The 142,526-nt window shown below is 42.9% G+C and overlaps 3 protein-coding genes and 1 long non-coding RNA gene across 7 annotated transcripts in view; 1 reads left to right on the top strand and 3 right to left on the bottom strand.

Annotated features, from left to right (window-relative positions):
• The window catches only part of SPATA4 (spermatogenesis associated 4), a 13,382-nt gene extending 5,310 nt beyond the window's left edge, over positions 1-8,072 (bottom strand). The window contains exons 1-3 of the mRNA XM_075610093.1: positions 7,799-8,072; positions 6,489-6,618; positions 5,423-5,569 (exon numbers count right to left, since the gene is read on the bottom strand). Of these exons, the coding sequence (XP_075466208.1) occupies positions 5,423-5,569; positions 6,489-6,618; positions 7,799-7,902 (381 nt within the window). The 5' untranslated portion in view covers positions 7,903-8,072. The remainder of the gene's footprint in view (positions 1-5,422; positions 5,570-6,488; positions 6,619-7,798) is intronic.
• A 13,404-nt stretch (positions 8,073-21,476) lies between these two features.
• Positions 21,477-86,489, bottom strand: ASB5 (ankyrin repeat and SOCS box containing 5). Of its 4 annotated transcripts, XM_075611020.1 has the most exons (8): positions 86,245-86,489; positions 45,101-45,180; positions 42,441-42,548; positions 40,362-40,512; positions 36,824-36,958; positions 32,798-32,989; positions 31,351-31,513; positions 21,477-22,345 (listed from the first exon to the last, which is right to left on the bottom strand). In XM_075611020.1, the coding sequence occupies exons 1-7, from the start codon at positions 86,435-86,437 to the stop codon at positions 31,368-31,370; spliced, it is 1,005 nt and encodes a 334-aa protein (XP_075467135.1). In that variant the 5' UTR covers positions 86,438-86,489; the 3' UTR covers positions 21,477-22,345; positions 31,351-31,367. The 4 variants fall into 4 exon arrangements, with proteins under 4 accessions (XP_075467135.1, XP_075467126.1, XP_075467153.1 ...); XM_075611011.1 differs by lacking the exon at positions 21,477-22,345 and having other exon boundaries at positions 29,479-31,513; XM_075611038.1 differs by lacking the exons at positions 21,477-22,345; positions 86,245-86,489 and adding an exon at positions 47,421-47,567 and having other exon boundaries at positions 30,864-31,513.
• Positions 86,490-98,843: 12,354 nt separating this feature from the next.
• Positions 98,844-107,682, bottom strand: LOC142471240 (uncharacterized). The gene is made up of 3 exons (XR_012789378.1): positions 107,579-107,682; positions 100,919-101,022; positions 98,844-99,839 (listed from the first exon to the last, which is right to left on the bottom strand). It is a non-coding gene; the product is annotated as an uncharacterized LOC142471240 (long non-coding RNA).
• A 110-nt stretch (positions 107,683-107,792) lies between these two features.
• SPCS3 (signal peptidase complex subunit 3) lies at positions 107,793-126,317 on the top strand. Its single transcript, XM_075611001.1, has 6 exons — positions 107,793-107,919; positions 108,600-108,802; positions 117,537-117,612; positions 121,847-121,921; positions 124,330-124,445; positions 125,696-126,317. Exons 2-6 carry the CDS (start codon positions 108,660-108,662, stop codon positions 125,826-125,828), a joined length of 543 nt encoding a protein of 180 aa, XP_075467116.1. The 5' UTR covers positions 107,793-107,919; positions 108,600-108,659; the 3' UTR covers positions 125,829-126,317.
• The last annotated feature ends 16,209 nt before the right edge of the window (positions 126,318-142,526 follow it).

Below are 142,526 nucleotides of genomic sequence, written 5' to 3'. Positions count from 1 at the left end.
AGAAGCGTTACAGTCCTACTCTGCATCAGATTATACAATAGGATTAGCTTTGAGGCATTCTGGGGCAGTGCTTCTGAAACGGTTATCGTTTCACCCCAAGGGGTCTCCAAAGACTTTAGTCTCCAAACTAACTTCAGACAGTTCTCTTCTGTGCATTTTCTATCACCATTAAATGGTTTATTTTTAGATACAGGTTCAATTATTTAAAAAAAAATACATACACACACACACACACACAAACACACACACAAACACACACGTATGTGATGTTTCAGAGTCTCCAAGTTACAAAAATGGGGCAAAAGCATTGCACCAGGTTTATCACAGAAAACAGATCTTTCATTTTTTTTTTTAATTGTATAACTTGTATTTTATTAAGATTTTCCAGCAAAAAAAGGTGGGAATGGGGAGGCTACAGAACAACCATCATGTACATAACTTTTCATACAGGAATTTTACATATACACATTCTTAACCCTGTTTCATTTTAAACTTGGTGCAAGAAAAAAGTGACTTAGGCGATCCTTAATGAGGCAAATATAATGTGAATTAAATAAATTGTATTAAATAATAATAAATGTGCTCATTGGATTAATAAACGTGCAAATGTGTTTTTAATGTAATAAGTGATATACAATCGCAGCTCAACCCTTTAAAGAGACGGTCCAATTCTCCTTAGGTAGATCTCCAGAGACAGATTTGGGGAGCGCAGATTTCACCGTATGTGGAGAAAACAAACAATATATAGTGTAATAATTTCTTAAATAGGAGTCATCTTGGGTATAAGCAGAAATGGGGACTCACACTTTCCCAGTGAATGACCAAATGGATTGTCAGCTCAGGTGGGCTCAGTGCGTTTTTCCTCAATGCAAACCAGAAAAATCACACTCTTAGTGCAACATTGTATGTTCAATACATATTGTATTATAACGGTTAATAACGCACTTACATTTCAATAATGTGGCATGTACACATAGAAATTAAAGGTGGCCCGATTACTCTAGGCTTCCTGACTGCGTCGCGTCATTTCCGGTGGTCGTCTGCGTCACTTCCGGTCACGGACGATCCCGATTTCGGTGCCGCGGGTGCAGGACGGTTACAGGAGCTTGCGTGGCCTACTCAGTATTGACTCTACGCGTTTCGCTTCAAAAATGCTTCCTCAGTCCTGTAACTGGCTGGGCACTCTATTGGCAAAGGCGGACATAAAGCTGGCATTTAGGTTACTACCAAGTTTACACCTACTGGGTGTAAGCTGGGCAACAAGTATTTTGTGGATTCATGCTTGCCAATGGGGTGTGCCCTGTCGTGTTTCTACTTTGAAAAAGTCAGCACTTTCCTGGAATGAGTAGTCTAGAAAAATAAGAGTGCAGGAAGTGGGGGTAATGCACAATTTAGATTATTTTTTTTTATTTATAGGTCCAGGGGAGTTAGATGTGTGCCAGATGGCTGTTAGAGTTTTTAGCAGTGGCGCACAAGTTTGGCTTCCCTTTGGCGATGGAGAAAATGGAGATCCCCACTACCGTTCTCATTTTTTTTGGAATCAAAATTGATTCGGTTCTTATGAATATAGGCTGCGTGGGGAGAAGCCGAGGGCTTTAAGAAGATCTGTGGAGGCATTTATGTCTCTCAAGAAAGCATATTTCAGGCACTTTCACTTAATGGGACACCTGTTTTTAGGCCAGAATTATGCTAGTGGAAAAAGTATTTTCCAAACGGCAAGTGGCTGCTACGGCCGGGGTGAGACGTCCAAATCACTTTATAAGGGTAATGGCTGAGATACATAAGGATTTGGGGGTTTGGTTGGAGTTCTTGAGCTGTTACAATGGGACGAAACTGTGGAGGGGCCGTCCGACATCCAACAACGAGCTCCAGCTCTTTACAGATGCGGCCGGATTAGTGGGATTCGGGGCATATTCGAGGGGTCGTGGTGCGCAGAGCAGTGGGCGGTTTCATGGGCAGACTCGCAAACAACCTGACATTTCTAGAATTCTTTCCGTTAGTATTTGCAATAGAGCTTTGGGGCGTGCAGCTGTCTAACCGGAATGTAGTATTCTGGACTGATAATAATAATAGTTAATAATTTTGGGTCCCATTTGAACCCCCCGTGTTGGCTTTATTGCGTAACTTTGTGCTAACTTGCCTGAAGTTAAACCTAGCTTTTAAAGCTAGGCATGTACCCAGGGTGGCTAATGGGTTTGCTGACTCTTTATCCCAAATGTAGTTAGAAGAGTTCAGGATGTTGGCAACAAAGGCTGATCCAGTGGGCCAGCAAAGGTGTGGGAGTTTCCGACGGTTCAGTATGGGATTCAGTGGCACGCTTAGGACTCGTCCAGAGTGAAGGGAAGAGCGGAGCGAGCGGGCTGGCGCTCATGAGCAGTGACGTCACCTGCATGTAAGCAGGAGACCAATCTTGTCCTGCTATAGGAAATTTGCGAGCGCAGGGACGGGGCGTGTCAGTGGGACGGGGGCGTGTCAGTAGGACGGGAGCGTGTCAGTGGGACGGGGGCGTGTCAGTGGGACGGGGGCGTGTCAGTTCATCTATTGCAGTAACACATATATAAATATATATATATCCCTCCTCTCTCCCCCTCCCTTTCTCTCCCCCTCCCTCTCTCTCTCCCCACTCCCTCTCTCTCTCCCCCCTCCCTCTTTCTCTCCCCCCCCTCTCTCTCTCCCCCCCCCTCTCTCTCCCCCTCCCTCTCTCTCCCCCTCCCTCTCTCTCCCTTTCCCTCTCTCTCCCCCTCCCTCTCTCTCTCCCCCCTCCCTCTCTCTCCCCCTCCCTCTCTCTCTCCCCCTCCCTCTCTCTCCCCCCCTCTCTCTCCCCCCTCTCTCTCTCTCTCCCCCCTCTCTCTCTCCCCCCTCTCCCTCCCCCGCCCCCCCTCTCTCTCTCCCGCCCCCCCTCTCTCTCTCTCTCCCGCCCCCCCTCTCTCTCTCTCTCTCTCTCTCTCGCCCCCCTCTCTCTCTCTCTCCCGCCCCCCCTCTCTCTCTCTCTCCCGCCCCCCCTCTCTCTCTCTCTCTCTCCCGCCCCCCCTCTCTCTCTCTCTCTCTCCCCCCCTCTCGATCCCCCCTCTCTCTCTCTCTCCCGCCCCCCCCTCTCTCTCTCTCCCCCCCTCTCTCTCTCTCCCCCCTCTCTCTCTCTCCCCCCTCTCTCTCTCTCTCCCCCCTCTCTCTCTCTCCCCCCCTCTCTCTCCCCCCCTCTCTCCCCCCTCTCTCTCTCTCTTTCTCCCCCCATCCCTTTCTCTCCCCCCCATCCCTCCCTCTCCCCCCGTCCCTCCCGACCCTCCCCTCTCTCTCCCCCCCATCCCCCCCTCTTCCCCCCATCCCTCCCTCTCCCCCCGTCCCTCCCTCTCCCCCCGTCCCTCCCCTCTCTCTCTCTCTCCCCTGACCCTCCCCTCTCTCCCCCCCCAACCCTCCCCCCACTTCCCTCCTCTCTCCCCCCTTCCCTCCTCTCTCCCCCCCTTCCCTCCTCTCTCCCCCCTTCCATCCCTCCCTTCCCTCCTCTCTCTCCCCCTTCCCTCCTCTCTCCCCCTTCCCTCCTCTCTCCCCCTTCCCTCCTCTCTCCCCCTTCCCTCCTCTCTCCCCCTTCCCTCTCCATTCCCCTCTCTCCATTCCCCTCTCCCCCCACCACCCCGTTTCCCCCCCCACCACCCCCACCACCCCCACCACCCGTTTGCCCCCCCCCACCACCCGTTTTCCCCCCCCCACCACCCCGTTTTCCCCCACCACCACCACTTCATTTTACCCCCCTTACCCCACCACTTCGTTTTACCCCCCCCTCACACCACCACTTTGTTTTACCACCCCTCACACCCCCACTTTGTTTTACCCCCCCCCTGACACCACCACTTTGTTTTACCCCCTCACACCACCACTTTGTTTTACCCCCCTCACTCTCTCGTTTTACCCCCCCTCACACCACTTCGTTTTTACCGCCCCCCTCACACCACCATTTCATTTTACCCCACCCTCCCACCACCACTTCGTTTTACCCCCCCTCACACCACTTGTCTCAATGTGTCTCATCGTGGCGAGCGTGAGTGCCCAAACCAGCTCAGCGCCACCCTGGACGCAGCATCTTGGTGGGAATACCAGGATCTGGCAAGGAAACTTGGGTTAGAGGTTTCGGAGGTAGGTGCCCTCTTGACGTATGTGTTCATTTTAAAAGAGAAAGGGTAAGCTGACAGCTAAATGGAAATGAAATTCATGGGGTGGCATTTTTTATCTATTTAAGGGGTGCAGAGGATCCAACTAAGGCGTTCATAGTGAGAAGGTCTTTAGCCGGTTTAAAGAGGGAATCAGCAGTCCAGGATGCCAGTCACTCCACCAGTGCTGGAGGAACTCATTCAGGCGACCAGGAGAGTTTGTTTTTCTCAGTTTGAGGCAAAACTTTTAGTGCAGCATTTACGTTGGCATTTTTTGGGGCATAATGCTTAAGTGAATTAGTTTGTGATACAAAAAAAAGGTGAGGGGGGGCTGTCAGTCGAGAGTGTGGTGCAGGAACCTGGATCAATTTGGCTCCTGCTGCAACAAAAAAAAGTGTCCATGTAGGAGCCGAAGCACAGCCACACCAAAGCAGAATAGGACAAATTCTTTGATAAAGCGCCCTGTGCGTGAAACATGTCAGAGGATTTTTAGGATGTCTGTCCTTTTTGAGATTAACCATCTTGTCCTATTCTGCTTTGGTGTGGCTGTGCTTCGGCTCCTACATGGACTGATTACCTGCCTGGAGGTACTGATTCGTGCTTGCTGATTACCTGCCTGGATGCACTCCTATTTGGAGACGCTGTGAGAGGCTTGGCGTGTGGTAACTTAACCCTTGGAGGAATTGGGCGGTCCCTGAGCTGAGGAGGACGCGCTTATTGACGGCGATGACACCACATGGGGTATTATGGAGTCAGCGTGAACGCCTGACCAGCACCCGGTGATCTACACTATGAGTGACGCCGCACTGTCCCACCTCCAGGATCTCCGCAGAGGAACCGCCACCCGCAGTGAAGGATCGGAGCTCCGGTCTGACCGGGTCGAGAGGGACTGAGGTTGCTTGAGTAAAGTAATTACTGTATGCTTCCTACAACTGGCCTTTGGGTCTTGTTCATATCGTTATTTCATCAGGGATATTTACAAACGTACTCACGACAACACGCAGCTTCAGACACTTATCCCTGACCCTGCAAATACTGGATATATACTTCATACTACAGCATTGATTCCAGCTTGACACCACTACAATTGTTTTTAGAGCTCCGGTTGTTTTGGTCTTTTTCTAGACCGATTTTCTTTTACTCCTGCTGCAACAGTCTAAGATAGATACTTGTCGTTGGGAGACAGTACGATCTGCTCGGTTAGGAAGCTAGGGTCTACATGGAGATTCGTCCTCCTATCCCGGGCCCAATGCTGGTGCATGCAGATGAAATATCCCTACGTATTTTAGATGATTCTCTTTCCACTTATAATTGACATTTATTTTGAGGGGCTTAACTTCCTCTTCTGAGAGTGTTAGGTTTAAGGCCTCTGACTTCCCTATATTTAGCTTGTATCCCGACAAATTCCCAAATTCCTTAAGTGTGAACTGTAGAGATGTCAGTGGATTTGTTACAGTGAATATGATATCGTCTGTAAACGGCGACAATTTATAGCCCTCATCCTTTATTTTGACCCCTTGTATATTGGGGGAGCCCCTGATTGTAGCCGCCAATGGTTCAATTGTTAATACAAATAATAGGGGTAAAAGAGGGCACCTCTGCCTTGACCCATTCTTCATTATTATTTGGTTCCTATACCCTCCCTGGTAATTTTAGCATGGCTGTCGGAGTCTGGTAGAGAGTCTGTAAACCCTTCAAGTACGCCCCCGAGAACCCAAATGCTTCCAATGTTCTATCTAAAAAGTCCCACCTTATCCTGTGAAATACCTTTTTCTGCATCAAGGCCCAATAACATAGGTTTAGCTTTAGCATGGTTCATATAGTCAATTATATGAATATCGTGTTATCTGACGCCTTGCATTCACTCACAAACACCACCTGATCGTAGTGAATTAATTTGGGAAGAATTGGGTTTAGCGTGTTAGCCAAAATGTTACTGTATAATTTCAAATCTGTGTTTAAAAACAATATTGGCCAATAGCTGCATACTTTTATTCCTTTGATGATCTTCTGCAATTGTTTGTCCAACTTGTACAGCTGGAAGACTTTGATACATCAACCTCCACAGTTTTTTCAATGGCGTTATAGTAGAAATCTATTTAGTGATACCATAGTCTCAGCCAGTGCAGTGACATTGCAATAAAATAGATTGAACAAATGCCATACAATTATTTTAGCCTTTTTAACGTGCAGAACGCCCCTTCAATTTCAACAGTGAGTTTGTGGCTACCAGGCTAATCAAAATTATTATTAAAATGACTGTCTTTTATGCATCACCTTATTCACATATTTTTGTCATGGATAGACAACCAGCATAAGTTGGGATACATATTTACATCTTCTAACCTTTTCCAATTGTGACCAGTTGCTTAGTTTGGTAGCGAGAGATGTTCCATTGTCATACGAATGCAACTTGATGTCTTCTGGGAAATACCAATAGAATATTTCAGCTGTGATGTATCCATTTGTAATATCTCTAAAACAAAGAAGCAAAACAAAAATGCATTAGTTTAGAGATGTGTTATTCATTTGCTGGAAAATTTCAGGACTGGCAACATTTACGTTGCCGAAGGTCAAGCCGGCGTGCCAATTGACTTCCGGAATTGCAACTATGTCATCACTTGGTTCCCCAAATAATGTGAACATAAGTGGAGGAGACCAAATAGCATGTCTAAGGCCTGGGACATAGTCATTGTATCCGGGCGGAGGCGCGCTGAGGCTCAGGGAAAGCGGTGCTTTCCCTGGCCTTACACAGCGTGCCGTCTGTGGGCGTGTTGAGGGCGGGCCAGTGATGTCACGGAGCTGGTTCGCCCTCATTGGGCGAACCGCTCACGTGACCGGCCTTGCGCTCCGGCGAGCTCCAAATCTGAAAACTTGGTGAGACACACGCTTCCCCAAGCGTGCGCGAGCCCCTGCTAAAGCCGCTCTCATTGCGGCTGCAGGGGCTCAGTGCCGAGTGTGAGCGCGGCTCAGCACGGCTCAGCCTTGCTCACACTACTATGTCCCAGGCCTTACACTGTACATTTTGTATCTCTTTGGCTTGACCATCTGTAAAATGCATGTTAATCAAGTATCTCACATTGGGTGCAAAAGTGTAACCAGGAGATTTGATACCAAGTCAAACCTTGGAGGATTTTTTTGGGCACATAAGCAAGGGAAAAAATACTGACAAAAGGCAGAATTGCCAACAACCTACAGTATTACAATATAGCCCAAAGTGACTTTGGTTTATGGATCAATGAACGCAAACACCCTTTCTGCTGTAAAACTCACATAATATATGCCTTATTATGAGGCGATAATTCAATGTGCATCCTTATTTCAGTGCATGAAAATATTGTTAACGTGCATATTTCTACTGATTTGGGTCAAATGTAAGACACTTTATTAAGAATTCACAGGTGTGAAACAATAACGTTGTGTTTAAACAACAAACTAGCAATAGATCACAACAGAATCCCACTTATCTCTCATAAACCTTCTGTCACAGTCTGCAGTTGTGGAATGTGATGGCGGATTTGAAAAACCTGATAACAATAAATGTATGTTTCCCAAAGTCACCCCCCCTCTCTCCTCTCATACCCTCCTCCTCTTCCTCCCTGGCAGGACGCCGCTGTCCCCTTCATTCCCCTGTCACTCATGTCCCCGGTCTGTACCTGCGAAAATGTTTAGGGGAGAAGCTCAGGTCCAGGCTCTGCAGCCACCGCAGCACCTCCCGGGGGACCCCGGTCTGGCGCGGGGCCTCCGCGTAACACGTCATGGAAACCACGCGCGGGCCACAAGTGATCACCCGGGAGGAGAGGCGCCGCACAGCTACAACAGCCCGGTGCGCGCGACGAGGGGGGAAGCGTTCCAGGGTGTCATGGAGACGGTTACCATGGCTATGCCAAGCACTGAACCAAAGCGTATCACAGAGCAGCACCTCTACTAAGCACGTCTTAAGACACGCCCATCGATGACGTAGAGAGGCGGCTAATGCGATCTGCTAGGGCTTCAAATTCAGACGGTGCCTCAGATAAGCAGCGGCCATTTACATGCAAATATACCAAGATAGAGGAGGGAAGACAAGGGATGGGGTCACTGGCAGTATGATAGGCGCACTGCTATGGCATTAAAGTACAGTCCTGTGCCATGTCATTGTATAATCTCGGTACTTTAATGATGCAGTACAGGAATATTTGCCAAACCTACGTGTGCAGCTGCTTCATGTTGGATGTTCTTGCTGTTGCATAGGAGTTTGGGGGTTTGTTTGCTAGCACCTACTTAGGCAGCGTTCACACAGGGGGCTTCGCGACGCTGCGTGCGTGCGCGCGCCTCCGTCTGCTGGGCGATGTGTGATCATCCCCAGCAGACGGAATGATCCGACACAAGGCGACATCCAGGAAGGAATGAAAGTGCTTTTTAAACTCTCCAATGTTATATCTGTGGAACTGAGCAAAAGAGGATTGAACCCGCTCTACCTAATGTGACCAAGTAGGTAAAAGAGTACAGACAGGTGCAGGCCCGCCAAGAGGGGGGGGACAAAGGGCACTGGCGTCCCGGGCCCCCTGCGCAGCTGGGCGCCTGTTAATTTAAAAAAAAAAAAAAACACAACACTCTGTGCCGGGTCTTCCTATCGGCAGTGCCGGAAGTCAGCAGCTGGGTAAGCTTCCGGCGCGCCAGCGTGAGGAGGCCTGGCGCATGCGGGTGCAACCTTGTGGAACAGGTGCCTGCTGCCGAGCCCCCGCAGCATCGCGCTCTCCCCCCCTCAGCACTGTCACCACCGTGGCGCCCCCCCGCAGTGCCGCCAGGCTGCTCCCGCCCCCCGCAGCACTGTCACAACCGTGGTGCCGCTGGGCCCTCGCAGTGCCGCCAGCCTGCTCCCGCCCCCGCAGCACTGTCACAACCGTGGTGACGCCGGGCCCTCGCACTGCCGCCAGATTGCTACCGCGCCCCCCCCCCCCCAGCACCACCATCTCCCGCAGCCGGCCCCCTTCCCGCAGTACCGCCAGCCACCGGCCCTGCCCCCTGCAGAACCGCCCCCCCCCCTCCCCGCAGCAACGGGCTCCGCCGCCCCCTCCCCCCCCCCCCAACAACCAGCCCTCTGCAGCCACCGGCACACCACCCCCCCAGCCACCAAGCCTGACCTGAGAACATCCCCCAGGTAAGTCTAATTTTTACGGCCCTGTCCCCTGCAGAACCGCAGCTGTGGGGCCCCCGATTCTTCCCTGCCGGTGTCTCCCGTGGGTCCTCAGGTGGTCCCTGTGGGTCCCCGCAGACCTGAGGTACCAATCCTGTATTTAAAAAAATAAAACATGGCCTACATGTCAATCAATACACCCCCCTCCCCCCCCACACCACCACCAAACTCACCATGTTTGGAAATGTTGCTCTTACTGGTATTTGGGCCTTTCTGCATACTGTGGGAGCAACATGGTAAAAAAATGGCAATTTCAAAACCCTAAAACAAGAAACCTGTGAATTTGGTCATGCCTTTATGTGGCTCGCAGGCTTATATGCTTTGCCAAAGGGTTAACTAAATCACCCTTTTTCAAGAGATATTTAGATATTTCACTGTGTATTTTTGTCACATTGGATGTTGCTCTGGACTTCTCTGTTTCTTGTTTTATACAATTTTCTCCTGTCTCTGGAAGATGTACTGCTAGCTATTGCTGTCGGTGGTGCATGCATACCTGTGAGGGCACAGGAGAGCTGAGTGGTCCGCGATGGTGTGGGGAACGAGACAGGCTTTTGGTGAATTCTACTTGCTTCTCAGGGTGTCAGCGCCTCGAGCTCCGGTGGGCTCCTGGGTTCCCAGAGACAGTCCCCACCAGAACAGACTTCTTTCACACCCCTGCTTAATAGACCGTAGACTCAGGCAGGTGTATACAAAAAGGGATGCTTTATTGAGACATCCGCTGCCGGAGTCATGCAGCGGATACAGAGTAGATTGATCTGGGTCCCAGACCTCTGGATGGTGCTTGGCTCTCTGATAGCATTGAGGTTTCTGATCTCTCAGTCAGCCCATGAGGGACTGCCTGGCATGTCTCACTCCCAGCCAGGAGGAGCAGCACATACCTCCCCTCCCTAGGAGGGATGGAAGAGAACTCGCTTTGCTTCCTCACCCCAGGAGGGTAGGAGCTGAACTGCTATATTTTAGCACTTCCTCTCTGATGCACCAGAAGGGAGGGTACAAGGTCTGCACCATGATTTGTTATACACAGACCCTGTGTCACCACCACTCCTGCAACTCAGAGAGTCTGCATGAGGGCGGGTCAATGCCCCAAGAATAGCCTGCCACAGCCTGTAGCTACTAAGGACTTACGTGACAGGAGGCAGTCTGGACCAGCCATTGCTACATATGTATTTTTTAAAATTGTATCTGAAGTTTAGATTGCATAATTTTTCACCAGAAATCACTTAGTTACATTTTTTAATATTTAAAAATATCTTTAGTGCACTTTACTATTTGGTAACTATATTATGGTCACTTTAAAGAGGCAATTCATGCTTGCGTTTTTTTTTTACATGGAATTGAAGCAGGAGGTCTCCGGAGCTGAACCCCATTAACTTCAGCTACGGGGACCCCCTGCCTCTGGAAATACCTCCGTAGGGGTTGCTGGTAGCCTCTCCACTCGGCTAGCAGGGTTCACATAATGGCAGGCTTCAAAGCTCCCATTCCGTGCCTTCCAAAAGCAAGCCATGATGTCATCAGGTTTCCTATTGGCCCGTGTGATAAGGGAGTTTTAAACAGTGCTGAGATACCGGCACTGCCTCTGTATCAATAAAAGCAGGGGTCCCTGGAGACTTCTTTTATATTATATGGCTACTCTGCATTGGTTACCTTGACTCGGGCTGGATTCAGGTGGCTGAGCGATTCAGTAGAAAGATTGTAGAATAAAGGGGCGCCAGGAACTTTTGTTGGAAACAGTTATCCATTCATGTCCCCATGGACAGGGACCGCTCATACACATTAATAACATTGTACTGTATTTTTATAACAACAAGAAAACAGTTCTTCCATCAGTGCCCGCTCTTCACTCCGATAAAGGTACTTTGAGTTAGTTGCTCTGAATAAATGTGGACCCTTATTCCTTGGGAACCATCAGTGGTATTAATCTGATTACTTTGGGCCCCTAAGGGAATCTTGGCGAGTCTTTTGTTACTAGACACAATATCTGTTGTCTGTTTGGGAACTGACACTTCCATACAGACTGATAAGGAATAATAGCGCAGATCCGCTGGTAGAGTTGATCAACCAGGAGCCATCCTTCCTGAGGCCCTCTATACTGTGCCATATTCCTTTTTATTACTTATTCTGGATTCCATTCCTTCCTTCAGGGATCATAACTTAACAGGCACTGTCTATCTGCAACATAATAAACAGGGTCCTGGTCTATACTATTACTATTGAAACATAGATAACCCCTTGAGAAAGTGCGCGGTGACGCGCGAAACGTACGTCGGGGTTATGTGACAGTCACGCGCTGGAAGTCGAGGCAGGCAGTATTTGCTCCGTATATCTATTCAGGGTATCAGCGGTGAATTCGCATCCATACTACGGATGTGATCAGGTCGTATATTCACCTTATTCACAGCCAGTACCCCAATTGGTGGCAACGAGTGTTCTGGTTGTTTATACCTGCCGCATGCTTTTTCATTGAGATTTAGTACTTATACAGCCTTTATCCATTTAGATGGTTATGTTATGTAGGTATTATAGAATGCAGGTACTCTACATCTGCTTCCACCCAGCGCTTGGGGATTTTACTTATTTTTAACAAGTGTTTTTCGTCGGGTTTTAATTGGTTTAATAAAACTATTATTTTTTGTGTACTCTCATGTGACCTTTAGCGGTCGACCCTACTTAAGGGTTAGACTATTTCTAGCTTTCACTGAGTCTACACTACTATTCCTAGTGTGACCTACCTTGAGTGCAGTCATTAGGGGCTTTTTGTGATCCCTTGTGATCATTTATTCGTGTTCCTGTACTATTGAAACATTACTGATCTATTCTTCCGAGGCTCCTCTCCCCATCTCTTCTTCTCTTGGAAACTGACCTTTACAATAGACCCTCCTCCTTAAATACCCCAGCTTGCCGTTTGGATCCTCATAGCAACTCAAGGTGGGGCTTAGCGTACAACAGCCATGTTAGTAACCCTTAAGGAGGGGGATTACAATAGCATTTACAGATGTGTCAACATCCAACTTACCAAATTAGCGAGGTGTGTGCGGTTCCAAAAGATTACACGTCAATGGACAAACACGTTCAATGAGTGAGGGTCCATGAGAGTGTAAGGCCGTGATTATAGAGCCTGGCAAAAAAAAAACCTGCATTCCATTGAAGGTGGACATATTGTGCGCGACGGAGAGGCGAATCCAGGAGAGACAAATGAATTTGCCTCTCTAAGCAATGGCCGCGTGACGTCAGCGTCACGTGAAGTGGTTCAGAAAATGAAGGTGAACCGCTCAGGTGATGTCATGCCTCCGCCATGCCTCGCTGTCGCCTCCCGATATCTCCTGCCTACAGTGCAGTTTTCACGCATGCACTGCGCGAGTGACTTCATGCGGTCGCCTGCGTCCTGCAGCAGGCACTATAATCGCAGCCTAAGAGAAAATAATTCTAACGAGCTAGACCACTTTTGTTAATGGCTGCCATAGACACACTCCCTGTCCCAGATTCTTAGGTATTACCGTATTTCCTCGATTCTAAGACGCACCTTTTTTCACATTTTAACATGTCTGAAATTGGGATGCGTCTTAGAATCGATGTCCTTTGAAAAAGAAAAAAAACGAGGCTGCAAGGGGACGCTGCTGGAGTACCAGGCGGGAAGCCGGAGCCGCCGCAGTTTAACATCTTCATGTAAGCTGTGGGAGTGAAAAAGTATATGCAACCCCTGCTTTGACGATTGTAACCTTTGGGGGAGCTGGCAGTTTGCGGGATTGGCAAGTGATGTATGAGAAACTGGTGTACGGCACAACACTTGGTTAGTGGGTTTGTGGAGTGATCGACAGAGAGAAACGTGAATAGTCATCAGGGTTACTACTTTTCCTTTAACCCGTCATCTGCCGGAAGGAAGTTGCAAAGCGTTGTGCTGGTCCGTCCAAGAAAAGGGGGTTCAATCAATCTGCAACTAGAAGGGGTTCACAGGTAACATCAGATATCAGGGGGTATTGTTGAGGTAATTTTGCTTCTGGGGGGTGAAGTTGTCGCCAGTTTCTCTGTAGCTCCATAACTGAGTCCGTATTTAGGGATATTCACTGCATGTTAATGGTGCACCTTTCACTCGGCGCCTTAGAATTGAGGAAATACGGTACAGTAGGGCCGCTTTTCGGTGTTCCGCTCATACAGCGGTACCGGGAAGGGGGCCGCCATGTCTGCACATGCGCAGAACGGGGGTGCAGAGGTTGCGCATGTGCAGAATGGTGGTCGTGCTTGCACAGAACAGAGGTTGCGCATGCGCAGAAGGAGAAATTGCCGATCTGCACATGCACTGATGCCGAAAATCGCTGGTTCCGCTTTCCAGCGATTTTCACTTTGCGACAGGACCATAGAACGGAACCCGCCGTCTTACCAGGGCCCGTCTGTATATTAATTTAGATCAGTATGCGTTTTGCTCAAGGTGGGTGTAGAAAAAAAATGGAGTCGTTTTCTGCTGGGGGAAAAAAAACATTTTAGATTTTAAATGGCTCTAATCTAATAATGCGACAGTGTAATGTGAAATTGGTGCTGAATATTTATATACTTCTATACCATTGAAGCCTTAAAATGGAACAGTAAGTCAATTTGAACGTTGTCCTTCAACTGCTACAAAGAACTTACTGTACACATCAAAGCTTTACAAAGCTATAAAACAATGTTCTACATTATATTTTAATGGCATGTTCATTGCAAACATAGATTGTAAGATCCACGGGGCAGGAACCTGTGCCTGTAAAATATAATATAATTGGCTATTAGTGAAAAGTATACGTTAGTTAGCTGTTCTTATGTGCACACCCTATCCACTAAACTAAATTTTAATATTAATGCAACTGAATAACGTTACGATAAATATGTAAGAGCTATGATTTTTGACGTGAAACTTCTTTGCTGGCACCTGCATCAATTTAAATTTTCATTGGCACAAATCTCCTTCATGGAGATGGAAGTATCGGTGAGAGTGACATCATTATGTTTTGTAGCCTGCCAGGAGTTGTAGTTCGGAGGCCGGATGCATGCTCCTATGGCATGCAAAGGAGTGGTCGTCGACAAGTGCATGCGCAGGAGGGGTAGACACTGCACATGCGTAGGACTGATGTAGAAAATAAGCCGGTTGCTAGCTCTAGGAGCAGCGCTGCATAAATGGTACACAATGAAAGAAATAATACTGCTCAGGTGACAGAAATAGGCACTATGTGAGGGATATTGGGGTAGCCTCCAGGAGGGAGTGCGTCAGCAGTAATCGCAAATGAAATAAACAGCTGAAGTATAAGCACATAAATCCTGATGGAAGCTTGTATATGGCGTGGAGTGTAATGTTTACTCACGATCGATCGCCATGTCCCTTATCCTCGTGGCCTCGTAGTCGCAGTGTAATACTGCGTTTCTGTCGGCGTCCAGTCCAATCCTATTATAGCAGCAGGGTGAAAAAAGATCTAGATTATCTGGTCGTGAATAAACATGATGGGTAGTGTTAATGCCTTTAGACAATAAATGCAAGTCTCTCTCGACTGCTGTCTGGAACACATCTATCACATGGCTTCTAAAAAACAGTGGACAGAACTGGGATTTCTTTTTTTAATCCAGAGTCTTTCCTTCCAAAGAAGGATTGTATTGTATCCTCGGGATAATGTTGATCTTCTAAAAGTTCCACCATGTCTTGTAAGTGACATTGATCTTTAAAAGTCAATTGGCATGATGTATCATAGATGGGCATTTGTGTTAGGTTATTAGGGGGGTTGAGAGTCATCATTTTGGATCCCACTCAGATTGTAATTTGAATCACCCATGGATATATTCGTATTTGTTCGTTTTTGCCCCAAAAATCTTTTTAACGTTAATTTTCTTGTAAATTTGTACAGGTCAACCACTGTGGAAAAAAGGTTGAAATTCTAATCTGGTGCGAATGTTAAGCCCATATTGAGCAATTGTAATTCTGATTGTGTCAATGTATATTTTGAAATGTTAATGACATTGGTATCCTCTATCTTTAGTACCATCTCTTCTTGGAGAGGGCCACCCACCAGCTTATTCCGGGATCTTCTCCTGGTGGATCGTTTTTTGACGATGATCGCTCCTGTGTTGTAGATTGATAGGCTGTTGAATTCGTTGGTAGGCGTGTTTCTTCCTGGGATGAAGCTCCAGATTCGTTACCTGAGAAGGAAACACTAAATGGGACATATTTAGTGTCAGGTGCATCAGATTCAGAGTTTTTTCCTGAACTAGTGGTGCCTTTAGGTTTTTTTTTCAAGGTTGATTTTGGTTTTTGTAATTTTATGTTATATTTTTTGTTTAGTGGAGGGGTTTTTCCAATCTGGGGGTTTTGCCACACATAGATTTGATTATTTTGGTAATCTAATTTATCTCGCTCATATTTATTTTGTTTGGTTTGCATTATAGCTCTTTCTACATTTTTTATACGTTGAGCTAATAATTTATCCATGTCAACAAATTTTTCAACTTTTGTAAAGGCTTGTAATTTGTTTTGGAGTTCAGTAACTTGTTTAAAAGCTACAGCCTTTTCCTGTGTTTTATATTTAATGATAAGCTCAATCAACTTGAAGGAACATTGGTCAAGTATTAAACGCCAATTTTTTTCAAATTCTTTGTCTCCAAAGCCAAAGGAGGGGGCTTTTGTCATACGAAGTCCACGAGGGATACATTTGTTCTTTAAATAGTTTTCCAAAGAAATGATGTCCCACCAAATTCTAAGGTCTTGTGTTATAAGCTTTTCCAAACAAGCAAAATAAGTCTTGACTAGTTTCACAGAATAAATCTTGTTCCCTGTCAAAGACAGAATCTGCTTTTTTGTTGCGATCTAGCACATTAAAGCATTTGAAAGCAAAAAATGTACCAGAGTCAGAGTCCTGTTGTTCAACAGCTGATAAATCCATACTTGTAATAGTTATAAAAGATGGTGCAATCAATAGAAAGATACTTGTATTCCGAACAAAGTCCAAATAATTAAAAAATATAGGAGTGGAAAAACATGTGAACAAAGATGTATAGGATATGTAAATAAAAAAGAAGTATATGAGATACAATGTATGTCTCTATATACAGGCTAATGAGTTAAAAAATATAGTTATGAGCAGCAATTGCATCCAAGCACAGACGGCAATGTAATCCTGATGTAGAAAATAAGCCGGTTGCTAGCTCTAGGAGCAGCGCTGCATAAATGGTACACAATGAAAGAAATAATATTGCTCAGGTGACAGAAATAGGCACTATGTGAGGGATATTGGGGTAGCCTCCAGGAGGGAGTGCGTCAGCAGTAATCGCAAATGAAATAAACAGCTGAAGTATAAGCACATAAATCCTGATGGAAGCTTGTATACGGTGTGGCGTGTAATGTTTACTCACAATCGATCGCCATGTCCCTTATCCTCGTGGCCTCGTAATCGCAGTGTAATACTGCGTTTCTGTCGGCGTCCAGTCCATTCCTAGGATAGCAGCAGGGTGAAAAAGGATCGGTGTGACATCCAAAAGACCTGAACAAATTGATGGAACTCACCGGCCAAAAATTGAATAAAAAAACTTTATTAAACTACATAACAATGTGAAACATCCAAATGGAAAACCAAGCTCCTCCTCCCACGCATTTCACGCCGTCAGTGGCGCTTTCTCAAGGAGCATGACGAGAGAGGAGGAATAGTACTATTTAAATCCCTCCTCTCTGATTAAAACATTGTGCACACATCTGTGTGCTATACAACTCGGCTATATAGTAGCAATTATGGGAACTGAGTACGGACAGACATGATTATAGAAAAAACAGGTGCACTAAAGAAGAGAATCCTAAGTGGATTAACCCCTGAATTGTAACTTGTAATCAACAATTAGTTAATCATTAATATTTAAGTATGTATAAAAATATACTGTTTAGAATGAATTGATCAATGATGAAATCATACAAATATATTTAGTGTCATGATTATTAACCAAAACTATAATATATCAAAATATATGTTATTATAAATATAATTTATATTCTGAAATCATTAACTATGAGATGTTGATGGGGTTGATGGATTCACTCTTATTTAGTGAACCAATATTGATGCACCATAGCAAAAGTGTGTAAAGACAATAATCATTTAAGTGATCAGTTTAATCTATGTGGATATTATCACTACAACACACTATAACTAGACAATGTACAGTATGTTATTACAAAATGTCATAGCAGTTACCCATGCATTTCTGAGTACTGTAAGTACAGGATCCACATTGAAACAAAAGAATATACACGTCAATGAATAAGAAACAAATAGGTTGAAAGAAAATTTTCTATCATATTAAAAAACAGTTCTTTAGATGGTAAATAATAGTTATCGTATACATTAGACAAAAAGTAGTTTATTTCTGAAGCATAGCCAATGGGCAGATTATGTATATATGCTTAATTTGTCATATTCACAAAAAAGTCTTAAGGTCCCATTGTGTGTTAAGACCTTTAGGTATCAATGTATCCAGGGTAAAGATCCAGAACGCTTCTCTTTTATAGAGATAGTTTGTTCTGTCTCCCCCTCTCAAGTTAGTTTTAATATGCTCAATAGCTATGCATCTGATTTTAGACAGGCTGCTGTTTTGGCAATCTTTAAAGTGGTATGCAACCGGTTGTGTGAGATCTCCTTTGATAATAGATCTCACATGTTCTTGGATTCTTACTTTAAAGGCTCTAGTTGTTAAGCCTATATATTTTTTTCTGCAGCCACATATAAGCATGTATATGATATATTCTGTTTTACATGTAATAAATGCCGTTATGTTGAACTTTTTGGTCTCATCCTGATTGGAAAAATACCTTGTTTTTAATACATATTTACATATATTACATTTTGCACAAGGGTAGCAACCAAGCAAATTGGGAAAAAGTTGTTTTTTATTTACGTTTGATTGTTGTCTGTGTAGGCTAGGTGATACAGTATTTCCAATAGTAGGAGATTTTCTGAAAACAAATTTTGGATCTGATGAGACAAAATGTCTCAAAAGAGGGTCAGTAGTCAAAATTTTCCAATGTTTTTTGATTATAGCCCTTATACGCATTGCTTGGTTACTATATTGAGTAATAAACAGTGGTATATCACAGTGTGGTGTATTTTTTCCAACATTATCAGAACTTGTTTCAAGTGGAAATCTTAACCTTTGGTTGGAAACATTGGAAATTTTTAGGCCCAACAGGTCCTGTCTGGATTTATCTTTGGCATTATTGTATGCTTCTTGAATGATATAGGGATCATAACCCTTTTCAAGAAATCTTGAAGTAAGGTCATGAGCACCATTCTCAAAATTTTCCATAGTAGAACAGTTCCTGCGTAATCGCAAGAACTGCCCATATGGAACTCCCCGAAAGAGACTCCAATTGTGACAACTGGTGACATGTAGTAAAGTGTTGCGAGTATGTGGTTTACGAAAGATGTCGGTGTGCACCTGGAAATCTGAATATAAAGTAAAAGATCTAAAAAGTGTATGTGATGGTGATGGAAGTGATGGGTGAAGTGTAAATTAAAGGGATTGGTGTTGATGTGAGGAATAAAAGAATAAAGCTGAGTGACAGTGCCCTTCCAAATAATTAATAAATCATCTATCTACCGGTGATAAAAAGTGATAAGATAACGATAGGGGTTGCTATCTCCAAACACGTGGTTCCACTCCCACCAACCCATAAAAAGGTTGGCATAGGAAGGGGCAAAACAAGACCGCATAGCAGTCCCACGTGTCTGGAGATAGAAAGTCCCATAAAACATAAAATAGTTGTGGGTTAGTAAGAAGTGAATGCTATCTATGAGAAATGCAATGTGAGCAGGTGAAAATGTATGAGCGGAGTGTAAAAAGTGTTCAACGGCACGAATACCGTCTGTGTGTGAGATGATTGTATATAAAGAGGATACATCGAGTGTAACCCAAAGAGAGTTGGGTGTCCAAGTGTAGTCACAAAAAGAATGAGGACGTGAGATGTGTCGAGTAAATGGGAAGGAAGTGCTGTGACCAAGGGTTGTCAATAGTGATTAACATACTGAGATAAATACTCCCCCAGTGATCCGATGCTTGAAATAATGGGTCTACCTGGGGGGCAGTGAAGTGATTTATGTATTTTAGGTAAATGGTGAAATATGGGGAGTATATTTAACAAGTGAGAAAATCAAGTGTGCAATGTTTTAATCAGAGAGGAGGGATTTAAATAGTACTTTCCTTCCTCTATCATCATGCTCCTTGAGAAAGCGCCACTGACGGCGTGAAACGTGTGGGAGGAGGAGCTTGGTTCTCTATGTGGATGTTTCAGATTTTTATGTAGTTTAATAAAGTTTTTTTATTCAATTTTTGGCCGGTGAGTTCCATCAATTTGTTCAGGTCTTTTGGATGTCACACGATCCTTTTTCAACATGCGTAGGACTGTCTGTCAACATACGCAGAAGCAGCCATCGTGTTGCAGCGGCCATCGCCACGTGCATGCGCAGTAGCGGCTGTGACTGCGGACATGTGCATGAACTGTCGTCATCGTGTGCATGTGGAGGAACACCTGTCAAGAGCCCACGTCCCCATGCGCATGCACAGGATTGGCTGTCGTCGCCCACAGGAGCTCAGAGGAGTATACCGTGCTGTACTCACAGGCTGCTGGTCCAGTTGGGTGGGGGACTCGGGCAGGCTTCTACCGGTATCCACACCACCTTCCCCACCTCGGATCCCGGGCCCACCGCTGCCACTTTCCCAGCAGTCCTAGGCCTGCTGTCTTGTTTACAACTGGGGGCAGCACCGAGACTGTGCCGGAGCCTCCGCCTCCAGACAGCAGCGCCGCCAACACCAGCAGCACAGAGCCCAAGGCCTCCATCCCTTGCTCCGGTAACACGGGGACGCCCATCCCATGTAAAGATGCAGGAGAGGCCGGGGACAGGGGGCAGGAGAGGCCGCAAACACAGACGAGAGGAAGAAGACTCAGGGAGGGACCCAGGGAACAGTGAGGGGGGTAAGAGAGGCCTGGGTTGTCTCTAATCCTGGGATCTCCGGATAGTGAGAGGGTCTCTCCAGGGGTGTTTTAGGAGGAGGAGGATCTCCTCCTACAAGAGTGAGTAACTGGAGGCTTCTCCCCCCACCAGTCTCTGTGGTGGGAGGGAGATCTCTTCTCACTCCCCCTGTCACAGCCAGTGTGAGATCTCTGTAGTTAGTGAAGGAGGTCTCTCCTCTTCCCTGCTGTGGACTCTGGTCAGTCTGAAAAGTCCTCCGTCGCCCCGGGGTCTCTCCACAGCCTGGCAGGTCTCTCATGCTCCAGCAATTGGGCTCGTTGTCCCCCTCTCACTCCCCTGACCCTGTTCTCGCAGTCCCCGTCTCACCCCCGGACCCTGTCCTCTCAGTCCCCCTCTCACTCCCTGGACCCTGTGCAAAGCGCACAAATGCTATGTCCACCAGCAATTTCCTGTCTCTTCTTCCTCCTACGCCATCCCAGAATGCAGCGGACTCGGCTGCCCCCTTCTGCACATTTTTGGAAACATGACTACAGTCATGAAACAGTACTGCCGTTTGGCGGATCGCCGAGAAGCGGGGCCCTACTGTACATGTATAAGTGGAAATATGTATTAAGCAGAATTATCTTAACAGGATGCACAATGTACGCTTTATCAAGAATAAAGAATATGGCATGACTTCTGAATCTTCCTCTTTCAAAGTCCTACATATAATCAAAATAAAAAAAAACATGAGTCAAACACGCACGTACGTTCTTCAACTTCTTTGTGCTTTGCCAATTAAATAGTATTTTCATTTTGATGTTTTTGCTTGAATTAAAGACTTTCACAGTATAATTACAATTTCTGTGAGGAAACACAAAGAAGTTTCACTTAAAATGCATATGTTCAACACACACCATTTTTTTAAAACCATTTTAATACATACAATATTAGATACAAGTTTATTGAATTAAAGGAGCAATTCATGCAATATCCTACATTTGTGTTTTTGTTTTTTTAAATAAATCAGTTCAGTATTATTAGATAATAGTTACTGTTTTTTTGTTGTTGTTATTCAATACTTAATGCCATATTTAATTAGTTTTAATATACTGATATGCAAAAAGGAGGCAGGCACACAGACTTAAGCAAAACGATTTAATGTGCTATAAATCTTTATAGCACATTAAATCTTTTTGCTTAAGACCATGTGCCTGCCTCCTTTTTGCATATCTGGCTTTTTCTGGGACCCTTGTAATTCCCAGGATATAGAGCACCGGCAGCTAAGTACCCTCTCACTACCAATACTTGAGCGCCCGTATTTCTTCTCTTATAATATACTGACTAACGTATGGCACATCTGTGAGCACGTGACCTGCATACGGTGCAAGGGTTAATACACAGCTCTCAAGCTGGCCCACTTTTTACCTTAGCAAAGGTCCCTCAAATTAACAATATCTCACCTTAATCCGTCCCCATATACCATCTGTCACGAGCAGCATACAAGTGAGCATGTGACTTCTATATGCAACCAGGGTTAATACACACAGCTACTCTAGCTATACAGTCATGTGAAAAAGAAAGTACGCCCTCTTTGAATTCCATGGTTTTACATATCAGGACATAATAACAATCATCTGTTCCTTAGCAGGTCTTAAAATTAGGTAAATACAACCTCAGATGAACAACAACACATGACATAATACACCATGTCATGAATTATTTAACAAAAAAAAAGCCAAAATGGGGAAGCCATGTGTGAAAAACTAAGTACACCTTAAGATTCAATAGCTTGTAGAACCACCTTTAGCAGCAATAACTTGAAGTAATCGTTTTCTGTATGACTTTATCAGTCTCTCACATCGTTGTGGAGGAATTTTGGCCTACTCTTCTTTACAACGTTGCTTCAGTTCATTGAGGTTTGCAGGCATTTGTATATGCACAGCTCTCTTAGGGTCCCGCCACAGCATTTCAATCGGATTGAGGTCTGGACTTTGACTGGGCCATTGCAACACCTTAATTCTTTTCTTTTTCAGCCATTCTATTGTAGATTTGCTGGTGTGCTTGGGATCATTGTCCTGTTGCATGACAAGAAAAAATATAGTATTAAAAAATACTTATTAAAAATATTTATTTAGTATTAGTGTTACATTATATGTTGTTTGTTTTTTACCTACAGTATTACACTATGTTTTGTGTTTCTTTACATTTTCTTTAAGCACATCTCTACCGTCTGGAATCCCTATCGGTTTCTTCCTGTTGGTGAATATATCCTTTATCTGCCGGCGCCTTTTTAATACTATATTTTTTCTTGTTTTGTTATCTGACCAGGGGGTCAGTTTTAGTATTTAGGCAGCCCCCTATGTGAGGTTATTCCTCTCATTAGGGTTATTTCCTTTATATAGTTAGCGCTACCTACTCTGTGTTTGCATCTGTTGCATGACCCAATTTCGGCCAAGCTTTAGCTGTCGGACAGATGGCCTCACATTTGACTCTAGAATACTTTGGTATACAGAGGAGTTCATAGTCGACTCAATGACTGCAAGGTTCTCAGGTCCTGTGGCTGCAAAACAAGCCCAAATCATCACCCCTCCACCACCGTGCTTGACAGTTGGTATGAAGTGTTTGTGCTGATTTGCTGTGTTTGGTTTTCGCCAAACGTTGCGCTGTGCATTATGGCCAACATCTCCACTTTGGTCTCGTCTGTCCAAAGTACATTGTTCCAGAAGTCTTGTGGTTTGTTCAGATGCAACTTTGTAAACCTAAGCCGTGCTGCCATGTTCTTTTTAGAGAGAAGAGTATTTCTCCTGGCAACCCTTCCAAACAAACCATACTTATTCAGTCTTTTTCTAATTGTACTGTCATGAACTTTAACATTTAACAAGCTAACTGAGGCCTTTAGAGTCTGTGATGTACTGTAACTCTTGTTTTTTTTTGCAATTTATCTGAGCTTTGCACGGTCTGACCTTGGGGTGAATTTGCTGGGACGTCCACTCCTGGGAAGATTGGCAACTGTCTTGAATGTTTTCCACTTTTGAATAATCTTTCTCACTGTAGAATGATGGACTTTAAATAGTTTGGAAATGGCCTTATAACCCATCCCAGATTGATGGCAGCAACAATTGCTTCGCTAAGATCATTGCTGATATCTTTCCTCCTTGGCATTGTGTTAACACACACCTGAATGCTCCAGACCAGCAAACTGCTAAAACTTTGGCTTTTATAGAGGTGGTCACACTTGCTGATGATATATTAATCAAGGGCATTTGATAAGCAGCACCTGTCTGCTACTTCGCATCTTAATTTCTATGGAAGCATTAAGGGTGTACTTAGTTTTTCACACATAGCTTCTCCATTTTGGCTTTATTTTTGTTAAATAAATCATGACACGGTGTAATATGCCATGTGTTGTTGTTCATCTGCGGTTGTATTTACCTAATTTTTAGACCTGCTAAGAAACAGATGATTGTTATTATGTCATGATATGTAAAACCATGGAATTCAAAGAGGGTGTACTTTCTTTTTCACATGACTATATATATTTTATTTTTATATTGTTCTTTATTTTATATTGTCATATATCGCCTTGTTCCACATATCCTCTGCACTTTTACTTTTAATAATTGTTTTTATAGATCTGCTACACACATTTTTAATTAATGTATAAGTTTTAATTTAAAAAAATTCACCCGGTAGATTCAAAGTTCTATTTGGGCAGGACCCCTTTTAAAGCATGTTTACATTATGCTGATCTCATAGATACCTCAAGCATTAATGGGGCTCTCTATGCAGGTTTTTATCCTTCTATTGCATACACACACTGGCATTATAACTGTCTAATATCTATGTTTTCTTATAGATTGTGAACTTCCTCCCATTTGGAGACTTAAGATCTCTACTCCATACTCATGAATTAAGGCTTAAATAAGCTGGGTCCATTTTCAAATGTTGTGACATTCTCCATTGTGGTTTTTATTATCTTTTATTATTTATTATTTTTTATTGTTAGTCTCTAGATATCTTTGTGATTTGTTGTTATCCTTTAAATGTTTTAACATCATAACATTTGATTGCCAAGATCTCACTATTACCATCTCACTGTTATCGTCACTGAATGTTTCTGTATGCGTACCAACAGTGTAAATTTATGGTCATCCTGCAGCCAGTATTTTACTGCATGCTGAAAGGAGGGGGAGTGGCTCTAATGAGTCTGCATGGACTGAGATCATTACGCAATACCTTCAGATAGCTCAACCCATTAGGACATGCAAATGAGGAATAGCGTATTCAGCTATGGGCCATTGCGTCACAGCTGAAGGGGTTCCTAATCAAGGACTAATTGGATCACATCGCCTTAAGTATCGGGAGAAGACCCTGTTTGACTTCATACAAGCCTGACAAAGCCTAGGTATAGGCGAAACGCATAGCTCTTTGTTCTGACCAGAAGCGGCCACCGTAGCGAAGCTGATGTCACAGCCCTGAATCCAGATGCGGAAGCAGGGACCCAACCTGCAGCAGACGCCGAAACGGATTACTCTGGTGCCACCGCGGTCTTCTTTTTTTAGCTGTAAGTGCGAATTCATATATATTTTTATGTAATAAAGTGTTGACTATTTACTCAACTTGGTTGTATCTGCACACATCCTACTGAGGGAAATATTGCCTACCACCTACCATACACTGGGACGCGGACACTGAGGGAGAACCCTGTTCTGGCATATTCCAACAGCATTTTCGCTCCCCTGGTTTTTACTTTATATATTCCAACACACAGAAGGGAAAAGAAACATCTGTTATACCAGCACCCACACAGAGCCGTGTGAGTGATACTCATATATATATTTATATACATCTATTCACCTCTTTATTGACCATTGGTATTTTGGGTACTGGTGCTTTAACTGGGTCAATTAAAACCCTTGAGTACCTAGCCAAATATAGAGTACCTTACCATTCTTCAATTTACTGAATTTGGTTGTATCTGTATACATCTATACCGAGGGGAGGATTGCCCATCACTTACCACATAATACAACGGGACTGAGGGGGAACCCTGCCCTGGCGTATTCCACTACACAGAAGGAAAATAAACCTTTAGTATACCCGTGCTCACACAGGGCCATGTGAGTGATATTCATATTTATATATTTATTTATATACCCATTCACCTCTTTATTGGCTTTTTGGGGTAGTGGCACTGGTGCTTTGACTGGGGCATTTAACCGCTTGAGCACCAAGCTAAGTACGTACTACCTCACCATTTTTTAAAGATTTTAATACACCTGCCACACTTTGTGTTAAACTCCATACAGGAGTCATATACAGTATACGTTACTGTTCACCTTGTGCTCCCCTATTTTCTTGTGTTTTTTGTCTATGTTAAGGATCCTGGATAGATCCTGATGGGGTTGAGCCTCAGGAGGAAACTCCAATCTTAGGGATACTTGTGGTCTCCCTTAAGAAGGTGGTATCTCTTTGTTACTTGTTATTTGATTGTACTCTACCATTGGAAAGAGAGCGCCCAGGTGTTCTGTGTTTCTGAATCAATAAGTAAGTATAGATATAGGATAAAGTATCTGTTGTCTAAATGTAGCATAGGTTGATGGATGCATGTCTTTTTTCAACCTCATCTACTATGTAACTATGGCTAAATGGTGGAAATAGAAACAGATCACAAACCCCTGACAGCTTTGTATTTTGAGCCACTGAATGACTGCACTTTGAGGATTTAAAGAATGATAATTTAGTTGCACTATTATGCTAGGAAAACTAATGTTTACAGCAGATGCACGGTCTAGAGCAATGGCTCAATCATTATGCAAGCATAATTGTAAAGTCAATCCCCTTAGCTAAACATCAATTTGAAAGAATCAAACAAGAAACAGAAGGATGAGAGTGAGGGCCGGCTTGATGGCTGTGCCATCAGTGTGATTGCACCTGGCCCCACTCTTACAGAGGCCCTGCACTCTTCCCGGCCCAACTTCCGTAAATAGTTTAAATGTTGTGGTTAAAATAACCACAGCAACATTTAAACTATGATTACCGGAGTTGGGCTGGTGGAGAGTGCAGGGCCTCTAAGTGCCGTCATCTCTTCCTGCTACCACGCATTGCCTTGATGATGCAACATCACAACAAGAGGGCGGGCAAAAGGCCCCCGTGCACGTGATGTCATCACTTGACTTCACATCGTAAAGACATTGTGGCATCGCGTAGTAGCAGGAGGAGATACCAGCTCAGAGGCGGTACGAAGCGCTGCCATACTCCCAGCCGTCCTTACTAAAGATCTTGCAGAAGACATAATCAAAGGGGTGGGGGGGCCTGATGAAAAAGAAATTTGCTCTACAAGTGTAAGTGACTACTGGAACTGGAGACAGGAACATTCAGTGCTAGAAGGAATCATTTTGAAGTGCAGTAAAATTTTAATACAGATGAGCCTTCAAAAAGAAATGGCGCAAAGCGTGCATGAGGTTCATTTAGGACTAGAGAAGTGAAAAAGAAAAAAAAGCATGTAAAGTGATGTATTGGCCAGCAATTAATCAAGACAATGATAATATCAATGCTAAAACCTCTGAAATCTCACTCAGAGTTTATGAGAAGGTAGGCACTGATTTATTTATCTAGGGACTATTTAATAATCACAGATTATAATTCTTTATATCCATAAATTTGTACACTAAAATATAAAGGGCATATTTGCCTGACATGTTATTCCAGATGAAGTCTTCAATAATAATGGGCCAGAGTTTTCCAGTGCTGAATTTGGTCAATGTGCCAAGGATTAGGATTTTTATTACATATGTTGTCCAAATTACCCTCAATTTAACAGATTGGTGGAAAGATCACTCCGGAGAATAAGAAACCTTATACTGTATAAAAAAAAAATGTATTTGTATAGAGCTTTATTAATTTCCCAAAGCACACAATACTGTAAAGAGAGAGAACAGTGGCCTTGCTCAGCTGGTGAACAGTATAGAAATAAAAATATATTGAGGGTGGTGCAGAGAGGAGAGGGCAAACACGCATAGAAATCAGAGAGCAGGATAGACCAGATCTAACAGTCACACCCTAGTGAATGTACATAGTTAAGATAAAACTTTTTTTATTTACAGATACTAATAAAAAGAAAGATATGAAACAAATTGTCTGCTCCTTATTTTTCCTTGATGGGAATCAAGCAATACACTGAAGCGACCCTGGTATGTATATGTGATATAAATATCTAGTGTAGCAGTGGGAGTAAAAGATAACTGTGGTTGGGATCTGCCAACAATTACATATTATTTGGTGCTCTACTCGACACTATATTTATTTTGCATCCTATATTGGTGTCAGTAGAGAGATATATTATTGTCTACCATTTTTGTAAGCTACCTATCTTGCAGTAATTTTCCCACTTAAATGTTGCCAATAGACTGGAGAGGAGCCACCTACTCCTGTGTACTGTAGCCACACAAAGTCCTCTACTAGATTTGGTGGCACATCACACAAAATCAGACATTTTTTATTCTATATCTTTTTTTAATAGTTTTTTTTAAATTGTATTTGCAAATAAAAATTAAGTTTTAATTTAAATTATCTACATCCACTGGGTTGGAACTACTTTATGTTTAGTATCTGGAGGGTTGAGTGCAATGTTTGGAGAGATCTAATCTATCCCACTCTTGGAGAAGGAAAAGGTCAAATTTACCAATCATTGAAAACTTGCTGAAAGACAATAAACAAAAAAAGAGATGCAAGAACAGCAGAAATCTTACACAGCTTAACCAAGAATCTTGAGTTTGTGGAATTGCATAGTACTGGGGGCCAGAGATGTACTGTACAATGAAACAAGTGGAACCAAGTTCCTATATCGTCCACACAGATCAGGAGGACACATTTCTCAGAAATCGAAGGGGACCCTAGGATAAAAGTAAGATACACCGACAGCCAATGAGGACCCTTCCAATATAATACCTGAAACTGATCATGAGAAAAAGGGCATGCAACAAGATGTCAACTCGATTCAGTGAAGGGCCAACATAGAAGATCAGCCATTGAAATGAATGCCCTGAAAGATTCATTGAGACTTCTTAACAGGTGACAGGCAGTTTGAAAAGGAAATAAACAGTGCGAGTCAAAAATAGTTGTGTATGTACTGCAGAAGAGTTTTATATATCTCTGTTGGGTTGGTTGTTTTCTTGTGAGGGAAGATCTATACAATGTATTAGATAGTATATTTTGTAGATGGTCCCTTATATTGAACAGTATTATTAATAGGAGTACTATATTTAGAGAGGATCCTTAGCAGGGGGAATTATCATGTGATGCAACCACTAATAAGCTATGCTTCACAACATAGATGTTGCTTGTTAATACAGGAGGGCCCCGGGTATACGGCGGGATCCGTTCCAGAGGCCCGCCACGTAGTGAAAATCGCCAGTAAGCGGAGCACCGAGAAGCGGGGCCCTGCTGTACAAAGTTGTCTCGTTTATATGCTTTACTGCTTTATAAATACATAAAGATCATTATAATACAAAACTCAATTTTTTACACAATTCGCCAAGATTTCTCAATTTTTTTCACACAAAAAGAAGATCATTTCGGGAGGTAAAGGTTATTTATCAGACTTTTGTGTGCAATAGAGAGCAAGAAGTGAGGTGGAAAATACAAGTGAACATAAAAAGGAGAAGATATCGGGAAGGGAGTAATTAGAATGTAAAGCTAGGCAAAACCGAAAGACAACGCAATTCTTATATTGATATGGCAAATTCTCGACAAGTTGTGATAAAAGGGTAAGGTAAATAGAAACGGGAAAATGTAGGGCTATAACAATAAGAACAGCAGATTTGTTAGACAGATTGGGCCCCTTATAGCCATGATTAAAGGCCCCTCTGTCAGGGCAGGGGCAAAACTGTTATGCACTTATGGAGTGATTTATCAAAGGCCTTTATTAAATATGCTAGGAAGTTGTATCCCCCTTGATCTGGAAGATTTCAGCTACATTCATTTGAATAGAGATCATGGCCCAGTGGTGCTATGATATATAAGACCCGTTAAAGCTCATTCACTTACATATATACAGTGGTGTGAGAGAAAAAAAAGAACACCCTCTTTGAATTCCATGGTTTTACATACCAGGACATAATAACAATCAACTGTTCCTTAGCAGGTCTTAAAATTAGGTAAGTACAACCTCAGATGAACAACAACACATGACTTATTACACTGTGTCATGACTTATTTAACAAAAATAAAACCAAAATGGAGAAGCTATGTGTGAAAAACTAAGTACACCCTTACTGCTTCCATAGGAATTAAGATGCTAAGTAGCAGACGTGCTGTTAATCAAATGCCCTTGATTAATTTATCATCAGCAAGTGTGACCACCTCTATAGAAGCTGAAGTTTTAGCAGTTTACTGGTCTGGAGCATTCAGGTGTGTGTTAACACAATGCCAAGGAGGAAAGACATCAGCAATGATCTTAGAGAAGCAATTGTTGCTGCCCATCAATCTGGGAAGGGTTATAAGGCCATTTCCAAACTATTTAAAGTCCATCATTCTACAGTGAGAAAGATTATTCAAAAGTGGAAAACATTCAAGACAGTTGCCAATCTTCCCAGGAGTGGACGTCCCAGCAAACTCACCCCAAGGTCAGACCGTGCAATGCTCAGAGAAATTGCAAAAAAAAACAAAGAGTTACATCTCAGACTCTACAGGCTTCAGTTAGCATGTTAAATGTTAAAGTTCATGACAGTACAATTAGAAAAAGACTGAACAAGTATGGTTTGTTTGGAAGGGTTGCCAGGAGAAAGCCTCTTATCTCTAAAAAGAACATGGCAGCACGGCTTAGGTTTGCAAAGTTGCATCTGAACAAACCACAAGATTTCTGGAACAATGTCCTTTGGACAGACGAGACCAAAGTGGAGATATTTGGCCATAATGCACAGCACCACATTTGGCGAAAACCAAACACAGCATATCGGCACAAACATCTCATACCAACTGTCAAGTACGGTGGTGGAGGGTTGATGATTTGGGCTTGTTTTGCAGCCACAGGAACTGGGAACCTTGCAGTCATTGAGTCGACCATGAAATCTTCTGTATACCAAAGTATTCTAGAGTCAAATGTGAGGCCATCTGTCCGACAGCTAAAGCTTGGCCGAAATTGGGTCATGCAACAGGACAATGATCCCAAGCATACCAGCAAATCTACAACAGAATGGCTGAAAAAGAAAAGAATCAAGGTGTTGCAATGGCCCAGTCAAAGTCCAGACCTCAATCCGATTGAAATGCTGTGGCTGGACCTTAAGAGAGCTGTGCATAAACAAATGCCCACAAACCTCAATGAACTGAAGCAACGTTGTAAAGAAGAGTGGGCCAAAATTCCTCCACAACGATGTGAGAGACTGATAAAGTCATACAGAAAACGATTACTTCAAGTTATTGCTGCTAAAGGTGGTTCTACAAGCTATTGAATCATAAGGTATGCAGTACTTAGTTTTTCACACATGGCTTCTCCATTTTGGCTTTATTTTTGTTACATAAATCATTACACAGTGTAATATGTCATGTGTTGTTGTTCATCTGAGGTTGTATTTGCCTAATTTTAAGACCTGCTAAGGAACAGATGATTGTTATTATGTCCTGATATGTAAAACCATAGAAATTAAAGAGGGTGTACTTTCTTTTTCACACAACTGTATATATATATAACATTAAAATAAGCAAAATTGAGGACATAACCAATACATGATTGGGCCATAGGGTGTCTTGACACCAGAAGGTGCTATGGCAGAGCACCGCTGAATAAATATGAATCTAAATCCCAATTAAAAAATTGCTACCTTCACAATAGCAAGGAACTATTGGCAGTGGGTACATATTTTTGGGGACTTGAATGCAGTAGGCAATCAAAAAGCATTGACTACATGAATGCAAACATATTTTAAAAATATATAACAAACATTGTGATGAAAGCAAAATATACTTTCAAATGGCAACTGCATTTTATGATCTATAAATGTACAGAACTAAATATAATCTGTACAGACATTAAGCTATTTTGCTAAAATATATATGGTCTTTTACAATATATTTAACATACATAAGGCATCCAGATCATTAAAAGTTTCTTATACTTTCTCGATACTGCAAGAAATCTTTCAGTATTGTTGGCAACTGGAGCTGTGGAACAAGATGCAATCTGGATCCTCCTATGCAGTTTCGGATGCATAATCTGCATAACTGACAGAGAGAACATGGAGTGGCTAAAATAAAATAAATGCAAGAACACTGGTTAGTCACTTCACGTTGGAGCAATTAATCACAAGTAGACAGTGAACAGTACAACTAACTGTGATAATTTGTTGTATTTAATTTAAGGAATGACATAAAAAAAATAGTTCTAGTTGTAACTCTGAATGGTGCCACACAGAATCAGGCAGTGTAGATTTTTGGCTAATTCAGTTATGTTTTTAATTTGTCTACAAAAAATAAACAATCTAGCGATAGTGTTGTGCATTGTTCGCTCAACATAACAAATATTAAGTTTAGAGCGTTGTATTTAAAATAAAGACTGATATATATTACCTATGCAATGCTTCAACTATTCTATTGGAGAATGTAAAAATGTTGTGATAATTATAATGCTAATAGTTTCTATGATCTGATGGAGGCGAGATTTCTGGATGCGACTTTGTGGCCGATCTGCAAGCTCGCAGTTTAAGGAATAGCCCAAGAAGATGAATTTTGCGAGTTTGGCTCATTTGCATACTGTACAGAATTGCATAGCGGAAGTACACCTGGTCAAAAAATGTAATTTACACCGCACAATTTGGACTTGTGATAAGAGATTAATAAATACGGAGTTAAGGAGTGGCTCAGTGAGTAAAGACACTGACTGGCACTGAGTATCCTTGTGACTTTGGGCAAGTCTCTTTATCTCCCTGTGCTTCAGGCACCAAAAGCATAGATTGTAAGCGCTACGGGACAGGGACTGTGTCTGCAAAATGTCTCTGTAAAGCACTACGTAAAACTATCAGCGCTGTACAAGAACAAACAATTGTTATTATTATTATTAATTATTTAATGAATAATGCTCAATGTACCAATATATGAAGGTAAGTTGCAACATTTTGGCCCCACGTGCATCGCATTTTTATCTTTTTATGTTCATTAAATAGTTCATCAATAAAGTCTGATTTATTTTGATATAATTGGAAATCAGTGCCTGAGGTGTATGGGTACAGGTTAGATTTTCATTTTTTTTTTTTCAATAAGTTCCAAAAGAAAATACTTTTAGTATAAAAATCTAAGTGAAGTTTTTTTCATTCATACAATGCCACAAGAATCTAACTACAATGAGGAGGAACTAGTGAAATGGTGGCTTTGGTTTACAAATATTTTGGGCCCCCTAAGCCTGAAAAATCCTGCTTCCTCATCCCCTGAAATGTGCAGTTTGCACTTTCAGAACCAATGGTATCCACGCTTCTGCAACTGCCTGGCTGTTGAGCATTATAACTCTAAAGAAAAATACTACATAAAACAACTACCTTCATACAAAAGCAAGTGCTTTTCCACTGAACTTCTTGCAGCAGCAACATCCACTGGACGTTTGAGGTCTGTATTTTTGGCATTGATGTCAGCACCGAAGTCCAGCAGCAGGTTTACAATGTCGGTACTGGACTGCTGAGCAGCAGCATGTAATGGGCTATCCAAGTGCCTGCCCTGCTGTACATCCGCGCCTGGGATTGAATGAAACCATTATTCACATTGTACTTTCTTCATTGTTTTAATACCCGTCTCATGTTAATGGGATTTACAACTTTGACTTTGATGTTTTTAACTACAAAACTAAATTGTCACCTGCTTATCAAGGATTAAAAAAAAAAAAAAAAAAAAAAAAAAAGAAGACCAGGGATAATTATTAGTCTTCCAACTGTAATACTGGGGCAAAATGGGTACATCAGATTTAGCAAAGGAATAAAATCTCATTGGCAATGTTTTTCCTTCATAATTTGGTAGCCAGGAGACTTTGATAAATGATCCCCAGCATTTTTGCTGTAAAACTGATGCAATCTGGGACAATATCACCTTTGTACCACTTAGTAGTATGTTTCTGTAATGAAAATTCTGGGAAAATTTAAGTGTTTTACTTAATCTGGTGCTTCAGGGGTTAATGTCTTAACTGTTTGTCTTAAAAATACAAAATATTAGGTTTATAATAGGTCAAGACCCTTCCTGGGTCTGTGCAGATCTACAAAGAGTGCTTAATTGGTGGGTTATCTCATATGGCTCACTAAAAGTACCTCTAGCAGAGTCCCCTTCCTTACCTTTGGTGAGGGGGAACTGCTGCTTTGTGCCGCTGGAGCTCTGCGCCGGGAGTGCGGGGGCCGCAATCTTAGACCTCGCGAATGCAGAGAACAATGAGGCGCGCGTGCGCAGTAGTAGTAAGTTGTGTCGGCCATCTTAGGTGGCTCCACAAGATGCCGCACGGGACTACAAGTCCCAGGATTCTCAGGGAGGGAACACCACATGGGGAGTCCCAACCAATAGGGCTCGCAGAGAAGGAGGGAAGGGATATCCTCCGTGCACAAAAGCCTGCGAGGTCAGTCGTGAAGGAGCCAGTGAGGAAGCAGGTAGTGTCCACGGAGCAAGTGGCTCCTTGACTAAGCCTAGGCGTGCCCTCTTTAGGCACCAGCTAGGTCCTGAGTCCCAGCCAGTTAAGTGTTGTAGGGAAGACCCCAGATAGGGACACTTCCCCATTAACATATGCTAGTGCTGATTCACCGTGACCGGATGGCCACGCAGTGCCTTGTGGCCTGGGTCCAGGTCACAGGGAATAGAGACATTGTGTGAGACTCCAGCTGGAGCTTGCACCTCACACCGCAGATCAGGACTCATAAGGAGAGAGGGGATAACGCTCCCAGCTCTCCCTGAAGCCAGTGTCACAATGGCAACCCCACGCTGGACTTACCCGCAGCTGATCTGTGTCCTGTGCAGGAGAAGCTCTTGAGTCTGTGAGAGGGGGGGGGTGGAGTGGAGGGAGTATCTCATGCAGTCTGGAGAAGCCGGGATGTCAGCTGTCTGTGTGAGTCCCCTGGCCCGAAACCAGCTCCCCTCTCTCCTCCCCCCCATGCGGAGGTACATGGGGGAGGGGGAAAAGTGGTGTGTGTGTGTGTATGTCTCAGCATGGGTGGAGAAGCAGCAACAGATGTAGCATGAGATGGGGCTACTAGGATGCATGGGGGGAGTCAAGAGTCAAGAAGGCACTAAGACAGAGGCATGGGAATCAAGAGGGCAATGGATTGGGAGGTCATGAGGGCAGTGAGATTCATGGGAGCTAATGGTTGTATTGGGATGCATGGAAGCATCATGGTTGCACTGGGATACTGTTCTGTTTTCATTGTTTTACTCATAATTGTCTAATGGGTGAAGGTATACATTATGTATGTATTATATCAGCGTAAATGTGTGTGTATGTATCAAAGTGTATAAGGAAGGATATATGTGTATGCATGTGCATCAGATGGAATAAATGTATATAATGTGTGTATATTTGTTTTTGTATATCTTAATATATAAAATTGAAAGGTTGGTTCTAGCTGCGGTGAATCTGATTGGTCCTCAGCCTCTGGCCAATCAGATTGGTGGCTCTGACATCACCCAACTGCCACTCTCTTCCCCCTCGGCCACACACACACACACACTCTCTCTCTCTGTCCTCTCCCCCGACCATCACACTCACCTCCCTCCCCGGCGCTCACTCACCTCCCTCCCCGGCGCTCACTCACCGTCGCTCACTCCCCTCCCTCCCCGGCGGGGGGACAGGCAGTGGCCAGGCAGCTTGCAGCTGCCTCGCAGCGCTGAGTGCCTAAGATGGCAGCGCCCGGAAGGACCCCCTTCCTCCTTCGCGGTGCCGAGTGCCTAGCCTCAACTGCCGCACATGCACACACACCACCTCCCGCCCAAACCGCCGCCTCACACCCCTGCCCCTCCAGCCTCCCCTCAACACAGCACCACACACACACCGCCTCCCCTCCCTCACCCCTGTGCCTCCGGCCGGGACCAAGTGGCGGAACGGACGGCCGAGAGGGGGCGGAACGGACGGCCAGGAGGGGGTGGAACGGACGGCCGGGGGAAGCCCACCACTCACCCGTACCACACCACCCACCTCACCCGTACGGTGCGGCGCCACATGGAACTGCGGGGGGCGGGGCCTTCACCCGAGAAAAGCGCCGTATGGATCTGTGGGGGGCGGGGCCTGCGCCCGAGAAAGGCGCCGTATGGATCTGCAGGGGGCGGGGCCTACGCCCGAGAAGGGTGCCGCACGGGACTGCGGGGGGGCGGGGCCTGCGCCCGAGAAGGCCGCCGCTGAGCGCCGCACGGGACTGAGACATGTGTGTGTGTCTCTCTGTGTGTGTGTGTGTGTGTGTGAGACTCTGTGTGTGTGTGAGTGTGACACTGACCCCCCCTCCTGTCCACTGTCCCCCCCTCCTGTCCACTGTCCCCCCCCTCCTGTCCACTGTCCCCCCCTCCTGTCCACTGTCCCCCCGCTCCTGTCCACTGTCCCCCCCTCCTGTCCACTGTCCCCCCCTCCTGTCCACTGTCTCCCCCTCCTGTCCACTGTCCCCCCCTCCTGTCCACAGTCCCCCCCCTCCTGTCCACAGCCCCCCCCCTCTTGTCCACTGCCCCCCCCTCCTGTCCACTGTCCCCCCCTCCTGTCCACTGTCCCCCCCCCTCCTGTCCACTGCCCCCATTCCTGTCCACTGTCCCCCCCCTCTGTCCACTGGAACACAGCAACAGATCTGTTTGTGATACTTTGTTGCCAAAAGGCAGAGCTCAAAAAGGTTTGTGTCAGAAAGTGTTTTCAAAAGAGAAAGTGGATATGACTTTCTAAATCAAAGGATAATCAGCATTTTTTTAAAAAGTGACATTAGAAGTTAAAAAAAAAATGCAGCCAGTATTATCAAATACAAAAAAAAACAACATAGAAATGTTCACATTTTGCTGTTTTAATATGTAATAGTACCCCTACTGTGTTACCTTTCTAATTCTAACAAATAGGACAGTCAGACTTTTTTTATCGTACTTGTTTCTATAAGCGTTTCTGAGGTACTGTAGGTCATATGTTAAAGATAAGCTTTTAAGGGCAATAATCTCTTCCTCAGGTCAAGCAGTACTGAACAAATTATGTTTACCAAATAAAACAGCAGAAGGGCCGTGCTGATAAAGATCAGGAAAATGGGGGAAGATGTCAATGACAAAAACAGGGAAAGACAGGTTTGGGTATACAAAAGATGTTGAAGATTAAATCTAGGGTGGCAAATGTTGAGAACTAGTTGTGGGCGGGGCATGGAAAGTGAGATACAGGGAAAAGGCATCAGTACATATGCAGCATGGTCATAACAAGTGTATAAAGGTATTACCCACATTACTACTCAAGTACTCATTCATTTATGTACAGTTACACATTGTGTAAGCAAAAAGTGTACCTTAATGTGTTGTCATAAATACATAAGACAGATGCTACTACACTGCAGCAGTACTGATAAATGCAGCATACTGGAATACTGTACCTGCATACAGGAGCTTTCTTACACAACTGATCTGCTGGGCTTTGCATGCAAGATAAAGAGGAGTACCCAAATGAGGAATGTCTTGGTCCACGTCTATACCCCAAGAGATCAATACATCTAGACACTCACTATAACCTGCAAGTACGAAAAATAAACAGAGAAAAAATATATACATCATGGACAGTATAATCTTTACTTAATAATATTGTGTTTATTTATTTAAAAAAATCTATGTGCAACATTTTCAGAAGCTGCCACCATGTTCTTACTATAAAACAGGTGCCTGATATGAAGGATCTCAAATATTAAGACCATAGAAAAAAAAATAATCATAAAGAGATCATGTGTATGTTTTTTTAAGTCATCTGGAGATGTGGAATGAATGCGCTTTTTGAGGCAGCATTAAAATGTACAATATTAAATGAAAGCGACAAGATTTTTTCTCCCATTAATATGATGCAGTTGATGTGTATTGCTCCAGTTCATAGACAGTATGTTTTGAAAAATAACCACCATAGTTCTATGCAATAAATCATCTTGCCTCTCTCAGGGCAAATTTGTTTCCTTGTCTCTGTCTAGTATGGAATTATGGATCAAATTCATCAAGCACTAGGACAGGTTAGTGCTCCCAATCCGGTGTTAAATCAAGTCAATGGGTGTTAACACAGGATCGGGTGTGTTAACCTGCATCAGAGCTTGAGGAATCTGCCTCTATGACTGATTAGATTTGCACCTGGACTGCTGATCAAATGTATACATCTATCATCAATCGCCATTGGAAATAAGCATAAGCTATGTTTTTTCTCTCTGTGAAGAAAGTGTCTGCCAAAATAAAAATAAAACCCCATTTATTATAGCTAAATATTGTAAGGGTAAGGTTTTCCAAGCATTAAAGCTGCAGTTCAAGCAATATACTACATGTATTTTTTTTTTTTTTTTTTAAATAAATCAGTTCTGTACTATGAAAAAATATTTATAGCATTTTTTTAAAACAATTTTTAATGTATTCTAATGTAGCAAGCATTTTTGTTTCTATTGAAACCATTTACAAAGTCACACCCCTTTTCCTTCTGAGACAGGCTCTGGCTCTTGAGCCCTGCCCTCTCTCTAGCAATGCACCAATTGTATCTAGTCACTGCCTGGTCACATGATCTTCCACAAAGTATTTTGCATCGTGGGTACTGTTTCGCAGCATTAACTGAATTAAATAACCCAGAGCAAAGCGCTCGATTTACAGGAGAATGGATCGATCTGCAACGTAGCTAATCACTTGTCAGTGTGCAGATTGTATTGAGGCACATATTGAATTTAAAAAAATAATTAAATAAATTGGAAATGGCAGCTTGAACTGCAGCTTTAAGTCAGTTTAGTTCTTCTTGGTCCTGTCGGTCTCTCAGATACAAATCTGCAGCAATAATTACATTAAAACCAGATCAGATTTAAACAAAAAAAGAAAATACTAAAGGTATTAACTGTAAAGAAATCCACTTTGTTGCACACCACCAAATAATAAATAATAACAGATAACTGTATTAATCAATAGGTTACATAAAACATATATCACTGTACAAGGAGACCAGTGATTAAAATATCCCGCGTGTAGGCGTAACTCCCACCTATGCTTCTTACTGATGCTGGGTGAAAAAATACCAGGGTAAGAAGACCAAGATGATTGGACAATAAGGATGGTAAATGTCACAACCACACAGGTAGATGTGGCCCGGTGGTTATTATAACAATAATACTGTTAATGGCCGGGTCACATACCTCCCTAAAGGTAGACAGATAAGGTCACCAAAAGGGAGACTATGCATGGAGATAAATAATGGCTGATACTAAACCAATGTGAATATCAGACCTGGATATAAACAGCACTATACTAGACTGATAGTGAACTAGATGTAGTGATCAGCCAACCCAAATAAAGGACATATATCCCAGCAATAATTAGCCAATGTGAATATAAAGCATACTACATGTAGTTAACAGATTGCCAATATATAGAGGGAAAACTCACTGACGATTGGTGGAAGGTCAACAATTACTATAGCATGGCAGAGTAACTACCCTGCTATAGGGGATAGTCCAAATAGATGGTAGAACAGCTAATGAAATTAGCTGAAAAATTGAATGTGGTATAGGCTGTAGGCTGAATTTAACAATCTAAATCTCCAAAATCAAGGTGGATAGAAAAAGCCTAATACTGTAGCATAAAAACAGACCATAATGGCGTCTGATGTCACAATTGACGTGCCCGACACACACTTCCCTCCAGTTACGGAGCTTCGCAGGGGAAATTGTGATTTATTAGGCGTTATACTATTAGGTGTTTTCTATTCACCTTGATTTTGGAGATTTAGATTGTTAAATTCAGCCTGCAGCCTATACCGCAGTCGATTTATCAGCTAATTTAATTAGATGTACAGTACTACCATCTATTCGGACTATCCCCTATAGTAGGGTAGTTACTCTGCCATGCTATAGTAACCAATCGTCAGTGTGTTGTCCATCTATACTTTGGCAATCTGTTAACTACATGTAGTATGCATTATATTCATATTGGCTAATTATTGCTGGAATATATTCCAGTCTTTTATTTGGGTTGGATGATCACTACATCTAGTTCAGTATCAGTCTAGTATAGTGCTGTTTATATCCAGGTCTGCTATTCACATTGGCTTAGTATCAGCCATTATTTATCTCCATGCATAGTCTCCCTTTTGGTGACCTTATCTGTCTACCTTCCGGGAGGTATGTGACCCGGCCATTAACAGTATTATTGTTATAATAACCACCGGGCCACATCTACCTGTGTGGTTGTGATGTTTACCATCCTTATTGTCCAATCATCTTGGTCTTCTTACCCTGGTATTTTTTCACCCAGCAACAGTAAGAAGCATAGGTGGGAGTTACGCCTACACGCGGGATATTTTAATCACTGGTCTCCTTGTACAGTGATATATGTTTTATGTAACCTATTGATTAATAAAGTTATGTGTTATTATTTATTATGTATTATTTGGTGGTGTGCAACAAAGTGGATTTCTTTACAGTCAATACCTTAGTATTTTCTTTTTTGTTTCTGTCTGTTCCCTAGTCCACGTATGCACCTCCCATTTACAATTATTTATACACTTTGGTCTATGAGCTGGTAGTTTTAGTTGATCATTAGCCTCCCTCCCTATTTCTCCAAATCAGATTTAACAAGAAAAAAAAATCTGATAGATGCCAATGGGATTTCCTTCAAGTCCGGTGCAGCGATTTTTCTAACCATTATTGCCCGTTATGGAGTTAGGAGACTTTGAGACATCCCCATGAACATGGTAAAGTCACATTAGCAGTGTCATTTTTTGTGGCTATTTTCCTTTGATACTCAGACCACTCTTCATGCGTTTAATACTAACTGCCCCAAATTTTAAATGGGGCTCGCTTTGTCAATGATGTGATAATGGGTTTGCAACCTATTGAATGTGAGTCTAAGTGAGTAGGTAGAATCATGTGTGAGCCGTGGCACGTCTTTTGATGTGTTACACCTTACCTTTACTTGAAGCTTCATGAGTCGGTGAAGGAAGACATGTTTCCAATTGAGCTTTTGCACCATACTCCAAAAGAAGTTCCACACAACTAGCACTGCCTCTTGAGCATGCATTAAATAAAGGAGTCACTCCATCAATGGTTGTAGCATTCACCTAAAACATATCACAAGATGTCTAAGGGTAGACATGAAGTAAAGTGTTTCAGATGTGCTTTAAACTGATTTACAAGTACATGAACCAAGAACATTGCAAATACCCCAGGCACTTAAAATGAATGGTAATCATCATGCAGTTAACGGAGACACGAAGAGAGCGAAAGGCATACAAAAATGGTATTGATGCTGATCAACTGAAAAAATGGGTTTCTTTGGGAGTGAGAACATTTGCCATATGAATTACCGTATTTTGCCTTAACCAAGCTGCTAGGAAAGTAGCTTTAGTGAGTTTACATCAAAAGCCAAAAGATGTACTGCTGCAGAACCATATGTCTGACTATTTCTTACATATGTTTATTTTTACAGGTTGCACACGTTTCAGTTTTTATTCTGTTCTTATTCTGCAGAAATGATGTAGAATCAAATTTTCTAGTCTATTTAAGATGGCAGCCATTGGGACTTTGTAAAAACGGCCTAATAATGCAGCCTTTCAAATGTTTCTTAGTATTGCCTGAACGAGACCTCCAAGGACTCCCTGGTGCCTGAGATAGTTGCGTTTTTTTGTGGTGGCTTCAGATACAAAATAAAATACCAATATAGCTGCAGGGTCACCAATAGAAAGCCGTTGTGTTATCTACCGATGACGTTTAAGCTTTATATTAACCGTTAGTGAGAGGCTGAACCTGGCGGCCATCTTGATTCCACTAGGCAAGTATTCATTTCCTGTGGATAAACTTCCAAATATTTTGTAAGCCAAGGGTTCCCCAGAGCTGGGACCACCACAGACCGGCTCCAGGGAACCCCTCATTTCAGGTACTATTAAAAAACAAATGAGCAGTGCTGACTCCTGCTTTCATTGTTGCAACTGTGATGCCTGTTTTGAGATGAGAAGACAGGTAGAACACACATTTTCTTGGATACTGGGATACTAAATGACAGCTTATTTATAACAATGGGTGCTCAAAGTTAGCAAAGTTCTGCCAGGACCTGCTGTTACAGCATTCAAAAATAAGACACATGGGGCTAGTCCATTGTAATGCATCTAATTGTGTTTTACTTCAATGTTTCAGTGCTACCAAGGCACATTTAAAGATGCCTTGGTAGCACCAAAATGTTGAAGTAAAATACAATCACTTAAATGACAATGGAGTTGCCCAGTGTGTCATATCTTCATGTTTTGAGACCTTGGACACCCCTATAATCACCATTTTTAAATAAACACGCTAAGATGACTTTAGTGGTGATCTTTGAAACTCTTTAAAATTCACTTTAGGCCTCTCTCTTGTGCAGTTTGTAGATTTTCTATAACTGTACTAAGGCTGAGGTTTAGATTCAGGACTATTATTTTTAAAAATATATATATTACATTTCTAATTTAAGTGTGTTCATTAATTAGAAGATTTCAGAAACGATGGTGGTCCTCCACATAATTATTAAAACTAAATTAGACTATTGTGCAAAAGCCACACTTACCATTGCACCTAAATTAGCTTATGCAATTGTTAAAATATTCATAAGATCTTCATAACCATAGTGGTATCTTTTTAATACTCACAATATTTTTCATCCCACTAAGTGGAAGATGAAAATTGAATAATTGGAAGGATAGAGGTGTATGGGGATGAGAGAATGTTTAATAGTACAATGTCAGTCTTGTGACACTTTATTACTTGTAAACCCAATATTAAACAGAAAAAAAAAAGAATTGATATATTAATGGGATTGTTCATTAAACTAGTGCAGATCTAGTCACTATCGTAAGTAAACTCCTATTGAAAATATCCCACTACAGCTCCTAATATATGTTACAGAAATGAACTAACAGTATTAAGCTTAATACCTTTTATCTCATTCATTAAGTAAAACATAAAAATATGGTAATTTATAATAAAATATCTAATATATGGTTTATTATAACAGACTTACATTTGCTCCAGCTTCCAGAAGGGTTCTTGCACATGCAACGTGATCTCCTAAACAAGCTTCGTGCAGTGGAGTCACGTGATCAATAGTCACTGTGTTCACATTGTAACCCTAGTTGTGATAAATAACATGTTTCAGTAAAATACATGTTAGCACATTAGGACTGATGATAATGTATTGTAACATATTCATCATCCTTCATGCTAAATAGCGTGGTAAGTTTTTCTGCCTGTTTTCACTAAATCACCAACATTAGTAGGGCGATTGCTGCTTTACATAAGTTAGAAATCCATTTATTGTATTAAAATGTATGAATGGGAACTTATATCAAGACAATTAAATGAGAGGGTTTGAGGTTCAGAATTCATATGAAAGCCAAAATACTGTAGATGAATACCAGTAAAGGTTTACTGCATAACAGATGTTGGAGGTTGGCTTAAGGATAGGATTTCAAGGCCTAGTATGACATTTGAGTCTGAAGTAGTTTGGAGTTTCTTTGTTACAGAAAAGCCATGAGGAGAAATGGGGTGGATTTAGTGATCAATAAATATAGTTGTATTTGAAAGAACACGCTCGCTCTTCTCCAAGACCTCTCTATCTATCAAGACTATTCTGCAAATAACATCTGTGCAGCATTTGAGAGACAAGGGTTTCTTTGTTCTATCATTACCATGTGAGAGAAAAAGCACGTTATTATCACTGATTGAACTTTCATCTGTAAGTAACACTGTAAGAATAAACTAACTTTGTCTGCTGAACAACAATCTTCTGACGTTTTGGAATCTTTGTGAAACAAGGAATAAGGTGAACTAACAACATAGCACTAAAGACACTTACTATTGGCAGTGTACAAACTATTGTCACAACAGAAGATTCTTATACATACAAAATTATAATTATTGTAAGATTGTATTGTATTCTGCTCTTTTATTTTATACCTAGTACAGTAGGAATGTATTAACAATAATACAACTTTATCTCATTGGTGCTTCTATGTGCTGCTTTGAAAAAGCCCTAGACATGCTATTCTTATTTAGCACGTATTGGAAACAGCAAGTTAAATGCTATTTTATGCTAGTATAGAGTACTATTAGATTTTGTTGACCCACTGTGAAAAACAACTAAGGAAACAACCGTATAGGGACATAGATGCACTAAATAATATTAGCCTGGTGAGCTCTGTTCTTATGAGGCTGTTCATAATTATAAGAATAGTTATGTTATTAACACTTATATGCTAATAGGATATAACGTGAACCTGCTAACAATATATATGTTATACAGAAACGGAGATAGCAAACATAATTTTAATTAATTAAATCAAGGATTATGGATTCAATTTACTCTGCCCAAATTCTCTACAGCTCGAACTACTGCTAGGCTGCTTAGTATCTGGCAAAGAGCTCTCCAGAGCATTATAGGGCACGTCTAAGGCTTGGGCCATGGTACTGCAGACCGTGCGGAGGCATCCGCACACAGAGAAAACAGACTGCCTTATGGTAGTGTTCGAATGCATACGGCATGTGGGCGGAAGCAGGAGGGGGCGCGCGTTGCATGATAAATCATTCACTAATTTCTGAGTGCGACAGACAGGTCACGTGAGCGGTTCGCCCAATGAGGGTGAACCAGCTCCGTGACGTCACTGGCACGCCCCCAGAAATGCACACGGACAGCTCATGTACCATGGCCAAAACAAAACCAGCTTCAAGCGGGTGACATCACGGCGGCGCACGCCTCCGCACGGGCGAAGGCACTATGGACCTGGTCTAAGAAGTTAAGCAGTTAGTTATTCAAAGGTGAAAGGGGCTATGTAAGTGACAAACCATTTCAATTTAGATATTAAATGATACTAGGATTTAGGACAGGTTGAGGCATTGCATCTTTCTGAACCCTGTATGTGTTATTTTCTGTTGTGAAACAGTTTTAAAAAGGTATAGGAATTATGAGGAGTAACACATATTATAATAGGACGTAGGAATTCCTATATCTGGCTCCACCATGTATGTAAAAATGCTAATGAACAAGTCACAAATTGAAAAATGTTACATATTTATCAAATCAAATTTAGGAGTTAGTAGAAAAGTTTATTTACTGTAAAATGGGGAGGTGGGGGAGGGCACCAAATGAATTAAGGGACATTTTCATTGAAACCAATTGTATTTTCTTCCAAGTTTTGCAGACAGTTCCCTTTGATAAATGACACCCTGTGTGTTACTGTATGTGTGTCTAGTAGCAGGTTTAGCTTGGCATAGTTAGGAACCAGTGTTTGCAACACCGGTAGATGGATTAGCCAAGTCACCAATTTGACGACTTTTACACCTAAAATGTTCTTGTATATGCCACAAAATTCTGGCAAGCCAGTCCAAAGTTGCATTGACTACACATCCTCTGATGCACATGGACATGACCTGCAGGTCAGCCTCCCACCTTTTTTTAGATTCATGTCTTAACAGTAGCTCTACCACTCACAACACCTATCTTTTTTTGTCCTTCTAATTTTGCGACTACTACATTGCTACAATCAAATATAAAAAACATAGCATGCCCAGTTCAAGTAGGCATACCCCTTTCTTACAAAAGAATAGCAAACTATACATACATTTGAGGAAGCTCCCTCAATTCACCCTGTATTCACCCTCCTTCTAGAAGGCTATTCAACCTACCTGTGAAAGTAACGTTTTCAGCCCCAGAAGACGCCCCTGACTGGCTGCTTCATGCAGTGGTGATCGATCCGCCCAAGACCCTACAAATTACAAAATAAAACAAGGAAAATAGTCCTAGGTATTATTGAAATGGATAAGCATTGTTTCACAGCCAAACATCTTCAACATCCATAGCAGCTGCATGTCACCATGGGCAGATCAATTGTGATCACCTTGTACCTTGGTTACCCAAAAATTAAATTGCCATCTCAATGTACAGTAGCACAGATTGATTCCACCACTTGTATCTAGTTAAAGCCGGTCTAAAAGTTACAGTATGTGTACACAGATGATACCTGGCAAAGCCACCGACAGCTTTCCCAGGGCCCAGGATTAGAGTTTCTACCTGGCCCCACCTTCCCTGTGGCGGCGGCCTTGAGAGCCCCCCCCTCCCCCTCTTTCACACCTCGCTTTCACCCCCCTTAACTCTCCCCCCTCACTCCATGTATTTCTCTCCCCCTTCTGTCTCTCACTCTTTTCCCCTCCCTTCCTCTCACTCCCCCACCTCACCCTCTCCCCCACCTCTCCCTCTCTCACTCCCTCTCTTAAACCCCCTCTCTCCTCTCACACTCTCCCCCGTCCACTACCACTCAATTCCCCCCCACTTATTCAATCCCGCTTCCTCAATCCCCCACGCCTCACACTCACTCCTCCTTGGCTACACACACACAACCCCCCCCACACACACATACACATAATTGCCCTCCCATAATACACACAATAATACCCCCCCCCCACAATATAATACCCCCCCCCACACACACACACACAATAATGCGCACACACCTTGGGGTGGTCGCAGGCTTCTGGTGCCACTCCGGTCCACGCGCAGATGTGGAAGTTGGGCACGATTTCCGGGCAGACCCAGCTACCGGTGTGAGTGGGAGGCCCAGTAGGAGAGAGAGGCCCGCAGCAGCTGGTGAAAACTGGGGCCCGATGGCAATCATAGGCCCGGCAGCCGAACGCAGAAGTTCGGCCTAACCTCTGGCCAGGCCCAACTTCCAGCACCATCTAACAACCCCCTGTCCCGTGCAGCCACCGGGCCCAGGACAGTTGTCCACAGCTCCCCCCCCCCTCTTGTCGGCCATGACGCCCGGCCCTGCGAGATGCCGTAGCAGCTTTTGGTAAGACCACTCGAGCGATTCAATGGTTCAGCTGAAAGCCCTATTATACTATTACGATTGAGAATTGCAAAATTGGACACTCAATTTTTCTGCACATGTGGATATAACTGTGTTATTTGTAAAAATGCATCTACCTAATGCAAAAACAATACCGTATGATACAGCTTCTTCTTATAGAGCCTGTTACAAATGCATTATTTACATCAGTTATGCACGTATATGACGTTTGCAGTACAGTACATGCATCGATAAGTGGAAAAAGGTAGTGCTTCACTTTAAGTACATTTTCGCTCTACATACATGCTCTGGACCCATTGCGTACTTTAATGCGGGGTATGCATGTATTTTAAAACTGATTAAAAATGACAATGAGTTGAATAAGAAAAAATATGTACAGTAGTATCAAATACTACAGAACTGATTTATTTTTAAAAAAAAACACACATGTTTTGCTCCTTTAAATCCCTGTGCTAACCTGAAATTAACATTAACCATAGTTGCTATGCGATTTTAGGCAAAAGATGCCTTATCCCTATCATTATCACTAACAGCCGGGGGGGGAGGGGGGAGAAATAACAATACATTATTTAAGGAGTAGCACTGTGTTAGGTTATTTGCTTTTGTACATAGGCGTTATGATTAATCTAACGTCATTGTTCAAACTTTGCAAAGGAATGACCAATTATGACTTTATTTGCTAACTGGGAAATCCTTTCATCCATATACTGTATCTGCTCCACATTGCTGTTTGTGTTAGTTATTGTACTGTAGAATTATTATTTTTCTTACGGTACTTACAGTACATGCAGCATTATCCAGGAACGTTTTGTCAAGCAAGATTGAGTGGAAAAAACAGGTGCATTTACAGCTTTTATGTATTCATAGAGCATAGGTGCATAGGAAAAATATAAATGGGAAATGCTGTATCTTAAATATGAAAAAAACACAATGTAACAGAGTTGTTAATGTTGCGGTCTGTCAGTGAGTTTGTGAGCCCTGAGCTCTGACTATATTTAGAAAAAGAACATGTTCCAAGTCATATGGGGCATAGCACCGTGAGTGCCAGTGTTGCACATTTATGTAAACAAAACTTTGCTAGATCAAACACATCAAAGTCAGGTGAAAGGCAAGAAAAATTATTAAAGTGCATACTGTACCTAAGTCTCCGTCTCCCCATGGCACTTCCAGCCATTCGCTATGTACATAAAAATAACTCATTTTTAAACTCTATCCGATCTTCACGTGCTTAAATTTAGGGCAGCCATGTTTGAGTAGTTGCAATCTGACCCCCTTAGCAAACAAACCTGCCAAACACAAATATATGTGTATATATAGCAACACACACACACACACACACACGCACGCACGCACGCACGCACGCACACACACACACACACACACACACACACACACACACACACACACACACACACACACACACATATATATGCAGGTAGTAACTTAAATTTACTGCTTGGGTGCAGACTGCAGCAACAGTAAGTATAAAAAGGTATAAAGGAAGCAGGCACACCAGGTCTTGGAGAAAAAAGATCAAATTTATTTAAACATATCAATGCTGCACCTCGATCTGGAGCCTTTCTCAAGAGAAAGGCTGCAGAGTGAGCCAAAATATTGATGCGTTTAAATAAATTAGATTTTTTTTTTCTCCAAGATCTTGTGTGCCTGTTTCCTATTATCTTTACATACATAAATACATATATATTGTAAGATGTTCAAGGGACTTCTCCATGTTCTCTTTGAATAAAATCACATAGATGTATTGTAATGCTGGCCTCTACAGCAAAGGGGTTCAAATATACACGTATTTTTATCCTTTAAAGCGGCAGTCCCACCAACCGGTTTTCTTTTTATAACTGTATTCAAACCCAGTTCCTATTATGTGAAAAAATCAATAATAAAAAAAAACCACCTGGGATTGCTGCTTTAACTCATAATCTGCCCCTTTCCATAAACCCCTATATAGCCTTGGATCCCACATTTTTGTGTGTGTAAATGGCATACTTAGGGTATCTTATTTTTTGGATCCCAATCATATTTAGCTTAACTGTATTTAGGTCTATTACCTCTCCTGGGAAATTGTTCCATTAATCCACTACTCTTTGAGTGAAAAAGAACTTCCCCATGCTTCACCTGAGCCTACACTCCAATTTGTGAGCATGACCATTTCTAGTATTTAAAGAAGGATATGTATCAAAATGATTCAATTTGCTCCAAAACACAGAGCAACATGTTTCATCTGCATCAGTGACATATGTATGAAAACTATGTATGAAAACGATGACTCTTGCTTCTTACACGTGGCACAGATCTCAGACCTGTTGGGATTGATTGGACGCAAAGAGAAAGGGGAATGCAACAGATATAGGTGCATTGTTTGGTACATCCTATTGCAAATAAAAATATCACGTGAGCACATTCACGTCTCAGACAGGTGCATCACCATTACCTCTTTGCATACACTGTAGCCAAGGATTGTGGGAAATGACATGCAAATGAGCACACAGTGTCGCTTTTTGCTTCATGTCCATGTTAACATGGACCCCTATTAGCTTATGCCTGTGGAACTACACCGCTTTTCTGCACAGCCCGAGTTACAGAAGTGCATAGCCAAAAAAACTTACATCTTTTTATAATATTACTCCGAGTCTCTCCTCCCCTTACTCGTTATGCAATCACTCCTCAAAACAATCATGGCACAAAATTGCAGCAAATTGACACAGTGCCAAAGTGATGCAAATTGCACCTATTTTTGGAGTAATTCTCCAGTTAAACACATGACACATTCCCATGTGAACAGACTGCCATAGGCATGTATACATTGTCAAGAATATATAACATCTCCAGAATATGACGACAACATATATTGACAGATAATTTGGAAAGAGATACATCTTACACAATACTAGACAAAATCCAAAAATAACAATCTATATACAGTACATGTGCTACAAGTTATTTAACCTCTCTAGCACGTCCATAGATAGGTAAACAAGTTTGCAGCTATGCTTTCTTGGACAGCTAAGAGTAACTCAGTCATGTGGTTCCCTAGTCATGTGGTTTCCACTTGTAACATAACATTTTAACTAGCCATTTCATTTTATATTCTTTTGCATCCATATTTTTTATTACAGTATATACAGTAAGAGTAGTTGCTGTTTTTAAAATATATTACATCAAAATGTATTTAATATTTTTTCATATATTTTTTATTATCTATATATATAAAACTGAAATGTGGGGGGGGGGAATGAGCGCCGGGGACTGGGGGGCGGGGAAGGAGCGGCGGGGAACAGGGGGGGGGGAAGGAACACCCTACCGTCTCCTGCCCCGGACAGCCATGGGGACAGCGACAGGAGGGAGGGACACCGCGTGACCAGCACATCCCGGGCAACGCCGGGTATATCAGCTAGTGATATATATATTTCCCTGTCAACATTTATGATTAACAAATACATATTTGAATCTGTTCCATTGTGTTTTGGAGCTGGGTATAAATCTACTGCTTATGAAATTTGCCTAACAAGTGTCATATATTTGATGCAAGAAGTGATAACTTCACTGATATGTAGGATACAGTATAGAGAATAATAACATGCAACAAATTAGAAACACGTAATTGTCATACAATACTGCATGTGCAACAACTGTCCCCTCAAGTGACTCCTGCTTTGACACCACATGACCTCTTCTTAAATTGCTTCCTGAACAATGTTGGTCAAAATATCTTTATTTACTGACACAAACTCGACACGGCACAATTACTTTAATTCATCCAAAAATAAAGGTAATGCACATCAACAATTATTCAAAGTCAACAACAGGATGTTAGAAAGAGGTTACCGGGTTTGTCCACAGATGAAGACTTATGGCCGAAACGTTGATCTTTCTTCATGTAAAATAAATACCATTTTGTATTGAAAAAACATATTGGAGTGCCTTGAGATCTTTTCAACTAGAGTATAACGATCCCTTTAATGCCAATACAGTCAGTCTGTAAAACTTTGTACATACATTTCTTAATATTTATCATGTCTGGTATCATTTAAGGATGGCAATTATCTACATTTTAGCCTTATTATACAACCACCCTCTATTTACAACTGTCATAGTGGATGGTTTTTAAAATAACCCCATTTTCATTCTTTATAATACTGATATACAGTAACAGCATAAATCTCCCCGTAGGCAACATAATACATCAAAAATGCATTCAACTCTCTCTTTGTAAATTGCTTTCTGCAAAACAATGCACAATTCATTTCTACACTTTACAGGCCTACAGCATAATTCTGCTATACTGACCTTGGTTAGTGAGAACTCCCCAGCTTGATCTCCGTTTAGCAGGATACTTTTCTACACTCTCCAGGCTTCTTTTCATCTTGCGACTGTGCTGTACTGCAGCATTTAGAGACATGCTGTACTTCCAGATTTTCCTTACATAGATATTCCCTTCACTAGATTAACACGGCATCCAAGGGTGAATCTCCATACAGTATATTTCCTGCCTTCCATTCAGGCTAGAGAATGACTGTACTGTATGTAGAATGTCAGCAACACACTGAAATCTATTCAATAACACTTACTAGGCTGAAACTGAACTAGTGGGTACTCAATGGGGGAAGGGGCAGACTGCACTAGCACTTTCTATTTTTAAAACAGAAAGAATCGGCTTAGCTGCTGCTGCATGATTCTTGCTTGTACTATTCAGTAGATCTGTAAAGAATAGGTAATAATATTCAATTGACTCTGGGGCTGTAGCACCATCAGTGGAATAAGCAGCCTGGAATAACTTTTTATAACATAAGGATTGACAAAACAGGAATGTTTTAACACAAGAATGCTGTTTCAACAGGGGCAGAAGACCGGTACCATGTATTCCTTGCCTTGTGGTAAATAGAAGTTGCATCAGAGCTGCTCACTTACAATGCGGCGGCTGTTGAGAAATCTATTTCGGTACTGGAGGTGGTTCAAAGAAATGTGCTGTTGTTTGTGTGGATAACTCACTTTTTTCTTCCACACACAGGACAGAGTCTAATTAATGTGCATGATTAACTTCTTGGCTGCAAGATCTTGCTGCTATAATTCATTTAAGAGCCCTCTGATCGCAAGGCTGTACAATGAGAATCTTTAACCCCTTTTACACTTAAAGTTTCTGCAATATTTTTCAGAAAACAAAGCTGTACAAATAGAGTAGACTTACAAAACGAACTGAAAATGGATGGTCTTCATGGGAAAGAGTGTTGATGCAAAATGAAAAAAAAAAAAAACGAAAAAAAAAACCTAGTTAATTTAAGTTTCGCACATAGCATACCAATGTTGGTAAAAGATAAATGTTTACTGAGGTTGCAATCTGATATGCATTTCCAAGTTAACTATCATGTTGATTGAGACGGTAGTGGCACTTACTTTGCAAATTGAATTATGGCTTTACCACTGGAAGCTGATATGTTCATTCATACAGCATTGCTGTCAGAATAATATGGCTGTCCACAATGTCATTGTACCTGTATCTACTGTACTCAAAGAATAAGGAGAATGGCGCAATTATGAGTAACATCCTCTCTCTGTATTGACTTGAGCTCATGAAAATACCAGGACAAAAGACAAATATTTGATGAATTGGAGACGTCCCAGAGGTTACGCTTGAGTGGTCATGCTTCCTCCAGTCTTGATTCATTCAAAAAGAGGGTGATAGCTGCTTTACTTAAAACCCAAAAAGTTATGGTAATGAGAATAAAAAAAAATATTACAATGACAGCTTTGTTGAGATATTTTCTCACATCATTAGTTGGACCTTACCAGACTAATGCATTTGAGATTAATTCAATTGGGAGAGCTGTGCCAGAGTTCCTGTGGTGTCCTTTTGTGGAGAGATGTCAATGGTGGGTGGCAGGGTACCATGGTATGAAATATTGGTATTGCTCTTTGGAAAGGCAAAACGAGCAGGTATACGGGTGACTAATTTACAAGTTGTCTGTCGTTTAACCCACATACGTTAAAGCCATAAACTTCTGTTAGATACTTGATATCAACACTGTATCCACTTTAAAATGTATTTAAAAATTCCTTTATTCTTCATAATAAGTGTAAAATTATATACTGTTAGATATCAGAGTTGTATAAAAATAATCCTAGACATTCACAGCATGATCTACACCTAGGCCGACACCACTTCAATAAATTCTCTATGCATTTTGCAATGCTATGTGCCTTCATCAGGATTATTTTTGCATGTTTACCGCTGTATACTGTATATAGAGCTACCCTGGTCAGAAATACCTATACATGTGAAACAGGTATTCCCTCTAGTCTGACCCCCCCAATCTCATATTGGCCCCTGTGGTCTAACCAGCCCCCATTACATGGTCGTGTCTGGTGGTGCACCTGTTGGCAACATGACTCCTGAGTCTCCCGCATGATGGTGTTTGGGGATTGTCAATCCAGACAGGCAGCTGAGGTAGTGTGTGCGAGTCCTACCTATATCCAGTGCAGCGCCTCCACCTCATCAGGATCCCTGCGTCTGCATGGGGATGGTTCTGATGAGGAACTCCTCTGTGATGCCTTCCTCTGCAGAGTAATTCCAGACTCATACATGAGGGTATCTTTTATCAAGGACATCTTTATTGCAGTTGGTATGGGCAAGCTGCCCCTCACAGCTAGCAGCTCAGCCGCTCATCTCTCTGCTGCACTCCATTAGGAAGGTTCCTTCTCCTCTAATAGCGTTGCTCTCCACTTCTCCTCTCAAGGAGATTCACCAGCTTGTCTGTCTGCTTTGAGCTGCACAGACTCACAGCTCTTGCATCAGACACTGCAACACTGTTGCAGACCTCCACGTGCCTCTCACTGAACAGAGTCAGAACACCAACAGGAACTGAACTCCTAACTTTAGGCAGTGCTGTGTCTTATATCACCTCCAGAAAACAGACACCCTCTGTGTCACTGAGTGGACACAAAACATGTTGTCACTTCCTTTGGGGACATATGACACCTCACCAGGGTTTGAGGGCAAACCTCCATGATTGTTGCTGGCAATCCTGCATACTTACCAGGTTTACTGCCAGCATGAGAAAGAGATATGTACACCAATTTTACACATGGCTACACATGTTTTAACCCTTTAAAAATAACAATAGCCATTTTGTTCAAACATAGTGTTACTGTGCTATATTAACGAAACAGAGACTTTTATATTTATATTATAACTGTATTTCCTAGTTTGTATTTAGATCTGGAGCCCTAGTAGCGTCGTGAAATGTGTAAAGAAGCTGTGGAAATGGAGTCTGCCTAGAGGTGAATAAGTCTTATGTAGCCCTTTTTCCCTCTAGCATGAAGGGACTACTGGTGCTGGCGTTACCTGTGGGCTCACAGAGAGCTGAGACTCCACCACTAGGAGCCTGGGTTAACAAATATATAAAGCGGCAGCGCCTCCGCCTGCACAGGATCCCAATTATATGAGATAACCCTCAGAACAGGAACCAATAATAACAGCTCACAGATTATGCAATAACATTTTACTGTTATATATATATATATATATATATATATATATATATATAACAAAACATAACAAAAAAATATTTGAAGGAGCGCCTATTTAAAACAACCTGCTAAATGTGAGTACGTCTAACTGACTGTGATTGCACAACCAATGGGGTGGCCAAGGAAGGTAAATGATAAAAATAAACCTATGTCACTTTAAGATAATACATAAAAACCAAAAGTGTAACTTTAATAAAAAATATAGAAAAAATAAAAAAACTCAAGGTAATGTAAAAATTGAAATCAATGGATAAGTCCATAAAAACCTTAAAAAACCTTAAAAAACACAGAGTCCCGTTCCAGATGAATGCAGCCAGGTATTAGGCAGCCCGTTTGTAAGGGATCACAACTCCCTATAGATACCTATGGAAGAAAATAAAAGAAAAACAGGCGCACACCTAGTGCATTAAAGTATAACAATTCAGTTTATGGAACAATAAAAACAGACAAATGCCCACTCACAAGTGTACACGGTATTCAAGCAGTTATGAGATAGGCCCTCATAAGCCAATGTTAGCGTCCGAATCAGCAATGGTGTCCTCTCCTGCACACAAGCCGCATGGTCTACTTCTACCAGAAGTGACATCCACCCGGTCGGGTGCCCCGCAAAGGAAGTCCCTCCGGGAACCAGGACCTTCAGCTACCTGCTTCTGGTTGCTGCACCACCAGGGGAAACGGAGAGGGATCCGGACTTCTGTTTAGCTTTGCCTCTCTCTGCCTGCGTTAGTCTCAGCCCGTAGCGAAAGTCTCTGTGGGACAGTGTCTCCTCTGCCTTAGCCACGCCCTACGCGTTTTGTCATCTATGATGACTTCATCAGGGTAACCCATTGGTTGTGACCCCACAGTATTTATAGGAAGGTAAATTGCATGCACCAATATAGCAATTAAAAAGTTAATTATAAAAAATTAATTATAAAAAAGTTCATTAAAAATTACAAGATTTAAACCAGTCCATTGTCTCAATCATTAATAATATTTAGATCCCAATGGACTGGTTATGAGGACCGCACTGTGTTTTGAAAGAATCGTGATCATAAGAAAGCTCAAGTGATTGAATTGTATACATATACTTCATTTGGTAACACTATTTGAGCATTAATAGATGATATACTAAATTACGTTTTTAATTTTGATAATGATGATATAAATAACAATATATATATATATATATATATATATATATATATATATATATATATATATATATATAGTGTCTAAATTAGACATATATTCATAGTAACAATGTTTTGCTATATTCAAATAAGAAGTCTCAAGAATTGGAGAGTACTAATTAGCATATAAACTGACCAACAATTTAACCCCTTACAACATTAGTCAGCACTTAAATAGCTATAAAATATGCAAAAAAACGGGTTTAAGGTTTCACCCAACCTACTCCATATATATACCTGTTGTTATTCCATTTGTGACATATCAATTTCATGGATAACAGTTGGAGTCAACGGTGCAGCAAAGGTTGTTGCTGAGCAAGGACAGAAGAATCTTCAATATGAGAGTACATGTACCTAAACCTCTTAATATGTGAAAATGAAAATAAATGAATTTATTATAGTGAAGTACATAAATGTGATAATACTATTGAGTATGAATATTACATATATTAGTGTGATTAACAACATAAAACTATACCTCTATATACTATGTGTGTCTGCTTGTATATAAATATATATTAAAATGTGTTGAACGTGAATAACATGTAAAAGTGTTGTAACTCTACCTGTTGACAGTGTAGTAATGATGTAAAAATTATATGTGACTATATAAGATAAGACCCGCCCCGGACTAGAACAGACACATCCGCAATATGATATGTAACATGGATAGAGCAACCTACAGTAGGGTTGGTAATAACAACCACTTAAAAAGACAGTATGGAAAGAAATATTTATAGACCTGACATGTCCCCATAGTTCAGAGGGAATGCTAGAAAGCACTCAAACCAGACCTCCGAAGGATCACCCGCCATGAGTGATCACACTATGGTACTTATGTCAATATGGTCATTATGTCCCTTAGGGTGCAATGTATCCAGAATATACATCCAGTAAGTCTCCCTCATACACAATCTTTTGAAGCGATCTCCACCCAGAAATGTAGGGGGAATATATTCAATGCCCATGTCTCTTAGGGACCTTGGATCTTTAAAGTGTTCATTACAATAATGGCGGGAGAGGTTATGTTTTTGGCATCCATTTATTATATTTCTTCGATGCTCTAAAAACCTTGTGCTTAGAGCTCTTGATGTGCGGCCCACATATTGTAGGCCGCACTCACATGATATCAGATAGATAACATATTCACTGAGACAGTTGATATATTCTGCTATATCATGTGAGGTGCCATTAGAATAGGATGTGAATTTATCAGTTTTAATCAAGTGTTTGCACGTTAGACACCTGCCTCTCCCACATCCAAAGTTCCCCTTTACCCTGATGGGAATGGAACCATCCACTCTTGATTTATTGACTACTTTTGATGTTTTTAATTTGCTTGGAGCAATCATTGTTTTTATACTCCTTGCTTTCCTAAATATCACAGGTGCATGTTTTGGCAAAAGATGACCAATTTCTGGATCGCTGACCAGAATGTTCCAATGGTCATTAAAAACTGTTTTAATTTGTTTAGCGGACTGGTTAAATTGTGTGATAAATTTAGGTACAGAGCCTTTAGATTTGGCCTCATTTTTACACATTGTTTTTACTTTAGATTTTTCCAATAAAGAAGCACTATCCAGTAGACTGGCATCTGAAAATGATTTATTCACAATTGCCATGTCATAGCCTTTTTCCTGAAACTTTACTGAAAGATTTTTACCCTGGGTATAGAAATCTGTGTCCATTGAACAGTTGCGTCTTAATCTATAGAACTGACTTTTTGGTACATTATCTAACCATTTTTTGTAATGATTGCTACCATATTGTAGGTAGCTGTTCGCAGCCACAGTTTTAAAATGTGTTCTTGTGTGAATTTCATTGTGAAGACCCACAAATAGCTCCAGATCTAAAACTACTATAGTGTCAGGGTGTATGTTATATGTAAATTTCAACCCCATCTTGTTATCATTGAAGGACTCCAGAATTCCCTCCAGGATTCCCCTCTCACCATCCCAAATAATAAGAATATCATCTATGAAACGGCCATAGAAAACCAAACCCGCCCCCAGCACAGCATTTCCCCACACATGGGTACTCTCCCACAGTCCCATATAGAGGTTAGCATAGCTAGGAGCAAATTTGGCTCCCATGGCCATTCCACAGATTTGTAAATCATATGTGTTTCCAAATAGAAAATAATTGTGATTCAAAATAAATTTAATGCATGCTAAAAGAAACAACCTTTGTGAAGAGTGCAAATTAGGATCTAATTCTAAAAAGTGACTAATTGCCTGGATACCTTTTATGTGCTCAATACAAGTGTAAAGTGAAGATATGTCACAAGTAACCCAGTGAAAGGTATCCTTCCATTTGATACCAGAGATGGAGTCAATGACATGCAACGTGTCCCGTATGTAAGAGCGTAATTTGATGACATAAGGTTGTAAATAGTAATCCACATACTGGGACACGTTGGACGTCATCGAGCCAATCCCTGATACAATTGGCCTTCCTGGTGGTTTCAATGTGTCTTTGTGCAGTTTGGGAATGTGATAGAAAATGGGGGTTCTAGGGTGTTTAATATACAAAAACTTGTGTTCTAATTTAGAAATAATCCCTTCAGTGAATGCATCCTGGAGGAAATTCCGGAATTCCGACTGATAAGCCTCAGAGGGGTCTTAACATTGGCTTATGAGGGCCTATCTCATAACTGCTTGAATACCGTGTACACTTGTGAGTGGGCATTTGTCTGTTTTTATTGTTCCATAAACTGAATTGTTATACTTTAATGCACTAGGTGTGCGCCTGTTTTTTCTTTTCTTTTCTTCTATATATATATATATATATATATATATATATATATATATATATATATATATATATATATAAACTAATCAACACAGAGGATATAATAACTCTACTGGTTACAGATATCACAGTTATCACTAGCCACACAGGGCTTTGTCCCACCACCGTGTACCCCACACCATGTTCACAATACCAGAAGAGTCACGGGGTCGCCTCACCCTCTGAGTGTCCCCCAAAAGATACCCTCCCTTCTAGGCGTGATCAGCGCCTTACTGTACAGTAGTGTTGGTGCACGTTTGGTGAACAAGTACCTGCCAGGTGTGTCCACACCCAGACGCGCTGACAAGAAGAGGTAAAGGGATCTGCCGATCCTGCGATATCCTCCGCCGACCGAACACCTCCCACTGAAGTGACACTTGCGGTGATTGTCGCTCTCTCTCTTCAGTCTGGTCCCAGACTGCAGATAGCAAGATGCTCCAGAAGCAGCTGTGGCCCTAATCTGGCTAACCACTAAAGGCAGGGTCCCAAACTAATGGGGCCTTCCCTAGAGCAGCCACAATCTAGGGTGAGTTGGGTCTAGCTGGGCCTAGAGGGTGTCTCTGACTAGTGCAGAGGGTCACAGACCCCTGCACCTACACAATTTCCCCTGTCCATGTTACAGCTCCAACTGCCTTCCTTGTTTAAATGCATGGAATGTAATTGCCTCTGCAGAAGATCTCTGCCGCGCGATTGTATCCCTGGCATCATGTGTCACATGCCCCGATGCCTGCTGGGGACCATGGGGGACCGGGTTTCACTTATGAAGAATAGAATTGTTAAGAGGATTGTGATGGTAGGGGTAGATTTGTCTGCTTTTACATAAAGGTTAGGCCCACCATTACCCCTAGCTGTCAATGACATGATGTATTTATGTATAGTTTATTGTAGCAGTCCTATATATGTTCCTCTTAAAGCATTTAAAACAATGATGTACAGCTTGTTACGGTGCTCATCTCCAAACAGGAAGCGGAAACTCAGGGCTGAGGTAGGAATGCAAATAAACCGACCAGGGCCCTGGGACAGAGTCCTGTAAGAGTATCCAGAGTCGTATGTAAGCAGGTGTCAGGTCTGGTGGCAGAGTTGCAAAGTCCAGAAGACAGGCAGGCATCAGTACAGGTGGAAGGCAGCAAGGTCGAGGTCATTGTCCAGGGTCAGCAACAGGGAAATCCAATGAACAGGGGAGCCACAGGGATAGGCACGCCACAGCAATAGGCAAGCCACACGGAATGCTCAGGAACAGGAAAGGCTCAGGAACTAGAAGGTTCAGGGTGGCCAGGAACACAGCTAAACTCATACAATGCTCAGACAGGGACTGGGAGTCACTGGCTGCTATTTAAGCCCTGGAACAGGTGCAGCCAATAAAGCAGGCTGCCACTAACCAAAATGTCCACAGCAGCCAGGTAAGGGAGGGTTCCAGCCAAAGCCTGGGCCCCTTACACAGCTTAGTTCAAGAGCGGGGACCTGTAGGGGTTAACTCTCTCTTGCAAACTGAGCTGTAATCACATCAGAGTTTGGTATTGTAGGCCTGGACACTGTGATGGGATTAGGCCCATTGTTGAGGAACAGGGAAAGGTCGAACCACCTGCCGAGTGGACTTGCTCTGCAAGAAAGCTGTTAGCCCTGGGCCTGTTTCTGTATTGTTTCCAAGTGAAAGGGGATTGTATCAGCATTGTTCTGGCCCACCTTCAACCCCAGTAATCTCATCAACTGGGTCTAGGGCCGTGTGCAGAGCCTGTGAATATTGTTCCTACCCAGACTACCTGTCATCTCCCTGATTGGGACAGGGGTATAAATGCGCCTTCTCCCCAGTCATTCTTAACTGGATATGCTTTGTGAAGGCTGTGTACTGACAGGGACTGGCAGAACCCCTGTAAAGTAAGAGCTGACAGAGAGTCAGCAGAAGAGAACTGAGGAGACCCAGTGCAGGAGTTTGGAGCATCCAGTGTTGCTGCAGTCTGTGTGTGCAGCCTTGGACAGAGCTGTTAGGAGAGAAGCAATGGCGTGAATTTAAAACTGCTAGCCAGTGGAGAGCATGGCAGTGCTGCCCATACTACAGAGGACAGTGGCGCAAGTTGGGAACGCGTTATCGGGGTAAGCTTCCGGACGGAGGCCCCCTGCACCTAGGACTTTAGGTTGTTCCCCCAGTTGGGTGAGTTTTTGTGTGTGTGTGTTTTATGTACTTGAAGTTTGTGGAAACTTTTCCTAATAAATTCACTTTTGTTCAACTCTGCATCTCTGTCTAGTGTACTGATCTCTGGTGTAAATTGTGCTGGTCTCCCGTGACAAGGATAACAGTGTTGATATAATCTGTATAAAGTTTATGGCTTTAGCACATGTGGGTTAAACGACAATATTTACAAGTACCCATGTAATAAGAGCTCTTTCATCAGCAATATCTTACATCCCGACATGGTAATTGGTGTATACCCTATCCAGAGGTCGTTCTGGCCTGAACCTCTTGCAGATGCATAGTGCTCAACTTGTTTTGGTAATAAAAATCTGTAGCTTTTTAATCCACACTTTTGTGTACAAGCTTTAGCTGCAGTAGGTTGTGCTATCACAACACAAATTGGAGTTAAAAATTGCTTCAATCAAGATACTTCTAGTGTCAATCATTTTGTTTGTTGATATTAAAAGATAGCAGATCGAATGATTTTTAAACTGATTGTTCCTATAATGTCAACTTATTAAAGCAGATGTCTGACACCCTGTGGCAGTAGTGATCAAACTGTAGTATACAAACCACTGGTAGCCTTTGAAGACGTAGTTTCCCAAAATCCTTTAAAAATAAGTGTAGGTGAAATCTTTTCTGTAGCTTTTCTATCCCTGCCAACTTACTGAAGATATATTTCTGTGTTTTACATCAAGGCCCAGTAATTGTTATATATGTATTATTCAAGAAACACATAGATTGATAAAGTGTCACCCACGTCAGGGGGTGCCGACCCGGGCATGCCCTTCACGTGAGCGAGAGCGGAGTCTGGAGGCAGGTCCAGAGGAGACCTGTTCCGTGTGCGTCACCGACGTCAGAGAATGGTAACCTTATCGCGCGTCACTCGCGCACCGCGCATGTCCGTCGTTAGAACGGGTGCGGTGTCTGGGAACTGATCCGGAGGGAAAGCTGGCCAAACGAGCAGGCCGCACGTCAGAGTGGGGGCGGAGATTGGAGATGGAACCCGCAGAGGGACAGACCGATCGCGCGAGCAGCGGGACCGCCGTGGCATCACGTATCTTGAGTGGGATGGAGTGGTACGTTCCAGCCATCAGGATGACGAATCCTCACACAGAGTTCCTGTGGTGTCCTTTTGTGGAGAGATGTCAAAGGTGGGTGGCAGGGTACCATTGTATGAAATATTGGTATTGCTCTTTGGACAGGCAAAACGAGCAGGTATACGGGTGACTAATTTACAAATTGTCTATCGTTTAACCCACACGCGCTAAAGCCATAAAACTTCTTTTAGATGGATGATATCAACACTGGTATCCTCTTTAAATTATTCTTCATAATGCGTGTAAAATGATATACTGTTAGATATCAGAGTTGTATAAAAATAATCCTTTAGACACACACAGCATGATCTACCCCTAGACCGACGCCACTTCTACATATTCTCTAAGCATTTCGCAACACAACATGGGTTCATCAGGAGTCATTTTACATGTCTACCGCTGTATATATAGACCTATCCACATCACATGCTCAGCCTGGTCTATACAGGTTTTACCCTTTTAAAACAACAGTAAAATTGCCATTGGGTTCAAACATACTTTTACTGTGATATATTTGTAGCCCTCTTTCCCGCTGACTAAAGGAACTACCAGAACTGTATTACCTGAGTAGCGTACAGGAGGCCTGATCCTCCGCTGCTGGGAGCCTGGGGTGATCACATTCATGGTACACAGTGCCTCCACCCGGGAAAGTTCCTAACGCAGTAGGATAGCCTTTCCCAGGAACCCAATGCAGATAGTAATTCCACACACAACTGGGTATATAACGACAGTATTTACTGACACATAGCAAGACACAACAATATGTATATGGCCATACAATATTTTATCTCCCAAAGTAACACCTACCTGGCGGAACCCCCCAAAGTACTGGAGTGTCTGGCACTCAACCTGTTAGTGTCCACACACCAGTCCTTCCCCAAAGAGCATGTGTGGGATAGCGCTACAAGACCACAGTCCAGATTAGGTCAACAGAGCCGCTGAGTGCGTGGATCAGCGATGTGATCCCACGCTGTGCTGGACGAATCCTCTTCCGCTCTGATTCACAGGCGGTTGCCTCTGGAGGGGTTTCCAGCTGGAGTGTGCCCCAATAAAATAGTCTTTAATGATGTATGCCTGGATCTGGTCCCAGACCGCAGGCTATGATTCACAACTATGTTTCAGGCACTATACACTAACTATATACAGTTAATAGGGAAATGTCCCTGTCTAGGGGTTTCCCCGTAGCACCCACAATCTGATTAGGTGATTAGGGACTAACTTGGAGCTAAGGGGGTTACTCTGACCTAGTCTGGGTGCCACTGACACCAAGACCCTTCCTTCCCTTTCTCTGTCCTGGCTCTAACTGTCCTAACTGTCTCCAACTGTTCTAACTCACTCCAACTGTCCTAACTGTCTGCTAATGCAGAAGCCCTATTGGCTGAGCTACGTCGCATGTTCATTCCCCTACAGCATTCTGGGGAGTGTAATTCTCCTGCAGAGTCCCTTGGCAAAACGGTCGCTGCTATGCGGTGCTCTGCGCATGCACGAGGTGTGCCAATATGGCCGTCACCAACTCAGGTGCTTCTGCACATGCGCCGGGAGTACAAACATTGCCACCGCCTGCACTAAGCATGCGCAATCTGGGTAATGGCCACCGCAACTTACTTCTGCACATGCACACCATCTTGCACATGCGTGGACACTACAAGATGGCAGCTCCCTGTGAAGGGAGCCACTGAGAGTCTCCAGCAACCTGGTCACCCATTCGCCGGCCGCAACGCCCCCACACACCCCTCCAGACGCAACTGCGCACCTCCCCAGCCTCTGCTGCATATATGAAGGTAAGGGGACAAACGGGGAACCAGGGGGACTCAGGCAATTTATTTATCGTATGAATTAATTAAACAGAAACATTTATATTCATAAAATGGCTATAATCCCCAGTTTGTATTTAAAGCTGGAGCCCTAGTAGCATTGATAAACGTGTAGAGAAGTTGTAGAAATGGAGTTTGCCTAGGAGTGGAGCCAGCTTATGAAGAATACAATTATTTTAAAAAAAATTGTTAAGAGGATAACAGTGTTGATATAATCTGGAAAAAGTTTATGGCTTTAACACATGTGGGTTAAACGACAATATTAACGAGTACCTGCGTGGCAACAACTCTATCTTGGGCAATAGCTGACATCCTGACACAGGTAATTAATGTATACCTTATCCAGGGCAAGTGGAGTACTGAATTTTTAGTGTTGTCTTGTTGAATGAATTTACAATTTGGCCTGAACCTCTTCCAAATGCATAGTGCTGAACTTGTTTTGGTAATAACAATCTGTAGCGGTTCTATCCATGTGTTTTAGTTGTAGATGGATGGAGCATTATTTAGGTTGTACGATCACTACACTTTATTATTATATCATTTATTTATAACATGCCAACATATTCCTTAGCATTGTACAATATAGTTTGAGGATGAAAAAACAATAAGTAACAAACATTCACTGCTACAGTAGGTAAGGAGGGCTCTGTTGACGGAGCTTACGATCTGTAAGGAAGAGTAAGTGGAAACATAAGGTACAGGGGGTGAGAAGGTTGGTGTGTTTCTGATAGTTGCTTGTTATTTGAAGGAGTTGGCGTTGGGGAAGAAGTACAGTAATTGGGATTATGCGGAGGTAGAACTGTGAAAGCAGCTAATGTGTGGAGATGGAAATGCTTCAATATGCATCTGAAATATTTACCCAACCCACAAATCGAGCAGCTGTAACAGCAGCAAATGGCTAATGCCTTTGGGGCAACTCTGGTGTTTTGTCCCAGAGATTCTTTGGTAGTAATGAAAAAACACAGCAGCATAGAACACCACACAAGGGGGTGGGGGGGGAGCTGATGAACTCTAGGTGGTCTTTGAAATGTATTACAGGCATACCCCGCATTAACGTATGCAATGGGACCGGAGCATGTATGTAAAGCGAAAAGTACTTAAAGTGAAGCCTTTTTCCCACCTATCGATGCATGTACTGTACTGCAATCGTCATATACGCGCATAACTGATGTAAATAACGCATCTGTAACAGGCTCTATAGTCTCCCCGCTTGCGCACAGCTTCGGTACAGGTAGGGAACCGGTATTGCTGTTCAGGACGTGCTGACAGGTGCATGCGTGAGCTGCCGTTTGCCTATTGAGCGAGATGTACTTACTCGCGAGTGTACTTAAAGTGAGTGTCCTTAAACCGGGGTATGCCTGTAATTGGTTCTATATACACTGGCGACACACTTTATTCGAGCTTGGCTAGTCCCACGAATTCGGGTATACCCGGGTGTATTGAGGTTTGTGACTGTTTTCTGCCCGAGTGCATTGAGTTATTTTCCAAGCAGGGATTGAAGCATTTTATTCCCTCTGGCTGCAATACTGCACAGTATATATATATAAACTGCATTACAATTCATGAATTTATGCCATCTGGTAGACACGCGAAGCATTGCAGCCTATTAAATCCTAATCATTATCATTTAACAGATCAGCCGCCCATCAGCCAGGCATGAACCCAGGCTGGGAAGGCAAATGCAACGGGGCTTGTCAGAGGTCAGGAGCGGCGCATTCCAGGTATCTGCCAGGTACATACCGGGTATTTGCTCGAATAAAGTGTGTCGGTGCAGTATGCATTTTGTTCTATATATCTATATTGCACTTATTTAATATTGTTGTAGGGTTATGTTTGCATTTGTATATTTTGCATTTACTATAGCATTGACCAGCTGATTATATGTTGAAAAACTGTTGTGTGATTTTTATGATCAAATTAGTCCCATTAATTATGCAAGACATAATATAGGTCAATTAACTATTTCAGGTATTATTACTCAGAACAACTGCCATAAATATGATTGTATTTGTATTCTGTATAGATTATTTTTATTTGCGTCAGTTAAATATACGAAAGTAATACTCTATTAAAATGTGAGTGAAAATTGCTATTATCACTGCTTGTGCAATACATCTAGATTTTGGACATACTATCCTGTGTGTGTATCTCTTTCATTGATTGGTTAATATACACGGTATACCGAGACAAACTACACAGAGGTGCATTGGGCATTGGGCATTGAGCTCCCATCAGAGAGAGGTGTATCTCTGATCTGCCAGAATTTTTATAATCATCTGTGAGTGAGACCAACACATTATATATTATATTGGCTACACTATTGTTCGTTTTTTTAAATCTTTTACATATATTATCACGTGATTTGCGAGCGCTCCCCATTTTCGGATATCCAAGCTGCTTTCGGGACCAGAGGACAGTCCATAAGGGTTTTTTGAACTGCGGCACTTAAACACTTTTTGACTTTTAATACACTTTTGTTTCACTTTGTGGTGAAGGCTATAATTGTAAATGGAGGTTATAGAATTAGTTTAATTCTTCACTACTATTGTTAATATGCTTGCACATTTATTTGCACTTATTAATTGGATATATGGTTTATTATATGTTTAAATGTAATATTTAATTTAGACCCCCGGTTACACCCCTCTTTTTGCTATTGTCTTTGAAATGTCTCTTTTCCTTACAAATTGGAGTTAAGAATTGCTTAGTTCAAGATACTTAACGTCAATAATTGTGTTGGTTAATATTGAGGGACATTAGATCTAATGATTTTTAAACTGATTGTTCTTATTATGTCAGCTGATTAAAAAAATTGCCTGACACCCTGTGGCAGGAGTGATCAAGCTTTAGTACACAAACCACAGCATTCCTCAAAACCCTTTAAAAATAAATTCAGATGAAATCTTCTTTCTCCCTGCCACCTACCCGTATTTTAGATCAAGGTCCAGTACTTTTAATATATGTATTATTCAAATAAACAAATAGATTAATAAAGAATGATATGTATTGAACAGTATAAGAGATGTCTGCAGAGGTATGCAATGGATATTGTTTTAAAAGTGAAATTAAAATAAGTCTTTATTGCCTGTTTCTTTAAACCATACAGCAACCAAAAATATACATAAAACAATAAACACCTATCCCTGTGTAAGGGCTAACTTACTTCCCCAGTCCCTCTCTGCAAGGCTGGGGGAGAAAGCCCCTTACCCACTTATCACCCCAAAGTCTCAGCGGTACCTTAACGTAGGTGGCCCTTCAGGTTAGTGGTGTTCGGGTAGGTGTCTGCTTGGGGGTCAAGGCATGGTCCCCTTTTGTCTTGTTCCCAGAACACAGCCTCCTTTTCCTTATGGCAGCTCCATTGTGAGCTAAGGAATCTCCTTCCTGTTGCCCAGATCAGGCTTTTTCTAAAAGGCCTAATCAGCCATGTGGAGTCTGGTTGTTTGCCTGTGTCCAATTAACCAGCACACTGCTGGATTTGGAGGCTGTTTCCCTCAAACAGTGATATGTCCCTGTTATATACAGTAAGTAAAGTGGTCCTAGATATAATTAATATTTATTTATTTATAAAATATTTTACCAGGAAGTAAAACATTGAGCGTTACTTCTCGTTTTCAAGTATGTCCTGGGCACAGAGTTAAGACAAATAATACATGGTTACAAATACAGTTACATAAATGAACAGGGTATACATTATATACATATATTTGCATATATTGCGTGCACAGTTAAAGAAAATATATATTATGGGCGTATGAAACCGTTACAGACCAGATTAAAATGTGAGACAGCCTTAGATTTGAAAGAACTTAAACTGGTGGTGGATGTAAGAGTCTCTGGTAGATTGTTCCAGTTTTGGGGTGCACGGTAAGAGGAGGAACGACCGGATACTTTGTTGAGCCTTGGGACCATGAACAGTCTTTTGGAGATCTCAGATGATAAGTGCTGCATGTGGTAGGGGTGAGGACCTTGTTCAGGTAGCTGGGTAGCTTGCCCATAAAGAATTTAAAGGCAAGACAGGAAAGGTGAACTTTGCGCCTAGACTCGAGTGATGACCAATCTAGTTCTTTGAGCATTTCGCAGTGATGTGTGTTGTAGTAGCATTGGAGAACAAAACGACAAATTGAATTGTAGAGGGTGTCAAGTTTGCTAAGGTGGGTTTGAGGTGCCGAGCCATATACTCTCATATATATATGTCTCCATAGTCAATAATTGGCATTAGCATCTGCTGTGCGATACGCTTTCTGACCAGGAGACTTAGGGAGGATTTGTTCCTATAAAGTACCCCTAGTTTGGAATAGGTCCTGGTTGTCAGGGTATCAATGTGCATCCCGAATGTTAAGTGGGAGTCAAACCATATGCCCAGGTATTTAAAACTAGTTACAGGGGTTAGGGTGGTTTTAGCGTTAGTTCTAATCTGGAGCTCAGTCGCTGGAAGCTTTAAAAATGTAGTCTTGGCCCCAAATACCATTGTTACAGACTTGTCAGTGTTTAAAAACAGTTTGTTTTGGGAAATCCAGTTTTCGAGTCTCAAAAAGTCAGACTGAAGTATGTGTTGAAGGTCAGAGAGGCTATGGCTGTGTGCATATAGGATTGTGTCATCTGCATACATGTGTATTGAGGCTTCCTTACAGGCTGTGGGAAGATCATTAATGAACACTGAGGAGAGTAGTGGCCCCAGAACAGAGCCTTGCGGGACACCACAGCTGATATCCAGGGGGTTGGAGTTAGAGTCTGAGATGGACACATGTTGGGATCTACCTGATAGGTAGGACTGAAACCAGTTTAAAGCATGCTTCCCTATTCGAGAGCTCTGGAGTTTGTTAAGCAGGATAGCATGATCAATAAGGATGAATTATAATGTAAATATACTTTAAAATCCAAAAAACATAGTGACAGATTTTGAATTGTGCCCATTAAAAGGAACAAAACATGTATATTTTTTTTCAATAGGTGGAAAGTAGGGGGTTTCCGGAGCTGGACCACGTTAATTTCAGCCCCGGGGACCCCATACTCACCGAGATACATACTTCCCGAGAGGTAGCAGCTCTGGAGGTTTAAATGTCCTGGTCCGTGGGCCAATAGGAAGTTGCAAGGGATGACATCATGGCTTCCTATTGGCCCGCATGATGCAGGATATTTAAGTACCATTATGTTCCCCACATACAACCCATTGAGGTAAGTATCTTGGGAAGCAGAGGGTCCGGGAGCTGAAATTAACGCAGTTCAGCTCCGGAGACTCCGTGCTTGAAACCTATTTATAATTTATTTTTTAAAAGTAGGATTTCTGCTTTAAATTTGCAGACCAGGCAATATCTGACTTTTTTTTTTTTTTTTAACAAATCAGTTCTGTACTATAAAAAAAATTGTACCATTTAAGTACCAAACAAACAGAAAACCACAGTGACATTTTTTATGTATTGTATGTCTTTATTTATATAGCGCCATTAATGTACATACCTCTTCACAGTAGTAATACATGTGGTAGTCAAATAAATGTATTATGTATTATAATGTAACAAGCATTTTTTGTTTCTATAGCAACCATTTACAAAAGTCACATCCCCTTCCGCTGATGAAACAGCCCCTTTTGGAGCCCTTCTCTCTCTCTCTAGCAGTGCACCAATTATATATAGTGACTGCCTGGTCACATGATCTTTCCCACACAACTTTACATCTTTGGTCCTCTTCTGCTGCACTGACAGACATTTAATGAACCCCCGAGCTCAATCTTTACCGATCGGCAACTTAGCTAATTAGTTATCATTGTCTGGATTGTATTGATGCACATATTAAAGGGAAAAAATTATAAAATAAAATAACCGTCCACTTGGACTGCTGCTTTACGTATTGGTGGCTTACCACTAGATGGCAAACAACCATCTCAACAAAACAGAAAAACAAGACCCACTGGTTGAGAACAAAGTTAAGTTGAATTTGCTGAAGTAATTGATTCCTACAATACATAAAAGCAAAAAAAAAAATGGACAACAAAACAAATAGCATATGGTAAAGCACTAATGGAAAATAAAAACATCCATATGATGCAAGGGACCTTATAAAGCTAGCACAGGTTAGAGTAAAAGGGGTTTGGACAAATATATCTCTGAGCTGCAGCCAGATAGCCAATACCTACACAAGATGGCAAGACTGAGTGACCAGACTCTGTAAGTAATCCAGCAAAGCACTGCCAGGTGCACTGTTCAGTTAAACGGGTTATTACTGTAGCGATGGGTAAACTTGTCACAGAGATTGACATCCACAAGTTTCTTTCACCCGAGGATTAGTCTCAAAAATGCAGATTCGTTTTTTATTATTCCATCACTAAAAATTCAAAGCCTGAAATATGGGATAGAGGGGTAAGGGGGTGCAGAGAGAGAGAGAGAGAAGACCTATTTTAGAAGAGCCCTAAGCACTAGGTATATATATATATATATATATATATATATATATATATATATTTATTTCAAGAAAATATATAGGTATTGCACTGTGTATTTTTGTCAAATTTAAAGTAGCTTTGGGCATCTTTATTTTTTGTTGTATACATTTAGCCACGCCCACTAGCACTCCTTTTGTGACACACACACACACACACACACACACACACACACACACACACATATATAATGTGGTAATGTTTGGGGTTTCTCAGAGCTTGCTGAGTATCTGTGTGTTTATTAGGTATATATCCCCTCAAACCTCCCTCCAAATAACATATGAAGAGACTTCTGTGCTCAAAAAGGAGCTCACCTTAGATACCTGGGAGATATGCAAAGTATATTTAAATTACTCACCCCCCACACTTCCTAAAAGGATTTCCAGAAGACCTATATTGAGAAACCTAAGACACCTTGTGAGAAATGGTGTACTTATGTCAGGCCCAATAGGATCAGAACCAATAACCTTTTGCTGTTTCGGACAGCAGCTCTAGCAGCGTGAGCTTAACCAGCTTTTCAAGGATACCTGGTATGCATTGACTGCCACATAAACTATGTGTTGAGCCCATACAAATAATCAAGTGTAATAATTTCCTAAACTCAGAAGGCAAGTTTAAAAATGTAAATATTCCCCATTCCCTGTGAAGGGAGATAGTAAAAAAAAACAAAAAAAAACACCACAAATCATATATATAGACACCTATTTAATGTGATGGAGCTTTGAGGCTCCCCTGACATGGAGCAACAATAATCTAACTTCACAGCATATTGAATAAAATACCAAAAAAAAGGATATTGACAGAGGTCAGGGCAGAGGCTCAGATAAAGATAAGACAGGAGTGGATGGTAGGAAGGGAACAGCAGAGACAAGGCGCAATATTGAGAATTACTGTACTATATGTATTTGACAGGCATTCATTGCCCTCTCAATGTTACAGCATCAACCGGCTCATCACAGTGAAGGACGGTGCCAAGATGCTCCGTTCACCAGGTGCCTCTGGAAATGTCACCTGGGCCCCTCCACACTCCTGTGCTCTTTCCTGATGTCTTCACTGCTGCTTGCATTCTCCTCTGTGTTGCTGGATTCACCCTCGCTATGGTGCTAATTATTGAATGCCCACTCAATTGGTAATGAATTACTTCCGAAAGTACGAATGTCTATATATTAGGAGATACATCAGGCCCTCACATCTCATTGTCAGATAAATGCTGGAAATGTCTTATCAAAGTGGGATAGAGAAATCGACTATGAGACCTGGTAAACATACTCCATAAAAACATTTATTGCAGCATCCTGAAAGTCTCAAAAACATGACCCAAAAGGCCCCATCACTGATATAGTACTGAAGTCTTATCATAGTAGAAAAGAGAAATCTCTTAGCCTATTTGTCTATCCTACTGTGATAAGATGTCATAACTATATCTAAGAAGGAATTGATCACAGAAGTGGAGGTACTATCATTTTATTTACGATAAATCAGAAGAACCGAGAATTATGCACATGAGACTCCCTGAATATTACATTTATATATTACATTTAATTATTTACTTACTTCATGAATGTCCACTCAATTTAATTTCTTCTTAAAGTAAGTAATTACTAATTGAGCGGACATTCATGAAGGAAGTAATTACTAATTGAGTCACATCCAACACGTTTAGTGTGTCCATGCACATTATCAGGAATTCATGGCAATTAACGGTTAATTCTACAGTATATAGTCAAAATACGTTCGGGACATTTTTGGCAAAAATCTCCATTGAAGTCTATGAGGATTTGCGGCCTAAAACAGCTCAAATGCCAGATTCAGCCTATATAGAATTTACCCCGTAATGATTTAACTATTTAAATACCAGAGTGGCCAACATTACCAAGCAATGCCTTAGCTTAACTTTTGGCACTGAAAGATTTTAGAGCATTAATCTTTGTTGCACCTCTGTCCGCAAACATATTGTGCATTGGTTTTTATTTTTAGTCCTGTGATCTGTCCGGAATGAATGCTGGGAACTTGCCCTGCACATTTTATTTCCTTCAACAACTGTTGCTGACTGACATTATCAATTGTTAAGAATGGAGACTAGGAAAACCTTACTCTGGCCATTCACTGTAGCATTAGTGCTGTCAATCTTTCCACTGTGTTTTGGCAAGTGAAAAGGAGCCGCTTTCCATGTTAATAAACAATGCTGTGAGTGGGATGTGAATAGTCGGCTTAAAAGGAAAAGCATCCATTTACACCTGTGAGTGTAGTTTCATAATGCTAAATGCACCCAGGAAAACGCATACTGTATATTACATGAGAATGCAAAATGCAGCATTCACCAGAATACATTTCTGTAGAGCACTTAAAGCAGCAAAACATGTAGCACTGCGCGATTTAAATAGATAATTTTTCATTACTGTATTGATGCAGGGGTTTTCCGGAGCTGAACTGCATTGTTTTCAGGTCCAGGGACCCCCTGCTTCCAGAGATACTTACCTCCATAGGGGTAACAGTGTTTAAATGTGTCCCATCACGCGGGCCAATAGGAAGCCGTGACATCATCCCTTGTGGCTTCCTATTGGCCCGCGAGAACTGGACATTTAAACTACAGAGAGATACCGGCACCCCCTATGGAAATAAGTATCTCTTGAAGCAGGGGGACCCCAGAGTTGAAATTAACACAGTTCTGCTTCGGAGACCCACGGCTTCAAACCTATAATAAAAAAAATTGTGCAGTGTTAAATGTTTTTGTTGCTTTAATACATTATCAGTATATAGGAAAACTGGGGAGCCCAGAAGAATGACCAAAAGCTTTTTAAAGCAGCAATGTCACTCTATAATTTAATGTTTTGTTCTATTCCATGCTATTATGTATACATGTACTTATTTATTTCCACTTACACACATACATAACGATTTGCATGCGTGCAAAATACTTACACACATTCCTGCAGTGGTTGAAACAATAGGTCACAATAATGCTTTTTTTTTTTAACCTCTACTAGCTGATTCACTAGTGGTTATTTGTCAATTACCATTAATTTATGACAATGTATGGAACTAGATCTGTTATTCAAAAAGTCTAAGGGCCTCATGCAGAGAGCATAGAATTTTAAAAATGGCGAATTTCATAAAAAGTAGCTTTTTTGGAGAGTTTTATTCTCCATATGCAGAAAAGTGCGAATTCTGCTATGTTTAACATGGATGCGTGTGGCGAGTTTAAATTGGCGAGATGCGCGCTTCAGAAACGTGTAAAAACAAATTCGCGCCTTTTTTTTCCCCTTTACTATAGGCGGCGAGCGCCATCTTGCCATATTTTCGTGGCGCGGCAAAAATGCGAGAATCGCGCCTTTTTTTGGCGCGAACAGCCGCAACTTGCCGTTCGCACCTCTCTGCATTCGGAGAGTTTTAAAAATGGCGCGATGGAGGTTCTCGCCAGCCGCGAGGCGAGTTTTAAACATAGAAATAAAAAAATGGCGCGTTTTTCGCAACTCGCCATTTTATGCCGTTTTCTGAGGGAAATTGAACAAAAAATGGCGAGTTTTGCAATAACGATGCTCTCTGCATGAGGCCCTAATTTCTAAGAACTAGTGAGTTAAACCAAAGCTGAAGGCTGCATCTCTAGTTTCCACTGCCCTCTCATGCCTGAAACTTTCCACATGGCTCCATTTAGTACCTATGGGTACTCTCTTCCCGTCAATATCTGCCAAGCGCCTCTCTCTCTATATTTAAAACCCGTAAAAAAGTTTTATTTCATTAACAAAACTTTTCTCCTAAACTTTGTTACTCTCTTGAGATGGACTTACTCACCCCTTTAGCTCTTTGAATGAGCCATGCGTTATGCTGAACGTCTCGAGAACTGGCACTCTAGCGACCTATGACGTACAGGAAAAATAATCCTTTTCTGGGGAGAGATAACGTTCCAAGGAAGCAATGACTGTAATTCTTCACTTCCACCCGCAACAATGCGATCATGTCTCCCAGCAATGAAAGGGTTAACTGTGCTACGGAAATAAATATGCAGTACTTACATGAGATTGTAAACTTTTGGGTGCAGGAACTAACTCCTCCCAATTTTTACTTTTACATTTTAGTTGCACTTATCCATGTTTTGTGTTATGACATGTTTAATACTTACGTAAAGCACTGCATATAAATTGGCCCTAAATATACATACATATTTGAAGTTCTTCACACGTGTACACTCATATAGATCCAGATTTCAAATGGCTCTTCATAAAATTATAACTTACAAGTACAAAGATGCTAAAAATATATATATATATATATATATATATATAATATATATATTCATCTAATAGGTCAAATTTGTCAAATATTGGTATTGGATAATTGGGTATATTTTAAAGATATATATATATGTATTACTTTGTTTTTAATATATTTTAATACAGTATTACAGACCTCCAACTAAAAGGTCCTGGAAGTTTGCATTTAAAAATATTAGTTCAGTGATATTAACTATGGCTAACTCCACCTCTATAAAAATAATCTCATTAAATGTTAAGGGGCTCCAGACCAACATAAAAAGGAGATTGGCGCTCCAGGAACTTAAAAGATCAAAAGGAGATATAGTGTTCCTATAAGAGACTCATTTTGATGTCCACTACCCCCTCTAACACATTCAGGAGCGTGTTCCCACAAGCATTCTAATCTTCTTTCAGCAGTAAAAAAAGAGGGGTGGCAATCCTAATCAGACAGGGTGTTCCCTTCAGTGTAGAAAAAACAATCACCTATCCAGAAGTCAGATTCCTTGTAATCCATGGTTCTCTCTCAGGTGCGGCCTTTACTTTAATCAATCTCTTTTCACCAAATGAGAATCAGACAGATTTCCTGAAAACAGTATTGTAAGCGATTGAACCCAAATTTCTGGTCTCCCTCATAGTAGGAGATTTAAACATGGTCTATAACCCTGAGGTGGATAGATCCTCAGGCCCGGGTCAGTCTCACACAAGTCATATTCAAAAAACAGCAAAACAACTTAGAGAAATAATAAAAGATTTTTGCCTAACGGACATTTGGAGAGCGGAACATTAGGGCCAGAGGGACAACACATTTTTTTAACCCCCCCACCCCATCAGACCTACTCAAGAATAGATTACTTATTCATAACAAAAAGTATTCTCCAGGCCACCTCGTATGCAGATATCGGGCCCATTACATGGTCGGACCACGCACCAATTGATCTCACTCTAACCCTCCCCCTTTGTCAAAAATTATACTTTCTGCTGGAGGCTGAACGACTCACTTCTGAACCACCCTGAAATAGAGAACAGAATCAAGCAGACCCTAAGAGAATTTTTCAATATTAACAAGGACTCAATTTCCTCCCCGGCGATGCTTTGGGAAGCTCATAAGGCCACAATCAGGGGTGATTTGATTTCCATTGCATCCCATAAGAAAAAAGCCAGGATAAATATATACAAAGAACTAACATAATTTTTTAAAATCTGGAACAATTACATAAAACTAATCCAACAAAGAAACTGGACAAATCCCTGATGGCGGCTAGATCAGAACTAAGGCAAATTAAATTAGAGGACGTTGAGAAAGCCCTGAAATGGACCAATCAACGATACTATGACAAAGGAAACAAAGCTGACAAACTATTAGCTAATAAACTGAGGGGGGTGCGTATGAGATCACAAATAATGGCAATTAAAGATAAAAAGGGCAATATTGTATATGACGAGAAGAGAATTGCGCAAGAATTTACCAACTTCTATATAAAATTATAAAACCTGAATTCCTCAAGGGGAACTTCACAGCCACAGAATTCAGAGGCTATAACTAAGTATTTAGAAAACTGTAAGCTCCCCCAACTGACCGAAGACGAATCGAAGGCCCTAAACGGGAAGATTACTCAAACCGAACTTGCTGAAGCGGTTAAAGCACTAAAAATATCTAAGTCCCCTGCCCTGATGGATTCGCCAACGTCTATTATAAAAAAAGTTCTGGCAATACTCTTCTCACATCTATTGGAGAGGTATAATTCATTCTTAGAAGGAAAACCAATCCCCATAACCATGTCAACTGCTAATCTGGCCATTATTCACAAAGAGGGTAAAGACCCTATGCAATGCGGTAGCTATCGCCCGATCTCTCTTCTAAACAATGATATGAAATTATACAGCAAAATTCTGGCGAACAGGTTAAATCCAATACTGCAGAGATTGATCCACATAGATCAGGTGAGATTTGTGTCGGGTAGACAGGCTTCAGATAACACTCGGAAAATAATACATATAGTGGACCATGTCCATCTCACTGGAGCCAGAGCTATCCTTCTAAGCCTAGATGCAGAGAAGGTGTTCGATAGAATAAACTGGGTATTGTTAGATAAAACATTGCAGAAATTCGGATTTAAAGACGTCTCTAGGAGTACGAGCATTATATCAAAACCCGACAGCTTTAGTTAAGCTCCCAGGGAATGGGTTGGACCCAATAAAAATTAAGAATGGCACAAGACAGGGATGCCCATTGTCCCCTCTTCTATTCGCCCTAACGATTTAACACTTAGCCGCAAATATACGAGCAAATGAAAATATACAGGGCATAGCAATTGGAAAAACAAACTACAAAATCTCTCTATTTGCAGATTATATTATTTCAACACTAACGAGTCCCCAGACTTCTCTACCCAATCTCCAAAACGTTTTGTCAGATTTCGAAAAAATCTCAGGATACAAAATCAACAATGATAAATCAGGGGCCCTACATTTGAATCTCCAAGACCCTGAGTTTAAACTGCTAAAACTGAATTTCAACTACAGATGGAGTTCCTCTCATATTAAATATTTGGGAGTAAATATGACCAGGTACCACCACTCGCTATATCAAAGCAACTACCCACCCCTATTCCACAAGATCAAAAAAGATTTGGCAAACTTGGAAGGATTCCAGGTGTCGTGGATCGGGAGAATAATATCAGTGAAAATTAATATACTCCAAGGTAATTATATCCCTTCCAGACCCTTCCGGTCAGGATACCTGGATCTGAATTAAAAAATCTACAGAATAAAATATTCCATTACATCTGACAGGGCAAAAGGCCCAGAACAGCCAGATCCCTTAGGCCTCGTTCAGGGTGCAGGCTTCGGAGGGAGGGCGTGCTTACGTGCGGGCGGCAGTCCGAAACAATGTATGTAAAGTGAATTGCGGTTGTCAGGGTAGCAGCTGCCCTGTCTCCGTAGTACGGAGTTGACGCTGGCTACAGTTTCAATAAACAACCCAACTTGTTTTTTGAAGCTGCAGCAGCGTCAGTGGTACTTTGGCAGCCAATGAAATCATTCTTGAGAATGATTTCAAGACAGCAACACCAATCCATAGGCTGCTGTCTGTAGCCCCGCCTCCTCCCCGCCTCCTCAACTCTTGAAAATGTCTGCTGGGGATGATGTGCACACATCGCCCAGCAGACTGAAGCTCGCACACGTGAACGCCCGCCCTCCAACTCCTGCCTCTGGCACCCTGAACGAGGCCTTATGCTCACGTCAAAAATAGGAGGAGGCATGGGCGTCCCAGATGTCTCAAAGTACTACCAGGTGGCCCAATTACGGCAAGTGGTGATCTGGAATGCTGACCCACTCCAATATTGCTGGTTAGCAATTGAATCTCAGTATGCCAGAACGTCTTCTCTGCCAATGTCCTTATGGGCCCTGAAAAAAAAGGAGCTACAGGTGAAACAGTTTGAGCAGAGTCCGATGAGATGTACATGGGAGGTTTGGACCAAGTCTAAGAGCAAATTTAAACTTATATCAACCACCTCAGCTTATTCAATTTTCTAACAATCCAAATTTTTCCTCAGGATGTGATACCAAACAATTTGATCAATTCAAAGTTAAAAATATTAGGATAATTGCTGACTTATTACATAACGGGACAGTCCTTAGTTTCCAGGAGCTACAAACCAGATATGAGACCACAGACCACTCTATGTTTAAATATTTACAGATACTGCATTTTCTGCAAAAAAATTCCCAAAATTAGAATTCACCCCTATCTCAAATTTTGAAGTATTATGTAGAAGAGGTACTTGCCAAAAAGGCCTGATCACAAAAATATATGCAGGTATGGAGGCTGCGGGGGACACCCCTGATCACAACTATATGCTCAAATGGGCGGCCGACCTCAATTTGGAAATTGATAGAGACGACTGGGAAGATATTTGGGAGTTTGCTGCAAAGTACCACTATCAAAGAAAATAGTTACAACAGTTTATATCACTGGTATCTCACCCCAAGTCGTCTGAAGCAGATCTACCCAGAAGCATCAGACCTGTGATGGAGGGGATGTGGACAAAGAGGGGACATGGTTCACATTTGGTGGTCATGCCCAGCGATCCAGAAGTATTGGACCACTATCCAAACTATTATTAAAGATGTAACTGATCTTCCAATTCCGATAGACCCATAGACTTTTCTTCTGGCAGAACCAGTTGAAGATATAAGCCGGCCTAAGAGGAGGATAGGATCATTTATTCTAAAGGAGGCTAGATGCGCCGTGGCAGCTTCCTGGAAGAAGATAGTCCATCTAGGTGGACTGTAGAAAAAAGAATAACCAAGGTGATGTGGATGGAAAAGATGACAGTGTTCCTAAAGCATTCCACAGACGAATTTTATAAAACATGGGATTCTTGGCTGGGGCGCTAATTGTACTACAAAATGTAATACAAAACAGTAAAAAAAAATGGTTGTGGAGTGCAGGAGGTCTCCCCTCCCCCCCTCCTCTCCTGCCACTTCCTCCCACCCCCCACCCCCATCCTTCTTGGTTGTTCTCTCTCTTTATCTCTGTGTTCTTCCTTTTTGTTCTTACAACCCCGCAATATAGTATATAAAACACCCTGTAAAAACCGAGCTCCCAACAATAACCGTAATAAAGTGGATTTAAACTCTAATTATTTGCAATTTAAGCATAACGAGAATATAAGTACATAGCTAAGAGTGTTTGTATGATTATTCTATAGTATTCCATTGATATTATTCCTACTCAATGTATAAGAATCTTCGCACAGTCATATTATTGGATCTCCGATGTCTATTAATTGTACTATACAGAAAACGAATAAAACAATATGAAATAAAAAAAAATATTAGTTCAGGTACTGTATCATAAATCACAAATTATATTTGAAAAAATACAATGTGCCTGAAGCAAACACAATTGCCAATGTTGCACCTTCCAATTCCCCTCTCCCCCCACCCCCCTCCCCAAGTTTTAATGCACAGAAGCTTTCGAATGCCAGCAGGTTATGTGACACATTGTTATGACAAGGATATCATGACTCCGTAACCCTCGCCTTGTGCTTCAATGGAAGGGAGGTAATTGCCTTTAATTTAAAAGACCAGTCCCACATAGCAGGTCAAAAAAGTGTTAAACAACTTACTGTATCCGTGTAATTGGCTTCCAAGGGAACAATCAGTCTGCCTTACAAGTCACTGTTTTCTGTATTTCAATTTTGTGAAAAATGTTTTTTTTGTTTTTTTTATGCATTTCTCCAGGAATGAATTCAAGCACATCAGATACTTGTCTGATCTGTTTGATGGCCTCATAGTCATTTTACAAAGAACAAAGCTAGATAACAATGTTAATGTGGCTTTAATGACTGGCCACAGTCCTATCAACAAACATTAGACTGAGATTGTGAAAACCACCCAAAGCTTTAGTTTACTATGTTAAAAGTTTAAAAACATATTTGAATATATGTATGTGTCTGATTTAGATAAATATGTAAATTAGCTCCATTTAACTTATTAAAAATGCCACTGTCTTTAATTCACTTATGTCCTAATAGGGACGGCCTTTTTAAAAGGTTCCAAGCACTTGAGTTCTGCACAAGCTCAGAACCATGTGTCACATGACATTCAGTGAACATCGTACAGGCAATTTGCCTACCGAGCTAACCTTTACACTTACATCCTGGGGGGGGGGGGGACGAGGGGGGGGGAGGAGAGGAGGGAGAAGCCGCATTACAGGACTTGCAATACTGTGCTGATCAAAATATATAAATAACTTTAACACTGGAGAGGATGAGGCTGAAACAATTTGCGAGCAGCAATATTTTGTATGTATGAATGAAATGTTGTTTGTTACATTTGGCGCAGATCTCTTTGGAGCAGAGACTTTAACGCCACTTAAACCTCAGATTTAACTGGTGTAACGAGAGAGGAAAACAGCACCAGTTATATTCACAACTTTTGATATATCTCATTAATATGTTGCTCTGTTTGGGTCCTCCCTGATCCCATCCTAGAACCACTCCCCACAAATCTCATGGCACAAGTGAAGCAAATTAGGGCAAAATATGGAGCAAAGCACCTTGATATATTGATGCAGTCACGCAGAATGAGAACTGACAGAATTTGCTACGGTTTTGTGACAATTGATACACAAACTCCACATTTTTAACCAGGGTAGTGCCACTGATGCACAGATAAGCTCCTTTACAATTGTCCATTTAATGTAAATTCATCTATTTACAGTATATACATCACACACTTCATACAACCCATTTACTTCCTGTATGAATACAAGTTTACCTGGAGAGATACAGTGAGACATGAACCTTATTTTGATATATTGGGACACAGAAAACATAGGGCCTCATGCACTAAACTCTGACCACCCGAGGATCCCCAGACACCTGCGGGGACCACCAGGGGACACCCGCGTGGACCACCTGAGGGCCCACAGACACCCGCAGCGAACACCCGGACACCCGTGGGGACCACCTGGGGACACCCGCCGGCCTATGTTATCAATCCTGTGTTAAAATAAATAAATAATGGTTTTATGTGGGGGTACAGGGGGTGGGTTATGTATTGGTGCTAATTACATATTGTAATGTTTATTGGGGGCACAGGGGATGAGTGAAAGGCCAAGTAAGTACCCCCTTCACTCACCCCTTTTGCCCCCAAGAAAGCTGCTGTTGTCCCTTAGCTCCAGATCAGAACCAACACTAACACCACCCTAACTCCTGTCACTAGTTTTAAATACTTTGGCATATGGTTTGACCCCCATTTAACATTCGGGATGCACATTGATACCCCGACATCCAAAACCTATGCCAAACTAGGTGTACTTTACAGGAACAAATCCTCCCTAAGTCTGTTGGTCAGAAAGCGTATTGCACAGCAGATGCCAATGCCAATTATTGACTATGGGTACATAGTATACCGCTCTGCACCCCAAACTCACTTTAGCAAACTTGACACCCTCTACAATTCAATATGCCGTTTTGTTCTCCATTGCAACTACAACACACATCACTGCGACATGCTCAAATAACTAGATTGGTCATCACTTGAGTCTAGGCGCAACGTTCATCTTTCCTGTCTTGCCTTCAAATACTTTCTGGACAAGCTACCCATCTATCTGAACAAGCTCCTCACCCCTACCACATGCAGCACTTATCATCTGAGATCTGACTCCAGATGACTGTTCATGGTTCCAAGGTTCAGCAAAGTATATGGCCGCTCCTCCTTCTCTTACCGTGCACCCCAAAACTGGAACAACCTACCAGAGACTCACAGCCACCCCCAGTCTTTCAGAACGAAAGCTGTCTCACATTTTAATCTGGCCTGAAACTGTAACATACGCCTATAATATATATTATCTCTAACTGTGCATGCTATGTCTTATATATAAACTGCAATGTATACCCTTTTCACGTATGTAACTGTATTTGTAACCATGTATTATTTGTTATCTTAACTCTATGCCCAGGACATACTTGAAAACGAGGTAACTCTCAATGTATTACTTCCTGGTAAAACATTTTATAAATAAAATAAATAAATTAACACCTTCATTGCCTTAGCGGTTAGCCACCTAGGTAATGAAGTTGCCTGTAAATGCATTTTTATTGCATCTGATTCATGCCGGGGGTCTCCGTGCTGATATTAATCGATATCCGCTCTGGAGTCTCCCGGCTTCAATCCGATGCAGGAAAAATGCATTATTTTTTGTAAGTCCCGTCTCACCGCTTATCGGCAGCTTCTTGCCAACTTTTACTGACGAGACGATTTTGAGAGGAAATCGCAATTCTAGAGCGGCAATTAGCTTCGATAACCTAATCAGGGCTACTAGAATAGCACGAGTTTGATAAGTTGCCGATAAATGGCTTATCGCCGCGAGTTTTGCGAAATTTTTTCTCTGCAAAAAAAGTTGCCGAAAAGCTCTCTTATCGTCGACTTATCCGGGCTTACTGAATCGCTGTAGCCTTTTATGGCGATAAGGTGGCGATAACTGGCTTATCGCTTATTACTGCATGAGGCCCATATGCTGTTGACCACTACTACCAAGAAAACCCTGTAATGCACCTCTCTTCCTTGTTATTATTACTTGTAAATCACTGTATATTTTATCTGTGTTCATTCTTTGGGGAATTTATACCTAATCGTTGTTGTGCCAATTTAAAACATTGTCAATCCTATTGTTTTTCTTTTGTTCTTTGTTGGTATAACTAAACATATAAGAGCTTAGTGTACAATAATTTGTACAGGACCAAAAAAAACATTCTTAACAGGAAATATGTATGTATGGATGAAGGAGCGGCTCAGTGAGTAAAAAACACTGACTGGCACTGAGTTTGAAGCAGGGGAACCTGGTTCAATTCCCGGTGTCGGTTCCTTGTGACCTTGGGCAAGTCACTTTATCTCCCTGTGCCTCAGGCACAAAAACATAGATTGTAAGCTCAACGGGACAGGGACCTGTGCAAGCAAATTGTCATTCTAAAGCACTACATACAACTAGAAGCGCTATACAAGAACATGCTATTATTATTATATAGACACACACAATTCAACGCTATCTCTGACTGTACTGTATATGGCCAAATGAGTTTAACAACCTTGTCTTACTGACTCGGAACAAGGAGTTATATCAGGGCTCTTTAACTAGCGGCTCGTGAAGGGCCTTCATGTGGCCCTTGAACTCAGTTCTTGGGGAACTGGTAGGAAATATTATAATTTTCAAATCTTTATATGCATTGCAAATTACATTACAATATGGTTATGGCCCTTCTATTCCTAAATGTTTTCTGATCTGGCTCCTTTGGAGACCTGCTTGAAGAGCCCTGGGGTATATTAGTCAACACAGAGAAAAGTATGTTTTGAAGCACTGCCTCTTTAGGAGCATGGTTGCGTCACATGTCAAAAAGTTTCACAAATCTGGTGGATGAAAGTTTGACTTACAGTACACAACTTCAGATGAGGCAGATTTTGTGGCACACAAGACAAAAACAATGGTGCACAGCGACACAAAATTCGATATCACAATATTATAGGGTGACCATTTGTCCCGATTTTGCCGGGACAGTCCCATTTTTTTCTGTCCTGTCCCGGTTTAAGGTGTGTCCCGGAAATGTCCCGGTTTTTGTCCCTGGTCCCGGTATTGCGGGGCAGCGGCAGTGAGGAGAATGCGGCGGCCGGTAAGTATTTTCTGTGTGTGTGTATGAATGAATGCTGCCGGGGGCGGGACTTAGAAATCCGGCCGGCCTGCAGGGGATTGGTCGCAGGCAGGTCAGAGGAAGCCGGGGGCGGGGCTTCCGCTTTGTGCAGAGCACACGTGTGTCTTCCCGCTCCTGGCTCCTCTGTTGGCTGCGCGGTGTGTCCCCCTTCTGTCCCGGGTCCCAGCCAGGGGGGCGGGTGTGCGCCTGCCTTTATACCACCTTGTACTTTTGCCCCCGGCGCTCCCACCTTTGCCCCCCGGCGCTCCCACCTTTGCCCCCCGGCACTCCCACCTTTGCCCCCCGGCACTCACTTCCCTCCATCCCCTGGGGCAGGCAGTGGTGGCTGCGCGGTCGCAGGCGGTGCAGGGGCTGGCGGGCAGTGCAGGCGGAGGCGGGGTGTATCAGTGTGTGTGTGTGTATCTGTGTGTGTGTGTATCAGTGTGTGTGTGTGTGTATCAGTGTGTGTGTGTGTGTGTGTGTGTCAGTGTGTGTGTATCAGTGTGTGTGTGTGTGTATCAGTGTGTGTGTGTGTGTGTGTGTGTGTGTGTGTGTGTGTGTGTGTGTGTGTGTGTGTGTGTGTGTGTGTGTGTGTGTGTGTGTGTATCAGTGTGTGTGTCAGTGTGTGTGTGTGTCAGTGTGTGTGTGTATCAGTGTATGTGTGTATCAGTGTATGTGTGTATCAGTGTGTGTGTATATCAGTGGGTGGGTGTGTGTATCAGTGGGTGTGTGTGTGTGTATCAGTGGGTGTGTGTATCAGTGGGTGTGTGTGTCAGTGTGTGTGTATCAGTGGGTGTGTGTGTGTGTATCAGTGTGTGTGTGTGTGTGTGTGTATCAGTGTGTGTGTGTGTGTGTGTGTGTGTGTGTGTATCAGTGTGTGTGTGTGTATCAGTGTGTGTATGTGTGTATCAGTGGGTGGGTGTGTCTCCCTCACCCTCTCTGTCTCCCTCACCCTCACCCCCTCTGTCTCCCTCACCCCCTCTGTCTCCCTCACCCTCTGTCTCCTTCACCCTTTGTCTCCCTCACCCTCTCTGTCTCCCTCACCCTCTGTCTCCCTCACCCTCTCTGTCCCCCTCCCCTCTGTCCCCCTCACCCTCTCTGTCCCCCTCACCCTCTCTGTCCCCCTCACCCTCTCTGTCTCCCTCACCCTCTCTGTCTCCCTCACCCTCTCTGTCCCCCTCACCCTCTCTGTCTCCCTCACCCTCTCTGTCTCCCTCACCCTCTCTGTCTCCCTCTCCCTCCCTGTCTCCCTCTCCCTCCCTGTCTCCCTCTCCCTCCCTGTATCCCTCCCTGTCTCCCTCTCTCTTCCTCCGTCTCTCTCCCTGTCTCCCTCCCTTTCTCTCTCCCTCTCTGTCTACCTCCCTGTCTCCCTCTCCCTCCCTGTCTCACTCTCCCTCCATGTCTCCCTCACCCCCTATGTCTTATCTTAACTGCCGTATACCAACACCGAATTAACCTACCCTGCTTTCTTCCAGATCTGACTCAAGTTTCACATGGGAGACATTGGAAGACAGGTAGGGAACACCTCCCTTCCAGTATAGTACCTTGAGGGACTGCGGATCAGGTAAGATCCCAGTCGGGATTGCTGCTTTAGAAATTGTGGAGGGGGCATCCTGACACTGGTTATTGGGTTCAGAATCATTCACATCTGGCTTTTTTTTTGTTCGATTAGTGAGGACATCCGAAACACACACGTGTACACACACACAAACACACACACACACACACACACAAACACACACGTAACTATGTAACAAGGACTAATGGTAGTAAAGTATAAGTGTACTACAATAAATAAACTGTTATGAAAAAAAAAAAAATGTGTCCCGTTTTTTCATTTTCAAAATCTGGTCACCCTAACAATATAATCTGTGCATGATATAACTCCTCCCCAACTCCTACTGAGACTCACCAAGTCACAATCAGACGTGGCAAAATCTGAGCGAGTTACTTTGATACATGGTCTGAAAAGGCCACCGTTTTCCTCCAAAATTGCCTTGATGCATGAGTGAGTCCAGGGCCGTCTGGAAGTTTTACGGGGCCTAGTGCCGAGGGAGTTTGGTGGAGTATCTTACATGTTCCAAAGCCAGCATCTACTCCTGCTGTAAGGTATCGCCTTGGTAACGCGGGGCCTCTTGCCCGCCCTCGTGTCATGTGACATCGCGTTATCATGGCGACGCTGCCTTATATGGTAGCTGGAGGAGATGCCGTTACTTACGGAGGCCCCGCACTCCGCACTGGCCCTGGCAATCACAGACTCCATGTTGTGGTGGTGAACTTAACCACCGCAACATTAAACTGTGGTTACTGAAGTTGGGCCAAGAAGAGCGCGGGGCCTCTCGAAGCGCGGGGCCAGGTGCAGTTGCAGCCGGTCAGACCATACATCACTATTTAGCATTAAACGTCCCGGTATCCTGCCAATTTTCTCAAAATCATTCACATTTCCCCATTTTTAGCTTTTCCCTGTTTGGTCTCACTTAAAAATAACTCTTAAAACCTTAAATAGAGACACTGCATGTTTTTTATGTGACAGATCATGTCAAAGAGTAAGAAACACACAGAAACACACACAGAAACAAACACAGAAACAAACACAGAAACAAACACAGAAACAAACACAGAAACAAACACAGAAACAAACACAGAAACAAACACAGAAACAAACACACACACACACACTTAGTTAAGTTATGGTGGGTAAAAAAAGTGACAAAACCCCTCCACAGCAAAGCATATAGCAAATGGAAATATTCCTGTATCCTCATTTGCATGTCTTGGACAGGTCTGCAACCCCGCCTTTCACCATTATCACCCAGCACTTCCACTGCAGCAAGGGATTCTGGGAAATGACATGCAAATGAGCACACAGTGCCACCATTTGCTTCAAAACCATTCAACATGGTTCCCCTATAGGCTTAAGCTTGCTGCATGGTCACAGCTTTGAGCACAGCCAGGGTTAAGATGCATAGCCATAGCCATGGGTTTGCTGGCTATGCATCTTAACCCTGGCTGGGCTCAAAGCTGTGACCATGCACAGCTTTGTCTTTAATACATTTTATTTACCATATTGCTTTGAGTGCTGCTTCTTTGTTTTCTCGTCTGGGAAAGCATTGGTTCATATATATGTAAACTCTGTATATAATACAGTAATGCACTTCATAATCATTAATACAGCATACATGAAGATGCTATTCAACAAATATCATGCTAATATTTCTTTTTTAAATGGTCATTAGTTTTATTAATATTTTTATTTTAATGTCTCAGTTTCTACTTTTGAAAATCTACTCACCCTATTGAAATATAGTCCCCAAAACATATTACTAACACAAAGTGGTGCCGAAAGATATCACAAACCATCATAGGCTGATTGTTTATCATCAGTATTGTAATCAAGAAATATTCAAATAACCTCATTTACAAAAATAATTTTATATCAGTTCCAAATTACAACATGGTAAGAACAGGTTTCAAATGAAAGCCAGCAAGTACCTTGTCCTTGGGTAACTGTGTAGAACTCTGCTGCTATCCGTGCTGCCTCCTTACGATTCCCCTTCACAATGTAGAACTGGCTCAGGATGGTAAGGCTGATTTTGACAAACAGTTTAAAGCAGAATAATGCAAGGATAGTGAAGTAGACATTGGAGAGTTGCTGAGCGAAAGGTTTTTCCTCTAGCACCGTCATTGCTGCACCAGAGCCTTTGTCAGTGTTTAGGAGTGGGTCTAAACTGTTTTGACAAGATCACATGGCTTCGGCCAGAAGCTGCTCAGAACAGCTGGTACTAAGGAAATTAGATATCGTATGATGCTTGCTGCTGAAAATATGAGGATTATTTATGCTGCACATAACTGCTAAGACCACGTCTAGTCCCCTAAAGATGGAGTTAAATAATGGGGCAAAAAGTATCAAAAGTTACCATCCCTCCACAATGTATATTGCGAAGATGCACAAAATCAAAGTCTTCTGTTATACGCTTTTCCTTTTTTATTCTTCACAGCTCTTGCTTCAATAATAAAACACGCATTTAAACACCTATTACTTGTATGAGAACAAAGGAAACATATTTTTAGTCAGAATCTTTTTATTTTACAATCCATGCTCTCTAGATGTGTAGGGGAGCGATATTTCACGGTAGAAAGTATGAAAAGGCTTGTTACAAATGTGTATTTTAAAATCAAACAGGAGGACAGCTCAATTAAAATGCATAATTTAATCTAAACAGGCCTGCTGTTTTATGCAGGCAAAGGAAGTCTTTGGGGCCTATTCATTATACTTCAATAAGTGCATTTCTTGCTGAGAAATAGACACCAAATCTAGGAGAGGGCCCAAACACTTCTATACCTCCACATACATTAACCAATAAGCCACATGTGTTGATATCTACTGTATGAAAAAACATGATAACTGGAAATGTGGTAATTCAAATCATTTATATACATTAGACATTTAAATGAGCATTTGTCCCAGAAATCTCAAGTGTGTTCACAGGTGTGTGGTGTATAGGTAAATTAGTTTGAACGTGTACAAGTTAAAATCCCAAGGCACAAGAACAACCATTGAATACAACAAGTTGTGTAAGACACTCCGCAAGCATTTAACTGAGGATGCAAACAATTTAACCGTGTCATGGTCACAAAAACTAATGAACATAACAGAAGTTTAAAGAAGACAAAGCAGCAACTTATAATTGGGAAGAAACAAACCATTGCACTCAGAAAAGATGATGGATCAACAACAGAAAGGCCATGTTTAACGCTGCTCGTCTCAAGACAGGAAGTGTACCCACAGGGCTAAGGTAGGATATCAAATTACCAACCGGAACCGTGAGACAGAGTCCTGAATGTAGTATAGAGAAGTCAGGGTCACAGGCTGGGATCAATGTAGGTGGCAAAAGTGCACAGTCAGGGTCAGAGGCTGAGGTCAAGAGAGGCAGCAAAGGATCGGAGTCAAGGTAACAGGCTGGGGTCAAGGCTGGATGCAAACAAACAGGATCGCTAGAGTCTAACATGAACAAACATGAAAACATAGATACAAAGATTGGGAGTCAGCACTACCAAAATCAGAATTAAATCTTGTGATGGTGCACGCGGGTAAGAGGATGTCCCAAATCCTCACAAGATATACTAATTACAACAACATTCCCGGCACTCAAAAAACTGCAATTCACGTCAGTGAAGCACAAGGAGAAGCCTCCAATTTTAAACATAAACACCAGGCAGTGGTGAAAAAACACAAGCAAGGTAATGCTTTAAAACAGTGTCCCCCGTTCCCACACTCATAAGGGAACCCAACAAAAAAGGGGAAAACGGAACAGACACACCAAGGGAGCACAAGCACTGATCAATGTCAATGCTGAAAACGGTATAAACCATAGCAGCTAAAGATAGCTACTAACCAATGTCCATGAATAAGGGGGCTACGTATCGAGTAATGTGGCCCTTCTTCAGGCCAATTCTTACCTGAAAGTGGTACTTCCCTTTTAAATGATCCCCTGGTTTGTCCAAAAAAATGCTGCACAGGTTCAGTCGCAGGAGGTGAGGGGTTATATCACCCAGCATCTGCTGATCAGTTCTGGCACACAGCTTAGCCTCACTCTATCACCTTGGTGCAATGATCCTATGGAGTGTCTCATTGGACCACTTTATCCCCACTAGCTGGTGTTTATGATTACAATTGGAGGCTTCTCCCTGTGATTCACTGATGTGAATTGCAGTTAAAAAAATATCAAAAGTGTGCTGTTGGTATTGTTGGAATTAAAACATGAAACCATGCCAACTTCCTGGAGAAACTCCAGCCTTTTATAGGCAGGACGCCAGTAATCAATATGGATATACTGGCATTTTAGGAATGTAGAACAAATTGAGCTGATACATGTCACCTCCATATCAGTGAAACTCACTGAGTTTATAGTTCTGATAAAACTATTTTACGTTTTTAAACTTTATGACTTTTTTTTAAGGAAAAGATGCACCCAGGTTGATTTCATTTGAGTTTGAAGTAGGTAATTTGTCACTATTTGGAATGTAATCTTAGTGAGATCCCTCACATAGATTACCGAGACCTTTTGTGCTTGGATTAAACTAGGTATTTTGAGATCTGACCTTTTAACAAGTGAAATGTTGACTCTTTTAAATGTACATCTTTAGTAAGATAAAAGACATCTATATGTGCAATTCTGTTGAAGTTTAATATATTCATTCCTAGTGTGAAATGAAGCGGCTTTATATATCCCTAAATAAATAAAAATACATTTGTAATGCCTTAACAATACCAAATTAGATCATATGTAGCTCATATGCTTGGATTTCAAGTTGGTAGTGGGAACAATTGGACAATTAGCCCATGAGTAAGCTGATGTGTAAAAATGTGTGCATCATTCATCAATGCTTTTCAGTTCGAATCATCTTGGAAATGATTTGATCATGACATGATATGACAATAATAAATACATTACTGCAGCGAGCTGACATTTGCTTATTGGACGAGGGGAATCAGCGAGTCATTACTACGGCGGTCTGTAGGGCAGAATAAGTGTCCGTACTTACGAAGCGAGCGTACAGTGGTATGGTGCTATTGAAAATATGTCCTTACTCGCGAGTGTACTTAAAGTGAGTGTCCTTAAACCGGGGTATGCCTGTACTCCTTTTTATCTCAATACAATTTTACCAAGCGCCCTCAAAAACTGTGGACAGTTTACCAGATAAAATACTTACATTACATTTACTTAATATTTTAAACCAAATATACATATTTTCTTTTAGCAATAAATATATTGAAACAACTGGTACAGTCTCTTACTTCCTTTAAAAAGGAATCATCTTTCAATAAATATAAGTGAATATATTCACTTGTATTTATGTACTTCTCAATATATATTGTGAGAACTATACAGTACATATGGTTATTATGTGGATATAGTTGTTTGAAATATAGTACACTTTGGAATATTCGGTGCCCTCCAAGAATCATTGTAGATTTTTCACACAACTTCTAATCGCCATGGACACATTGTAGACACTGGATGCTGCCATCGCTACAACCGGCGTGACATCACGAGGTTCGTGCGTCACTGCGGATTATTGCAGCCACCTCAGATGTTGGGGGTGGGGTGGGGGGGGAGATGTACCTATATAAGGTATACACGATCATGGTATTTTTAGACTATTGACAAAGGTCTGTTGCTCGAAACGTCGAGCCTGTCTCAGCAGGGGTGTCAGCTTATGCAAGTCTTTTTCTCATTATATTCATTAGGTCATGTTGTAAATTCATTTGGTACTGACATTTTTTGTAATAGCAATACAATTTTCAAATTTTTGCAAAATTTGGTGTCTTTCTCATTCTTAGCAAGTTGAATTCTGTCAAGGAAAAAACGGCACTCTACAGGTCTTTTTAATATATAAAAAAGTTGCTTATTGTGGATGGATTGACATTTCGGTCCAAACGTGGACAACAAAATTAAGTTTAAATACCAGCGAAGTGAACGTGCTAAAGTCACCAGATGCAGTGAATAAATTAAAAATGGCGTAATTTGTGAACTCTTTTTCAAAGGACCAAAAGTAATTGGACAAATGAATCAAAAGCCGTTTCATGGACAGGTGTGGGCTATTTCCTTCGTTACTTCATCTTCAATTAAGCAGGTAAAAGGTCTGGAGTTGATTCCAGGTGTGGCATTCACATTTGGAAGCTGTTGCTGTGAACCCACAACATGCGGTCAAAGGAGCTCTCAATGCAAGTGAAACAGGGCATCCTTAGGCTGCAAAAAAAACCCAAAAAGGCCTGGACGTCCACGGAAGACAACAGTGGTGGATGATCGTAGAATCCTTTGCATGGTAAAGAAAAACCCCTTCACAACATCCAGCCAAGTGAAGAACACTCTCCAGGACAGTGATTCCCAACCGGGGCTCCGCGGAACCCTGGGGCTCCGCGAAGCAGTCCCAGGGATTCCGCCTGGCCGCCCCAGCGGTTTCCTGGCTCTTTCTGGCTTCCCGGCTCTTCCACTACCCCCCCCCCTGAGCCCGCACACAGCCGCGCGTGTGTGTGTACGCATGCGCGTGCCGCCCTGCTCTTCCACTCCCCCCCCCTGAGCCCGCACACAGCCGCGCGTGTGTGTGTTCGCATGCACGTGCCGCCCGGCTCTTCCACTCCCCCCCGAGCCCGCACAAAGCCGCATGCCGCCGCCTACTGCCTGCCCGCAACCTGCCCGCCCACCCGCAACCTGCACGCTGCCGCCTACTGCCCACCGCCGCCTACTGCCCGCAACCTGCAAGCCACCGCTTGAGGTGGGGAAGAGAGGGAAATGGGACATGCAGGGGGGGGGGGGGAGATGGGACATGCCGAGGAGGGGAGATGGGAAATGCAGGGGGGGTGATGGGACATGCAGGGGGGTGATGTGAGAGAGATGGGACATGCAGGGGGGGTGATGTAAGGGAGATGGGACATGCAGGGGGGGTGATATGGGGGGTGCTGGGGGAGATATGATGATGATTACAAAAAAGATATGTATTGGGGATCTTTTAAAAATGTATTGGGGGGTCTGCAGACGGACGTTCACAGAGGTATGCAAGAGAGACTGATTATTGTGAAATTAAAGAAGGCTTTTTATTGCGCCTGTTTCCTCCACATCAGGAAACCATCCAAACAAGGGGTAAAAAAAGCTTCTATTTATTTGGGAGTATTTCTAGTGAAACACCATGCAGTTCACAACTCCCCTAGATAAGCATGTCTCCCAGCCCCAAAACATATAGCATGAAATAAGCAGATATACGAAGTCTCTTAAGAATGAAAGTCTTATCTGTTCCTTGGAGGGAAAATCTTCTCTGTTCCTGGTTCAGCTCCCTTCCCTCAGGGTGTGTCAGCATTCAGGTTTAGAAGTGTTCCCTGTGTCTTAAAGCAGCTATGCTGTGTCTTCTGGCAGAGCTCAAGACAGGTTGTGAGAGTAAAGACAATCTCTCCTCTCTCTCCAAAGTTCAGCTCAGGTATGAGCTAAGCAGATATAAGCAGTCTCTTAATAATGAAAGTAGAAAAAGGGGGAAGGGTCCTCAGGCGCGTTGTTCTGCTTGTGGCTCCAGGGCGTGTAAAACGTAGGAAATAAAAAAGAGAGAGGGGAACCACAGTGAGAAAACAACTCAATAATCATATATAACTCACTTCTTCATTCAGGGGGGTAGACAGTAAACATTCAATGTGGGAGGAGACACACTCACATCAGGTGTCTTAATCTTGATTAGATGACTTCTCCTCTATATGGGGTGAGATGGGTTGAGGGTGAGGGGATGCCTCCTAGTATCTTCCTCCAGGAAATAGGAAAAAGGGAAAAAATAGTGTAATACAATTTATTAACATATAAACAAAAGAGATTAAAAACTCACAAGCGGCCAATTTTATTGGCATAGGGAGGAGATGTAGCCAGACTCCACAGAGCGTCCCTTTCAGAAATGGGGTGTCTTGTGTTGTCTGGTTCCCAGCTGGCAGATTCTTCCTGTCCGTGCGTGGAGTTCAGCTGACCGCAGAAAAGATATCCAAACGCCTGTGCACAGGCTGGGTCTTTCTCCGTCTGCCTTTCCTCTCCGCACACACGTTGCACAGCCCCTGTTCCATTGCGCATGCGCCTGTGCAACCGGCGAGATGCTGGCCCAAAAAACTGGGAAGTCAAACTCCTCGCTACGGTGGCCTGTGGTAACCAAAAACCGTCAGACGCGTTTCGCTATTGCTTCCTCACTGACGTAGACAAGTTCGGGGTAGTTGCAGTCTTTTATACCTTCTGAAGTCATCATTAACTGCGGGTGTGCTGGTTTTTGACAGGCCGCCTTATCTGAGTCATTACACTCAGCAGGGCCTGTCTCATCCATGTTTGAAACCGTGAATGCATCTTGGGCAATATATATAATAAAAATTAAACACTTTAATTTCAGCAACTTAAAACTTTACGGACAAGTGGCATACTTAAAAGCTACAAGCCCCCTGCATAGGGTTAATTTTGGCAGATAAAACTGGACGTCTACTTCATCTTACGTTGAATATTATATTCACCCAAATTAACCAAGATATGTCTTATTTTAACAGTAACAGCTACTAGCCATCTTCTTCTAAGATCCACAAATTAAATATTTTAAAAGACCATTTTTAAAAAGTAATCATTAACAATTTTAAAGCAGATTTTAATTATAGAATTTCTGACTAAGTCCTTGCGAATATACAAGCCTCTCTCAAAACGTCCAGTTTTATCTGCCAAAATTAACCCTATGCAGGGGGCTTGTACATTTACACAGAGGCTGGTGAATCACCTCTGAGAGACTCGGGCAGCGGAACTGCATTGTGGAAAGGACTGAAGTTACATATTGAACAGTAGGATATTCCTTTTTGGCGCAACTTCTCTATTTTCTCTTAATAATGAAAGTCTTATCTGTTAGCTGCTGTAGAGTAAGCTTCTCTGCTCTCCTGGAACTGCACCCGTGTGTGCACAGAAAATCAGCATCCAGGTTTAGAAGTCTTATTTGGTGTCTTGCAATCAGCTATGCTGGGCAGAGCTCAAGACCGGTCAGCTCAAGAGATCTGTGTTTTCTTGGTCAGTCTCTCCTGGGAGACTCAAGAACACTGCTCTGTCTCCAAAAGTCAGCTCTCAGTCAGAGTTAAGGAGTCACTTCCTGTCTCACAAGACAGGCTTTTGTAAGCAATCTAAATCAGGCAGGTGGTGTTTATTAATTGACTACCAGCAGTTAACCACCACACTGCTAGATTAAAGGCACATTACTTGAACAGGGATTACTCCCCTGTTACATACCTCCCCTGTTTGTGGGAAGCTCGGGCTTGCCACGGCCAAAGCCCATCCTTCCACTCTCATTCTAGATATCTCTGTGACTTGAATGAGAGTGGATGGAGGAAGAGAACCCTCAGTCCTGTTGGGATTGGAGCCCTTTCTCCAGTTTATTCGTGTCTCCTCCTGAAGGTGCTTGAGATCAGCACCCCTCAGTCGCTCGAGGAGGAATTTGTCCAAGTATAGTCTTTTTTCTACATGCGCTGTCATGAGATTTCCCTTGCGTTGGGTGCTCATCTTATTGTAGGCATACTGTATGGCAGCAGTTGCAGAGCGTTTAAAAACAGCCCTTTGAGTTTTCCGCTCTTGAAGCTGTCTCTCTGCCCTTTTCCCACTCAATGGGGTTGCTAGTTCAGCCTCTTTGAGATTAAGTTGGAATTCCACACCCACTTCCAGAGAATGTCCAATCTTTTCAGCTTCATCAGCTAAGGATTCTTCTGGTTATAATTCAGCACGTGTACCTTCTTTTGTTGCCTGCTGGGTTGCTGAAGGTTTTGCTAGTGCTTGTTTAGGTGGTTCAAATTTTGCAACCTTGTCTTTGAGATGAGTGGTATTCCCAGCTATCACTGTACCCTTGTCTTCATGGGTTTTTGAGGCTGTGGGATACTGACGCTTAGTCAGGGTCAATACTTGTCCTTGTAGGACTGTAATCTCATCCGCGAGAGATCCCTGTTTTTTGAGTGCGTCTTGCAAGTCTCTTCTCAGGGAATTTATCTGCATGCTTTGCTTTCTCTGAGCTTGCTTCCACATTTTTATTGCATTGTGAAGCACTATGAATTCTTTGCTTGGGCCACAGTTACTTGTTTCAGTTTCTGGACCTTCTTGAGCTCCCTTTTGTGCCGCGTCACCTGGGTTCTAAGCTTGGCTTTTAGCGTTGCTTTGGTGATGCTCAGGGTAGCCTTCAGTTTCTCATGCTGCTTTGCGGGGACATACTGGGTCATCAGACGTTCCTGCAGCACTTGAATTTCTTTAACAGCCTGCAGATTGTCATCCTGCAGAGTTCGCTGCTTCTCCTCTGCCTTCTCGAGGTGCGTACGCAGACCTTGCAGTTGGTTCTGCAGTCGGTGCTCTGCTTCAAACTTCTCACCTTCCAAAAGTCTATTTATTTTTTTAAGCTCGTACAGCTTTTCATTTTTTTCCTTGACGTCGTTTGTCAAATTAAAATTTTCTTCTTTGAGTTTTACGTTTTTTCTTTGTAATCTTAAATGTTCTCCTTTTTCAGTCTCTGTACTATTCAGGGCCTCTTTGCAGTCCTCTTTCCATTTACGCACATCTGCTTTGAGAATGACAGTCTCCTGGCGTGAGACATCCTTCTCTAGGTTGAGGGTCTGAAGCTCCTTCTGGGAGACTTGGAGATTTGTATTAAGATTGGCAATAGTTTCTTTAGCAATGTCCAGCTCCTCAGTGAGACTGTGTAGTTGCTTTCTGGAAACTTCCAGGTCTGCGGCAGCTGTTGTTCTCATGATGTGAGGCATCCAGTGCTCTGCGGAGTGTCTGAACCTCTTTCTGAGATACGTCCACCTCTATCCGGACACTGTTGACCTCCTGTTGTGAGGCATTCAGCTCTATGCGAAGAGTGTGAACCTCTTGCTGGAAGACTGTCATCTGCTTCAGTGCCTCCTCATACTTCTGCTTTAGCGTAGCCACCATTTTATCAGATTGGCTCTGCTTTTCATCCATGGCGGAAATAGTAGCATTTGCAGTATCTAGCTCAATCTTGAGATCGTCCAATTCTGTCCCAGATTCAGAGTACATTGCGAGCACCGTCATCTGTAACTCAGCATTATCTGCTCTCTCAAGTTTCAATTGTTCTCGAAGTAGATCACAGTCACGCCTGGCAATTTTCAGGGCATCTTCAGGGCTGGTCAAGGGATCGTCACTCACTGGTTCCGGCTCCACTTCCCTGGGATGACTGGTTGAGGGTTCCTCACTGTTGGCACCGGACAGATACTTCTTTGGGTTACACGATTTCTGCCTTGGGCCCTCTGGATTTTCGGTTAACACCGCGGGACGAATTCTACATTTTCTCTAGGCTGCAGGGCAACTCGGTCCCCCTTTCCCTCCACAGGATCTGCGGACGTGTCTGTTCCTTCCACGGTAAGTGAAGAACCGCTTTTCTTTTTCTGCCTTTTTGTTTTGGATGACTCCGTCCCATCAGGAATACTGGGGTCTCCTTTATTTGAAATTTTAGCAGCGTCACTGGATCCACCCGGCTTTTCTTGCAACTGTAATAGCTGACGGAAATATTCGGTGATCCACTGCTCCTGCTCTGTCTCCTGCTGATCATATTCGTCATCAAAGGGAGCGGTCTTTTCTGTTCGTGCCGAGTTCAGGCATCCCCACCATTCTTGGGGTGTTTTGTGGGTGTGACTCGGTTCGGGTTAGCCGTAAGAGATGTCTTCCTCTTTATTGGACTGGAAGGGCCACTTTTCCGTGGGGTAGGGTTCATTACAGGAACGCTGCATCTTGTCCTCCATTTTTAGGCTATCAGGTGTAATTTTCTTCCTGACCTCAGGAAGCGCTATTGCAGCTGTTGCCACTGTATTTGCTAGAACCCCAAATTGTGGTAGTCCTACAGGTGGGCATATTTTGCGTGTAGAGGTCGTAGCTCTCACAGGCATCTCTGAACAATTTTTCTTTCTAGGATAAGTTTTACAATATCAGCAATACGGTGCATGCATTTTCTCTCATCAGGTATACAAGATGTGCAGTTGCTAGGTAAAAAAGTCTATTTGCTTTACACCATTTACTTGCTAGGTAAATCTCTCATTAGGTATGCTGAATGTGTAGTCGCTAGGTACAAACTTCTGTTTGCTTTACACCATTTACTTGCTAGGTCCAATCCCTCCGCTTCAGCAACAGAATTTGGTTTTCTGCTTGAGTTCAGTAATTTTCAGTCTCATCTTTGGGTATTATGTCATTGACACTTCACACTTTGGGTGTCTGTTTTGCTCCCAAGATATATATAGGCAGACTTTTTTTTTACTTGCAGAAAAAAAACATTCTTTGCGGTGGAATATTTCTTTCATTCCCGGTAGGGTAACTCAACACTCAGCAATTGGCTTTGAAATACCTTTTACACAGTTCAGCAATACCTTTTTCCCCTATAGGGCAATTTTACACTCAGCATTTGTTTGCTAAAAATTCCCCTGCTTCAGCACAGTCTTGTATCAATTTTCACACTTTTCTGCATATACTCCATTCACAGCTGGTAGCCCTATGTGGTGAGGCAACCTTTATTTGCAAAATCAGTACCACTCGTGGGTCACCATCTGTATTCACTGCTTCAGCGAAACTTTTGAAAACAACAAACACCTATCCCTTTTTAAGGGCTGACTCACTTCTTGAACCCTGACTATGGCTGGAAGGCAAACCCCCTATTTCAATGACCATATTACACTTTGTGATAGGCAAATAAGATTTAGCTGCTTCAGCAGTCTCTCTCCTCTTGGGATTGGGGAAAAGAGTCCATCTGTGGTTTTGTAAGTTTCAGTGCAGTGTAAGTTTCAGTGGTGTGTATCACTTTAACTCTGGTCTCTGCTGCATGAGATTTTTTTTTTTTTTTTTAAGTTGCCCAGACTGTTTGTAGGCAAAAATCATTAAAAAAAATTTCACATAAAAAATCTCCGGTCCTTTTTAACTTCAAAGGCACCTCTCGTCCCACTTCGGACACCATATGTAGACGGACGTTCACAGAGGTATGCAAGAGAGACTGATTATTGTGAAATTAAAGAAGGCTTTTTATTGCGCCTGTTTCCTCAACATCAGGAAACCATCCAAACAAGGGGTAAACAAAGCTTCTATTCATTTGGGAGTATTTCTAGTGAAACACCATGCAGTTCACAACTCCCCTAGATAAGCATGTCTCCCAGCCCCAAAACATATAGCATGAAATAAGCAGATATACGAAGTCTCTTAAGAATGAAAGTCTTATCTGTTCCTTGGAGGGAAAATCTTCTCTGTTCCTGGTTCAGCTCCCTTCCCTCAGGGTGTGTCAGCATTCAGGTTTAGAAGTTTTCCCTGTGTCTTGAAAGCAGCTATGCTGTGTCTTCTGGCAGAGCTCAAGACAGGTTGTGAGAGTAAAGACAATCTCTCCTCTCTCTCCAAAGTTCAGCTCAGGTATGAGCTAAGGAGACACCCTTCCTGTCTCAAAAGACAGGCTTTTGTAAGCAATCTAAATCAGGCAGGTGGTGTTTATTAATTGACTACCAGCAGTTAACCACCACAATGCTAGATTAAAGGCACATTACTTGAACAGGGATTACTCCCCTGTTACAGGGTCTTTCAAAAATGTATTGAGGCAGTGGGGGTCTTTTTAAAATGTATTGCGGCGGTGCGGGTCTTTTAAAAATGTATTGGTGGGGGTGGGGTATTTTTATTATGTATTGCGGGGTGGGGTTACATGTATTTAGAGGGGTGAGTTTTTTTGGTATGTTTTTTTGTGGGGGGGATTGTGTGATAGTGGGGTAATTGACGGAAGGCAGGAGCGAGTGAGAGGAGAGGGGGGGAGTGAGTGAGGAAAAGAGGGAGTAAGAGTGAGACGCAGGGGAGATAAATACATGCAAGGTGGGAGGGGGAGGAGAGTGGGTGAGACAGAGGAGAGAGAAATACATGGGTAGAGGGTGGGAAATAGAGGTGGCTCGTGAGGGGTGAAATGAACCTAAGGCCGCGTTTATAGTGCCGGCAACACTGACGTCAGGCTGCGGTTGCTAGAAAAATCAATTTGAAGTGACTTCCAGCGATCGTGACCAAGCCGCCGCGCTATCCTGTCGCTCCAACTATAGGCGCACGCGACGGCGTCAATACATTTGTTTTGACGCGACGTTGCCAGCACTATATACGCAGCCTAATATGTGTCAGCCAGATAGGGGTTCCCTGAGATTTTTTCGAAATACTTGTTCCTCCAAACAAAAAAGGTTGGGAATCACTGCTCCAGGAGGTAGGCATATCATTATTCAAGTCTACCATAAAGAGAAGACTTCACGAGAGCAAATACAGAGGGTTCACCACATGGGGCAAAACATTCTTAAGCCTCAAGAATAGAATGGCCAGATTAGACTTTGCAGTGTGATGGCATGGGCATGCATGGCTTATAATGGCACTGGGTCACTAGTGTTTATTGATGATGTGACAGAAGACAGAAGCAGCCGGGTGAATTCTGAAGTGTATAGGGATATATTGTCTGCTCAGATTCAGCCAAATTCAGCGAAGTTGATTGGACGGCGCTTCACTTTACAGATGGACAATGACACAAAACATATTGCGAAAGCACCCCAGGAGTTTTTTAAGGCAAAGAAGTGGAATATTCTGCAATGGCCGAGTCAATCACCTGATCTCAACCCGACCGAGCATGCATTTCACTTGCTGAAGACAAAACTTAAGGCAGAAAGACCCACGAACAAACAAAAACTGAAGACAGCTGCAGTAAAGGCCTGGCATAGCATCACAAAGGAGGAAACCCAGCGTTTGGTGATGTCCATGCGTTCCAGACTTCAAGCAGTCATTGCCTACAACGGATTTTCGACAAAGTATTAAAAATGAACATTTTATTTATGATTGTGTTCATTTGTCCAATTACATTTGAGCCCCTGAAATAAGGGAACTGTGTATGAAAATGGTTGCAATTCCTAAACGTTTCATACGATATTTTTGTTCAACCCCTTGAATTAAAGCTGAAAGTCTGCACTTCTATTGCATCTCGGTTGTTTCATTTCAAATCCATTGTGGTGGCGTACAGAGCCTAAATTATGAAAATTGTGTCAGTGTCCAATTATTTGCGGACCTAACTGTATATTTGTTGATTGTATTGTGCTGTGTTTTTTGCTGCTAAGGTTTTCTAAGATATAATTACATACCTCACAAGCAAGATTTTAGCGTAATTTTAAGTTAACTGCGGTATTTATCGCAATTTTTATCATTTTGTTTTTTAAATTATCACAGATTTGAAAAACATAGAATCGTTAGTACAATAAATAAAGATATTTTAAATTTAAAAAGTGCTTTTTTCAATTGAGTTTTTACCAGGTGCGATATTAGCTAAAGTTTATTGAAGTTTAGTAAATTTTGGCCTCAGAGCTATGGTTTGTATTAGGATATAGTCTTATTCCCAAGTACAACCCTGTCTTATTTTTCCAAAATGTTTAAAAAGGAATTGTTTTCTTTTTGTTTGATCTTCTGCAATATCAATGGAAGTCCATGTTGACCATTTTCATCTATTCCTGGAACCCCGTTTTTGGATTTGGTATCTCAGGAATTAAAAATGGTATGAAGATTCTGAAATAGAGTTTGAAACAACAAAACCAGCAGTTATTTAAGGCATGGGGTGTGCAAATGTTTCTTGCTGTGCCCCCCCCCCCCCTGTCTGCTCTCCTCCGTAGTTGTGCCCCCCCCCCTTACCTCACCCGGCGTCAAATGATGCAGCAGGGTCGTGTGATGTCACGTGACCCGTGGTGTCATTTGACGTCACGTTACCATGACGTCACATGGCCCGTGGTGTCATTTGATGCCGCGTTGCCATGGTCACGCGTCCTGAAGCTAGCTGAATCCCAGTAAGTAGAGGTTGCGGAGGCCTTGCGCGGTCCCCCGGCATTTAATTTAAATGTCTTGGGAAAGAGCGCGGAACCTCTGCATCCGCCTGTGCCCCCCGCCCCCCACCCAAAATCTCCGCCCCCTAGTTTGCGCACCGCTGATTTAAGGTACTGAATAAGGAAAAGCTGTTTTTTTTTTTTAAGGTGAAGCAGCTTGTCAGGCTTAAAGTTTGTATTTTATCTAATAAAGCATAGTGTCAAGTTCTGTACTAAACCTAATGTTTCTGTAAATCAACTATAGCTACATACCTGCCAGCTGTCTATCACTCTGATGCATTTTGGGCGAGTCTTGATTTACAATGGCTAAGCTTCTGACATGTGTAGCCAGGATAAATACATCCGGACATGATTTCCAGATCCCTTTGAAACCAAAGGGCTTATCTTAAATAACATCTCAAGAAAAAGATAAAATACCACTGTACTGCTTCTAAAAATATGTATTATATTGAACAGAAGGTCGATGACAGGTCTGAGCGTAATATGCAGTACACAGCACTACAATAAACATTTCAATGTGCAGGTTTGTGTTACAGGTTTGATATATGTAAGAGCTTTACCCTACATGGTTCTGAATGCCCTCGTGTGGGAAAGGGGAAACTAGAAGCAGGCCAAGTATGTGACTCTTGTTAGTTCCAAATATTATTCACAAGTGCTTTAAAGCCAAGAACATTTAGTCGCTTAGTTCCAAAGGATGCGTGAGCTGGGAATGAATAACAATACATGTAAAGACTACCATAGACTTCTATGCATTAACCCCTTCAGTACCCGAGGGATCTGCAATGCTGTGATGTCAAATCCTTGCATCTTGAGGGTGGTGGGAGGATGTCAGATGTGAGGACGCCATGTCAGATGGAAGCATATCCTTCAACCTGAATGTGTGGAAGTCACAAGTATAAGAAGACAAGCACATCAATCTAACACAATATTCTGCAAGTGTACCTGTCAGAGCCTCTGTTGAGTTGTATACTGAGCTACCAGCTGTACGCGAACTCAAAGACAAAAAAAGCTAAACTTGTACACTTCAGACCAAATTATTTCTGCTTGCTGAAAGAATTGAAGACACAATTTCCTTCTCACCTTTAAATCCTGCAAGTTAACTTTCCAACGCTTTACCTCACTTGTCCTGCACACCAAATTGTTTGTGCTTCCCCCCGATTCAGTCAAAACTGCAGCTGACCAGAGCTCGTGTACGTTCTTTGCTGTGCGCCCCACAAAGGATATTAGTCTTTAACAATTTCATATTGCCTTCCCCGACTGGAATAAATTCATTAATACCTCTCCTGTGTCGTTCTAAGTTACATTTGGGAAGGTGTGGTGACTTTTGGAAAGCAAAACTTGGGGGTGAATGCTGTTTTCTGATATCAAGTAAGATTGTGTAACCAACAAAAGAAATAACTCAACGCTCAACCTATTACAATGAAAAAGTATGCACTAGGGTGCAATGGCTGTTTCATTTAGCCTGCTGCAACACATACACAGGGTCTCCATACAGACTGTAGTAATCTACTACAGATATGCTCATGTACATACTGAATGGGGCAATGTGATGTTATTTTATTAGATGCTTACCTCAGCTCATATGCTCACCATTGTATGAAGCATCATCATCCCAGCTACTATATGAGTGATTAACTGTGTGGTTACTTCACATTCAGCATCAACAGCCTCACTGGGCATTACTGTGTTAATATATCATGTGTACACAGCTAATGATTGGTATATGACAATTATATTATGTATCATATCTAGTGTGTTTACTCACCTTAAACTTATACAGGTCATATGCATATCGAGCTCTTATCACACACTGTCATTTGTGTTTTCCTGACTGGGATTGATGTGAGTCACATATGTTTAGCCATTGATTATTCTATCTGTATCCTATTTGATAGTACCAACCAGTGACATTATACTATATTATCTGGTGTATTAATAGAGTACTATCTAACAGGTGACTTCATATTTGGTATTTCCCAGTCTGGGTTTTTCATGAACCACCCCCTAGGAGATTTAATTTAATTGTTGTTATGTATTCATTTTAAGTCGTCGATGTTACATTAATAAAATTTATTTATTTTGGTTTTGGGAGCTTTTACTCACTGTATGTCATTAGGCAGGAGTAATTATACTCCACCTAGTGGGACAATTGACATCCCAGGCTACTACAGCTGTTTAATTTCTTTGAGTGCAGATATATGGGTTTCTTCGGGTTAACCTTGAGTTAACTTGTGGTGCTAATCAAGTAAGATTGTACAATAAATTCAGGAGAACAAAAGTAATTTGCAATCAATGCATGAGTTTGGGAGACACTTGTTGTGGAGGATAAAACAGCAAGTGCAGTCAGATACATTTGAACATATTACACTATATACTGTATTTTATTAACCAGGAATTCAAATACTTTTTGTTAGCTTCAGTTACTTCATAACATTAAGAACTCTAGAGCTTCTGTTCTACTCATCTAAAGTAATATATATATATACATGTAGAGGTATCAGTACCGTGTTAGCCGAGCTTCAATAATCAAAAAATAAATAGATGATACCGTTCTGTGGCTAACGAAATGCTTTTATTTGTGCGAGCTTTCGAGATACACTGATCTCTTCTTCCAGCGATGTTACAATGAATGAAGCAAAAGGTAAACTTAAAAACAGTGTCTCTTTATATATATATGAACAAAAACACAGGCACAAATAATGATAAGTGTTAAACCGATATAGAGTAAGAGGGACTAAGTAAGACTGGGGACAATTGTAGAAACCAATAGGTGATTTCTTGCTGTTCTGTATGGCGGCTTGTCCTGACTCCATGTGGAACGCCGAGACTCCGCGCGATGTAACAGATCCGTCTGCAGCTGCTTTCAATCTCTACCTCACTGTTCCCCAGATCTTGCGAGATTTGACGTCAGAGTGATGATCCACTATCCCAAAAGCGGATCGTCAGCTTAGTAATTCATCATTTCTATATTTGACCAATTTATGCTAGTTAGATGTAGGTAGGCGCCACTTTTTGTTTCCCCCTTTTCCTTGTTATATATATATATACTAGCTGAGAGACCAGGCGTTGCCCGTGAGTTAAATTTCCCGCTAGGAGGAGGGGGGGGGGGGACACAGTGGACAGGAGGGGGCAGTGGACAGGAGGGGGAGGACAGTGGACAGGAGGGGGGGGCAGTGGACAGGAGGGGGGGGACAGTGGACAGGCGGGGGGGGACAGTAGACAGGAGGGGGGACAGTGGACAGGAGGGGGGTGGACAGTGGACAGGAGGGGTGGGGGGGACAGTGGACAGGAGGGGGGGCAGTGGACAGGAGGGGGGGACAGTGGACAGGAGGGGGGACAGTGGACAGGAGGGGTGGGGGGGACAGTGGACAGGAGGGGGGGCAGTGGACAAGAGGGGGGGGGGGACAGTGGACAGGAGAGGTGAACAGTGGACAGGAGGGGGGGGCAGTGGGCAGGAGGGGTGGGGGGGACAGTGGACAGGAGGGGGGGGCAGTGGACAGGAGGGGGGGGGCAGTGGACAGGCGGGGGGGGACAGTAGACAGGAGGGGGGGACAGTGGACAGGAGGGGGGTGGACAGTGGATAGGAGGGGTGGGGGGACATTAGACAGGAAGGGGGGGGGGCAGTGGACAGGAGGGGGGGGCAGTGGACAGGAGGGGGGGACAGTGGACAGGAGGGGGGGCAGTGGACAAGAGGGGGGGACAGTGGACAGGAGGGGTGAACAGTGGACAGGAGGGGGGGCAGTGGACAGGAGTGGTGGGGGGGACAGTGGACAGGAGGGGGGGGGCAGTGGACAGGAGAGGGGGGACAGTGGACAGGAGGGGTGGGGGGGGGACAGTGGACAGAAGGGGTGGGGGGGGCAGTGGACAGGAGGGGGGGACAGTGGACAGGAGGGGGGGTGACAGTGGACAGGAGGGGGGGCAGTGAACAGGAGGATGGGCAGTGGACAGGAGGGGTGGGTTGCTTAAAATATTCCGGGTCCCTCCTCTCCACTCCCCCTGTATGTTTCTCCGCTCCCCCCTCTCTCGGCTCCTCCCCCCCCCCCATGCGCAGCTCCGGTCTCCACCCTAGTGTCTGACACACACACAGTGTCCCACACACACAGTGTCCCACACACACACAGATATGTCACCTCTCCTTCCGGGCGCCGCCATCTTTGGCACTCGGCGCCACGACGCAGCTGCAGGCTGCCTGCCCACTGCCTGTCCCCCCGCCCGGGAGGGAGGGAAGTGAGCGCCGAGGAGGGAGGTGAGTGAGCGCCGGGGAGAGAGGTGAGTGCGCGCCGGGGAGGGAGGTGACTGAGCACCGGGGAGGGAGGTGAGTGAGTGCCGGGGAGGGAGGTGAGTGAGCGCCGGGGAGGGAGGTGAGTGAGCGCCGGGGAGGGAGGTGAGTGTGATGGGGGGGGGGGGGGGGAGAGGACGTGTGTGTGTGTGTGTGGGTGTGTGGCCGAGGGGGAAGAGAGTGGCAGTTGGGTGACGTCAGACCCACCAATCTGATTGGCCAGAGGCTGAGGAACAATCAGATTCACCGCAGCTAGCACCAACCTTTCGATTTTATATAGTAAGATTTATATATATATAAATACACCATGTGTAGAGCACTGTTTATACTGTGGGCTCTCCATTCATTTTTATTCACACTGATACACATACACACTCTTTCTTCACTTGCTTTCAGTTACCCTTTGACACCTCCAGCCATAAATCTCATCCACACCGGGGGAAGGACCAGCACAGATAACATTCCAAGAGACACTGTTTTTAAGTAATCCTTGCTTCATTCATTGTAACATCGCCGGAAGAAGAGATCAGTGTATCTCGAAAGCTCGCACAAATAAAAGCATTTCGTTAGCCACAGAACGGTATCATCTATTTATTTTTTGATTATTGAAGCTCGGCTAACACGGTACTGATACCTCTACATGTATATATATATATATATATATATATATATATATATATATATATATATATATTACCATATTTCATACCAAGTTCTTCAAAGTCAAACTTCAACACATCCCTTGACTCCTGACTGGGAGAAGAATGGAGACAGCTTACACTTCTTCAAACAATTAAAAAGAGATGACACGTCACTTAAGAGTGCGGTTTTGGTTTCTTTGGAAATTAGGAAGACTCATGGCTCTGAATGGTTGTGGGTGCAGCTTTTCTTAACGACAGGAGCCTGTTCTCCAGCTCAAGCTTCTCGATCTGACGTAATAGCAACTGGAGAATTCTCACAAGTGAGATGGACGGGTAAGGCTGGGGCCATGGTAGCACAGACCGTGCATGCTGAGCGAACAGACTGCCTTAAGGCAGTGTTCGCGTCCATGCGGCGTGCGGGTGGATGCGCGCATTGTGCAAGAAATCAGTTAAAACTGATTTCTTGGCGCGACAGGCCGATCATGTACGCAGTTCGCCCAATGAGGGCGAACCAGCTCTGTGACGCCCCCAGGCACGCCCCACACGGCCTGTCGACCATGGCCAGGGAAAGCACCCGCTTTCCCACGCGCGAAGGCATCATGGTCCGGGCCTAAGAACAGACGCCGTCCCTCCCACCTCCAAAGAATTTAAGTCCTACCAGTAAATAAGTACTTCAGTATTAGTTGACACCTTTTTTTATTTGGACTAACAATTGATATTATAATACAAGTTTTTGAGAGTTCTCTCTCTCTCCCTCAGGTATTGCTAACCTGAGGAAGAGTACTCTCGAAAGCTTGTCCTTTTTAAAATCGGTAGTTCGGTTGATTCGGGTTTTACCAGCACCCTAGAATATTTAGATTATTTTGTATGTTTTTTTTGGTCCTAAGGGTACAGATGTTTATTTTTGTTTAATTCAATGTTTTGACAAAGCACTTAAACGCTTTGGGGTTCCTTTAGCGATTGATCAATCAGAAGGGCCAGCAACTATGTTTTTTATTGGTATTGAAATTGATAGATATGGTGTGATTGTACTCTTTATTCCTGTATGTAATGTAACTACATGTATACAAATGTGCATTTTTCTATCTCTAGGAGAAGAAGGCAAGTGCACAAAGATCATGTCATTGTGGAGCAAACAGAACGCTTTGGTGGTGCTATAAAGCCCCAAGATGATAAGGCTGCAAATGTGCCCACTAATTAGATTGTAAGCTCTTTGGAGCAGGGACTCCTTTTCCTAAATGTTACTTCTATGTCGGAAGCACTTATTCCTATGATCTGTTATTTATACGACTGTCACGTGTATTACTGCTGTGAAGCGCTATGTACATTAATGGTGCTATATAAATAAAGACATACATACTATAGCAAGGAAAGCCCCATTAAAGTCAATTAGTCAATAGGGATAGGTTCTCTCACTTTATAGAATAAGGCTGAGTCCACTGTGCCGCTGACCACGCTTGGTGCTTAGCGCGGTCAGCACAATGCATTTTTATCTGTCCGGCCACGGTCACGTGGAGCGCGCACCCCCGTACGCTCACGGGCACTTGCCGAGACAGATAAAATTGTGTTTCAGGTGCGCTGAACGCTCATGCTTGGAGAGTTGGTGACGTCACCACTCTCAAGCATGAGCACGGTCAGCGGCACAGTGGACGCAGCCTTAGGCCGCGCGTATAGTGCCGTCGATGGCGACACGTCGGGTGACGTCACCCGTCACCACAGGCGAAAGTTATATTTCGCCGGGCAGCGGCATCGCGGGTTTCCGGCCATTTAATTGGTTCAAGGGCTGTCACATGAGGCGACAGACCTTGAAAAATCAAATTTTGCTGGCTACCAGTTTTTGCGACGTCTCCATCGCATTCGCGCTTAGTATAAGCGCACGCGGCGGCGGCAATGTATTTGTTTTCGGGCGACGTTGCGTCGCCGGCACTATAAGCGCGGCCTTAGGGCCATTATCTCGGCTCAAGATACACCCAACTCACCCTATTTGGCAATTGGTATAGAGGGGGAAGTTGGTGTATGTGGTTATGGCCTCCCTATTTTCCAGTCTCGTCTGAAAGGTTTAAGTGGCAGGGAAAGTGGGAAATGTGCAGGAACCTAAAGAGGCAGTGTGACATTGATGCCCCAGATAACAACATACCCCATGTTAACTCAGAGTATCGTGGAGCTTCCATTGGATAGAATGTGCACAATCACACAATATATCCCACCAAAGGGAACTATGACACCCGCACACTGCAAGAAAAGTAATCCCTCCCAGTTGCGGTTATCCTGGCCCCAGGATCACTGACTCATCACACTGCAGATAGCTGCTGAGGAACAATACTCGGTCATAGGAAATCTGTACATTTCCCAATTTGGTCCGTATACATTATGAAACCGCTTAGTGTAATAAATAGATCATGAGACACAAATAAATCAATAAATAAATAATTAAACATGGATAGCAGGCTTAGATACACACAGCTGAGTGTCCACGTTTGCCAACCATGTGAGAGAGCCCGTCGTTACCTTATGCTCCTTGACCTTGCATCCCTATACAAAATCACTATCTCTACTTGTATGGCGGGGCTAAGCATAATATTTTAATTTGCTCTTTCAAGACAGAGAGAGTCAGTGTGTGGGCTTTTTTCCAGAATCAAAGATGGCCGCTTGCGTTCTAGTCACGTGGTTCTCCCCTCCCCTCTATGGCTCTGGTCTCTTCCCGTACACCACGTGTGAGTTCCTGCGCCCTGCCTGTTCCTGTGTACGGCCGCTGCAGTGCACTTCCGGTGTCCTCCCCCGGAAGCGGGAGCTGTGTACTCAGCAGTCCGGGGCCGACAGACAGCTCAGCGCTAACGGCAGCTTCCTGTGTGAGAGTCACTAGCAGGAAGTCCCCCCTGTCCTTGCAAGCGCAGCGATTCCCCTCACCTGACAGATCCTATTCTCCTGCATTCGCTTTAATCTCCAGCACAGTCACATCTTACCCCTGTGCCTGCAGAGCCTCTCTCTTACCCCTGTGCCTGCAGAGCCTCTCTCTTACCTCGGTGCCTGCAGAGCCTCTCCCTTACCTCGGTGCCTGCAGAGCCTCTCTCTTACCCCTGTGTCTGCAGAGCCTCTCCCTTACCTCGGTGCCTGCAGAGCCTCTCTCTTACCCCTGTGTCTGCAGAGCCTCTCTCTTACCCCTGTGCCTGCAGATCCTCTCTCTTACCTCGGTGCCTGCAGAGCCTCTCTCTTACCCCCGTGCCTGCAGAGCCTCTCTCTTACCCCCGTGTCTGCAGAGCCTCTCTCTTACCTCGGTGCCTGCAGAGCCTCTCTCTTACCCCTGTGTCTGCAGAGCCTCTCTTACCCCTGTGCCTGCAGATCCTCTCTCTTACCTCGGTGCCTGCAGAGCCTCTCTCTTACCCCTGTGCCTGCAGAGCCTCTCTCTTACCTCGGTGCCTGAAGAGCCTCTCTCTTCACACCTGCCTGGGAGATCCTCTGCAGGGATCTTATTCTCTGTAAGACCCCCCCCCCCCCCACCATATCCCTCACATCCCTGTGTCCTCTGCAGGGCCCTCCCTGGTCACACCATTTATCTCGTGGGTCCCCTCCCTCCTCTTCCTCCTCCACAATGAACACAGCGCTGTCCCGGGCTAACTCTCTATTCGCCTTCTCCCTGAGCGTTATGGCCGCACTGACCTTCGGCTGCTTCATCACCACCGCTTTCAAGGACCGGGTCGTGCCCGTCAACATATCTGTGTCCCGCGTGATGCTGTGAGTACTTTGGGGGGGGGAGAATATGTATATACCACTAATATTGTATTTTCTTTAGGGTAGTGTCTCACTTTGCCCTCTGTATGTCAGCGGTGCACAAACTGGGGCGCACAGGCGGTTGCAGAGGTCCTGCGCTCTCCCCCCAGGCATTTAAATGCCAGGGGACCGTGCGTGGCCTCTACATACCAGGATTCTGCCGGCTTCAGCACACATGACTATGGCAACGCGGCGTCATGTGACGTAACGGTTGCTATGGTCATGTGACCTCAAATGACGCCCCGGGTCACGTGACACCGCACGACCCTGCTGCCTCATTTGACGCCGCACGAGGTAAGGAGGGGGGGTGGGAGGCGGCAACGGAGAAGTTAAGGCGGGGAGCGCCGCAAAAAAAGTTTGGGCGCCCCTGCCCTATGTTGTTCTTTACCTGTGGCACTTATCCCCATTGTTAGTCACTAAATATACCCTGTAATTTTGTAAAGTTCTGCATACATTGTTGATGCTATTAGAAGTAAATGAGATGAATCTCACGTGTGCTCTAATATAGTGCAGGGTGTGTGGGTCCAATGAATAAACAATTGAATATGGTAGGAACAGATATTTAGTAGCCTATATCTGTGTGTGGTGCCGACAAAGATATAATCCATTGATAAGTCCAGGATGCATATGTGTGGGGACGAGTGCAGCTGACCTGAATGAAGTAAGGCTGAGCTCCGTGTCTCTGGTAACCTCCGCCTCCACTTTTACGGTCTTGTCCCGTCTCACGTGAGGCTTGCTTCACTCACCACTACCCGGAACAAAAGCAAGTGGGTCCTGGGATGTGCCGTTCTCTCGGTCGAGTATGGCGCGTGGACCGTGGCTCTTGGGATCTCACACACACTGCACCGCTACTCCCCACACTCCTGGAATAAGCAGCATATCACTGCACGTCTCTACGCTTGTCTGCTCCGTCGGGACATCAATGTGGGAGACACCCTCCTCTGGTGTCAGGTCATGCAGTTCCGTAAAAGCTAAGCGGTTTATGTCTAAGCACCACACTGGCTACAAAACATCAAAAATAATTAATGGTGTCCAGGGGTATACTCGCATCCCGGCAATCTGTTCCTTGCGTGCTCACAGTCCATAGATGAGTAAAGTTGAAAGGGAAAGGAATGGGCACTGCTAGATAGAAAAAATGAGGCTTGCAGTAGGTGTAGAAAATTAATCTTCTTTATTGGGCATAATAGCCAAAATTAGATATAGCACAGAAATCCTCCGACGCGTTTCCCGCCTCCGTGGCGCTTTATCAAAGATAAATCATTGATAAAGCACCCAAGAGGCGAGAAACGCGTCGGAGGATTTCTGTGCTATTTTTATTTTTGGCTATTATGTCCAATAAAGAAGATTAATTTTTTACACCTACTGCCCGCCTCATTTTTCTATCTTGCAGTGCCCATTGTTGATGCTATATACAACGTATACATACGAGCATGGAGGTGGGGAGGTCAATCCTACAATGTAAACACAGGTGACATGTAAAGTAGCTCAGGCTTTACTTCATACGGAGTACAGCTAAATAATTACTACATGGTAAAGAAGTTCCGCACAACACAATGTAAAATGCAGAAAGTACCACTATACACAGATGCCTTTGGAAAGGGTGGTCCTTCCCGCTTCGAAAAATAATTCTAGCAATAGACCCAGCAATTTGGTTGAGGGAAAATGTTGGTTAATACTTTTGCATTACATTAGTGAACTGTCGCCTACACATTTTTGTGAGCTTATGAAATCTTGTTTGAATAATTTTAGGCACCCTGCGGTGGCTCACGGCTTCTCAAACTTTTTCATATTGTGAACCACTTCATTGTTATTAATATAACACTTAACTCTGTTGGTCAATATAGTTGTATATACATAGGCACACATTTAGAGTATTATACTTAGAATGGTGAGTAGCGAGCAGCATGGAGTGAAGTTTGAAGACTTTGGGGGCTACCACAAAAGTTGGAGAAAGCGCACTGTTGGAGAATCTCTAAATTACTTCAGTGAGCTCCGGAGGCAATCGGAGCAGTCATTTATTTTTAAAACCAGGAAGCCATAACAATATTTTTTCATGATACAGCAACATATGGTAGTGAAAGATGATTAAGCTTGTTTGTAAATGTGCAGTTCAACATGAGTAATGTTACTCCTTGAAAAAGCACCATTTGGATGTGAAGTGCATGGGAGATTTTCTTTTGTCCGTTTTTACTTGTTTCATGTTTTTAATTATGTCATTTAATCTTCTTTTTTTTTTTTTTTTTTTTTTGCTGCTGCTGGTGAGATCCATTATACTTTTTTTTTTTTATGGGTCCACTGTCCCACCAATCCTCTGCTTTCTTCTTCATGAGTAATGTCACCTCTGGCATTATTGAGCTCTATAGTGGACTTAGTTATATTATATGCTAGCGCTGGGTTGGGTAACTCCAGTCCTCAAGGGCCACCGACAGGTCAGGTTTTCATGATATCCCTGCTTCAGCACATGTGCCTCAGTCTACCACTGTTTTACGTCAGTCTACGACTGAGCCACCTATGCTGAAGCAGGGATATCCTGAGATGATGTTGGCCTTTGAGGACCGGGGTTTGTCACTCTTGTGCGAACATATTTTGACTTCCAACACCGAAATTGTATTTGTGTTGATATAACACAAACATAGGGAAGATATTAATTCCTGGCGTTTGCTTTCTTAATTTCCATTCCGTTCTTAACTTGTGCACTTTGCACCACTGTCCGATTGATTAACAGTTCTGGCCAATAGAGCAGTTGCCACAATTTAGGTTAGCTTACCTATATGTTATTACAGTGGGATACATGTTAATGCGCACATGAAGTTATAGAAAGATGTTTGCTCTGGCTATGCTAAATGCTGCGCTCTTGATAAAAGCACCCTATTCATTTATTAGATTGGACTTTGTTAATAAACTACATTCGACGTCTGGCATAATTGTGGATTTGATTTTCAACCAGAGATTAATAACTTCGCTAAATTCTTTTTACTCAGTACATCTATTTTTGAAAATTCACTTTAATCTTCTATAAACCTGTTGAAATGTTACATGTTTTACTTCGTTCTTTGTAATGTCTTTTAAATGAATAGGTTTATGCTGGCCTGTAGTTTTTTTTAGGTGAACCCCGTGTTCCAGCTTCTTTTGTTATCGAAAAGGTGATAAATGAAATTCCTGGAAATGGGCAGCTCTGAAAGATAGCATAGACATGGGTAGTGAGGCCTAATTGCTGTTGAAATTGTTATGGGGAATTTAGTGGGAGGCCAGTTCCACCAATTGATGCTGTCCCAGGTTGCAATAGGGCAATCTGAGTGCTCTAAAGCCTTGATTTACTAACCCCTGTTAGGGGTGGCAAAACATATAAAATACAGTCAGAGTTCTCAGAAGCCAGCGTTTTGTACGGCCTGGGGGGTGGAGAGGTTGGTGTTCCAGCTTCTCCCCTTTACTGCTTTGTCACTGTGTGTGTGACACACTGTCTCACTCTCACTCATCCCCGTCACGGTGCATTGAGAGCAGGGACGGGCAGAGTACAGGAGGCTTCCGACCAGCTCTGGAATGGGACATTTTACTGTGACCAAAACGCAGCTGGCGTTCGGCCACCGGGACACATCGCTGCGGGACACTTTGCCGCGATGTCCAGTCCGCCGCGCACCTGACCCAGCAAGCCGAGCCAGGTATGCCGCTCAGACAACTGGATGTTTAAATGTACATCGTGGGACCGCTACACTGCCTAGACATGCCGTTCCGACGCGCCATCTGTAAATGTCCCACGGGATATTTATAGATGGCGCATCGGATCGGCTTGTCTAGGCAGTGTAGCGGTCCCACACAGTACATTTAAACATCAAGTTGTTGGCTTGGCTTGTCATGTCATGCACAGACGTCCTAGACCGCACTAGCACAGCCCCAAGCTTTTGTGCGCCCTCTGCCTCCCGCTCTTTTTACTGAGTGGCGTGGCAGTGACTTGACCTGTCAATCACCGCAACTGCTGGTCCCAGGGCAACGGATTCGGCTTTGCTATTGCTGGGAGCGCTCTTGTCGGTTGTGGCATTATTGACAGGTCGGTCATTACTGCGCACAGGAGCCGGGTAGGAATTGTAGGTTACCAGGTGCCTGGGAATTTTTGCTGCCTGTTAAATCAGGGCAAATATGAAAGGAGTGGCTTTTTTGTTCTGTGTGAACATCTTGTTAGCTATGGTAAGTATATGCAAAATGAACAGCCATAATTGAACTTATTGGCATACAGTTAATGCAACATTACTTCAAATAACGCAGCATTATATAAATCTTGCCGTTACTCAGCCATGAAGCACAGAAAGCGACACCCTTGTGGAATCTATAGTAGTTCATTCCATGAGAAGGGCTACTTTCTGTTCCTCATGTACCTGCTCCACCTGCTCGTTAGACCTATGCAGATTAAAGTGGCAAGCAACACTATAGGTATCATTAGGGCTTTCTTACCCACAGTACACTGGCTAATATGAACTGTTACTCCTTGCCAGACACTGAGATGGTGCTCAGACATAAAAACTGACCAATCTATTAAGGGCACATTTATTTACCTCCAAATAAAGGAACACATGCTTCATTTGTTGAGAGAGCTGAATATGCAAATCCAAAATATGTCAAATGTATTCAAATTAATGACCTTTGCATATTTCCCAGGTATCTCGCCACATGGAGCATAGGATAATCTATTTGGAGGTATAAAAAACAGGATATTCAGCGCTCGTGTTGTATGATGGTGTGGATGATCCCTTTGCAGCATGTACATAAAGCGTCTCCCCAGAAACTCTCAAATCTAGGTGAACCCCCCTTAAAAAGGGAGGAGGGCACCCTGAAATACAAGATAATAAAAAATGCACAAATGCGCACCAGGGATTAGTGGAAGGTAATTTATTAAAAATACACACAAACTCTGAGGGGATCCAACCCCACCTCAGAACAGCTGTGCAACTGGACGGCTAAGTACTACCCAGGAGAACACCTAATGGTGACTAAACCCTAAGCTGCACAGTATACAAATACAGTAAAATTTATATAAAAACACATGAAAGAAAAAAACAAACATGAAAACAACCTATCAACAGATTTGTATAGAAACCGCCATAAGGTTGGGCACTGGCAAGGGGAAACGGACACTCACACTGAGACAGTCAGCAGACTCGCGGTGGCTGCACAGGATCCGGACAGGTCATCCTGCGCGTGTATGCAGGTAAGCTGAGACGGAGCCTGCAGGAGACAGCAGCGTTTTTTTCCATCTCCGCGGTGCTGAGATCCGGATCCTGTGCAGCCACCGCGAGTCTGCTGACTGTCTCAGTGTGAGTGTCCGTTTCCCCTTGCCAGTGCCCAACCTTATGGCGGTTTCTATACAAATCTGTTGATAGGTTGTTTTCATGTTTGTTTTTTTCTTTCATGTGTTTTTATATAAATTTTACTGTATTTGTATACTGTGCAGCTTAGGGTTTAGTCACCATTAGGTGTTCTCCTGGGTAGTACTTAGCCGTCCAGTTGCACAGCTGTTCTGAGGTGGGGTTGGATCCCCTCAGAGTTTGTGTGTATTTTTAATAAATTACCTTCCACTATTTGGAGGTATATAAGTAAATGGGCCCTGTACTAAATTGGTCTCATGACATTATCCGTAACCCCTGAAGTGCCTCGTGACTTAGCTACCACGTCATGAGGTCTGGCACGCCAGGAGCACCATGACGTAGTAGCTATGATATGTCCTGGGCTTTTTGCGCGCTTCTAGAGCAGGTCTGGCTCTGCTGCTATGGAGGGCTGAACGTAACCTGACTCGACAAGGAATGAAAGAGGAGACTCCTTCCGTTCGCATTATTGGGGACATCACTTTTATGTGATTGCTGTCATAGAAGGGCAGGGTACTCTCTTACTGCGACCCCTCCAGCATGCAAAGGGTTAATGGAGCTTAGTAAATAGGGGTGAATGTCATATAGGCTGTAATGAGCTCATTTGCATGTCTTGAGGAATAACAGGCGTTAAAAAGACATATTCTTTCTACGTGCATAATATCTGGTTAACATCACAATATTTGATTTGGTGAATAGACTGTTGCTATTAATGAATTGACTGAGGGTTATTGTCATTTTATGCCTATATTCACTAAACTTCGTTAACCTAAGAGAGCAATAATTGAGTATTCTCGGTGGCGCGGTCTGCGATGTTATACTTACTATCGGCTTCACGTGGCCTGGAATTTCAGCACAACCTTAGAAGGCAGCACTTGCAGAGTATTGGGACAACACGTCGCCTTGTACTTTTTATGCACCCAGATTAAATATAACAATCTCTTGGTTGTTGCATTGCTGCTGTGCTGTAATTGCACCTCTGTGCAATAGGCTTAGCTGCGCACATCTTCCAGTGTTCAATTTCCACTCATTCAATTTGCTTTGTCCAATGAGAAAGCAGCACGACAGCCAGCTCTGCTCAAATATCACAACTGCTCCTCCTGCAGCTGCATAGCAAAACAACGATCTGTGAGCCCAAGGCCCTGTGCATTAGTACCAAGCTGAGCTGATCCTGCTTGTGACAGAGCTTGCTCCCAAAGAAAGAGGGACCTTGTTTTGTTTACTTCACAACGAAACCAGGATCTGAACACAGCATCTGCACAGTGAGGGACTCTCGATATCAAAACCTCATTGGTATAGCATGTTTTTAAAGTAATAGATAATGTATGTATTGTGTGTCTTTATATAGCGCCATTAATGTACATAGCGCTTCACAGTAGTAATACGTGACAATCATATAAATAACAGGTCATGGGATTAAGTGCTTCAGACATAAAAGTAACATTTAGGAAGAGGATAGTCCCTGCTCTGAGGAGCTTACAATCTAATTGGTAGGCAGAACGTACAGAGACAGTGGGAGGGCATTGGGATTCCACTACACAGAACGATATAGAGAGCCTCTCAGCATGCATGGGCTGGCTTTACTGAATGTACAGTATGAATGTACAGTATAAGGTTGTTTCATCATTAAAGTGCAGATCCCGCAATTTGCTCCCACTTTTAAAGGATGGGAACTAGTGGGTTCCGGAGCTGAACATGCTGTATTCAGCTCTGGGGACCTCCTGGTTTCTGAGATACTTGCTGGTTAAGGTACTGATCAATTTCACATTCCCAATCTTTATAACAATAAAATGAAAAAAGGGATATAAATTAATTAAAGCGAGCGGCCGGGATTGCGGTTTTAAAAGCACAGCATTAATGTGCACTCATTTTTTACAGTATATTTTAACTGCCGCCTACTGTGAGGCAAATTTGCAATCTTTCACACATGCAACAAAGAAAATAAGATCAAATCCAAATCACCTAGTGATAATTAATTGATTCAAAAAATAAGGGTGTTTCTCAACAATCTTAGACATAGGCAACAAAAACAGGTCCTGCCTTAAATCTGCTCCAGATCAGAAATCTGCAATCACTTGATTTACACTTTCACCACGTGAGTGGGTATTCATCCGTGTATTATTAGTTCATTTGTTTATTACACATTTGCACTATGTTGTTTTATTTCCTTTTTTTACATGCCTGAGGGGAATCTCCCACACATACCTGATCTTTCATTTACAAATAAAATGGTATAATGTATAGTCGTGCAAATGTACAGTAATCAATCTAAAAACAATCTATACTACGAGCAAAGGGAAATTCAACTTTTTACTAACAATTTGTCTACATATTTTTTGCTGTGCCTATTTGACGGTGAACAGTGATGGAACTTTACGAAGCGACATTCGGGGGGTAGTGTCTGTATGCAAACATTTCTTAACTACAAATGTTTATTTCAGGAAACGATATAAAACTTGTATTTCCCCATGAACAATGGCTTTCAATTTGTACTTGGGGGTTCTGTGGAAAGTTGTTAGGGGCTCGCTGTGAAATGTGTATGAATGGTGAATATTTTACCCTGCTGTATTCAATCATTTTACGTTATCATATTTTTCAGTTTAATATACATATGCAATGGCTTATTGCAGTATTATAAATTATATGTAATATAAAAAGCTGTTTGTTTATGTAAATCCATATCATCACAACAGTACTTTGTCACATAGTTGAAGTGGACTGGTGTTGCACAAAGTAACAATTATTAAGGGATTAACAATGCACGCCTAAGTTTTCTAACGAGTAGAAAACCCCTGTTTTTAAAGTTTTTCGTTAGGTTTTTAAATCGTTTTGAAACATCACTATATACTGCAAATGAACATTGTCCTGTCTTGATTGGGTTTCCTAATTGCATTGTTATAGTAGCAGTGCAGCTCATAAGTGAATACATTCTGTGCCTATGTAATGAGAAGATGTGTGTAATGCTCAGTGTAACCTTCTGTGTCTCAGGCACCAAAACGTAGAATTCAGTATTCATAGTGCCGTAGACTCTACTGTAGTATGTACTTTCCTGAAAACATACATGGTCAGCACTTTTTATTAAAGTACCGTTTCAAATTCGGTTACTTTCATTTTCATGTGTGCAATTTTCCTAATTTATTTTTTAACCCTTTTGGATGTTTTACACATCTGACATTACAATATACTAGCAAGGCTTCCATGATAAAGGCCACTTTTGGGGGAAAGATAGGGGTGGTTCGGATATTTCTTGAACACGAGTGTGTGCGTGTATATATTTCTTTGTAGTATTTTTATGTGCTAGAAGTAGCCTACACGGTGTAACATTGTATAAACTTGTTTTTCAGAGAAAATGTTGAAGATTTCACTGGCCCGAGGGAAAGAAGTGATCTTGGATTCATCACGTTCGATATAAATGCAGATATCCTTTATGAAGATAACTGAACTTAATGTTTTTTTTCCTGCTCCATGTTCATACAGTATCTTACTTCTGATATACAATAGTTGTCCCACTGAAAAGACGTGAGAATGAAACCCAATGTTATATTTTCTTATAACAGTGCAGAAGGTTTATTGCTGGAATTTACCTTTCGTCTAAATAGTTCTATGCACCTGTCAATAAAATGTTTTTTGTCCTAATCTTGACATCCTAGAACAGGGATGCGCAAACATTTTTGTTTGCCCCCCTGCCTGCTCTCCCCCCTCCCCCTCCCTCCCATCGCGCTCCCCCTTACCTTTTCTCCGGCATCTTTGTCGTCATGTGACGTCTCGTTGCCAGAAGCTGCCAGGACACAAGGTAAGCGCTATACAGAGGCCTCGCATGCTCCCCCGGCATTTTATTTAAATGTGGGGAAGAGCATGGGGCCTCTAAGCTCATCGCACCCCTGTCCTAGATCATGGAGATACTTTTAAATTGCTTCAAAATGGGTGGTATCTCCCTGTAAACATACTGTATACAGTGAGGTGTAGACTGAAGGCAGAGAAATATATCTCGACGATCGCTCTGTTTCCTCAAACATAGTCACACGACTGCGTAGACAAAAGACCTGGGTTCTCAAATCTGGAAAGGCTAAACAAAAATAGGTCCATCAACACCTGATTAACAGTTTTATTAGACCCAACGTTTCAATGCAACAACACGCCTTAGTATATTAATATAATTTTATGAAGTTTAAGTCTGGAGTTATCAAGCCTCTTTAGTTTCAAAATAAACAAAAGTGGTCTAATATGTGGGCTATATGGGCCACCATAGCAGTAAAGCCGAGCACGGGTTGAATACGCATTACACTGAGTTTATATATTGTTGGTGAGCATACAGTAGGGTTGCTCAGAGGACGGTCTAAGAAGGGGATCGATATGTCCTATGTATAAATTTCTTATTTTGCTTTGCAGCGGGATCTGCAACATATTGCAGTTTGTAATAAATTACAGGTCTCTTTGGCAATAAAGGAGAGGTCTTAAGAAATTTAGTCGTGGATGTTTCGCCACGACCAAATAACCGCAGGCGCTTTGCTGAGTCTCGCCCCACTGCTAGAACCTGCTGCCGACGGTCATTTCACCCCTAAGGTAAGTGCCTAAACCCCTTGCCCCAAGCACTAAAACCCCTTAAATTAACACCTTACCCTAAACGGTAATTAAACTTGCCTTAGAAGTGGCCGGCAGCGGGGATTCCGGCAGCGGAGTCTGGAAGTGGCCGGCAGCGGGGATTCCGGCAGCAGAGTCTGCAGCTGAACACCGGTGGTGATTTGGTCATGTCGACACGACTGGGACTATATGTCCCAATCCAGTAAAGGAGTTAGGGCTGTCCCTCCTGTACGATCTCAAATAAAACAGATGTAGCAATAAAAGTCTCTGGTGCCACGGTCGAAGAAGGAAAAGTCTGCTGTGCTGGATACGGTGATCACACTTTGGGGGCATCCTGCTTCTGAATGGAACCCCCCACAGCATTAATTCTCCGGTGCCACAACCACAAGTCACGTGACCGTGGCTGGCCACGATACCGGCAATGGGTGGTCTTGTTACATCTGTAAGCATACGTGTTGGCAGTTAGTGTTCCCAACACACATCTCTTATTTCCTGCCAAATCCTCTACATTATTTCATGTGGTGGTCCGAATTGTAGACACTACTGTTGTCTTGCGCTAGTTTACCGGCCCAGTGTATGTACGAGTGTCCCACCAGCCACAACTTGGGTGTTTAACCTGCGCTGCACATTGGGAGAGGAAATAGATGTCTGTTAGTCTTGCCAAAGCACCATACACCTACACCCTAGTTATTTTAGTCTGTGTCATTCTGCTCTAACCTAATATAGGACTTGTACCTGTCTGAATGCCACGTCCCTATTTTCTTCACCTCGTCTGGTGGGAACCTTCTTTCAATGGCTATTGTTGTTTCTATTCTAAATGGCTAACTGATTTGCACTGGGCCCTTGCAGGCAGTGAGTCTACAGTGAGTTCTGTAGATACAATGCAAGATGAAAGAAAGCAAATCATTTTTCTATCTAAACAGTACTGGACAAAAGAAGGAATGGCCTGCAACTAAATGGATAGATGGCAGTTTTTTCGTGATAGAGGAATATACTTTCAGGATACATGTTTCCAAGTGAATGTTTCTTGGCGTTTTATTTAAATCGTGCATTGTTTGTAGAAAAAAAGATATGTCCTCTGGAGAGTAGACTCAGGTGGTAATATCAGACATGGAAAAAACAAAAAACATAACAATATTTACTGACCAGTTACGTGACCAAGCATCCACTAAATAATCGTAGGACACTTAAGCAATATGTAGTTTGTTGTGTCTCAGATCTGTATACAGGACACTGCTCCCAGATTCTTAGGTGATAACAGTATCTCGGAAAAAATAGAAGAGGAAAAACATGGCATAATAAACTTTAATAAAAGTTGACTGGCATCAAACAGTAAATGCACTCACAAACAGCTCTTGCACATTGGCGTTGTGAATAGCTTTCCAGCATGTGACTGCTTAATCCTCCCCTCACTTCTCAGTAAACCACATGACACAGTGGCCACTGCGCAGACTCCAGAATCCATTCTCACGCTGCCGATTCCGGCGTGCATCTGTGTGTAGGACGCAGGCTCGCTACTGGAGAGGACCGCTGCTACTCTGCTCTACACCGGCAGTGCACGAGCTGAGAGGGAGAAAAGCTTTAACCCTTTCAGTTCCATCTAAAGAGGCGAGGACAGCGGGCAGTGACAGGTAAAGGAGGTCTAGTGACGGAGACCCCGCGGATCCCTACTATGTGTGGTCCAAGTGAAGGAGGATTAAGCAGTCACATGCTGGAAAGCTATTCACAACGCCAATGTGCAAGAGCTGTTTGTGAGTGCATTTACTGTTTTATGCCAGTCTATTTTTATTAAACTTTATTATGCCATGTTTTTTCTCTTCTTTTTTTTCTGAGATACACACACACACAGATCTGAGACACAACAAACTACATATTGTGTAAGTGTCCTACGATTATTTAGTGGACGCTTGGTCAATTTACTACAGTAAATACTGTTATGTTTTCTGTTTTTTCCATGTCTGATATTACCACCCGATTCTGTGCGCCGGAGGACATCATTTTGTTTTTTTTTCTCTGTAACCTGTTTCTGGAGGGACGTGGAACTACTCTCTTTGGACTTTGGCAGCTGGACTTAAGTATATCTCCACGTACATGGAACACCAACCACAATAGGAACTGTTGATGTGTTTCACTTTATAAGTTTTATACTTAAGTCATAATCACATTTTGTATATTACACCCCTTAAATAGGTTTAGTGGCTAGCGCTGCTTTCTTCTCTTTGTACATTGTTTGTAGCTTAGCAATGCATTCTGCTGATCATTTGGAATTTCATTTAGTCACAAATAAGGCACACACTTATTTATCGTTTTTAAAGTTGATATTTCTGTTTTGCAAAATTACATTCTTGCAGAGGAGTTCTACGAACATATTTCTAGATTTAAGGTGATTCATAGTGGACTTTATGGACAAAATGAGGGAACAAGAGTCGAAGCTTGAAAAGTGGTTTCTCCTTCCTGGTAGAGCTTGGCTCCTTTCCAACAAATGGGACTAAAATCTTCTCCAGCGCTGGGAAGCAGATTCACAGTATATTGAAGAAGGGCTTAAAGATGTATGTTCAAAATGCTGCTCTACAGTAGTCCTCTTTGCAAAGCTTTTGATTGCTATTTGATGCTTTGTATGCTATTTAAGTGCCTGTTAAGTTTCTAAGGCTTGGTCCCCACTGCCTGCTGCAGTGTGCTCTATGGTGTGCGCTGCAGGGACAAGAACCGCCCCTCAATGGGGCTGGGCCTGCTATGTACCTTGGCCGCTGCGCGGCACGCCCAGATTTTTCTGAAGACGGTAAAACTGTCTTCAGAACTGGTGATGGAGCGCTGGCCACGCCCCCTGGTGGTTCAGCCAATGAGGGCGAACCTGCCGGGTGACATGGTCACGCCCCCGTCTCGCCAACCCCTCCGTTTTTCCCCCTTGAACTCTGCACAGAGCATTTAGTGCTGACACCGGGGACGAAGCTTAAGCGCTTGTCACCTTCCATTAAGCAGCATGTTGATTTAAGAGCCTTGGTGTCTACAAATGCATAAAGCAAAGGTTATTGATGCAAAATCTGTTGAACCGTTTTCCTTAACTAGCTTACATTTGCAGCCAATATTTGATTGGAATGTTAAACAGCTATTCATTTATTTGTCTGCTGAGTATTCAACTAGAAGCAATGTAAGTATGAACTTTTCTCTTACAACTGTTGGTCTCTACTGATGGTGTGGACTGTGCTTTAAGAAGCAAATTGTGTTTGGGAGTTATCTTTGGTGTATGCACAATTCAATGGTAATTCATTAATAGCATGCAGTTTAATTTAGAAACAAAATGTATGGTTGCTGAGCTAAACCGTTACTATACTTGAGTCAGCAATTCAGGTTATTTTTCTTTTTTTGTGTGTTTTTTTTTTTTTTTTTTTTTTGTGATTGATGCAGGGGTCTCTGGTGGTGAGCACCATTCATTTCAGCTCCGGGACCCCCTGCTTCCAGAGATACTTACCTCTGTAGCCTTCCCGGCATTTCTTCAGCCAGGTAACTTGTGTGCCTAACATCTGGCGATATTTGAATGTCCTGGGTTACGTGGCCAATAGGAAGCTGATGTCATCCTTTGCGTCTTCCTGTTGAGCCGCCTGACCTGGACATTTAAACTTCAGAGATACAATGGAGCACCTACAGAGGTAAGTTTCTCTGTAATTAAGGGGTTGCCAGAGCTGTGATTAATGGAGTTCAGCTCCAGAGATCTCTCTGCTTCAAACCTATAACAAATAAGCAAGAAATGCAACCTGTATTGTTGCTTTAACACAAGCTTTCCTTTGGCATGGCTCTGATTTGCATGCCCTGAGCACCACCGCCCGTGGCTTTAAAGCCTAAGTGATGCAAAGACGACAAGCTGGAGCGTGTTGGGCAATATGTACATACAGTATGTGTTTATATAGACACAATTTCTAACCTAGCCCTACCATCACTAGACTTTAGTTTAGTCTTAGTTCTTCAACTGTTTTTATTTTCTATTTAAAATACAGAACTGTTGAGAACTAGAATATATGTAGCCATTTTTAAACTTCAGCAAATGAAAAGCGTTAAAGCAGCACTCCTGGCTGGAGGTTTTTCAACTTTTTATATATAGGTTTGAAGCAGGGTTCTCCAGAGCAGAGCTACGTTAATTTAAACTCTGGGGACCCCGTGTTTCCCGCGATACTTACCTCGGAAGGGGGTGTCGGTAGCAGCTCTGCCTGGGCTTGTTCGGGTTTTCGAAATCGTGGCTTGAATGTTCTGTGGGCCAATAGGAAGCCGTGACGTCACCCCTTGCAGTTTCCTGTTACTCCCACTGACCAGGACATTTAAACTCCACAGAGATAACGGCAGCAGCTTCCAAGGTAAGTATCTCAGGGAGCAGGGGGTCCCTGGAGCTGAAACGAACGCGGTTCAGCTCAGGAGACTCAATGCTTCCCACCGAGGGAGGAGGGGATACATTTCTTTGTTAGTTTTACATTCAACAGTGTATATCTTATCAGTAATTTGTAACGATTTGTTGTATATTCTCACTTTCTAATTATTATTACATATTTTTCTTAACTGGCTCCCTTTGTTACAAGGCCTCTCGCGTTCACTCTTACATCCTTGGTTTACTGGTCTCTGGCTCCCACACTGATATTCCTGGCAGGTCTCTGAAACACACAATCCAATACCAGTAATTTTAGTGCTATTTACATTTAACACTTGCATTGCTGTTAAATACATGTTCACATTTGGTATTATAAATGTAAGTCCGAGATGTTTAAGAATGGCCTAAACTCCTCCACTTAAATATAACATTTAATTCGCCGTCTGTAAGTGTTTCTTGCCCTAACAAAGTACTTCTCGTTTGACTGTAAAAATAGCCCAAACTTGATACTATCTTCAGATTGGATTTATTTTGTTTTCATTACTGCCCTCAAACAAACTATAAAATCCAAACCTCACAAAGGTTTGTTGCTTTAAGGACGTTCAAGGGATGTTTTGGTTTTCCCCTGAATTATTTGATCGCTCTTAAAATATATATACTTTTTTGGTAGTCTTTCCTCCTAAGGTGAAGGTTTGGAGTACTTTATGTAGAACTTTATTTTTAAGCACGTTTATTGAAAGAAGAAATATTAGAAAATGTGAAAATCCACTTTATACATTGTAGATATTCGCTTTTCTTAAGTACAAGTTCTCCGGTTCTTTTCAGGTGTAGTATGCCCTAAAGAAAACTTTCCAGGAAGAACTCCTCCTTCCATAGGATAAGATGATAAAGCTGTAACCTTTAGGGTGTCCCGCAGTTTCTTGACCTGTTTCTTAGGCTGCATGTGTTTCGATGTTTAAATATTCCATCTTCCCTGCTTCTATTTATACAAAAGGACATATAAATTGGTATGAGGTGCTAAAGTGATATAAACAATCGCAATTTTCCAAGGTTAACACCATTTACTTGGGGATTTGCAAACATTTTACATCTCCATATATCCCTCTTTTGCATATTTGGATAGATGTTTCTTTTTCCACAATAAATTGCAAAGTCAAATCTGCTTCGCATTAATATTGAATAATTTTATGATTTCATTTTAGGCTTTAAACCAGGTTGTACTATGGGACAAGATCATCCTCCGAGGAGATAATCCAAAGTTGTCCTTAAAAGAGATGAAATCAAAGTATTTTTTCTTTGACGATGGAAATGGTCTGAAGTAAGCATCTGGAAAAAATATATTGTTTTTATTAAAATGTGCACTCTTCAAGAAGCGAGTGTAAGAGATCAAATTTATAAGGTGAAAGCTGACACAAAAAGCTGATGTCTGTTTACTCTTTGGCGCCAGATTTTTTTCTGATTGATTTGTGGTGGTAGAAGGACGAGTTCTGTAGAAGATCAAGATGTCAAAAGTACTCCTAAGTGGTGGTGTTTAATTATCATTGTTTGGTATTACTGGTGTTGTATTATGGTTCCCTGAAACCTATTATTACAAAGTTACTGGCTGAAAGTTGAACCAAGTATTCATGGAAAAAGACATTAAAAGTATGTCCACACGACAGCTCTCCGCTTTTTGTATGTCCCCTGATTGTTTTAGGAATGGGAGAAATTGGTGGATATTTTTCTAATGAATATATTAAATACTTATTAAACTAGATGTATTTTGCTGGTTTACATAAACACTATCTTTTTTTAAATTAATCTACTTTTCAGTTATGCTTTTAAGACAACCCTTTTAAATGACCAAATTGTTTGGCCAGCCAATAAAAGGTATTAAAAACTGCGAAAAAAAATCATATCCATTCTTGAGCATGTGTGCTATAACTCCTGCATGAGAAATGTTCGTGTTTCATGAAGCGTTTGCATACTCAAGCCGTGAAGTTATCCTCCCATAATTACACACATTGCTGTGTCTTGTTGCATGCAGAGTCGATGAGAGACAGATTTGTGTGCCCCTCCCAGCACATGGTGTTCACTATTCCAACTGAAAGGTTCTTCATTTGTTGTTTATTACATCGCAAACTTAATCTGGTTCTGGTAAACCTCATCTCATATATGTTTGTAAGTGTATGTATTTGAAAACTGTTCAATATTCACAAAGGCAGCTTTCTAGCAAGTATTTCTCAATTTACTGTATTAATAAATAGAACTTGTGTTTATTGGGTACTTAACTACATATTGCGTATCCGTAAGAATTATTTTTTTAAAGCAAATTGGGGAATGATATGCAGACTATTAGTTTTAGAGGAAATGCTTCCAGTCTAGAGTTGGGCAGTATACCAATTATAATAGTAATATCGCCATAATATAATGAATTATACTTTTATTTTAAATCGCAGTATTGCCATCAGTCAGCTTTGGGAGTCTGTGACATTTTAGGGACACTATCATCAGTTGACGCTACCATACAGTGCAATTATTATGCATAATGATAAGGTTTCATAATACTTCATTTTATTTCTTTTACAGGGGTAATCGGAATATCACATTGACTCTGTCTTGGAATGTTGTCCCAAATGCCGGAATCCTACCTCTTGTCACAGGATCAGGACACATCTCCATTCCATTCCCAGACACCTATAAAACCACAATGAGCTATTAAATTATTGCAATGTTCCCCAAAGTCAGCGTTTTATTCTTGTGCATCCTTAAAACATTCTTCCAAAATTCCCCCCCCCCCCCCAAAAAAAAAACAACCAGCATTGATTTACATAAAGGGTCCACTTGAAATTGCAGCAGCTTATTCAGAAATGTGAAAGCCGCAATGGCCATGTAGGTAAGAACATCCATGTAAATAAAAATTTAAAAAGAAAATCCACTTTTTTTTTTATTTTAAGTAGTTTACTGTACGTCTTCCAGAATAAACCCATTTGTTTCCATCTCTATACACCGCAATGCAGGGCGCTTTGCGTTTGCAATAAAAGCTCATTGTCTGCTAATAACTCTTGACTGAATAAAGATGGAACATTTTTAGAACATTGCTTTCTGTTAGGACATCCATTCTAGAAATCCGTCTCATTGAAACTGTCGTCATGCACAGATGCATTGCAGTGGTACCAACACTGTTTTCTAATAAAAATTATCCAAGATACCTCGATCTGTCCAGTGTGTTGCAAAGTCATTTAGACAGTAAAGTTGTGTTAAGCAGTTGCAGATGTAAAGCACTTGTTTTTCTTTTAACACATGGTTATTTTTTGTCTCCTTACATCAAGTTTTTTTAATTTTTTTTTTATAAAGGATTTTTTTTATTCTGTACTTTCTAACAGGATTAACCCTTTCATTTTCATTTCTCGGTCTATATTAGTGGCTTTTTGCTATTAACAAAATGGCTCTTTCAGAAGTATTAGGATTCAGACCTTTGTGATGACATGCTTAATTTATTGGTTTTATTTAAGATTGGAAAGGCAAAATATATATATTTTTTTATCGTGAGATTAGTACACCCTAAAAACAAGCGATTGTATGTTATGAAAATATAGATCAGTGAAAGGAAGTAATGATCCACCAATTTTTTATTTTTTTTGGGTTCGGACAACAGTAGTCCTATAATTGAACCCCCAATTCGTAAAAAGAAGAGTGCATTTGCAGGATGTCTTCCAGTTTGCAAGCAATGATATAATTGTTATTAGTAAATGACATGCATATATAAAACACCTATAGCTAAGGAATTTTCACCTTTCATATGGTCTTGGTTTTCCACATCTGTCACACTTAAGATTTTTTTTTTGATAATGATGCAACATGTCTTTAAGGATATTTTCTTTTATTTAGCGCGATGTGTTAAATACTTCAGAAACATATTTTATTGAAATAGCAGAGTTGGGCGAGGGCTTCAAATGTATTTGAGATGAAAATACAAAGTTCCTTGGGTTGCGCATTCCTCTAACCTAGCGTTATTACTTTACATTCACACGACGTAATGATACTGCAAATTACCTACCAGCTGTGAGCAAAAAAAAAAAAGTCACGTTTCAGTCTCTAAAAATGTAAAAAAAATATTACAATGGCTAATTCTGTGAAATCAACAAGACACCATTTTCTGGAAATTCATAATGACCATAAGAACATAAGTGATCAATAGGGAATATAATAATAAAAAAATAGACCAATTGTGAAAGTTTGTGGTAATATAACCACCAGTAATTAATATAACTGTCAGTGTAATTGAGAATCTCTTGTGGTTGGCAAGTTGGCTGCCGTTTAGGTTTGGTTGTAAACATTAGTGAAACAACTTCTGTTCTAGCTTTGACAATGATCCGTGCACACTGTAGTATATTACGGTGATATACCTTATGGATCAACAGAACCAGTGTATACAAGAAAACTAGCAAACTGTTTTAGCAGTGCTTTTATTGAGCATCTGATGTTTTCAGATGCAAGCTTTCAGAACCACTCGAGTCTTTTGGAAATTTGTCTACAGAAAGGTATTTTGTAAAGCACATCTTGTTCTGTTGTATGTGTTTTTTTTTGTTTTTTTTAAACTACTGAATTTAATAAAAATGTAAAAAAAAAAAAAAAAAAGTTTCTATTCATAGTCCTGTTAACATGCACGTTATGTTCTTATGAATTTTAAGTTGCAGTAAAACGGATGCAAGGGCATAATGGTTTAAAAAAAAAAATGAATTGGCACAACCCTGAAATGCTGATATTATCCCTGTGTTAACATACTCTAGCCTAAAATTCAGTTTAAAGCATTGTGCTCTTGTACATACAATTAGGTCTGGAAATAATTGGACACTGACACAATTTTCATAATTTTGGATCTGTACGCCACCACAATGGATTTGAAATGAAACAACCGAGATGCAATAGAAGTGCAGACTTTCAGCTTTAATTCAAGGGGTTGAACAAAAATATTGTATGAAACGTTTAGGAATTGCAACAATTTTCATACGCAGTCCCCTTATTTCAGGGGCTAAAATGTAATTGGACAAATTAACACAATCGTAAATAAAATGTTCAATTTTTAATATTTTGTCGAGAATCCTTTGCAGGTAATGACTGCTTGAAGTCTGGAACGCATGGACATCACCAAACGCTGGGTTTGAGATTTGGGTTTGAGATCAGGTGATTGACTTGGCCATTGCAGAATATTCCACTTCTTTGCCTTAAAAAACTCCTGGGTTAATTTTGCAGTATGTTTTGGGTCATTGTCCACCTGTAAAGTGAAGCGCCGTCCAATCAACTTCACTGAATCTGAGCAGACAATATATCCCTATAATCCCTATACACTTCAGAATTCATCCGGCTGCTTCTGTCACATCATCAATAAACACTAGTGACCCAGTGCCATTGTAAGCCATGCATGCCCATGCCATCACACTGCCTCCACCGTGTTTTACAGATGATGTGGTATGCTTCGGATCATGAGCCGTTCCAAGCCTTCTCCATACTTTTTTCTTCCCATCATTCTGGTACAGGTTGATATTAGTTTCATCTGTCCAAAGAATGCTGTTCCAGAACTGGGTTGGCTTTTTTTTAGATATTGTTTGGCAAAGTCTAATCTGGCCTTTCTATTCTTGTGGCTTATGAATAGTTTGCACCTTGTGGTGAACCCTGTGTATTTGCTCTCGTGAAGTCTTCTCTTTATGGTAGACTTATATAATGATATGCCTACCTACTGGAGAGTGTTCATTTGGCTGGATGTTGTGAAAGGGTATTTGTTTTACCATGGAAAGGATCCTACGATCATCCACCACTGTTGTCTTCAATGGACGTCAAGGCCTTTTTGTGTTGCAGAGCTCACCAGTGCATTCTTTTTTTTTTTTTTTTTTTCCCTCAGAATGTACCAAACTGTTGATTTGGCCACTCCTAATGTTCCTGTTATCTCTCTGATGGATTTTTTTTTTTGCAGCCTAAGGAAGCCCTGTTTCACTTGCATTGAGCGCTCCTTTGACCTCATGTTGTGGGTTCTCATGTTGTGGGTTCACAGCAACAGCTTCCAAATGTGAATGCCACACCAGGAATCAACTCCAGACCTTTTACCTGCTAAATTGATGATGAAATAAAGAAAGAATAGCCCTCTCCTGTTCATGAAACCGCTTTTGAGTTAATTGTCCAATTACTTTTGGTCCCTTGAAAAGGAGGGGGCTACATATTTAAGAGATGTAATTCCTAAACCCTTCCTCCAATTTGGATGTGAATACCGTCAAATTAAAGCCGATAGACTGCACTTTAAGCCATATTCATTATTTAACTGTACCTTGAATTTATTTTGGTGCACAGCCGAAAAAACTTGTATCAGTGTCCAATTATTTCTGGACCTAACTGTATGTGCTACTCAATTTACATATTTGAATTGATGTTTTTACATTGGGGTGTCTGGTGATTCACACTCTAAAAATACTACAGTATATGGCACCAGGGTTGCGCTTGTTTAATTCTTCTGACGTTTTACTGTTCCGCTGTAAGAAAGTCTTCCATGGCGCTGAGCCTTAGATGAAAGTGCAGATATGTGAAAAGATCAAATATAGAATAATGTCAAATAGTATTAATATTGCAACTTGGTCCTATAAACATTCATTACAGCACAGTGTATGGGCATGCAAATTGAGACCAAAAATTACCGTGATCTTATATTGGACAAAAAACACAGTGGTAACACACATTCACAGTGCCTTCAGGTAGCCCCAGAGCAAACATTCAACATACAGTGATATACAATAATATTAAACACAATGACTCGGTGAATGTATAAAAACTCTTCACCCTTAATGCATGTAGTGAGGATACTACTAAATGAAGCTAATCAACATATATGCATAGAATACTGGTGAGTACAAATCCTCCATTGGATATCGTGGAAAACTTAATTCACATGGACAAACATCCATTATATATGAGAGAGAAAATCACATAGTACATAAACATGTAATATAAAATCATAAAGCAGAGACTTTCATAATCTCACAGATTATCTGTTCTTTTGCGCTTTGAATAACGGGGGTAACTTGTAGTTCTTCGGCCGTCTGGATGTGGAGTTTCTCCGCTTCTAGTGTTTTTGGCGTCCGCGTGTCTCAACAGACCAGTACCGAGAACGCCGTTGTGTATACCACTTCCTGGCTCACGTCTTAGATCCGCCAAACGTACCAAAGAGATGATGTAATCCGCTGCCTCACAACTGATCGTTCAAATCTCCACACTCTCCGAGACCACAGACTATCACCTCCCAGCAATAGCGCATCATGTACCGTTCACCCTACTCGTTTTATGAAATGGCAATTCGCTTCCTTAGGGGTACAATGTCCATAGAGGGATGTGTTCTCTTATAAGGCATCCTCAACTGTATACTGATTGGAAACCATTAATTAATATACCTCTAGTGTACCCTTTCACAGTTCCCTTTTATTTTTATTACATGCGGTCCACATAGATCTCACCTTATTTATAAAGCACAGTGCAGCTTATCATTTTCTTCTCTGTGCTTTATTATTAATCATGTGTGCTAAGGCAGACACAAACCCAGCTGCACAAATATTCATAAATACATGAGAGAGGAAAGTAAAAAAAGTCACATATCCAGGTGGAGGTAGCTGGCAGCATTAGGAGGCAAATGGCTCTCCCCTGTCCTTACTCCCAGGTGTGGGAGGCTGGAGCTTCCTGAAACTTGCTTACTCTGGGAGCCACTTTGGGAGCCTACTTGCCAATCCATGAAGAGTTGGTCACTGTTAAGAATACTAAATGATGCATTCTAGGGTTTAGTGTAGCATTGGGGGCAGGAAGGAGGACATACTTTGATACAGTATTCTGAGAATGTAAGTATTTAGAAGAAAAATAATGAATAGCGTTGACGTTAGCTGATTTACTCTAATTGTTGCTGAAATGAATTTCTATGCTATCTTGATTTCACATTGCTTAACTGTAGAAGGTGGTTCTATTGAATAGGTAGCTTTAAAAAATAAATAAGTCATAAAAGGAGAGGAGTAACCTATCTTTAATTATTTAGTATATATATTAGTTAGTCTATGTTCTGATTATCCATGACTAATGCAAAACTATTATTTGGCCCACAACTATGTTTAGGTTCACTATCGTAAATACAAAACCTGCAGTTCATTCATAAAATAACAGACAAACCAACACCGCGGGCACATGATAATAGATACACTTTCATTTTTCACTTCTCATGGGATACAGATGCAAGTGAGCACCTCCAATTAAGGCTCCATAACGTATACAATTTACTACATGCAAAGATCATGTTAACATTCAAGCAGCAATACTATATCACTCCCCCCCCCCTTTTTTTTTCTTGTTATTTGTATATGTAAAGCATGTGGCAATGTATAATTCTACATTCTTACCTAAGCTGGCAATCATTTGCTGTTCCTTTTATAAATGAGCCAAACTCCTTGTGTGACTCACATAATTGCTGCTCCAGTCAATGTAGCTCAGCAGCTACAATGTATCCTTAAATTACTAAAGTAACATTATCAATTATTACAGTTTACAGCTCAAACTGCTGGGATTATTGGCAACAAATGATCCCAAACAGGAAAGTGTTGCAAAGAGCTTGGGAGGGCGGCTAAAACCTGAAATTAAAGGATGCTTTAAAACTCATTAAAAATGAAATTGAGTTAAATAATAAAGAAAAATGCAGTAAGTATTATCTAATACTACAGAACTGATTTTTTTTTTAAATTCACATGTTGCTGCTTTAAACACGTGTGGTTTTGGATTTTATTTGTATATACTATTATACTCAACATAGACCGTGCTGATACACTTTCTATAACATGCAGATCATTTGTCAAATCAGTTTTTGATATTCAAGCTGCTGTGATTAGCAGAAGTTTCCAAGATTCAACTAATTGGAGATGGGCAGTGCAGCACTCCTTGGCTTTAATACACGAGCAGAAATGGGTACCGCTGGTGTAAAGGGTACAGGACATAAAAAGGTACAGTTGGATGATATAAAATTATGGTAATTTGTTAACCAGCCCCACACTGATGAGACCCATTAAGGTCGAAACGGCTGTCTGTGGGTGGTTTTCTGGGTATGCACCTTAACCCTGGCTGTGCTCAAAGCTGTGACCATGCAGCAAGCTTAAGCCTATAGGGAACCATGTTAAAAATGATTTTTGAAGCAAAAAGTGGCACTGAGTGCTCATTTGCATGTCATTTCCCAGAATCCCTTGCTGCAGTGGAAGTGCTGTATGCTGGGTGATAATGGTGAAAGGTCGGGTGGCAGACCTGCCTAAGACATGCAGATGAGCATACAGTTGTATTTGCATATATATATATATAATCAGGTTTATTAGTAAATCAATGATTATTGTAATGGACTGCAAGGGGGAAGCTTCCTGTTGTTAATAATTGCATAAAAACAAAGTAAGAACTTCGAAATGAGTTGGTAAAATAAAACATATCTGCTCTTCTCTAGGATTATTGCAAGGCAGACATTTATTAATGAGTGCCTTCTATTCATTTTGTTGTCGGTATAGCTTGTGTTAAATACTCTGCCATAGGTGGTGTAGCCCATGTTTCCCCCCCCCCCCGCCCCCCCCAGACACAGATCGTGCCTCTAAGGTGTATTGAGGGTTGGCTACATGTAATTGGGTGGTGCAAACCTGCTTGGAACAGGAGGGCCTGAGTCTCCCGTGGTAGTATGGGGGATAACAGGGCCAGGCTTCTGGGGTATATGCCTCCATCTTTAGTGGTTGTGGCGCAGCGCCTCCATTCTTTGGCGAAACCTATGGGATAGGTTGGAATCTTCCCAGAGAAAGCCCTGGTCCCAGGGCGAGAGATCCCAATCTCACACACACAGTCTCTTTATAAAACAGCAATGTCTTTATTGTCCTTGCACAAGGATACAGCAACACTTCATGCACAGCGGCACACAGCAGTTCATATACAGCAGTGCACTCCAAATGTATAATTGCAGGCCTTTCCTCCTCTCCTCCAGGCTGTACCCTAGCACGATGGGCTGGTTAGGGGCTTCAATACCCCAACCCCCACCTCCAGGATTTACTCTCTGGGTGAGGGTAGATCTCCCCCCTCACCCCCTCAGCAGTGCTATCAGCTCTAATCTGTATGGCTAAGTGTCCTTTCTCCTGTTTCCAGCACTCTTTACTCTCACAACTATCACATCTTTCTCTTCTCTGCAACAGACTGTCACAGACTCTCCTCCTCCCAGGCAGTAGGAGAAGGATTGATAGCCCACTAATTGTTACAGGGGCTACACTCTCCCTCTGGTGGAATCCAATGGTCCCCACTTGGACCTAGCTTTAGCAGCACCATCCTGCGGAGAACAAACCTGGGAAACAAACACAGTGCAAGACAGGTTATCTCTTGAGCCACCCACCAGGTGGCATAACAGTAACAGTAGCCGGGTACTCCCAACGGGGAGAACCAACTAGTAATAGTGCTTTGGGTCAGGCTTCCTGACCTTTCTCCCATTATGGTCAGTTACAGTTATATAATAGGGCTGTACCGACCCAGACTCTGGCCGGTAGATTACACTGTGCATGTATATGCACCGTCCTATACTCCAGACCCGGACCACCTCACTGATTCGGTCCTCGTTGTGGTAACCCGCCTTACCAAACTTTGTTCTTAAGTATTCTTGTACGGCCTCCCTGAGCCAACTGTCTCGGTTCTCTTCAATTTCTCTCATTATGGCTTCAGGCACATAAGGATATTCATACCCATGGGAACACTATGGCTCTGTCTGCCCGGCTCAACTGGGTCAGTTTCTTAGGGCCCGCCCTGCTTGGCAGTACCCAAAACTCTGGTTCTACAGGAGCAACATCGTCATACAGAATACTAGGCCCCTTAGGAAGAATAATCTTCTGCTCTATCTCCTGGTACCGGTGTTCTAATTAATCCGCCACCTCCTGAGGAGTATAGGCACCTACCGCCCACCAATGATCAACTATATTGTTCCTGATTAACAGGAACCTGGTGCGGTCCATACCTGCGTGGTACCAAGTGAACAGGGGTGCCCACCACTTGTCACGGTGCTCGTACTCTGATAAGGGGCTACCAGTATCTACCTCCGACTCCACCTGTGATGAGACACCGGACGTACCCGCCTCTAGAGCGCGAGCAATCTCTTCTCCCTTTGGCATTGAAGTACCTAGTAGGGTTCATTTTGTGGACCACTGTGCTTACAGTCTCGACTTCAGTAGTAGTATGGGACCCTCGGGCCCTCCCTCTAGATACAGGAGAAAATGGTAAAGCATTAGGTATACGAATTACATTTGCATACGGTATCTCCCCATCAGATCCTTCATCGCTTAACTCCCAATCCCGCAAGTCCTTGGAGTACTTGGGGTATTTCGTTAACTTATCCCCGCTAGGTCCTGGTGGTAATACTCGTGACGGGGCAGGGGCAGTGGTCGGGGCAAGGGCGCTAGGGGCTGAGGCTGGGGCAATGTCCAGTTCCATGTCCAGCAAGCGGGTAATCCCGCGACCAGTGTGCAGTTTCTTGCTTGCTCTCTCCGCTGAGCCCCTTGATCCTCTGCGAACGCTGTGGCGGTCAAGGGTGGCCAGTGCAGCCACCATGGCAGCTCCTCGGGCCGCAAAGATGGCCGCCGGCCCTCCATGCCAGCCGGAACCGGAAGTGTCGTCATCGTTGCCACCCGCAGAATCTCCATCAGCTCCGTGGTCACGCACGGGAAGTGCGTCGAAGACCGGAAGGGGCGGTGGTGGATCATCCGGTCTGCGGACGGGTAAGTAGGCTGCACGCCTCTCCTTCTCGTCCTCTGCAGGGGCCGTCTTCGCCTGGCAGGAGTAAGGGGGTGGTGGAGTCTCCTTACCGCTCCGCTGCAGGCTGATGTACTCAGGTCCCTCTGGATCCGCCTCTGACGCCGTCTCCGCCACACTGGGAGTCACCACGGCCGTGGGACTTCTACGGGCCTCAGGCCGCACCAGCGCTCGCCGTCGGGAGGTGTCCGGACTCGTCTGCTCCCTCTCTCCGGTAAGTGGACTGCCATCTTTCTTACAGCTGGGGTTGTTCGCCGGTAGGCACATCGCCACCGATGAGGCACCATCTTCTTCCTCCGAAGACGACTTGGTCGGATCCTCTGCTAGGGAGTCACCTGGGAACTGGAACGTGGTCATGCTTAGCTCTGACATTTTTAGTTCAGGGGTGGAACAGTTCAGTGTTTCAGCTCCTTGCTCTTCAACAGTCAGGCAAAAGTGAAGTTCCTCGCTCTCACTTCCTGTCCCTCCCTTTGCTGGGGAGGACGCTCCTGATTGGCTCTCCTTGTGCCCCCTCCCTCTGGTGGAAACAAGAGGAGGGGCACTCCTTCTTTAGTGTGACGTGGCCTGTATGTTGGCCAGTCACAGCACAGGTGGGTGGGCTTTCGGCTTTCGCGCCGCTCCGCTCCTTTTCCAGGGGATCTGGGTTTGGCGCCAAACCCCTGCATATCTCCCTCCACATTTCTCTCACAGTCTCTTTGCACGATTCACGTGCACGCTCCAGGATTGGCGGGAATCGCCATTTTAACTCGGCTGCTAACTGCTGGGCCGTGGATAGCGCTGCTGTCACCATTTTGGACTCTTTCTTGCTCCACGGAGCACATGTAGGGACGGCCGCCATCTTTGATGAGCCCTCCAAATGTATATCACCGCTATTCTCAGTGTCTAGTGCACAACTCGTTCCTAGACACTGACTGTACTCACTGACACTCTCTGATGCTCTCTGCATGCTTTACCCACTAGTATGATGTGGCATACCCCAGGCTAGGCAGAACTCCTTCTCTGTGCACCGCACTGGCTGACGGTTCCTACAAGTACTCTGTTGTGTGTTTTATGTGGGTGCTGGCTAGTGTACCGGGCATCTCCCTAAGTCCGGGCGTCTCCTACTTTTGGCCACTCATAGTGGGGGCCCTGGGCCATGGTCCCTGGACTAGTTAACAGGCTAACCCCCTCAGTTGCCTCACACTATCTGCCTCAAGGGACTAGGACAGCAATAGCCATGCACCCATCTTACAACACCCTCTTAGGGCACCCAGGGCGTTCTGTCCGGGAATCCACGCTCCCCTGACTACCCCTGGTATTACATGCCCTACTCTCTCTAGTACTTGCACGGAAGGTGCACTTCACTCTTCCTGCTCTGCCTTACGGAAAGCCTGTCCTGTTCTGGATCTCAGCATCTCGCCTCCAAATGTAGCCCATGTCCCCCCCCCCAGACACAGATCGTGTCTCTAAGGTGTATTGAGGGTTGGCTACATGTAATTGGGTGGTGCATACCTGCTTGGAACAGGAGGGTGTGAGTCTCCCATGGTGGTATGGGGGATAACAGGGCAAGGCTTCTCGGGTATATACCTCCATCTTTAGTGGTTGTGGTGCAGCGCCTCCATTTTCTGGCGAAACCTAGGGGATAGGTTGGAATCTTCCCAGAGAAAGCCCTGGTCCCAGGGTGAGATATTCTAATCTCACACACACAGTCTCTTTATGAAAGCAGCAATGGTCTTTAGTGTCCTTGCACAAGGATACAGCAACACTTCATGCACAGCGGCACACAGCAGTTCATATACAGCAGTGCACTCCAAATGTATTATTGCAGGCCTTTCCTCTTCTCCTCTCCTCCAGGCTGTACCCCAACCCCCACCTCCAGGATTTACTCTCTGGGTGAGTGTAGATCTCCCCCCTCACCCCCTCAGCAGTGCTATCAGCTCTAATCTGTATGGCTAAGTGTCCTTTCTCCTGTTTCCAGCACTCTTTACTCTCACAACTATCACATCTTTCTCTTCTCTGCAACAGACTGTCACGGACTCTCCTCCTCCCAGGCAGTAGGAGAAGGATTGATAGCCCACTAATTGTTACAGGGGCTACACTCTCCCTCTGGTGGAATCCAATGGTCCCCACTTGGACCTAGCTTTAACAGCACCATCCTGCGGAGAACAAACCTGGGAAACAAACACAGTGCAAGACAGGTTATCTCTTGAGCCACCCACCAGGTGGCATAACAGTAACAGTAGCCGGGTACTCCCAACGGGGAGAACCAACTAGTAATAGTGCTTTTTGGTCAGGCTTCCTGACCTTTCTCCCATTATAGTCAGTTACAGTTATATAATAGGGCTGTACCTACCCAGACTCTGGCCGGTAGATTACACTGTGCATGTATATGCACCGTCCTATACTCCAGACCCGGACCACCTCACTGATTCGGTCCTCGTTGTGGTAACCCGCCTTACCAAACTTTGTTCTTAAATATTCTTGTACGGCCTCCCTGAGCCAACTGTCTCGGTTCTCTTCAATTGCTCTCATTATGGGTTCAGGCACATAAGGATATTCATACCCACGGGACTGTCTATACCGGAACACTATGGCTCTGTCTGCCCGGCTCAACTGGGTCAGTTTCTTAGGGCCCGCCCTGCTTGGCAGTACCCAAAACTCTGGTTCTACAGGAGCAACATCGTCATACAGAATACTAGGCCCCTTAGGAAGAATAATCTTCTGCTCTATCTCCTGGTACCGGTGTTCTAATTCATCCGCCACCGCCTGAGGAGTATAGGCACCTACCGCCCACCAATGATCAACTATATTGTTCCTGATTAACAGGAACCTGGTGCGGTCCATACCTGCGTGGTACCAAGTGAACAGGGGTGCCCACCACTTGTCACGGTGCTCGTACTCTGATAAGGGGCTACCAGTATCTACCTCCGACTCCACCTGTGATGAGACACCGGACGTACCCGCCTCTGTAGAGCGCGAGCAATCTCTTCTCCCTTTGGCATTGAAGTACCTAGTAGGGTTCATTTTGTGGACCACTGTGCTTACAGTCTCGACCTCAGTAGTAGTATGGGACCCTCGGGCCCTCCCTCTAGATACAGGAGAAAATGGTAAAGCATTAGGTATACGAATTACATTTGCATACGGTATCTCCCCATCAGATCCTTCATCGCTTAACTCCCAATCCCGCAAGTCCTTGGAGTACTTGGGGTATTTCGTTAACTTATCCCCGCTAGGTCCTGGTGGTAATACTCGTGACGGGGCAGGGGCAGTGGTCGGGGCAAGGGCGCTAGGGGCTGAGGCTGGGGCAATGTCCAGTTCCATGTCCAGCAAGCGGGTAATCCCGCGTCCAGTGCGCAGTTTCTTGCTTGCTCTCTCCGCTGAGCCCCTTGATCCTCTGCGAACGCTGTGGCGGTCAAGGGTGGCCAGTGCAGCCACCATGGCGGCTCTTCGGGCCGCAAAGATGGCCGCCGGCCCTCCATGCCAGCCGGAACCGGAAGTGTCGTCATCGTTGCCGCCCGCGGAATCTCCATCAGCTCCGTGGTCATGCACGGGAAGTGCGTCGAAGACCGGAAGGGGCGGTGGTGGATCATCCGGTCTGCAGACGGGTAAGTAGGCCGTACGCCTCTCCTTCTTGTCCTCTGCAGGGGCCGTCTTCGCCTGGCGGGATTAAGGGGGTGGTGGAGTCTCCTTACCGCTCCGCTGCAAGCTGATGTACTCAGGTCCCTCTGGATCCGCCTCTGACGCCGTCTCCGCCACACTGGGAGTAACCACGGCCGTGGGACTTCTACGGGCCTCAGGCCGCACCAGCGCTCGCCGTCGGGAGGTGTCCGGACTCGTCTGCTCCCTCTCTCCGGTAAGTGGACTGCCATCTTTCTTACAGCTGGGGTGGTTCGCTGGTAGGCGCATCGCCACCGATGAGGCACCATCTTCTTCCTCCGAAGACGACTTGGTCGGATCCTCTGCTAGGGAGTCACCTGGGAACTGGAACGTGGTCATGCTTAGCTCTGACATTTTTAGTTCAGGGGTGGAACAGTTCAGTGTTTCAGCTCCTTGCTCTTCAACAGTCAGGCAAAAGTGAAGTTCCTCGCTCTCACTTCCTGTCCCTCCCTTTGCTGGGGAGGACGCTCCTGATTGGCTCTCCTTGTGCCCCCTCCCTCTGGTGGAAACAAGAGGAGGGGCACTCCTTCTTTAGTGTGACGTGGCCTTGTCTGTTGGCCAGTCACAGCACAGGTGGGTGGGCTTTCGGCTTTCGCGCCGCTCTGCTCCTTTTCCAGGGGATCTGGGTTTGGCGCCAAACCCCTGCACATCTCCCTCCACATTTCTCTCACAGTCTCTTTGCACGATTCACGTGCACGCTCCAGGATTGGCGGGAATCGCCATTTTAACTCGGCTGCTAACTGCTGGGCCGTGGATAGCGCTGCTGTCGCCATTTTGGACTCTTTCTTGCTCCGCGGAGCACATGTAGGGACGGCCGCCATCTTTGATGAGCCCTCCAAATGTATATCACCGCTATTCTCAGTGTCTAGTGCAAAACTCGTTCCTAGACACTGACTGTACTCACTGACACTCTCTGATGCTCTCTGCATTCTTTACCTACTAGTATGATGTGGCATACCCCAGGCTAGGCAGAACTCCTTCTCTGTGCACCGCACTGGTTGATGGTTACTACAAGTACTCTGTGGTGTGTTTTATGTGGGTGCTGGCTAGTGTACTGGGCATCTCCCTAAGTACGGGCATCTCCTACTTTTGGCCACTCATAGTGGGGGCCCTGGGCCATGGTCCCTGGACTAGTTAACAGGCTAACCCCCTCAGTTGCCTCACACTATCTGCCTCAAGGGACTAGGACAGCAATAGCCATGCACCCATCTTACAACACCCTCTTAGGGCACCCAGGGCGTACTGTCCGGGAATCCACGCTCCCCTGACTACCCCTGGTATTACATGCCCTACTCTCTCTAGTACTTGCACGGAAGGTGCACTTCACTCTTCCCGCTCTTCCTTGCTGAAAGCCTGTCCTGTTCTGGATCTCAGCAACACGCCTCCAAATGTAGCCCATGTCCCCCCCCCCAGACACAGATCGTGCCTCTAAGGTGTATTGAGGGTTGGCTACATGTAATTGGGTGGTGCATACCTGCTTGGAACAGGAGGGCCTGAGTCTCCCACGGTGGTATGGGGGATAACAGGGCAAGGCTTCTGGGGTATATGCCTCCATCTTTAGTGGTTGTGGTGCAGCGCCTCCATTTTCTGGCGAAACCTAGGGGATAGGTTGGAATCTTCCCAGAGAAAGCCCTGGTCCCAGGGCGAGAGATTCTAATCTCACACACACAGTCTCTTTATAAAAGCAGCAATGGTCTTTAGTGTCCTTGCACAAGGATACAGCAACACTTCATGCACAGCGGCACACAGCAGTTCATAAACAGCAGTGCACTCCAAATGTATTATTGCAGGCCTTTCCTCTTCTCCTCTCCTCCAGGCTGTACCCTAGCAGGATTGGCTGTTTAGGGGCTTCAATATCCCAACCCCCACCTCCAGGATTTACTCTCTGGGTGAGGGTAGATCTCCCCCCTCACCCCCTCAGCCGGGTGAGGGGCATTGGTCCACGCACTTCAGTGCTATCAACTCTAATCTGTATGGCTGAGTGTCCTTTCTCCTGTTTCCAGCACTCTTCACTCTCACAACTATCACATCTTTCTCTTCTCTGCAATAAACTGTCACAGACTCTCCTCCTCCCAGGCAGAACTCTCAGACTCAACTCCCACTCCCTCCAGACTGATACTCCAACAAAACTGAACCTCCAACCGCTCTCACAGAACTGAACAGACACACACAGGAGCAGCCCACTAAATAGATACCGCCCTGCCTCTTATGATGTCAGCAGGACCTCCCCTCTGTCTCAGGCCTGCTACAGAGTCAGGGGCCTACCTCTTTCACTCCAGGCAGGGCTTGGTGGGGGGAGAACCCATGATTGCTACTGGCGCCTGCCCTTACCAGGGCTTACTCCAGTAGGAGAATGATTGGTAGCCCACTAATTGTTACAGGGGCTACAGGGGGAAGCTTCCTGTTGTTAATAATTGCATAAAAACAAAGTAAGAACTTCGAAATGAGTTGGTAAAATTAAACATATCTGCTCTTCTCTAGGAGTATTGCAAGGCAGACATTTATTAATGAGTGCCTTCTATTAGTTTTGTTGTCGGTATATCTTGTGTTAAATACTCTGCCATAAGTGGTGTAAACCTTCCTGGCCAACAAACCGCAGCAAACCAATTATGAAGTTGGTTGTATTTAATGCAAACATAGGCAAAAATAATTGGGCAGGGTTTAAAAGCGCATTTTTCTTTGCATTGATTTTTATGGTTCTTGAAGTCAACATTTCCAAGTTATAAAACTCTGGCAAAAACTCCAATTTATCAGAGACAAGTAGTTCTAATGAAGCAATGGAATTTTTTTTTCGTTTGGTAAATTTGGTATAGGATTTATTTTTTTGTTTTAGCAAGAAGACTTTAAAAAATAGACCCCAGAAATCTTTAGGAACCAATATGGCATAATGCAGTGGAGCATGTCAATGTAAGCAGGCGCTTTTAAAACTATTCAACCCAGTATTTCCATTTTTCTGCTTTGGAATCATATTCTAGGCACCCCATCAATAGGCATCAATACTGTTGTTTCCCCCCCAAGAGTAGAAATGGCTGCCATGTTATATGTTTGTATATGTTTGTATTTGGACTAGCATGGATTTTATTCTTCAATCCATCAGGTGCATGTATCCCTAGATACATGAAGCTCCATTGTGGGTTAATGCATCAGAACGAACGTCTACTCCCATGGACTTGAATGGTATTTAATGCTGTTTGGGTGCGTTAACCCCTCCGGCATTATTGAATAACTTGATGAATAACCTCCTAAGAGTCTTTGGACAGACTTTATAATATTTGAAGTTCTTCCTTACATCAGGAGTAGAGATGTGCGACACTGTCTAAAATGCATTTGCGAAATGTTCAGCGTTTTCACCCCAAACTCCATTCCCTGTGATACGTCCTGTCAGGCCTCAAAGGGCTAATAATGTCGCAAAATGAGTCTGCATTTAGAGAAATATCATCAGACAGTGAGCAAGACGGGGTGTCTGCCCTATTTATGCATTAAGAGAATATAGAGATATTAGAGAATTTTGCAAATCAGCATATCAAATGGAATTGCAATAAATATTGACTTAATGCCACCTGAATCGTCTGCGAGCCCTGACTAAGCAGCGGCTTTTTTTCGCATGACAAAAGGCCAAATCTTGCATGGGTCGTGACCTCATGCAAAAGGTTTGCACATCTCTTAGCGGGAGTGAGGGATCTATTTGCAAAACCTTGAGAGGGAGTGGCTCAGTGAGTAACGACACTGACTGGCGCTGAGTTTGAAGCAGCGGAGCCTGGATAAATTCCCGGTGTCGCCTCCTTGTGACCTTGGGCAAGTCACTTTATCTCCCTGTGCCTCAGGCACCAAAAACATAGATTGTAAGCTCCACAGGGCAGGAACCTGTGCTTGCAAAATGTCTCTGTAAAGCGCTACGTAAAATTAGCAGCGCTATGCAAGAACATGCTATTAACCTAAACATAAGTTGATCAAGGAA

Source organism: Ascaphus truei, chromosome 1 (assembly GCF_040206685.1).
Source record: "Ascaphus truei isolate aAscTru1 chromosome 1, aAscTru1.hap1, whole genome shotgun sequence".
Lineage (NCBI taxonomy): Eukaryota > Metazoa > Chordata > Amphibia > Anura > Ascaphidae > Ascaphus > Ascaphus truei.
Note: the sequence above shows the minus strand (reverse complement) of the source record. Positions and strands in the feature narration are given on the sequence as shown.

Excerpts from the sequence above, each read along its gene's own strand:
- ASB5 (XM_075611020.1), bottom strand. The coding sequence starts at position 86,437 with ATGACGGTGCTAGAGGAAAAACCTTTCGCTCAGCAACTCTCCAATGTC. Across the intron at positions 42,549-45,100 it reads TGAAAACGTTACTTTCACAG|GGTTACAATGTGAACACAGT; the intron begins GTAGGTTGAATA and ends TATCACAACTAG. Across the intron at positions 31,514-32,797 it reads GCACTTGCTTTTGTATGAAG|CCACTCCATGTTCTCTCTGT; the intron begins GTAGTTGTTTTA and ends ATTTTATTTTAG.
- SPCS3 (XM_075611001.1), top strand. The coding sequence starts at position 108,660 with ATGAACACAGCGCTGTCCCGGGCTAACTCTCTATTCGCCTTCTCCCTG. Across the intron at positions 108,803-117,536 it reads TCTGTGTCCCGCGTGATGCT|AGAAAATGTTGAAGATTTCA; the intron begins GTGAGTACTTTG and ends CTTGTTTTTCAG. Across the intron at positions 117,613-121,846 it reads CGTTCGATATAAATGCAGAT|TTGCAGCCAATATTTGATTG; the intron begins ATCCTTTATGAA and ends ACTAGCTTACAT.